Source organism: Physella acuta, unplaced genomic scaffold, assembly GCF_028476545.2.
Source record: "Physella acuta isolate Inbredline_101_S28 unplaced genomic scaffold, ASM2847654v3 ptg000168l, whole genome shotgun sequence".
In the NCBI taxonomy this organism is placed as follows: Eukaryota; Metazoa; Mollusca; class Gastropoda; family Physidae; genus Physella; species Physella acuta.
Window position 1 is genome coordinate 1055360 of NW_026731687.1, and position 144179 is coordinate 1199538.

The 144179-nt window shown below is 40.5% G+C and overlaps 1 protein-coding gene across 1 annotated transcript; it reads right to left on the reverse strand.

Annotated features, from left to right (window-relative positions):
• Positions 1-6374: 6374 nt before the first annotated feature.
• Positions 6375-113921, reverse strand: LOC131936112 (adipokinetic hormone/corazonin-related peptide receptor variant I-like). Its single transcript, XM_059292988.1, has 6 exons — positions 113334-113921; positions 25992-26196; positions 24881-25000; positions 24616-24679; positions 23936-24024; positions 6375-6847 (listed from the first exon to the last, which is right to left on the reverse strand). The coding sequence occupies exons 1-6, from the start codon at positions 113919-113921 to the stop codon at positions 6375-6377; spliced, it is 1539 nt and encodes a 512-aa protein (XP_059148971.1).
• Between the last annotated feature and the right edge of the window lie 30258 nt (positions 113922-144179).

A 144179-nucleotide genomic window follows, 5' to 3' on the forward strand; every position in this document is an offset into this window, starting at 1 on the left:
GAAAGATAACTTAGCTGGTAACACCATGTTGTCAAATAAACAAATTTAATGAGAAAAAAAGTGATTTACTCATTTCAGCTACTAAAAGCTGATATAAGGTAAACTGTTTCAGCCAACCCACATTGACAACACCCTATGGAGAAGATTGATTGCAAGACTGGATGACACTATACCCATTATATTAAAATTAGCTATTTCAAGCTTCAGTATATGTTTGTGTGGTATGGGGGATGACTCCAAATTTAAATATTGTATAGGGGTATACTTACACACATAGATACAAACCAACTGGTAATGGCACTTTAGACCATACCGCCTCAGTCCAGCCTAAAATTAATGTCAGGAAAGCCTTCATTATTTATGTTCAATACTTTGAAAGAGAACATTTACGTTTACACGTACTGCACATGTTACTCTGAATTGTAGAGAGAAATTTCAAAATAATTTCTTACAATAGTATTGTTTTCAAGATGTAGTAATAATATCAAAGGGAAGCAATTACGCATTAACTCACAAGCTCTAGATTTAATGAGTTATAGCCCTTACAACATGCGGCGAATTTTACAAAGAAGTAAAATGAAGTTAGTTCCATTTAAATTCAATCCTTTATTGTATATTAATACTAGGCATACTGCCTAGCTTCGCTTAGGTTTTCAAAAACATTAGATAATTTGAATACTAATTATTTATTGATGGATGAGGTGTGGAGTGCTTACATTTTAAACAGTAATGCTAATTTTAGAGAAGATGTTGTTGTATGTTGTTTACGATTTGTTTTCAGAGAAAGTAACTGAAAGTACGCAATGTATGACTAAAATGGAATTAGAACTACAGAGGTTCCATGAACAGTATATCTCATAATTTATATTACGTTGACTTTTAAAATTAATTTTTTTATTTAATTATGATACTTAGCTGAATTAACAACTTAAATTTTTACTAAAACAAATGCTATACTTTGTCATTTTCTGTTTCTGTTTAAAATAGTATACAATTATTTGAAAAAAAATTATTTAAAAAGGTTACCTCCCTTGAAAATGTCCTTGTTTACTTTTATTTAAAACAAACAGTTGCTATGCTTATATTAGAAAATACAATATATGAACATATTTAACGACTACAATGGCTTTTCCCGACGGGAATAACGTTTTTTTTGTTACCCTCCAGGGTCGGTCTACGACCTCAAATAATCTTAAGGGGATCGTTCGTCAATTTATTTATATATATCTCAAATAAGGAGAATGTCACTCGCGGTCATCTTTTAGCCCTGGTCGAGGGCTTTGAGTCTGACCAACAGTTTTTCCATACGGCCTAGTCATCAATAAAAGTGTATGCAAAACATTAGCATGATATACAGAGGTTAAGTGACCTAAAAATTGTGTTGAAATTACCCTGTTTTTCCCGTAAAATACAAAGATTATATAGGGAAATACGACTGGTCAGTTTTGACCGCTTTACGAAGTTTTCCCAGATATGCCGAGTTTTTTGTGACACCCCTAGGTGTTCTTCTACCACCTCACAAAATATCAAGGGGGGTCGTCGGAGGAAATTTTTTTTCGTAATAGAGCTCATATAAAGAGAATTTCACTCGCGGTCACTTTTTAGCCCTCGTCGAGGGCTTTGAGTGTAACCGACAGTTTTCCCTAAAGGTCAAGCCATTGACCTAGGAGCATGCAAAACAATTAGCCAGATATACTGAGCTTAAGTACCCTAATGTCTGCGTTGAAATGACCCTCTGTTTTTCCCATAAAATACAAAGATTATATAGGGAAATACAACTGGTCAGTTTTGACCGCTTTACGAAGTTTTCCCAGATATGCCGAGTTTTTTGTGACACCCCTAGGTGTTCTTCTACCACCTCACAAAATATCAAGGGGGGTCGTCGGAGGAAATTTTTTTTCGTAATAGAGCTCATATAAAGAGAATTTCACTCGCGGTCACTTTTTAGCCCTCGTCGAGGGCTTTGAGTGTAACCGACAGTTTTCCATAAAGGTCAAGCCATTGACCTAGGAGCATGCAAAAAATTAGCCAGATATAATGAGCTTAAGTACCCTAAAGTCTGCGTTGAAATGACCCTCTGTTTTTCCCATAAAATACAAAGATTATATAGGGAAATAAAACTGGTCAGTTTTGACCGCTTTTCGAAGTTTTCCCAGATATGCCGAGTTTTTTGTGACACCCCTAGGTGTTCTTCTACCACCTCACAAAATATCAAGGGGGGTCGTCGGAGGAAATTTTTTTTCGTAATAGAGCTCATATAAAGAGAATTTCACTCGCGGTCACTTTTTAGCCCTCGTCGAGGGCTTTGAGTGTAACCGACAGTTTTCCCTAAAGGTCAAGCCATTGACCTAGGAGCATGCAAAACAATTAGCCAGATATACTGAGCTTAAGTACCCTAACGTCTGCGTTGAAATGACCCTCTGTTTTTCCCATAAAATACAAAGATCATATAGGGAAATACAACTGGTCAGTTTTGACCGCTTTACGAAGTTTTCCCAGATATGCCGAGTTTTTTGTGACACCCCTAGGTGTTCTTCTACCACCTCACAAAATATCAAGGGGGGTCGTCGGAGGAAATTTTTTTTCGTAATAGAGCTCATATAAAGAGAATTTCACTCGCGGTCACTTTTTAGCCCTCGTCGAGGGCTTTGAGTGTAACCGACAATTTTCCCTAAAGGTCAAGCCATTGACCTAGGAGCATGCAAAAAATTAGCCAGATATACTGAGATTAAGTACCCTAAAGTCTGCGTTGAAATGACCCTCTGTTTTTCCCATAAAATACAAAGATTATATAGGGAAATACAACTGGTCAGTTTTGACCCCTTTACGAAGTTTTCCCAGATATGCCGAGTTTTTTGTGACACCCTAAGGCGTTCTCCTACCACCTCACAAAATATCAAGGGGGGTCGTCGGAGGAAATTTTTTTTCGTAATAGAGCTCATATAAAGAGAATTTCACTCGCGGTCACTTTTTAGCCCTCGTCGAGGGCTTTGAGTGAGACCGACAGGTCTGCCCTACGGTCAAGCCATTTACCTATAAACATGCCAAAAATTAGCCAGATGTAAACAGGGTAAGTGCCCTAAAATCCGTTTTGAAATGACCCTCTGTTTTTCCCATAAAATACAAAGATTATATAGGGAAATACGACTGGTCAGTTTTGACCCATTTCCCGATTTTTCCCGGACATGGCGAGTTTTTTGTGACACCCCAAGGTGTTCTCCTACCACCTCACAAAATTTCAAGGGGGGTCGTCGGAGGAAATTTTTTTTCGTAATAGAGCTCATATAAAGAGAATTTCACTCGCGGTCACTTTTTAGCCCTCGTCGAGGGCTTTGAGTAAGACCGACAGGTCAGCCCTACGGTCAAGCCATTTACCTATAAACATGTCAAAAATTAGCCAGATGTAAACAGGGTAAGTGCCCTAAAATCCGTTTTGAAATGACCCTCTGTTTTTCCCATAAAATACAAAGATTATATAGGGAAATACGACTGGTCAGTTTTGACCCATTTCCCGATTTTTCCCGGACATGGCGAGTTTTTTGTGACACCCCAAGGTGTTCTCCTACCACCTCACAAAATTTCAAGGGGGGTCGTCGGAGGAAATTTTTTTTCGTAATATAGCCCATATAAGGCGCCGGTCAGTCGAGGTCAGTTTTGACCCCTTCTCCGTAGACTTTTCGGCCAACCGTCACCGGCCTTCGTGTTCTATTGCCCGAAGGCACCATCGTGCCAAATTTGACGCGCCTGCGGCGCCGGGAAGTGCCCTATCGGGCACTTGACCACTTTGCTTTATATATATAGATTTAGGATATATTTTGTAAAAAAAAAACCATCCAGAATCCATCGTATAGCAAATATTTATCCCGTGCCTCTACTTAAGACGTTTAATCAAGTTTTAACGTAATTAAAAATGTATTAGTCTATTAGCTACTTAATAGAAACGCGAGGTGTGTAGTTATTGTTCCATCTCAACGTACATACTCATGGTGAACTCATGTCATAACATTGGATTGTATGTTTTTAATGCGTAATTAAAAACATAGTCTACCATCGGAACGAAACAAATAATAGAAATTTCTATTTCAGACAGTTAACTAAACTATCGTTACACAATTTTAGTAAAACTCTTTTGAGATGTTTTTCCGGCTTTATTCCATTTTTATACAACTCAGAGAAATTTTATTTTATACAGTATGTCCAACTTCTTCACATATAACATCTCATATATACCGTATCATAACACTTTCAATTATCACACACTGCCTTCATATTATATATTACTATATAACATGGAATATGTGCACAGCATATCACATCTAGCTTGCCACCACATCACCATACCTAGCTTCAGACAACAACATCACACATCAAACCAATCATCATACAACACATCACCATACCTGGCTTCACGCTACAACATCACACATCAAACCAATCATCATACAACACATCACCATACCTGGCTTCACGCTACATCACTCAAACCAATCATCATACACCACATCACAACATCACATCCACCATCAGACAACCGGCAACAATTCGTGATAGTTTCACCCGATTCACTATAAACACAATAGCACACACAGCCACACTCACACACCCACACACACACAACATCTACACAACCACATACACTAGACCACCATTCTCATACCGTGTGTATCACCATTTAAAATCCTACCCATCCTAACATTATTTCATCAACAACATGATTTTCTAGCAAAATGGTCATTCTTACATCATGAGCTATACCATCAATATCATCTTCATTATTTAATCATCATTATCCTAACCTAACTCAAACAATACCATCATCAAAATATTTTAATTAACCCGCCTACTCTCTCATTAACCACATTAAGCTTAATAATTTAATCCACCCCGTCTTTACAAATTTTATAGCAATAACAAATTATAAATTTTTAAAAAGTTAATTAAAAGATTTTTAATTAAAGAAAACTGAAACATGATTATACTGTAGCAGATTTTAAAATAGCAAACGCGTCGCTTCATGTATGTACACAATGATGTCTTGCTGTACCATAGAATCATTTACAAAAATAACTTATGCCCATAATTTATTTAGTGCCAACATAAATGCTCATAAATCACTTTGTGTCAAGATATGCTTATAAATCATTTAGTGACAGCATATACACATAAATCATTTAACGAAAACATGACCATAAATCATTTAGTAAAAATATGGACCCATAATTGATTTACAAGACAATATATACCAATATTTAATTAGTAATAATATATGCCATACATCATGTAGTGACAATATATGCCCATACATTATTTAAATTGACGTTGACAAAATATGTGCATGAATCATTTACATAACAATACAGGCCAATATGGAAAGCGAGAATTGAAAACTGCACTAGCAGCATCACCAAAAAAAAAAACAATACGTCACGAACAAAGATTGAGTTCAACGAAGACACGCAGCCCAACCCACCAAAAACATACAATCAATCATTTTTTTCTTAGACAATACAAGACGTCCGCTATTTCCTCTTAAAATAATAATTGATTCAAACTTTTACTGGGTATAGCCCTTTGGATATGTTCCTCTCCATATAATTATTAGCAGCATAATGACTATAAAAATAGTCTGGTAATCAACCGTATTTAAGCTTTCAGTAAAAACGTAGTCTGTAGGAGCAAGGGAGATCATTCGCGGCGTAATTTGACAGCTATTTTAAGCAGTTTTATTTTTTCCTACCTAATTGTTTTTCTGCTTGAATCAAAACCATCCTTTCATTATTTTAATTTCAATTGTTTGTTAGTTAATGAGACATAGTTTTTATCAGGGGGTAGTGAGCCTCACTTTGAGGGGTCAACGTTCCCAGTAAAACACACTCAGTTTGGGCCAAGATCTCAGTGTAGGTCCAGTGTATCTGTCGTTACGTCTATTTATTCCATGACTCTAAATTCAGTATTTAAATGTGACTCACTGATTTACTGAAGGTCCAGTGACTCACCCTGAAAGTCCAGTGACTCATTTGACAGGTCCAGTGACTCACTTAATCCAGTGACTCACTTGATCCCGAGATTCAACCTGAAGGTCGAGTGACTCTCAGCAGATCTTGTGACTCTCTATGCGGGTTCAGTGACTCCCCGTGTAGGTCCAGAGACTCACTCATCAGGTCTAGTGACTCCCCGTGGATGTCCAATTACTCACCCGGAAGGTCCAGTGACTCACCAAGTGACTCATTCAGCAGGTCCAGTGACTCGCCCAGCGACTCGCCCTACACGTTCAGTTACTCATCCAGTGACTCACCCTACATGTTCAGTGATTCACTCAGCAGTCCCGCCTACCCTGATAAAGTTATTGAGGTTAGCCCTGTCCTCCCCCCCCCTCACTCAGCCGTCCCGCCGACCCTGATAAAGTTGTTGAGGTTCGCCCTGTCCTCCCTCAGCACCCAGTTGCCCGTGTTGGACCGCTCAAGCTGCACGGCCGAGCCGAGCGGCGAGTAGTTGACTTTATCCGGGCTGAACACGTCCAGCCGGTCCTGCCGGTCTAGCCGGTCCTGCCGGCCCACGGAGCTTAGCGAACACCGGCTGGTGCTGACCTTGACATCTGCCGAGGGTGAGACGAAGGAGTACCGGCACCCCTGGGCCACGGGGGTGGAGGCGGTGTCCACGTGACCAGCTGACCTCATCAGCCGGTCGTTCCTAGAGGAGGTCGACGACTCGGAGTTCCGCTTGAGTGGGAAGAGCAGAGACCGCCGCAGTCCGTAGCTGTCCTGTTCTAGGCGCCGCTTCTTCCAGACCCCTCGTAGACAGTAGCAGCAGCGGATCAGCTCCCTCTTGAACTTGATGGTAAACATGCCTGAAACAGAGAACTTGATGGTAAACATGCCTGAAACAGAGAACTTGATGGTAAACATGCCTGAAACAGAGAACTTGATGGTAAACATGCCTGAAACAGAGAACTTGATGGTAAACATGCCTGAAACAGAGAACTTGATGGTAAACATGCCTGAAACAGAGAACTTGATGGTAAACATGCGTGAAATAAGATGCAATAATTATATATATATATATGTATATATATATATATATATATATATATATATATATATATATATATATATATATATATATATATATATATATATATATATATAATATCTGTCGGCCATCTTGACAACAACGTATAACTACAAGTCGCAGCTGTGTCACTGAACTTGTCTGCACTAGTTCAGTGGCGTAGCGAGGTCGGGTGTCCCCCGGTGCGGCACTTAATGGTGTCACCCCCCAGAGGCGTTGCGACCCTTCCCTGGGACAAACTTTCAAGTTTTCGATTTGCACCCCCCCCCCCCTCAAACTTTCGATTTGCATCCCCCCCTCAAGTTTTTGATTTGCACACCCCCCCCCCCCCTCTCAAACTTTCCATTTGCACCCCCCCCCCTCAACTCAAAGTTTTCTCCATGTATTTTGCTATTTTTTGCCTTGGTGTCACCCCCCCTAAATGGTGTCACCCGGTGCGGTCCGCACCCCCTGCCCTAGTTATGTGCATGACAAAAATCTCCTATACGATAGTGCCCTAGTTATGTGCATGACAAAAATCTTCTGCACGATAGCCTGCCCTATTGACACTGCTAAGGATTCCCGTCTTCCTGTCTAGTGCAGGTCATGTACACCAATGTATCGCTGAGTTCACGTCAGTCATGTAACGATGAAACCTTTGAGATGTCAAAAACTTTTTTTTTTCTCCACACATTTTTATTTTCTCTTATTCGATGTATAGCGTATTGTAATCGTGCAAAAAAAAAAATCGAAATGGAGATCTTCAGAAAACTCTACGTTTTATACCTTCATGAGTCGGAAAAAACAACTCTGTGTGCATGTCTGTCTGTCTGTGAACACGACAACTTGAGGAGCTTTTCAGTTACGTTAAAGAAATTTCGGATATAAGTATAATATCAAATGTATCAACTTCTGAGCAATTTACGCTAACCGGAAGTGGTACATTTTCCACTACCGGTTATTCGAAACCCAATAACTTGAGTGCCGTTTAAGTTAAGTGGACGAAATTTTACACATTGTATGCATAAAATTATGTTTGAAATGATTTTTTGGTAACAGTAAGTGGAACTTTACTATATTTCCGCGAAAAACGATAACTTGAGTGCTGTTTTACTTAGATAGACGAAATTTCATAATCAAGTATAAGATCTTATTCTTGGATTAATTTCATTGTTTGAGTGACATCTGATATCCGGAAATGGTACTTAAATCTATTTCAGGTTTCTAAAATAGTGATAACATGACCGTCATGTAGGTGGACAAAACTTCAATAATAGATTTAAGATATTATTCATTGGCCTTTTCAAATTTGAGGAATTTCCGGAGTCTGAAGTAGAACATTACGCTATTTTTGGGGTCTCAAAAAACTATAAGAATTTATTTTGACAATTAGATGTGACTTACTAAGATGTTTAGTTTAAAAAAAAATTAAATAAATGTTTCCTTTAAAAAAGTAGGAATAAATGACAGGTGGGGCACAATTATGGACCAAATGACAGGTGGGGCACAATTATGGACCAAATGACAGGTTGAACACAATTATGGACCAAATGACCGGTGGGGCACAATTATGGACCAAATGACAGGTGGGGCACAATTATGGACCAAATGACCGGTGGGGCACAATTATGGACCAAATGACAGGTGGGGCACAATTATGGACCAAATGACCGGTGGGGCACAATTATGGACCAAATGACAGGTGGGGCACAATTATGGACCAAATGACAGGTGGAACACAATTATGGACCAAATGACCGGTGGGGCACAATTATGGACCAAATGACAGGTGGGGCACAATTATGGACCAAATGACCGGTGGGGCACAATTATGGACCAAATGACAGGTGGGGCACAATTATGGACCAAATGACCGGTGGGGCACAATTATGGACCAAATGACCGGTGGGGCACAATTATGGACCAAATGACAGGTGGGGCACAATTATGGACCAAATGACAGGTGGAACACAATTATGGACCAAATGACCGGTGGGGCACAATTATGGACCAAATGACCGGTGGGGCACAATTATGGACCAAATGACAATTGGGGCACAATTATGGACCAAATGACAGGTGGAACACAATTATGGACCAAATGACCGGTGGGGCACAATTATGGACCAAATGAGCGGTGGGGTACAATTATGGACCAAATGACAGGTGAGACACACTCGACATTGTTTGTGTCACGGCGTCACAATACCACGGCGTCACGCTGTCACAATATCACGGTGCTTTAAATCACTAGCACTTGTCACATTTAAATCATGGTCAAGTGTGGTAACATAATCAGTAACATAAGGTCAGTTGGTATTGGTTAACATTTGAGGTCAGCTGGTATTGGTTAACATTTGAGGTCAACCAGTGTGACGCAACATCAAACCGAGGTCAACCGGTGCTGTTTAATCTTTCAGACGATACGCTCGACGATTGTGCAGTCAAATGGAAGAAGTTTTTTATCCCGTCCCCCATGAGACCTTATGTGGGTGTACCGCTGGGGGAGGGGGGGGTCTTTCAATACTTAGCTACATTTGTCTCCACAGAAACCTTTTTCTGTACTCGCGATTTCTTTTATACTCCAGTGGAGTGCGTTTTCTTCTGAAGTATAAATAGACACTTTTAACACGATACATCACATTTGTATTCTGAGGTCGTCTATTGCTGTAGGGTATACATGAGTTTAAGCTGAAAGTTCAATAACGACTATCAGTTGTTGTTTACGAGAAATTTTAATTTTGTACATAAAACCCGTGCCGCGTCATGTATTAATATATTGACGAGATATAATTTAGAACTGAGTTAATGGACAGGTTTAACAGCGGGCCGAATATGACCCGCAGGCCGACGGTTGTTTAGACCCGCAGTACAAAATCCTTGAAATCAGATGCTTATGGCGTAAGTGAAGCAGAAAATAATTGAACCATCAAGCTTCCATTAACGGATCATAGCTAAGGGGAAACGACTCTCGGCGCCAATAAATCAAACAATAGTTTTTTAATGTCACATTGACATTTTGTGTTGTGAGGGAGGGGAGGGCAGTGACCACGTAACCAGTCAGGACACGCGTTTATCTCTATTACATTGTTGTTGTACGCCGTACAAATACGTTTTTCCTAGATCAGAGTTTCTTTCAGGGATCTCTCGGTTGGGGGGGGGGGGGGGATTTGCCGCCCAACACCCCCCGGAATATATGTCTAACGTATTTAAAATAAATGTATACAATTTATAAGGAAGATATACTCTAATTATAGTCCCCACCCTAGAGAAAAATGTCGGAAAGAAGCGCTGATAGTGAAAAGGGTGGGAATGGCAGATGTACGCTGTTGACTTTCAATGTGTCCGCCACTCGCGAATGTGGGTTAAAAATACCTCGGCCTTGACCTAGATGTTATATAACATTAACTTTAACCAGTGTCCGTACCCCCGGAAATTATACGTGCGTTCCCGGATGTTCAATCCCCCCGCTTCTTCTCCTCCTCATACCCCCCCCCCCCCTCCAACTCGGGAGAAAAATGTCTGAAAGAAAATCTGGTAATCTTGTCTAAGAGTCTTAGACTGCAGTGTCGGACTAGTATTTGGACGCTGTCAGAGGGGTGATACATTCTTGCGCTACAGTGGGGATTGAATTCATTTTTAAAAACTTGAACGAAATATCTGGGTTAGAAGTGGGTCAGAGATATGTACCCTTACAAAATCTGACCACAAACCCAGACAGACAATGGACATTGTGACTAAGTAAAAGCTGGTTAAAAAGTCTGACCACAAACCCAGACAGACAATGGACATTGTGACTAAGTAAAAGCTGGTTAAAAAATCTGACCACAAACCCAGACAGACAATGGACATTGTGACTAAGTAAAAGCTTGTTAAAAAATCTGACCACAAACCCAGACAGACAATGGACATTGTGACTAAGTAAAAGCTTGTTAAAAAATCTGACCACAAACCCAGACAGACAATGGACATTGTGACTAAGTAAAAGCTTGTTAAAAAATCTGACCACAAACCCAGACAGAAAATGGACATTGTGACTAAGTAAAAGCTGGTTAAAAAATCTGGACAACACAGCGAGACATCCATCTACCAACAACATCGTCAACAAGGGCGGTAACCTAATAGGTGGCGGGAGACGGAGTTGTCGCTCTGTGGCTGATCGAGTGCTCTACTCGGCGGGAAAATGGGCATTGGGATGTCAAGGTCGCTCTTCTGACAGGGAGAACGGCTTTAGTCTGGGTAAACAATTCCATTAGGATTCATATCTTCACGATGTACAAGCTGCTTTATGGTGTTTGCTGATGGAAAAACATACATTTTTTTTACAAGCTGTTAACGCGAATCTGTCTGTTTTTTGCTTGCTCCGACGTGGATCGAAACTGGCGAGCGAAATTTCAACCACTCTTACCAAACCTATTTGTTTCATATTTGATAAGTGGATATGGCAAGTTCCGATGACAATAAAACGCGACATTAAAAGTTGGTATAATTAGATGTTAATTAATTTAAAAAAAAACTAATTAAAGAAAAGCTCATCAACCCAGACAACCGTAGGTATCCACACAACCACACAACCCCACAACCAACTCAACCTACACAACCCACATAACCACACAACCAGTGGTCAATGTGGCACTGACGTCCTGCTGTCTATAGGTAAAGTATCCACCGATAAGGGTAGATGAAGTAGTGTTCAGCTGTTTTTGTGATTTCACAGCCATCTTAAAAAGCGGACATTACATCAGTAATTACTTGGCTTGTATGTCATCAGTAATTATATGACGCCAGTAATTAAGTGACATCAGTTATTACATTATGTCAGTAATTACATGAATTTAGTTATACATGAAATTAATATATCCACGACATTACTAATTATATGACATCTGTACTAAGGTGACATCAGTAATTACATAACGTCAGTAAATAAGGGTTTCCCCACTTATCTAAATCACTGTGACCTAAATCTTAATAAAATTCAATTGTCAGGTTTCAGTCCCCCCAATTTGTCCTGTTTTATGTCCTACCAAGTTCAGTTCGGCTGCCCTAACACCAAATTACTACCCTAAGTTAACTCTCCACATTCTCTCACCAGATTTTAACACTGTACCTCCCCCACCCCCCACCACTACTTTAATCACTTTGGTTTGTCCGTCATCAGCAAGTCCCCACCGGTCAGCCGGTCTGTTCTCACCCCCACATTATCTCCCCACAAGACCAGCACATGTACTTGAGGTGGCCGGCAGTTCGATCCGGCTCCGTGCCGGGTAAAACTGCCGGCTGAATTTGTGCTCTAGAGGGAACCCTAATTCGATGACAAACACAGCAATTAACACCGCCAGCTGATGCTAAACATAGACGTTAGGGGCCCGTTGGTCCACATTAGGTCGTTATTGAGAAAAGATAAGGAGACTATGTTGAAGTTCTCGTCCCAACAAATTATGTTGAAGTCACCTCCCCAATACACAACCCACATTTTAAAGAAATTGCAGTCACCCCATACAAGATAAAACATTTGGGCGCCATCTTTAAAGATGTATACAAAATTAAGCCAACAAATTATTTTAATTAGGGTTTGTTTGCTGTCGTGGTGTAATATGTTTACGAGAAAACATTATTTCAAATGTATGTATTTTATGAGTGATTGAAGGTACGCATATCTGTGACGAATGATTGAGGACAATCACAGATCGATGTAAGCGGGTACTTGTCTGATTCCAGATTGTTGTGTCTGAGGCAGACTGGAATACTGCAGGAATGAAGTCTGTAGCAGACGACATACTGCAGGAATGAAGACTGTATCAGACGAGAATACTGCAAGGATGAAGCCTGACGAGCAAATCTTCTGATGAAAGGAATCAACGAATGAATAAATCTTCCGACAGGAACGACAACTCTGATCTTTTGACACTAATATGTGAGAAATTGTGCAAGGTGCGTCAATCACAAAACAAACAAAAAACGGATTATAGATCACAGAAGAAAAAAAAAACATCTCTTTTGTCGGATTTCTTTTGATTTAAATTTCAAGTAGATCACCCAACGCAAACACCCAATAGAAAATTTAATCTTTGATTCCTCGTGCAATCACTTTGGCCGTGTCTTGAAAGTGTGCCAGGATTTAATGTTGGGTATTGGCAGCTCCCCAGCGTGCCGCCGATTGATACGTTTTTAGAATGACGTCTGCTACAATCTAGAGGCGCATTGGTTCAGTTATTTACTTCAAAAATAGTGGTTTGGTTTTAATATGAGACTAAGTTATGATGCAGCTTTAATTTTTCGTTAATCTGGCCGATTATAATTTAATGAAAAAAAATCTTTTAAAATAATATCTTTCTTGACCTCGTAGCTTTCAAAAAAAAAAAAATGGTAGCATTGTTACCTCCCTTAAAACTCTATGAGTCATACGGTTTGTAGGACCTACTTGTGTTCCTAATTTGAATTTCGCTTTTTTTTTTTGCTTTTTTACTTTCTCGTATATACGAAGTATAGAGAAAGTATTGTAATCGTGCAAAAAAAAAAAAAAATCGAGATATTTACAAATCTCGACGTTTTACATCTCACTGATACGGAAAAACATAATTTTGCAATCTTGTCCGTATGTCTGTGTGTCTGTGAGTACCGTTACAGCTAGGTTGATGAAATTTCATATATAAGTATTTTATCAAAATCGTAGATCTGTATCAACTTTTGAGCGATTTCCGATAACCGGAAGTGGTACTTTTCCTACTTTGAAATTTTCAAAAGCCTATAACTTGAGTACTATTTCAGATAGATAAACGAAATTTCACATGTAAGTAAAAGATCTAATTCTCTACCTTCTGTTAAATTTTGAGTCATTTCCGTTGAACGGAAGTAGTAATTTACGCTACTTCCGATTTCTCAAAAAAAAACTAATGTAAATTTTTAAAGTACTAATAATATTGCGCACTATTATGCACGTTTTTATTTAGCGTTCATTTAGTGTGCAATTCTTTTGTCTACGAGATTTTATTCTATTTTAAAACTTTAAGTATTTAAAATGGATTAAAAATCATGTCTATAACCCGAGTTCCCATCCCCTGTTATTTTATATAAAAATATTCGAGAAAGTTTTGGGGAGATCACTCCCGGTTTATTTCAATTCCAGATCTGTGCTTTATAAAAGACAATTAATATTTATGTAAGCAAAATTAGTTTGCTTTTTACATGCATTAACTGGCAATTATCGTTTTTATTTATAACGTCGCTGTCATCATCTCGTCCAATTATTTTCTTAAACTTTCGCCCGAGGAGATCTTGTCAAATGCCGGATCATTTTCCCCCTAATTAAATTAAAACAATTAGGCTTTCAGACTGACCATTTTGAGTCAACAGTCAAGTCTTAAGGACGGGTACTGTCGTCCTGTTTTATAATGATCCATTTTTTTTTAAAATCTAGTTTTTCAAATCAATTTTAAAAATCTAGTTTTTCAAATCAATTTTTAAAATCTAGTTTTTCAAATCAATTTTAAAAATCTAGTTTTTCAAATAAATTTTAAAAATCCAGTTTTTCAAATCAATTTTAAAAATCTAGTTTTTCAAATAAATTTTAAAAATCTAGTTTTTCAAATCAATTTTAAAAATCCAGTTTTTCAAATCAATTTTTAAAATCTAGTTTTTCAAATCAATTTTAAAAATCTAGTTTTTCAAATCAATTTTAAAATCTAGTTTTTCAAATAAATTTTAAAAATCTAGTTTTTCAAATAAATTTTAAAAATCCAGTTTTTCAAATCAATTTTAAAAATCTAGTTTTTCAAATAAATTTTAAAAAATCTAGTTTTTCATATAAATTTCTGGAACCCAAGTGCTTCTGATCTCAGTGTAAAAAGACCAGCACAGAATCAAATACAGAACGCCGTAATTATAACTGTATTATGTTTTTCGTTTCATCAGATTATAAAAAAATGATAATAGATTTCCAGACAAAAATAACCGTTATTTTAAGGATTTTTTTTTAAAGCTGAACTGGGTATTTGTGTAAATTAATCGACTGCACCAGTGTATAAAGGTTTAGGCTCAATAAATAGATATTTTGGCGTGCGTAGTAATGATAGAATATCACTCTTGCAATAAAAACCAAATGTCGACATCAAAATCAAGTCCAAATGTCGACATCAAAATCAAGTCCAAATGTCGACATCACAATAATGACCAAAGGCCGACAGAGTTATAATCCTTGATCAATTTAAAACTCTAACGGCAATAATCTCTCTCTAAAATATATAGGCAGTTATGTTTTTCCAAAAAATAAAATTAACCACCTTTCAAATAAATTTTAATGTGTAAAAAACACACTGGTATGACATTAGTTTAGCTAATCAGCTTGATGAGAAGGGGAGGGAATCAATTTAATTAAGGTTTGATAAGCCTGAAATGATGCGAGTTCAGATAAAAATATCCAATCTTACAAAAATTACGGCGGTGATTAAATTTCCGGGCCGTTGACTCAGAGAGTCAGATTTAGGAACCCAATAAAAAATCACCTTTAAAATTTTAACATTTTCTACGCGAGACTTTGAGCAGCGTGTTAGTGGTGGATGGTCCACGAGAGTTGTCTCCCCGAAGTCTCATCTGTGTAGCGATTGGGGTTAACTCTATCTTATAAGGTATCATTTACACACGTTTGTGTGGTATTGATGTGGCGTTGATGATGTGTGACATTGATGTGACATCGATGATGTGTGGCACTGATGAAGTGTATTGATGATGTATGGTATTGATGATGTGAGGTACTGATGTGGCATTGATGGTGTGTGGTATTGATGATGTGTGACATTGATGGTGTGTGGCATTGATGGTGTGTGACGTTGATGGTGTGTGACATTGATGATGGGTGGTTTTGATGTGTGGTATTGATGATGTGTGGCATTGACGAGGTACTGATGTGGCATTAATGATGTGCTGTATATCGTACTATTTAAACACAGTGTTGGTGATGCTCTGATAGGTCGTGGATGTGCCGCTGACCTGCTGGTGATGTTGTGTTGACGTGTTTGACAGTTTACGCCAGGAATTACGTCTAGAAGATAACGCTGTATTTTAGCAACATGGCCGGCGTGGTCGGGTCGGTAGAGCTCATGGTTCGAACCCGTGAGCGGATAATTTTATTAGTTGGGGACGGCAGCCCATCTAGGAAAGAAAACTCTTAAACAAACAACGGCTGTATTGTAGTTTGTTCCTGGGTGGACAAAGGCAATGGAAGCAAAGCCAAAAGAAAAGCAGGCTGAAATCGGAGTCAATGGCCTGTGTATGGCGCATAACTGGTTCACATTTAATACTTAATTGTATTAATAGAAATATCTTCCAACAAATTAAAAGAAACGAAGAAGAAGAAGAAGCAAGATGCTTTCAAAAACGTAAACGTCCTGTATCAAATTGTAAGTGCTATGAACATAACTACCTTTTTGTTTTATTATTTTTTAAAGTTCTACTTTTGAAAAAAAAAATTCATCATCATGATGTAACAATTCTTGTAAATTCCTAACAGGATTAAAAAAAAACTGCGTAGGCAAGTTAAATTTGGCCTTTGACTTTAGACCCAAGAAACAGAAGAGACGGCAGGGCGACTTAGAACGAAACCATAGATGTGTTACAGCCCATTGTATCATCTGGGTTTTTAAAGCCAGATAATACAAAAATAAATGCTTGTTTTCGTTGGAATAGCGAAGGTTAAATTACTTGAAAAAAAATGGAAAAGATTGATATCCAGCGTTTCTTGTTATCTAAAGACGTCCTTGGATTTAAAATCAAATAGCAATAAAAATGCCTTTAAATTAATAAAGGTAAGGTGGCCAGATAAAAGATGTTTGCTTTAAAGGTTGTGAAATGTAGGCCGATATTTTTTTTTACAATTTGGCCTCCCCACACTTGCCAACATTTCTAATAGTAAGTCACTTTTGTGATACATACTAAGTTCAAATGTCACTATTGGAGTCTTGAACCCAACAAAGGTCACTATTTGACGGCGTCGTGGTCCATACTAAGTTCAAATGTCACTATTGGAGTCTTGAACCCAACAAAGGTCACTATTTGACGGCGTCGTGGTCCATACTAAGTTCAAATGTCACTATTGGAGTCTTGAACCCAACAAAGGTCACTATTTGACGGCGTCGTGGTCGATACTAAGTTCAAATGTCACTATTGGAGTCTTGAACCCAACAAAGGTCACTATTTGACGGCGTCGTGGTCGATACTAAGTTCAAATGTCACTATTGGAGTCTTGAACCCAACAAAGGTCACTATTTGACGGCGTCGTGGTCGATACTAAGTTCAAATGTCACTATTGGAGTCTTGAACCCAACAAAGGTCACTATTTGACGGCGTCGTGGTCGATACTAAGTTCAAATGTCACTATTGGAGTCTTGAACCCAACAAAGGTCACTATTTGACTGTGTAACTCAATACCCGAGTTCAAACATTGAAACAAACAAATCAGACACTTTAAAACCACCATCAACACGTTGTCTAACAAATCAAACTACCGCCGCTGTTATAACCCGCTAATTTGTCAGAAGAATGCACTTCATCCTTTCCTGCCTGTTTCAAGAAGTTATATGACGTGTGGTGGTGGTGGTGTTGGTATTGGTGGTGGTGGTGATGGTGTTGGTGGTGACGTGTGGTGACGTGTGGTGTTGGTGGTGGTGTTGGAGGTGGTGGTGGTGTTGGTGTTGTTGTTGTTGTTGGTGGTGGTGGTGGCGGTGACGTGTGGTAAGGTGGTGGTGGTAGTGGTGTTGGTGGTGTTGTTGTAGTTGTTGTTGTTGGTGGTGGTGGGGGTGTTGGTGGTGGTGGTGGTGGCGGTGACGTGTGGTATGGTGGTGGGGGTAGTGGTGTTGGTGGTGTTGTTATAGTTGTTGTTGTTGGTGGTGGTGGGGGTGTTGGTGGTGGTGGTGGTGGCGGTGACGTGTGGTATGGTGGTGGTGGTAGTGGTGTTGGTGGTGTTGTTGTAGTTGTTTTTGTTGGTGGTGGTGGGGGTGTTGGTGGTGGCGGTGGTGGTGATGACGTGGTGTGTTGGTGTTGTTGTTGTTGTCGTTGGTGGTGGTGGTGGTGGTGACGTGTGGTGTCGGGTGATGTCGGTGTTGGTGATGACGTGTAGTAATAAAACAGGTAGTGTTTATATCCTCACACAAGTAGAGTGAACGTTATCCTCACCTCACCTCACCCCACAACACCTCACCTCACCCCACCCCACCAACCGTAAGCGTTTATGTTGGTGTTGACATGTGTGTTTGTACTTGGTGATAAGTTCCATAACGGTATAAAAACCACTAATTTGTCAGACAAATAGTTTGTCAGACCACTAATTTGTCAGACAAATAGTTTGTCAGACCACTAATTTGTCAGACCACTAATTTGTCAGACAAATAGTTTGTCAGACCACTAATTTGTCAGACAAATAGTTTGTCAGACCACTAATTTGTCAGACAAATAGTTTGTCAGACCACTAATTTGTCAGACCACTAATTTGTCAGACAAATAGTTTGTCAGACCACTAATTTGTCAGACAAATAGTTTGTCAGACCACTAATTTGTCAGACCACTAATCAGATTTATCCGATCAACCTCTTTGTACTAATACAACCGGTGGTATTAAATGATAGAACCGAGTGAACAGATTAGATTAGCCGATAATTCATCACGGAGTGTCTTAAACACGTCTTTAATCTCCCTGGCTTCATGTCTGAACCCTGACCTTTAGCACCAAGTACCAAGACTTATAAGTAAAAATATTAAGCTCTTCCAGAATGTTCGCCCAGAGTTTTAAATTAAACAGATCATGTCAGATGTTTTGAAATGAGGCTTTTTATTCGACTGTACGGTTGAAATTTTGTGAGGTTTGATACACTGTTTGAAGAGATGTTTTACTATTTATTGTGGAGGTTTAACATCGTTTTAAAAACGTGTCTAATTTAAAATAAAATTCAAATTTCTGATCAAATCCGTTAATAACACAATTATGTGTAAATTAGAGCCTGCAGACAAAATTCCATTTACCCACACGTCTTAAATACAATTAACATTTTAAAAAAAAATCTTTATATCAACAGACAGCTTTTTTTCTATCTTCATTGGATAGCACTCGTTATCATAATTTAGTTTTTAATTAGGTCATTTTCCATTACATAAAGACGGATATATTTAGACCATCCATCGAAATTTAGAATTTAACAACAGGATAGATGATGAGGGTGAGGAAATGCTGGTTAGATTTAATCACTGAAGGGCGTAGGAAAATTAAACAAGTCTCCATCTCTTTAAGATTAGATGAAAGTAGATTGGCTAGCTGATGACGTGGGAGTGTCGTCAGTAGATCCAGATTTTTCTGATTTGTGGAGCCATCCAACCTACACACATCATGGGATGGGTGAATGGAGGTGAGACCTTGTGGGGTGACTTTAGCCACAGTTTGACCTGATGACTTTGGCCAGTTTTACTATGGTTACTGGTGACTTAGCTAGTTTAACTATGGCTTCTAGTGACTTTAGCTAGTTTAACTATGGCTTCTAGTGACTTTAGCTAGTTTAACTATGGCTTCTAGTGACTTTAGCTAGTTTAACTATGGCTTCTAGTGACTTTAGCTAGTTTAACTATGGCTTCTAGTGACTTTAGCTAGTTTAACTATGGCTTCTAGTGACTTTAGCTAGTTTAACTATGGCTTCTAGTGACTTTAGCTAGTTTAACTATGGCTACTGGTGACTTTAGCTAGTTTAACTATGGCTTCTAGTGACTTTAGCTAGTTTAACTATGGCTACTGGTGACTTAGCTAGTTTAACTATGGCTACTGGTGACTTTAGCCAGTTTTACTATGGCTACTGGTGACTTTAGCCAGTTTGAGTATGGCTACTGGTGACTTTAGCCAGTTTTACTATGGCTACTGGTGACTTTAGCCAGTTTTACTATGGCTACTGGTGACTTTAGCCAGTTTGACTATGGCTACTGCTGACTTGGCGAGTGGTGATTAGTAGTAATTAAGTCGTATACAAGTTATAATATTACAAATCTGATTTTGTGCAAAAACAAAGGAACACAAAAAACGGTGTAAAAGTTTTTATATTAAATTGAATATAAATACAAAAATCGTGTAAAGCATTGAAATATTTTGAAAGAAAAGACAGATCGTGTGGGCGAGTTTAGGCCACACAGTTCAACATTTTTACATTTTTCTTCTCAACAATTCGGTTATTTGTTCCGATCATTTTTATAACATTTCACACACACAAAACACGTGCGTAGTTTTTAGTTTGTCTTGAGGTATATCTGGCCAAATATTCCCAGACTTGTCATATTGGGAGATATTTTTTTTAAAAGGGTACATTTCCGATAAATTCTGGTAAATTTTTTTGCTGCAAATACAAATTCACCTCAAGATAAAAAAAATGTTCGTTGGATTTGAATTATTTGCGACACAACCGAGTTTAACAAATGAAAGAATTAATTTTAACATTAAAACGACTGTCTTCTTTTTTTCCATTAGTGAGCATTAAAACCAGCTGTAGAATACAGCGCAGATGAGCTTTATTTACAACACATTTTTGTGTGAATGTCAGATAGATTTAATTTTAAAAAAAAAGGCCGACAACTCGAATGTCAGTGTTAATGTCAGTCACGATCTAGATCATGTTTCTAGCCATTAATTTCTTAGCTCAGCTGACATGGTGGGGTCTTGCTGTCATCATCAGACTGACGTCAAAAGGCTGTTGTTTCGTTCATCTGACATCATGTTAGGCATTGACTGACAGCGACTGAATGACAGCACTGATCATGGAGTGTAAGTAACGCCGAAAGAAACAGAGTAGACGCGCCTTTTGAAGACGGAAGCGCCGAAATAATTTTGGAAACATCGATTACATTTCCTTACATCGTGAGGTGTATCGATACTGTAAAATTTATCGATCGTGTAGGAATGTAACGATACTGTAGAAATGTATCGATACTATAGGAATGTATGAATTTACATACTAGATAAGGTTTCTTGATAACTAATTCAATAAATAGCGACGTTTGTAAGTAAAGTCACGTAGGAAGAGACTGCGTCCATCACGTTTGTGGTGTGAGGTGTGACTGTAGGTCGCCACAGAAAATGGGAATCAGCACAAGTCTATGAGAAGTTCAGATCTCTTAGTGACAGTCGGAAAGTACAATTTCCGAGTCTTTATAAAACGCTGGATCCCTGACTTAGAACATTCTATTTTTACAAGCTTTTATTTAACTCACTTCCTCTGTCTGTCTTGACGGAAACGCAGGAGTGAAAATTCGGACAGTTCTACTTGACCGATACGATTCACAGTTGGCACGTGGGTCAAGACATGAAGACAATGCAATCTGAATCTAAATTTGACTTAATTGGATGCCTAATTAATTTTTTATGAATTAATAAAAATTTGGACCGAATTAGTAGGCATGTCTAGCCAACCACACCACACGCGTCATCACCTTCAATAGCTGCGCCATCACGTAATGGCTGCGTTCAAAAACCATTGCGCGCCTACTGAACGTGATGTTCAGTAGGTGCGCAATGGTTTTTAGTCATGTAACTCTGTTGTAAATAAAACATGTAAAGTACTGAAAAAAAAATTCATAAAAAACGTTTTAATAACAAGCTTTTATGTAATGATGCACTAAAAAGTAGAAAATAAATTATAGACTACTATTTAAATAACTATAAAGAAAAGCGTGGGTGTCTTCCTTAACATTAGTAAAGGTATCCAATAGATACTAAAGTGACCCACGCTTTTCTTTATAGTTATTTAAATAGTAGTCTATAATTTATTTTCTACTTTTTAGTGCATCATTACATAAAAGCTTGTTATTAAAACGTTTTTTATGAATTTTTTTTTTATAAGTTTACACTTCCCACTGACTGAATTAAAACTGAACTAGAACTCGGAAGCATCAATAAACTTAAGTCTGATGGAAACGTTCAATGCTGAATTCATTATGAAACGAAGGCAGAGCCAAAACATCTGTAGTTATGTGGATGGAACGCTGAGACTAAGCACATCCTGAGATAGACTAGGCGACAAACTTGAAGCCACAAACTTGACATATCCTGAGATAGACTAGGCGACAAACTTGAAGCCACAAACTTGACATATCCTGAGATAGACTAGGCGACAAACTTGAAGCCACAAACTTGACATATCCTGAGATAGACTAGGCGACAAACTTGAAGCCACAAACTTGACACATTCTGAAGACTTAGTAGACGCCAGCTTGAAGCCTCAGACTTTGCTACCCGTATAATGACAGAGCGGCAAGTTCCAAGCCCCAGATTTGGCGAGTTCCAAGCCCCAGATTTGGCGAGTTCCAAGCCCCAGATTTGGCGAGTTCCAAGCCCCAGATTTGGCGAGTTCCAAGCCCCAGATTTGGCGAGTTCCAAGCCTCAGATTTGGCAAGTTCCAAGCCCCAGATTTGGCAAGCTTCAAGCCCCAGATTTGGCTTGCACGAAGCCCCAGATTTGGCAATCTCCAAGCCCCAGATTTGGCTTGCACGAAGCCCCAGATTTGGCTACATCCTGAAGACTGACGGAGCGGCAATCCCCCAAGCCCCAGATTTGGCAAGCTTCAAGCCCCAGATTTGGCAAGCTCCAAGCCCCAGATTTGGCAAGTTCCAAGCCCCAGATTTGGCAAGCTCCAAGCCCCAGATTTGGCAAGTTCCAAGCCCCAGATTTGGCAAGTTCCAAGCCCCAGATTTGGCAAGTTCCAAGCCCCAGATTTGGCAAGCTCCAAGCCCCAGATTTGGCAAGCTCCAAGCCCCAGATTTGGCAAGTTCCAAGCCCCAGATTTGGCAAGTTCCAAGCCCCAGATTTGGCAAGCTCCAAGCCCCAGATTTGTCAAGTTCCAAGCCCCAGATTTGGCTTGCACGAAGCCCCAGATTTGACTACATCCTGAAGACGGACTGAGCGGCGAAGAGCCGGGCCCTCTTGTACATGAACCGGTTCTTGATCCACGAGCGCCAGCGTTTAGTTTCCCGCCGGAAGGCCGCAGTGAACATGCCTGTGAAGTAGAGAATGATGGGAAACGCTAGAGGTCACGTGGACAAACATGAAATACAACTAACAGGCCAATGGAATGAGCAGGCCAAAGGAATTCATGTTTTTAGTATTTTTAAAATGTTCGTTTTTTTAACGAACATTGACTGTCTGAACGGCAAAAAGCGTTGACAGTTTAGCAGGTAAGAAAGGGGAGGGGTGGATCAGGCATGTTCACTTTGGCTTGTTCACGACACAACTCTAAAAATAAAACAAAAAATCGACGGCTTGAAGTTGTTAACTTCGTTTACATTTCACCAACAGAATACTTTGGGGGAAGCTTTCACAATACAATAGTTTGCTGGAAATTGTCAATATCACAGAGTTGTAAGTTTACGCAAGCTTAATGTATGTATGTGTGTGTGTTTGTGTGTGTGTGTGTATGTGTGCCGTGTGCGTGTGACTGATACATTTACAACGCCACAAATCCTATCAATTTGGCGCACATTTTTTCTGCTTTAAAAATAACCTCCAACGTGTCTGCGAGCTAACGCGGCTAGAACCTCGTCCACTTACGTTAAATCCTTGATTACAGCTTCCTACGTCTAACATGAGTCCCGGATTTTGTGCCTTTTTCTGTTAGAACCGGTTGGTCAATGTCAGCTTTGGTGGTTTTACTTATTTCAATTCGTCTAAAAACCACATTTAGATCAAATGTTTGCCCGTTCTACTTACCTCAATTCTTCTTTAAAAAAACAACCTTTGTAGCTTTAATTAAGCTGTTTCACAATTACGTCAATTATTATTCTGGGAATTCCATGTGGGAAAATTCCCATCATCCCTCAGGCAAAAGTTCACGAGACAAGGTAGACAACTGTGACAATAAGGGAGGCGACTTACCGTATACAATAGGGTTAATGCAGGAATTGGAGACGGCAAATATAAACAAGCCACGCTGAACTTTGGCGTCTATCTTCATAGCTGATCTCCTGAGGACAAAAATAAACTCGGTCATCCTACAGGAAATAAATCCCAGTCTGTTAAAAGTCGTTTTGTTTATTTAAGGAGAAAACAAACAATTACTGATGAAGATTTCTCTCTTAAGACGTTGTATACCAGACGTCTTTCATCAAAGGTCGCTTGATCCCAATGGTCACTTCAAACTATAGGGGGACCTTCCTAGCTAAGGTCTTGTTGTACCCAATATCAATTCATACTAAAGATAGTTTATTCCTAAGGTCCTTTATACCAAAACTCACAATAGCAAGTGTACATCAGTATATTAGCTTATGCCCCTGTTTTATAGGCAGAAAGATAACTTTCACCACGAAATTAAAAGAACTAAACCCTGATACCCGTGTTATCATCAGTCAGGCTGAGAGGAATATCATGCATTAATAGAAAGATGACCTATAACAAAACCAGTTGTAAGGGACACCACCAAACAAGTTGTAAGGGACACCACCAAACCAGTTTTAAAAGACACCACCAAACCAGTTGTAAGTGACACCACCAAACCAGTTGTAAGGGACACCACCGAAGCAGACGACACCACCGAAGCAGACGACATCAACTTTTACCTGTCGAAATAGTACCAGGCTGAGATGACAAAGTATGGCGTCCAACACATGACGTAAGCCCCAACTGTGGAATAAAATTTTTAAGATTCTAAACGAAACAGACTCTTTACACAATAAAGATATTCAATCTGTAGGTTTTAAATTAGTTTTAATTTAAAATAAAAATTATCTTCAATTTCTATTAAATTGTCAGCCATGACCGAGATGTTATTTTTAGAAGTCTCGTGCTGACGTTCAAGGTCAGAACCAATCACGTGACACTCACCAATGACCAGCGTCATCTTGAGCGTCCTGGACTTGGCCCGCTCGATGTTGCCCACACCGGACCGCCGTAGTCCGGCCCGCTGGTGGTCCCCGCAGTGGTACGTCTGGACAGTCATCTCATCTGTGGACGGTATCGAGTTCTGTAGGATCGGTTTATATTTTGGGGAGTATCGCTTTCTATTGATGTATCGTAGGGCAATGAGGAGGGAGATTGGTATAAAGTTCCATCACACTTTGTTGTTCATTACAATACTTGTAGTGGGCAATTTGATAAGGGCATAAAAAGGTCAACCTTTCAAAGGTCAGTTAGATTTGCGTCATAGATATCTGTTGCTAGAGACAGTAGTGCTTGCTAATGCTAGGGTTAGATAGTGTTAGGATGTGCTTGTCGTTATGACTACATTTAGACTAGATAAAACTGGACAAGTTAATAGTAGCTGATAGTGAATGCTTACAAAAAGGCTGCGATGTTTGAGGTGAAATCTTTAATTAATTAATGCATACTTAATTAGAGATTAATGATGTGTGTTAGAGGTTTGTCTCTATGCAGTACACACGGCGCCTAAAGGTGGTTTTTTTAACTCATTTAGTTGAAAAATCTGGAAACATTTCATCAAATGTGACCGAATTATCTACCCTTATCTGCCTACCCTTTCAGTTATCCCCCCTCCCCCTTGTGTCTCCTATCTAGAAAGCTTTAACGAGAAGCTTAACGAAGCGTGGTTAAAGTAATGAAATCCTTGATAACCTTTTTATGACCAATAACAATTTTTAATAGTTTCCAAAACTGACGCTTGTTTTAAAATCGGCCTGGAAAATATTCTCCATCTTTCCCCACCTCAAAGTTTGTAAAAGTGCTTTTGGCCAAGTTTCGATGTTCCATATTCACGGGGCCAAATTTTGCGTTTTTTTATTTGCTTCTTGAGATATCTAAAAAAAACTTTTGTTTATTTTTTGGATTCCAAAAAAATTTCGTCTGAAATTTTTTTGTTTACTGGCAAAAGACACGACAAAGTGTCGTTTGGATTATCTGGTGTAATGCGCTTAACACAATGTTAAGAAACATTACCCAGACAATTTGAGCTTAAGCCGGAGCTAAACCCGGAGCTTACCTTTGCTTTGTTTAGATTTCTTGGAAATCCTGAACAAGATGACGCAATAAGCGGAAGTGATGACAGCCAATGGTAGCCCGTAGAGAGCGATGATGCTGAACAGGTTGTAGGCCATTTCGTGCTCAGCAGACGGGAAGAAGTTGAAGGTCACACACTGCTGGAACCAGCGGAACGTGGGGTGGGTCTCCACGTGGAAGATGACGCTCTGGGGAGGGGTCAGATTTGGGTTACGTCAGTCACGTGGTGAATGTTAGGTCATGGGGTAGGTCTCATTCAAATAATGAATGTTAGGTCTTTAGTGTAGGTCATATTAAAAAGTACATGTTAGGTCATGGGGTAGGTCTCATTCAAATAATGAATGTTAGGTCTTTAGTGTAGGTCACATTAAAAAATTCATATTAGGTCAGGGGATGGGTCTCATTCAAATAGTGCATGTTACGTCATTGTTTAGATTTTATGTACATAATTAATCTTAGGTCATTAATGTAGGTCTAATTCAACAAGTGTATGTTAGGTCATTGTTTTTAGTTTTCATTCAACTAGTGAACTTTAGGTCGTTAATGTACGTATCATTCAGAAAGCACTTCTTAGGTCATGGTGTAGGTCATATTCAAATAATACATCTTAGGTCATGGTGTAGGTCATATTCAAATAATACATCTTAGGTCATGATATAGGTCATATTCAAATAATACATCTTAGGTCATGGTATAGGTCATATTCAAATAATACATCTTAGGTCATGGTGTAGGTCATATTCAAATAATACATCTTAGGTCATGGTATAGGTCATATTCAAATAAAACATCTTAGGTCATGGTATAGGTCATATTTAAATAAAACATCTTAGGTCATGTTGTAGGTCATATTCAAATAAAACATCTTAGGTCATGGTATAGGTCATATTCAAATAATACATCTTAGGTCATGGTATAGGTCATATTCAAATAATACATCTTAGGTCATGGTGTAGGTCATATTCAAATAATACATCTTAGTTCATGGTATAGGTCATATTCAAATAATACATCTTAGGTCATGGTGTAGGTCATATTCAAATAATACATCTTAGGTCATGGTATAGGTCATATTCAAATAATACATCTTAGGTCATGATGTAGGTCATATTCAAATAAAACATCTTTGGGAGGGATTTAGGATAGAATGTCATGAGATTTAGAATATAGAATGACATGAGATTTAGGATAGAATGATGTGTGATTTAGGATATAATGACATGAGATTTAGTATAGAATAACATGAGATTTAGGATAGAATGACATGGAATTTAGAATAGAATGACATTTAAAATGTTAGAAGATATTAGTTTAAGGTCGATCACGTCGTCTATTTCTTTAATATCATCGACCATGGTGACCAGGGAGGGGCGAGGGGTGACGCTAGGGGCGGTGGGTGTGTGTGTGTGTGGGGGGGGGGGGGGTGATTCCAGATTCTGAAGATCTAGTTAGATAGACCTACGAGAGTTTGGTGTCTTGTGACTGGCTGAACAACCTGGTGAGTACATGGTCAGGACCTAACAGGACCTAACAGGACCGAACAGGACCTACTCTCGCCTGGACCTACACCTGTCTGATCGCCTGCTACACGTCACCCCTGACGGTAGTCACAACTGACTGCTAATGTCGAGTCATGACTTTTGATTGGTCAAACCAGATCACGTGTTGGTCACGTGATTTCTCGACCCGCGTTGTTGACCCAGATATAAAATGTCCCTAACGTTAAATATGATCCGCAGAATTGAACAACAGAATTCAAATCTGACACCGCGTAAAAACTAGAACTTCATTTTTTTTAAAACGGAAACAAATACTAAGTGTTTTTAGCGCAATTTCCATTCTGGAGAATTGCGTTTATTAACTCGTCATTTCTGGGAATGGATGGATGGATGGATGAATGTGTGTCCGGGCTTTAAGTCGTATCTCCTCCTCAACGAAGCAATATCGATGACTAGTTCCAAAAGCAATTATGTTAAGCAAGTTACGAGAATGAGCATAGGCTATAAAAATTCCGGGTTTCTTTCATGTATTTCCCGTAAAAGCCAAAAAACCTCGAAAAAATGCAGTTTTTGGCCCATATCTCGGCAACCAGACCACTTAGCGACTTGAAACATGTACCAATCGATTCCTGCCATAATTTAGAACAATATTGCCGAAGAAAGTTTTCAAAAATATCCTCTCGTTCGGTCACAAATTTTAAAATTACATAAACACCTACAAACCGATCGCTCTTCTAGCTTGAACGCACCCCATCATTATACGTCAGAGCTATTTTTAGATAACATAAGGAAATTGCGCATAAATGTCACTAGACTTTTTAATTAACTTGCGCGCCTACTGAACGTGAAGGCGCAGCCATGGAACGCGATGACGCATCTATTGAACGTGATGACGCGTGTGGTGTGGTTGTATATACATGCCGGAAGTAGAGATCTATCATCTTAATGATTATCATGTTGATAATCAAGTTCAACTAACCAATGGTTTTACTAACCCTGCTCTTGATTTACGCTACGACAGAGCTATTTTTAGATAACATAAGGAAATTGCGCTAAAATTGTCACTAGACTTTTTAATTAACTTGTTTTAAACAGGAGCTTGTGGTGATGACAACTATTGTACTTCAGTGTGGTGTGTGAATGGTGTAACTGAGTTGTGTAATGGTGTGTGATGTGAATGGTGTAACAATAGTTGTGTGATCGTGTGTGATGTGAATGATCGCGTATGATTAGTTTCACAATTTAAAAAAAAAACTTTTTTTCAGTATTTTTTTAAGCTTCGTACCTGTTTTACATATTTTTAAAACTTTATTAAGAAGAACATAATGAATCATTTGACACGCCAATTACGTTTGTAATTATCGAAAACGATCTTAAGATAATTAAATTGCTTTACTTAAATTAAAATAAACAGTTGATTAGAAAAGTTGTGTAATGTAAGAAGCGGAAGGTTGTGAAACTGGAGAGTTTGTTGATGTGTTTTGTTGTTTGTTTGACGAAGACTGTCATTGGTTTACATATGCGGGGTACACTGTTGCTATGGCAACCAGGTGAGAAGTCAGATCACGTGACGTCTACTTAATCCCCGCTGCACAATGCAGCAAATGGTGAACTATTGTCCAGATAAATTTGTAAGAATGCCAGAAAAATGTAATGGCCCATTAAAGCTAATACAAAATCCATTAGCACGACATTAGCAAGAGGAATTTTAAGACCCCGAATCCTTTTCCCATCAAACCTTTCCCGTTTGTCTATTTTGATGGCCACTGGATCAACTTTCTTGTTGAGGTGTTTCATCGAGTCATTGGAGAAACTGGGTCAGGACATGACATTTGGAAGAAATGGGTCGTGACATGACATTTAAGCTGTCAATTATCCAGGTGATAAAAGAACGCCCTCGTGAGCTTTGAATGACAAAGTATTTCGCCATGACATATGTCATCGACTTGTTGCTACGCCGCAACCCTCACACAATAACACACGCGGACACACACTGTCCACTCTACAGGACCCACACACCCCACACGACCCACACTCTACACTCACACGACCCACACACCCCACACACCCCACACGACCCACACTCTACACTCACACGACCCACACACCCCACACACCCCACACACTACACCACAAACGACCCACACACCCCACACGACCCACACACCCCACACACCCCACACGACCCACTTACCCCACACAACCCACACACTACACCCCACACACCCCACACGACCCACACACTACACCCCACACACCCCACACGACCCACACTCTACACTCACACGACCCACACACCCCACACACCCCACACACTACACCACAAACGACCCACACACCCCACACGACCCACACACTACACCCCACACACCCCACACGACCCACACACTACACCCCACACACCCCACACGACCCACACTCTACACTCACACGACCCACACACCCCACACACCCCACACACTACACCACAAACGACCCACACACCCCACACGACCCACACACCCCACACGACCCACTTACCCCACACAACCCACACACTACACCACAAACGACCCACACACCCCACACGACCCACACACACGACCCACACACCCGACCCACACACCCTCACCCACCCAGCCGCCGGTCTCATCAAAGATTAAATGACCCCCGTCAGACCACAGTTGACAAGCTTCACCTCAAACTTGTCTGCACTTAATTGTACCCGATGCAATCAATGAATATTAATGAGCCAGACGTTAATTAAGTTCTTGCTCACGCCAATTTTTTTCATTCCATCTGCAAGTCACGTGGTTAATTAGCTAAACTCGCCAGACAGGCGACACTGTAGACAGACGACAGACAGACAGACAGACGACACACCAGACAGACGACGCATGTGCAATGTCACCATTGCTAAGATTCCTTATCAAACTGTTAAACGTTTCCATTGCAATTAGATCTAATCGGAATTAGTTTTAGTCATATGTGTATTGTGTTCTCTGTCACAAGTAATTAGCTTCAGTAGATTATTTTCTCAATCAGTATTTCGTCCACAGGCGCACATAAATCTGACTGCTTATGCTTCATGAATTTTTTAACTGATTTTAATTGACGAGAATAACACCTGGCTTTACCCCCCCCCCCCTTCCCCCCCCCCCCCTCCCAAACACCTAAGCTAAAATTATTTCATCCACAAAAGCAAAGTTTGTCGTCATACTTGTTTTCTTCGGTCATTCACTGAACACAATTTTATTTATGAACCAGTTGGAACTGACCCCGAGTCATTGTCCGATTAATAATCAAGGTCATTATCTGAAGCATCGCCAAGAATAAGACAAAAGTTTTGACTGGGTAATCAGAGGAATTAAAACAAGAGTTTAATGTTCGCTACAAAACAAAGTTCTATTTTTTGTTTGTTCCCGTTGAAAGCTCTAGAGAATAAGATAAAAGAATCGACTTACAAAAATTAATGTAAAACTTAGTTGAAAGCAAATCGTTCTGCGACTGAACAGGCTTCACAGATAGGCGGACTGCTACTCCACAGGGAGCTTAAGTCTGACGGAATATAACCAAGCCGATTATAAACTGATTCGGGTAAACTTCGTACACTTTAGGTTGTGCATCTATTATTAACTGTATCATCTGAGTCATCCTTTATATCCTGTTTTCATAGTTTCAGTGGTCTCTCTCCCTCTCTAAATGAGTCAATTTATATAATATAATTATATTGATATATATATATATATATATATATATATTGGTAGAAGCGCCGTACGTTGAACAAGGATAAGCCTTGAATCAGAAAATATACCTGTATACTTATCAATGAAATCCGTGTATCAATGCAGATCTCAGGTAAAACGAGTTCCTCGCCCGCCGACCCACCCCCACCCCCACATACAACACAGATCCCAAATTAGGCGTGACACGCGCTGTTAATTTATGCACAATAGAAGAAAAATTGTACTCGTTTGATGCAGTAAAATTGCATTCAGTTGGGCGCCGCTAATTTGGTGAGCACAAAAAGTTGGATTTGGGCAGGAAATGAAAGCAGAGGAACAAAGCTGGAGAAATAAATTGCCTGGTTAATGGAAAGTAGATGGGATAGATCTAAGGGGAGGGGGGGGGGCGGAATCTTCCCGTTGAAAAAACTGGTCCCTTTGATGTTTCAAATAGAGTTGTCTCATCATGACGCTACAATTATTTCAAACATACGTTTATTTGCCTGTAAAGTTGGATTGTTTTAATTGGTAGGGTATTCGTTCTGAGTCAAGCCAATCAAATAAAGCCCATTTAATAAAGCCCATTTAATAAAGCCCACCCAAATAAAGCCCACACAATAAAGCTCATACAATAATGCCCACCCAATAAAGCCCATCAAATTAAGACCGTCTGTTGACGTCAACGATCTAGGCACATCTACCATTACAACTCCACCAGTTTTCATCACTTGATATTTGTCATTATTATTATCTATACAACTGCCACACAGAGGCGTAGCGACCAATTCCGGTGCCTGGGGCGGACTATCAACTTTGCGCCCCTCTCTCTATTTCTATATATAGTTATTCCTGTCTGTGAAAAAGCGCCCCTCACCTCAGTTGGAAAGGTTTTTGGCACTTCTTACCAGCTACTAAGCCGTAGCATTTTAATTTCGGTGCCACAAAATTAATATAAAAAAAAGCTAAATCAGTGTGTAAAGCCTTGTATTCGTTTATTTTCGTAACGTTGACAGTGTATAATTCTATACTTTAGCTTAAAATGAGCTTTTAAATTAATTTCTCTACCCCTTTTGGCGCCCCCTTGAGGTCGGCGCCCGGGGCGGCCGCCCCACCCGCCCTCCCCTAGTTACGCCTCTGCTGCCACATTACAGTTACCGCTACACTAATGCCACACTACCTATACATTCATACCAGTACTAATACACAAATGCTACAATATCACTACAGTCATTTCTCTATCAATCACCTACACCGAGATAATTACGTTTTGCAAGGGAAATCACTATGATATTCACATCCAAAAAACTTGAATAATGAGTTAAGACATTTTTTAAACTAATGACCAATTAAAATTTAATTATCTGCGATCTCACACGATATTATTCAGTATCGCGACCAGGAAGAATGGTACTAATTACAGTTTTTAAAACACTACTCGTAAAATACTAACTAATCTTAAAATACTAATCTTAAAATACTATTCTTAAAATACTAATCTTAAAACACTAATGAGCAGTTAATTAATATATGTAGGATGAGGTGAGCACGAGCTGGTCATGTGACCCTGTGTGAATCAATTTTACGGTGACGTCATCTGATCGTCTCTCGGTATTCGAAAAATATGTCACAGATGACACATGACATCAATATTTCAGGTTGGGAGGGTGGCATCTACATGTCAGGCTGGGAGGGTGACATCTACATGTCAGGCTGGGAGGGTGACATCTACATGTCAGGCTGGGAGGGTGACATCTACATGTCAGGCTGGGAGGGTGACATCTACATGTCAGACTGGGAGGGTGACATCTACATGTCAGACTGGGAGGGTGGCATCTACATGTCAGGCTGGGAGGGTGACATCGACCTAAAGACGCCTCACCTTTCTGTACCAGGAACCAGACGAGTGCTTTCAAATCTATCGTCTGCTCAGTTTCCATTCGTCCAGTACAGGAAGTCATGCTGTTCACCAGCAGACGTCCGAATTCTTTCTCGTCTTTTTAATTAAAATCATATTTTTGTGTTGTTTAAAAAAAATAGTTCTAGACTTCGACATTATATATTTTTATATTTGTTATATTTTTCTTAAAGTGAAATAAATAAAAAATGTATCATCTATAAATAATTAATTAGATGACAAGTTGTCAAAACTGTCTCTTCATTTTTAATTACTAATTAATGAATCATAGTTTTAAAATTTCTGAAACGCTATCCCCACCCCCACATAACCCACCCCACCCCCACATAACCCACCCCACCCCCACATAACCCACCCCACCCCCACATAAACAACCCCACCCCAGCCTAAATATAAACAGCGTTTTGAACTGATGTGAGAGGTCAGGCCTAAAATGTAACACGGAGTTCTCAAACTTGAGATATGTAATTAATTAATGAGATGATTGGCGTGTCGTGTCTAATTGTGTGAAGATCCCCCCCCCCCCCAAGACGTGTCGACAGCGACTACTCTTTAATGTCTTTATTCTGTCTACATGTTGTTTTTTTACGTCAGTTATTCTGGATGTTGTAGTTCGATACGGTTTTCCCAACGTCACAGTAGGCTTTAGTTGGTGACACAGTAGGGTTTAGTTAGTGACACAGTAGAGTTTAGTTAGTGACACACTAGGGTTTAGTTAGTGTCACAGTAGGCTTTAGTTGGTGACACAGTAGGCTTTAGTTGGTGACACAGTAGGGTTTAGTTAGTGACACAGTAGAGTTTAGTTAGTGACACACTAGGGTTTAGTTAGTGACACAGTAGAGTTTAGTTAGTGACACAGTAGAGTTTAGTTAGTGACACACTAGGGTTTAGTTAGTGACACAGTAGGGTTTAGTTAGTGACACAGTAGAGTTTAGTTGGTGACACAGTAGGCTTTAGTTGGTGACACAGTAGGCTTTAGTTAGGCTAGCTGACACAGTAGGCTTTAGTTGGTGACACAGTAGGCTTTAGTTATAGGCTAGCTGACACAGTAGGCTTTAGTTATAGGCTAGCTGACACAGTAGGCTTTAGTTGGTGACACAGTAGGCTTTAGTTAGGCTAGCTGACACAGTAGGCTTTAGTTGGTGACACAGTAGGCTTTAGTTATAGGCTAGCTGACACAGTAGGCTTTAGTTATAGGCTAGCTGACACAGTAGGCTTTAGTTGGTGACACAGTAGGCTTTAGTTATAGGCTAGCTGACACAGTAGGCTTTCGTTATAGGCTAGCTGACACAGTAGGCTTTAGTTAGGCTAGCTGACACAGTAGGCTTTAGTTAGGCCAGCTGACACAGTAGGCTTTAGTTAGGCTAGCTGACACAGTAGGCTTTAGTTAGGCTAGCTGACACAGTAGGCTTTAGTTAGGTCGGCTGTTACAACCTAACTTTAAGGTCGACTGTTATAATCGAGAGCTTAGGCCACCTATAAGAGCTAAATTTTGGGCCACCTGTTGGAATGGAGAGCTTAGGCCACCTATAAGATCTTAATTTTGGGCCACCTGTTGGAATGGAGAGCTTAGGCCGCCCGTGAGAGCTAAATTTTGGGCCACCTGTTGGAATGGAGAGCTTAGGCCGCCCGTGAGAACTAAATTTTGGGCCACCTGTTGGAATGGAGAGCTTAGGCCGCCTGTAAAACAGAGTTTCTGTCAAGCTTCTCTATGAGGTGCACCGACCCCAACACCCAAGGTACGTCTACCCCTCCCCCCTCGAAAGTTTCAAGTAACTCACCCGGAGAAGAAAGTCTGAAAGAACCACTGCTTTGTTTTGATGTGTTTTGGCCAGCCCACAGTTGTACCTCCACTAGTTTTGTCCAACCCACACACAGCCGGCAGCTGAATAGTGCCAAGATCTTATGGTCCAAAGAATTAAGGTGAAAGTTAAATGACCAGCCGGCAGCTGAATAGTGCCAAGATCTTATGGTCCAAAGAATTAAGGTGAAAGTTAAATGACCAGCCGGCAGCTGAATAGTGCCAAGATCTTCTGGTCCAAAGAATTAAGGTGAAAGTTAAATGACCAGCCGGCAGCTGAATAGTGCCAAGATCTTATGGTCCAAAGAATTAAGGTGAAAGTTAAATGACCAGCCGGCAGCTGAATAGTGCCAAGATCTTATGGTCCAAAGAATTAAGGTGAAAGTTAAATGACCAGCCGGCAGCTGAATAGTGCCAAGATCTTCTGGTCCAAAGAATTAAGGTGAAAGTTAAATGACCAGCCGGCAGCTGAATAGTGCCAAGATCTTATGGTCCAAAGAATTAAGGTGAAAGTTAAATGACCAGCCGGCAGCTGAATAGTGCCAAGATCTTATGGTCCAAAGAATTAAGGTGAAAGTTAAATGACCAGCCGGCAGCTGAATAGTGCCAAGATCTTATGGTCCAAAGAATTAAGGTGAAAGTTAAATGACCAGCCGGCAGCTGAATAGTGCCAAGATCTTCTGGTCCAAAGAATTAAGGTGAAAGTTAAATGACCAGCCGGCAGCTGAATAGTGCCAAGATCTTATGGTCCAAAGAATTAAGGTGAAAGTTAAATGACCAGCCGGCAGCTGAATAGTGCCAAGATCTTATGGTCCAAAGAATTAAGGTGAAAGTTAAATGACCAGCCGGCAGCTGAATAGTGCCAAGATCTTCTGGTCCAAAGAATTAAGGTGAAAGTTAAATGACCAGCCGGCAGCTGAATAGTGCCAAGATCTTATGGTCCAAAGAATTAAGGTGAAAGTTAAATGACCAGCCGGCAGCTGAATAGTGCCAAGATCTTATGGTCCAAAGAATTAAGGTGAAAGTTAAATGACCAGCATAACCGCCGTGGTTTACAAATACAGGATTTACATAAATAATCATAACCACATTGTCTCAGAATAATTAGCATTATTTTTAATAAACCTTCTTTTATTTAGACTTTAAAATGTATCTAGCGATAAGAATGAAATAAATGTAGTGTATGTTTATCTTATATTTTAACTAAAATATAAACTATTTTACTTCAAGACTAATTTGTATCATATTTTAATTGGGAGCCAATTATTAATAATTTGTAATTTTGAAATGGCGGATAATAACAACGATTACAAGATGGAGGACTTTTGAGTTTGATAAACCTACACCAACAAATCTGTATAGCAAGGGGGTACGTTAATTACTGGCTTGTGACCGCCAAAAGTTAATTGCTCGCAAATGACCGTCTATAGTTAAATATTGGCACGTGACAAGCGAAAGTTAATGATTGTCAATGGCAGTAATTAATTGGGGAAAGTACACAGGCGGCTTTTGATCTAGTCAGACCTTGTCATTTTGTCGCCTGTTTCCATAGTTACCTGACTGGAAGATTTTCCGCTGGTCAGCATTTGTCTTCTCCTCCTACCCCCCCCTCCACTAGTCCACCTACTTCCTACTCCCACCCCATCCCCCCTCAAGCCCAGCCCCTCCCCTTTTAACTCTGCCCTACTGACCAATCATCTACAAGCATTCAAGAACAAGAATAAAACCCGCCTAAAACACAGCCGTCTGCGCTAAAATTAGATCAGTTGTGCGCGTGAGCCTCAAGTACAACAGAATTACTAATCAGATGACTTGTACTAATACTTCAAGTGTCAGGAAATCAACTTTTATTGTTTTAAAATTGATTTTCCCCGCGAAAGAAGTTGTCTAACAAATACCAATTCGGCCTCTTGCGACACAGAAACTTCCCAACAAAATGTTAGCGTCCATTGATTTTCTCGGCTTGCCAGGAAAATGACTGCCCTGTCAGTGTTTAAAGAGATTTTTGCTAAAACAGCGGAGGAGAAAAAATATTAATTGGGTACAATTTTTGGCTGATTTACACACAGAGAATTTTTTTTTTTGTCTTATCAAAATCCAAAATCTAAAACAAAATTCGAAAATAAAAAATTAATCGATTAATATGAAAGGAATAAATTGTCATAAAGTGGCCAAGTAAAAATGTTTGATTTTGGCTTGTTTTTCAATGTAAACTTTCGTGCAGATTTGCCAGATAGGACTGAATAAATGGCAATGCACTTGGTTTGGCTGTAGTAAAAAATTCAATGAAGATTTTCAGTGAATATTTGTTTCTGTAAGTAGGGCAATTACAGGGTAGCGTGTAGCAATATTTGATGGGTAGCGGGTAGCGAAATTTGGCTGTAGCGATATTTGGCTGGGTAGCGTGTAGAGATATTTGGCTGGGTAGCATGTAGCGATATTTGGCTGGGTAGCGTGTAGAGATATTTGGCTGGGTAGCATGTAGCAATATTTGGCTGGGTAGCGTGTAGCGATATTTGGCTGGGTAGCGTGTAGCGATATTTGGCTGGGTAGCGTGTAGCGATATTTGGCTGGGTAGCATGTAGCTATATTTGGCTGGGTAGCATGTAGCGATGTTTGGCTGGGTAGCATGTAGCAATATTTGGCTGGGTAGCGTGTAGCAATATTTGGCTGGGTAGCATGTAGCGATGTTTGGCTGGGTAGCATGTAGCAATATTTGGCTGGGTAGCATGTAGCGATGTTTGGCTGGGTAGCATGTATAGATATTTGGCTGGGTAGCATGTAGCGATGTTTGGCTGGGTAGCATGTATAGATATTTGGCTGGGTAGCATGTAGCGATATTTGTATTGACAGCATGATCAGGCCGGATAGAAGATAGCGTGAGGTACAAGGCACTAGGTATATTTTTAAATAAGAATGTTATATTTCTTTTTCGTCTTGGCGGGGGGGGGGGGGGGGGGGGGAGACAGACGAGGACTTATTCCAAGAGGGCATTTTCTCTTCTCCCCCCCCCCCCTCCGAGGCCCGAAAGAAACTTTTTAGTTATTATTATTCGTAGGTGCGTGAAGGGGGCAAGCACTTGAAACTTTGGGGGTGGGGCTGACATAGCCGTCCCCCCCCCCCACACCCCTGAGAGCCTGAAAGAAACACAGCTAATGGTGTCAAAATGTCATGGCGTGTAAAGTTTGTTAGGTGCCACATAAAGTGACGACCTTGACTTTTGTGAACTCGTGACGACCTTGACTTTTGTGACCTTGCTTTCAACCGTACCTCGCTCATAACAAAGGTGGAGTAGACGGAAGGTAAAAAAAAAAAACAAGATTACTTCAAGCTTATCAGAGAACTCACTTCGCCATTATCTCTACCACAAGTTGATCAACTTGAGCCACAAATTGAATTTGTTTCATCTTCAGATTCTTAAAAAACTCTATTTGATTAGCACCGCCACGCGAACTCAAATTTGTGACTTTATAGACCGACAGAAATTTGTGACTTTATAGCCCGACAGAAATGTGTGACTGTATAGCCCGACAGAAATGTGTGACTGTATAGCCCAACACTACTTCCATGGGACGTTTTTTCACGAGAATTTTTATCGCTAAAACTGGACGGTCGACAGAGGGAAAATATGAAGGGGATTAATATACTAGATAGAAAATGTGTAGATACAAGAATGTAGGTAACATGAAATGTGTAGGTGCACGGATGTAGCAGCTAGAAAATGTGTAGGTGCACAAATGTACTAGCTATAAAATGTGTAGGTGCACGAATGTAGCAGCTAGAAAATGTGTAGGTGCACCAATGTAGCAGCTAGAAAATGTGTAAGTACACGAATGTAGCAGCTAGAAAATGTGTAGGTGCACGAATGTAGCAGCTAGAAAATGTGTAGGTACACGAATGTAGCAGCTAGAAAATGTGTAGGTGCACGAATGTAGCAGCTAGAAAATGTGTAGGTGCTAGAAAATGTGTAGGTGCACCAATGTAGCAGCTAGAAAATGTGTAGGTGCACGAATGTAGCAGTTAGAAAATGTGTAGGTACACGAATGTAGCAGTTAGAAAATGTGTAGGTACACGAATGTAGCAGCTAGAAAATGTGTAGGTACACGAATGTAGCAGCTAGAAAATGTGTAGGTACACGAATGTAGCAGCTAGAAAATGTGTAGGTACACGAATGTAGCAGCTAGAAAATGTGTAGGCACACGGATGTAGCAGCTAGAAAATGTGTAGGTGCACGGATGTAGCAGCTAGAAAATGTGTAGGTGCACGAATGTAGCACACGAATGTAGCAGCTAGAAAATGTGTAGGCACACGAATGTAGCAGCTAGAAAATGTGTAGGTACACGAATGTAGCAGCTAGAAAATGTGTAGGCACACGGATGTAGCAGCTAGAAAATGTGTAGGTACACGAATGTAGCAGCTAGAAAATGTGTAGGTGCACGAATGTAGCAGCTAGAAAATGTGTAGGCACACGGATGTAGCAGCTACAAAATGTGTAGCAGCTAGAAAATGTGTAGGTGCACGAATGTAGCAGCTAGAAAATGTGTAGGTGCACCAATGTAGCAGCTATAAAATGTGTAAGTACACAAATGTAGCAGCTATAAAATGTTTAAGTACACAAATGTAGCAGCTAGAAAATGTGTAAGTACACAAATGTAGCAGCTAGAAAATGTGTAGGCGCATGTATGTAGCAGCTAGAAAATGTGTAGGTGCACGAATGTAGCAGCTAGAAAATGTGTAGGTGCACGAATGTAGCAGTTAGAAAATGTGTAGGTACACGAATGTAGCAGCTAGAAAATGTGAAGGTGCACGAATGTAGCAGCTAGAAAATGTGTAGGTGCACGAATGTAGCAGCTAGAAAATGTGTAGGTGCACGAATGTAGCAGCTAGAAAATGTGTAGCAGCTAGAAAATGTGTAGGTGCACGAATGTAGCAGCTAGAAAATGTGTAGGTGCACGAATGTAGCAGCTAGAAAATGTTTAGGCACACGAATGTAGCAGCTAGAAAATGTGTAGGCGCATGTATGTAGCAGCTAGAAAATGTGTAGGTACACGAATGTAGCAGCTAGAAAATGTGTAGGTGCACGAATGTAGCAGCTAGAAAATGTGTAGGTACACGAATGTAGCAGCTAGAAAATGTGTAGGTACACGAATGTAGCAGCTAGAAAATGTGTAGGCACACGAATGTAGCAGCTAGAAAATGTGTAGGTACACCAATGTAGCAGCTAGAAAATGTGTAGGTACACGAATGTAGCAGCTAGAAAATGTGTAGGCACACGGATGTAGCAGCTAGAAAATGTGTAGGCACACCAATGTAGCAGCTAGAAAATGTGTAGGTACACGAATGTAGCAGCTAGAAAATGTGTAGGCACACGGATGTAGCAGCTAGAAAATGTGTAGGCACACCAATGTAGCAGCTAGAAAATGTGTAGGTGCACGAATGTAGCAGCTAGAAAATGTGTGTAGGTGCACGAATGTAGCAGCTAGAAAATGTGTAGCAGCTAGAAAATGTGTAGGTGCACGAATGTAGCAGCTAGAAAATGTGTAGGTGCACGAATGTAGCAGCTAGAAAATGTGTAGGTGCACGAATGTAGCAGCTAGAAAATGTGTAGGTGCACGAATGTAGCAGCTAGAAAATGTGTAGCAGCTAGAAAATGTGTAGGTGCACGAATGTAGCAGCTAGAAAATGTTTAGGCACACGAATGTAGCAGCTAGAAAATGTGTAGGCGCATGTATGTAGCAGCTAGAAAATGTGTAGGTACACGAATGTAGCAGCTAGAAAATGTGTAGGTGCACGAATGTAGCAGCTAGAAAATGTGTAGGTACACGAATGTAGCAGCTAGAAAATGTGTAGGTACACGAATGTAGCAGCTAGAAAATGTGTAGGCACACGAATGTAGCAGCTAGAAAATGTGTAGGTACACCAATGTAGCAGCTAGAAAATGTGTAGGTACACGAATGTAGCAGCTAGAAAATGTGTAGGTGCACGAATGTAGCAGCTAGAAAATGTGTAGGTGCACGAATGTAGCAGCTAGAAAATGTGTAGGCACACGGATGTAGCAGCTAGAAAATGTGTAGGCACACCAATGTAGCAGCTAGAAAATGTGTAGGTGCATGAATGTAGCAGCTAGAAAATGTGTAGGTGCACGAATGTAGCAGCTAGAAAATGTGTAGGTGCACGAATGTAGCAGCTAGAAAATGTTTAGGCACACGAATGTAGCAGCTAGAAAATGTGTAGGCGCATGTATGTAGCAGCTAGAAAATGTGTAGGTACACGAATGTAGCAGCTAGAAAATGTGTAGGTGCACGAATGTAGCAGCTAGAAAATGTGTAGGTACACGAATGTAGCAGCTAGAAAATGTGTAGGTACACGAATGTAGCAGCTAGAAAATGTGTAGGCACACGAATGTAGCAGCTAGAAAATGTGTAGGTACACCAATGTAGCAGCTAGAAAATGTGTAGGTACACGAATGTAGCAGCTAGAAAATGTGTAGGCACACGGATGTAGCAGCTAGAAAATGTGTAGGCACACCAATGTAGCAGCTAGAAAATGTGTAGGTACACGAATGTAGCAGCTAGAAAATGTGTAGGCACACGGATGTAGCAGCTAGAAAATGTGTAGGCACACCAATGTAGCAGCTAGAAAATGTGTAGGTGCACGAATGTAGCAGCTAGAAAATGTGTAGGCACACGGATGTAGCAGCTAGAAAATGTGTAGGCACACGGATGTAGCAGCTAGAAAATGTGTAGGCACACGGATGTAGCAGCTAGAAAATGTGTAGGTACACGAATGTAGCAGCTAGAAAATGTGTAGGTGCACCAATGTAGCAGCTAGAAAATGTGTAGGTGCACGAATGTAGCAGCTAGAAAATGTGTAGGCACACCAATGTAGCAGCTAGAAAATGTGTAGGTGCACGAATGTAGCAGCTAGAAAATGTGTAGGTGCACGAATGTAGCAGCTAGAAAATGTGTAGGTGCACGAATGTAGCAGCTAGAAAATGTGTAGGCACACGGATGTAGCAGCTAGAAAATGTGTAGGCACACGGATGTAGCAGCTAGAAAATGTGTAGGCACACGGATGTAGCAGCTAGAAAATGTGTAGGCACACCAATGTAGCAGCTAGAAAATGTGTAGGTACACGAATGTAGCAGCTAGAAAATGTGTAGGCACACGGATGTAGCAGCTAGAAAATGTGTAGGCACACGGATGTAGCAGCTAGAAAATGTGTAGGCACACCAATGTAGCAGCTAGAAAATGTGTAGGTGCACGAATGTAGCAGCTAGAAAATGTGTAGGTGCACGAATGTAGCAGCTAGAAAATGCTAGAAAATGTGTAGGTGCACGAATGTAGCAGCTAGAAAATGTGTAGGCGCACGGATGTAGCAGCTAGAAAATGTGTAGGTACACGAATGTAGCAGCTAGAAAATGTGTAGGCACACGGATGTAGCAGCTAGAAAATGTGTAGGCACACCAATGTAGCAGCTAGAAAATGTGTAGGTGCACGAATCTAGCAGCTAGAAAATGTGTAGGCACACGGATGTACTAACTGCTGAAATGTCACTCATACAAGGAAGTTATTGAAACAAATGAACCGTTACAAAAATTTCCACCGGAAATGTACTAAACGACTTTCTAAAAATAGTAACATCACCGATTGGGTTAGAAAAAGACCACGTGACCGGACTAATGGACATTACTACCGGCGTACCTTTCACTTCAGTGCACTTGGGGGAGGGGTAAAGATGTGATTTGAAATACAAACATTTGGTAAAATCAAATACATCGAAGTATGATACTGTTTAACTTAACCTGAGTGAGCGTTTGAAAACAAAACCCTGAATAACCGCCTTATTCCCGACATTTTCTGACGTCATTCTAAAAAGGAAATAATCTAACTTGTCAATCTAACAATGTGTTTGTGTTGTTTTAGACTTGAAATTCACTTTTCCTTGTTAAGTCATGACAGTGGTTGACTGCGTACACAAAGTATACCTGCTGGTATTTTATTTGGCTCGGTCTACGGTCTCAGTCGTGACGTTAGTTGACTAGACCAAATTCTTCGTTAATTTGTAATTTTGTGTATCTACTAATCACCTACATTTTATAAATTTAAGTCTTATAGATACTAGGTTTTATTAATCTATTTAGACTCGTTTAATCATAGTCTTAAAAAAACCCAACCTAATCCAGCACCGTCAGCCCCATACCAACCTCTCCGCATGACGTAATGATAAAACAAATTTGACATTGACATAAACAGAGCTACGTATATAACGTAAGCTGTTAAGCCGGTCAGATCATGAATTAGCAGAGGGAGCCGGTTATTACTTGTGGAGCTGTAGACAGTTGTAGAAAAAATACAAAAAATTCAGATATTTTTTTTGCTGGGTGGGGAAACGATATGTTGTAATATATTTCACATGTTTGAATTGGGTTTTTTTTTTTTAATCACGAAAAAAAAAATGTGTCAGCTTATATTCTTCGGTGTTAGAAGTGCGGAATGTGTTTAGCACACAATGCGACTAGATCAATATAACATGTAGGACCAAAGCCATTGTTTAGCTTATCAAATAAACACAATGCGCCACGTTAACTACAACACGCAAGACCAGAGCCATGAAATTTAAGTTCACTCAATCAAACCTAGCATACTTGGGTGAAACCCCGGATGTAAACGCTAAAGAACTTGAACCCTTTTATCCCCGGCCCTTAAAACTCGGGTCATCTTACGGCGAGCTGTCATTAGCGTCTATTTATAGCCACATCCATTTCACTTCTCCATAGCCTCCTCAGGTTCAGACCGCGTCAATACCGTCTTTATCTCCAGTCACATGATACCCGTAACACCGCCCATGGTGCACTGACACTCACGGACATACACTGACCGCTAGAGTATTGACCACTACATCACGGACATACACTGACCGCTAGAGTATTGACCACTACATCACGGACATACACTGACCGCTAGACTATTGACCACTACATGACATCATGGACATACACTGACCGCTAGAGTATTGACCATTACATCACGGACATACACTGACCGCTAGAGTATTGACCACTACATCACGGACATACACTGACCGCTAGAGTATTGACCACTACATCACGGACATACACTGACCGCTAGAGTATTGACCATGACATCACGGACATACACTGACCGCTAGAGTATTGACCATGACATCACGGACATATACTGACCGCTAAAGTATTGACCATGACATGACGGACATACACTGACCGCTAGAGTATTGACCATGACATCATGGACATATACTGACCGCTAGAGTATTGACCATTACATGACATCACGGACATACACTGACCGCTAGAGTATTGACCATGACATCATGGACATATACTGACCGCTAGAGTATTGACCATTACATTACATCACGGACATACACTGACCGCTAGAGTATTGACCACTACATGACATCACGGACATACACTGACCGCTAGAGTATTGACCATGACATCACGGACATACACTGGTCGCTAGAGTATTGACCATGACATGACGGACATACACTGACCGCTAGAGTATTGACCATGACATGACATCACGGACATACACTGACCGCTAGAGTATTGACCATGACATCACGGACATACACTGACCGCTAGAGTATTGACCACTACATGACATCACGGACATACACTGACCGCTAGAGTATTGACCACGACATCACGGACATACACTGACCGCTAGAGTATTGACCATGACATCACGGACATACACTGACCGCTAGAGTATTGACCATTACATGACATCACGGACATACACTGACCGCTAGAGTATTGACCACGACATCACGGACATACACTGACCGCTAGAGTATTGACCATTACATGACATCACGGACATACACTGACCGCTAGAGTATTGACCATGACATCACGGACATACACTGACCGCTAGAGTATTGACGATTACATCACGGACATACACTGACCGCTATAGTATTGACCATTACATCACGGACATACACTGGTCGCTACAGTATTGACCATTACATTACATTACGGACATACACTGACCGCTAGAGTATAGACCATTACACCACGGACATACACTGACCGCTAGAGTATTGACGATTACATCACGGACATACACTGACCGCTAGAGAATTGACCATTACATGACATCACGGACATACACTGACCGCTAGAGTATTGACCATTACACCACGGACATACACTGACCGCTAGAGTATTGACCATTACACCACGGACATACACTGACCGCTAGAGTATTGACCACTACATGACATCATGGACATACACTGACCGCTAGAGTATTGACCATTACATGACATCATGGACATACACTGACCGCTAGAGTATTGACCATTACATCACGGACATACACTGACCGCTAGAGTATTGACCATTACATCACGGACATACACTGACCGCTAGAGTATTGACCATGACATCACGGACATACACTGACCGCTAGAGTATTGACCATAACATCACGGACATACACTGACCGCTAGAGTATTGACCACTACATCACGGACATACACTGACCGCTAGAGTATTGACCATGTGACCTACTTAGGTCGAGTCATTTTTATTTTGACATTGTATAATTCCTTATATGGAATGATGGTGTAACACCTGGGGTTTTTCCACTGACTTATTAAGGTGTTTGAGACATAGAAATTTTCCATTAAAATCTGATTGAATGATTCTGATCAGATGATTATCCCAACCAATGGCGACATGAGTTGAGGATAACCTCCCCTGTCACAGAAGTCTTTAATTACACTGCACACTCGCAACACGAGGCAGTTTATCTTGACCTGGCAGTCTACGAGGCAGTTTTACCTTGATCAGACAGCCGTCCATATTGTCCGGCTATAGACTCTGACCATTTGAACGTGAGAGTACTTAAGACCTGTGTGTGCCTTGCTTTCTTCAGTTGATTTAGTCTTCTAGTTTAATATTACTTGTCGCTAAGTAATTCCTGAAGCTACAGCATTGTTGTGTGGCCTGTAGCTATTTTTTAGACAGTGTAGAAATCTGTGATAGTGTTTTTTCCTACATTGTGTAAGTTGGGTTTTTGATATTTTATACATTAAATATTGTATCTAGTTCAACCTTGTGTTCTACCACTACTGTGTTCGCTGATTAAAAGGTCGTATGTAGATTGGATGAGTGTTAATTACATTAGTATCACTAGCTTCCCTAGACATTAAATTCGAGCCCTAGTGGTCGTTGTGTTAAGTGTTCATCCACCTAGGCCGTAAGGTATTTACATATGACCCCGAAAAAAGAAGCCGGGGGCGTTCTCCTTCTATTTGGCTGATAGATAGGTAAACGTTACAACCATTACATGACATCACGGACATACACTGACCGTTAGAGTATTGACCACGACATCACGGACATACACTGACCGCTAGAGTATTGACCATGACATCACGGACATACACTGACCGCTAGAGTATTGACCACGACATCACGGACATACACTGACCGCTAGAGTATTGACCATTACATCACGGACATACACTGACCGCTAGAGTATTGACCATGACATGACATCACGGACATACACTGACCGCTAGAGTATTGACCATGACATCACGGACATACACTGACCGCTAGAGTATTGACCATTACATGACATCACGGACATACACTGACCGCTAGAGTATTGACCACGACATCACGGACATACACTGACCGCTAGAGTATTGACCATTACATGACATCACGGACATACACTGACCGCTAGAGTATTGACCATGACATCACGGACATACACTGACCGCTAGAGTATTGACGATTACATCACGGACATACACTGACCGCTATAGTATTGACCATTACATCACGGACATACACTGACCGCTAGAGTATTGACCACTACATCACGGACATACACTGACCGCTAGAGTATTGACCACTACATCACGGACATACACTGGTCGCTACAGTATTGACCATTACATTACATCACGGACATACACTGACCGCTAGAGTATTGACCATTACACCACGGACATACACTGACCGCTAGAGTATTGACGATTACATCACGGACATAAGTAGTATATTAGGTCACTTTTGGGTAGTATGGGTGAGCAGGATGCGGATGCGGATGCGGATGCGGAACAAAGGCTATATAGGAAAATACTCCCCGCCTGGGTGAGCCGGAGGTACAATGACATATAGCAAAATACTCACCCACCTGGGTGAGGCGGGTGAACCGGAGGTACAACGAGATATAGTAAAATACTCCCTGGGTGAGCAGGAGGTACACCGACATATAGCAAAATACTCACCCAACTGGGTGAGGGTGGGTGAGCCGGAGGTACAATGACATATAGGAAAATACTCACCCACCTGGGTGAAGGTGGGTGAGGGTGGGTGAGCAGCCTGGGACAATGAGATATAGTAAAATACTCACCCACCCTAGAGTGGGGGATGCGGATGCGGAGTAGGTCAGTAGGTCACCTTTTGGTGACCTTGTGACGTAATTAGTAACATTATGACGTAATCATTGACCTAGTTACGTAATTTTAATGCGTTTTTTAATTAGTTTTAATGAGTTTTTTAAATTTTAATTAATTTTTGACCTAGTTACGTAATTTTATTGTTTTTTTAAATTAATTTGATTTTAATTACTTTGTTTGTGTTTTGTTTGTTTATTTTTAATAAGTTTAATTAATTCGATTTTTTTATTTATTTTGTATTTGTTTGATTTTAACTTTTTAATTATTTTTATTTTGTTTATTTTTAATTTAATTATTTTATTTTTAATAAGTTTAATTAATTTGATTTTTATTTATTTTGTATCTAGTTACGTAATTTTAATTTTATTTTATAATTAGTTTGAATTTTTATTGACTAGTTATGTAATTTAATTACTTTGATTGTTTAATTAGTTTGTTTACTTGTTGTTTAATTTAATTACTTTGTTTATATTGTGTAATTTTTATTAACGAGTTACGTAATTTGCTTATTTGTTTGAAATTCATTTTAATTAATTTGATTTTAATTACTTTGTTTAATTTATTTATTTGATATATTTCTTTTCTTTGTTGTTTAATTTGTTGGTTTGTTTATTTGGTTGTATGTATGTTTTAAATTCTCCCCTACAACGACCGTGTACAAAAAACAGGTTAAATTCTCCACCACAACGAACGTTACAAACATAGAACATCCATTAAAGATAACGATCAGCCACAGCTGTTACGTATCGACCCGCCCGCGAAGTTTTCTCACCGCTGCCCGTTTTAATGGGAATGTATTGATCGCAGCCGCTGGCCCATCACAGCATGATGTCCCACCTAATTAAATTTTTTTGTTATGCTTCACCGAGTTACCCCCGCTCGGTTGACGGGTTATGGTAATTAACGACATACATTAAGTAGCTTTCCGCGAAGCACTTAGGTCATTATGCAACAGCTGTTGTGCGACAGCTGGTGCTGTAATTAGGCCGTTCAACCGGATAAATGACCGCGAAAATTGTGTTCTAATTCTAATCCGGGATTTAATCTGTCGTTCCAGTTGTTGTTTATATCAGTTGAATACTAAGGTTAGTTGGATTTAGTTGTTTTTATATCCAGTGTAGCGCCGTGGTCTTACAACGCGCGCTCAGGCTAGAGTATCGAGGTCAAATAAGCAGACGTGTCACGTCCTACATTTAGAGGTCAAGTACACGGCCCAACGCTGTGTATTAATTTAAAGGATCTAGGCTTGTTGTGATTTGAAAGTTAGTGTTATGGAGTCTTTTTTGGCTAATCCTACTGTTGAAGATGTAGAAAAGTTGAGTAGAAAAGTTTTGGTTAGTGTTGTTAAGGAATTGAAATTGGATTATTCTGTTACGCAGAAGTCAGAGGTGTTGAGAGATAAAATTGTTGTTCATTTCATTAATGAAGGGGTATTTGATGAAAGTTTGTTGGCTGGTGTGTTACTCCGCGAGGAGAAAGTTGCTTTAGAGAAGGCATTAAAAGAACAGGAGTTGGAAGTTAAAATTGCTTTAGATAGGAGGAGGTTGGAATCAGAATTGGGTAAAGTTAGTGATGTCACTTCTCTGGTAGATCCAAAAAAGTTGTCGGTAGGGCAAGTGATTGCCAAATTTGGGAAATTAGTTCCTAAATTTGATGAAACAGATTTGGTCGTTTTCTTTAACTCGTTTGAGAGTTTAGCGAAGACATGTGAATGGCCCGAATCTTCCATTACTGCTTTATTGAGCTCTGTCCTTACTGGGAAAGCTGCAAAAACATACCAGGCACTCTCTCACGACGTTCAAAATAACTATAGTTTGGTCAAGACTGCCATTTTAAAGGCCTACGCACTGACGCCCGAGGCCTATCGGACAAAATTCCGTACACTCCGCAAGTTACCCACACAATCATATGTGGAATTTCTCTTTGAAAAGGAGAAAATATTTTCAAGGTGGCTACACTCGGAGGAAGTTTCTGAGTTTGAGAAACTCAGGTCACTTATCTTAAGGGAAGAATTCCTATCGTCCCTGCCTGAAGAGATACGACTACACATACTGGATAACAAGATAACTGACATCCAGAAGGCTGCTGAGTCGGCTGACACATATATGTTGGTGCATAAGAAACCACCGGTGTCAGGAAACCGCCTCAACCCCGTGCTTCCCCTTTTTGGCAGCAATCCTCCTGTTGGCCAACTTTTGAAGGCATCACAGTCCAGAGAGAAACCAAGATCAACTCTCAATCGTCGAGCAGTATGCCAGTTCTGCAAAAGGCCTGGTCATCTTGTTAAGGACTGTTACAAACGTCTTCAATATAACAGAGAGGTGGTGCGTACTTCCGCGCACTATGCTCTATCCCCTCAAGCAGCCAGTTCAACTATGAACTCTAGAATTCAAAAGGACTCTAACCCTAAGTGTCCGCAAGAAGGTAGTCAAGTCTCCACACATTATGTGCAGTCACATTTTGACTGTTCTCGCCACCATCCAGTTTCTTCCGAGTCTACCGATCTCGAGAGATCGAGAAAAGTTGACTTTTCATCTTTTATTGCCGAAGCCATCATTAGCAAACCAAGTGATCCGTTGTCTCAGCGGAATATCACCGTCCTAAGAGACACAGGAGCGTCACAATCACTCCTTTTGAAAAGTTCCATGGACATTTCACCAGAGACGAACACCGGAAGGATTTCCATTATCCAGGGAGTAGGGACGAAATCTACTGTCGTCCCTCTACACAAGTTTGCCCTGAAACATCATCTCGTCGAAGGTGAGGTCATTTTAGGTGTGATAGATAGTATTCCTGTCCCAGGAGTACACCTACTTCTAGGGAATGACCTTGCGGGAAGCAAAGTATACCCCTGTACGGTTTCAGACCCTTTGTCAACAGTTCCAGATAATGATTATGAACTGTATCCTGCATGTGCGGTGACAAGAAGCCAGACCAAACAATTGGCTGACACAACGTCTGAACCACACCTACCATCATCGTCAAGAAATTCGACTCCCAAACTGGAGTCTATGCTTCCAGAAAACACAAGTCTGGGCTTACCCCTGAGGATATCTCAGGAAGACATCATTAAAGCTCAACAAGTCGACGCGGAACTCAAAGCAACGGTCGAAAAATCTCTATCATCTGACGATGGAGAATATTTCTCCGAGAACGGCCTCTTCTTTCGTCGCGCTATACCAGTGAATGCCTCACCAGCCGAACCATGGTTGGGTAAAAACCAGCTGTGGGTCCCTCCACCTTATCGGCATGAAATACTTAAGCTGGCACATGACCATCCAATGTCAGCGCACCCAGGAGTCACTAAAACGACGGCGAAGATCAAAGAACTGTTCTTTTGGCCCAAAATGAGAAAAGATGTGTCGCGTTACTGTAGAAGTTGCACGAACTGTCAGTTGGCCGGAAAGCCAAACCAGACAATTCCTAAGGCCCCTTTGAGTCCGATTCCTGTATTAGAAGAACCCTTTTCTAAAATCGTCATGGACTGTGTAGGTCCCTTGCCTAAAACCAAGGCGGGCAACGAGTACCTACTTACCTTTATGTGTTCAAGTACCCGTTTTCCCGAGGCGATTCCCTTACGGAACATTAAGGCAAAGACTGTAGTCAGAGCCATGACCCGGTTCTTCACTACCTTTGGATTACCTAGAATCGTGCAAACAGATCAAGGCAGCAACTTCACCAGTCACCATTTTCAGGAAGCGCTAGCCAAGTTAGGCGTTACCCACATCACCAGCTCAGCCTACCACCCTCAGTCTCAAGGCGTACTTGAGAGGTTCCACCAAACCCTCAAAACCATGCTAAGGACATTCGCTAATAGTAACACCCAATGGGATGAGACTGTTCCTTGGATTATTTTCGCCGCGAGGGACTGTGTCCAGGACTCTTTAGGCTACTCGCCTTTTCAACTTGTGTTTGGACATTCTGTCCGTGGCCCCCTGAAGCTGATACACGAACGTTGGACAGGTACCAGTGATCATCCAGTGGAAAACTTCGACGATTTTCACGTTCGACTGAAAGCCGTGTGCGAAATGGCTCACAAGAACTTAAGAAAGGCCCAAGTTAGAATGAAAGAACTGTATGATAAGAGTTCTTGTAAACGAACATTCAATCCAGGCGACAAAGTTCTTGTGTTAGTGCCTAATCTGAACAATGCGTTATCCTTAAGATATTGTGGACCCTTTACTGTGCATTCAAAATTAAGTGATTTGAACTATGTTGTCAATACGCCCAACAGAAGAAAGAAACAGACCGTGTATCATGTCAACTCACTGAAAAAGTATTATGATAATTGTAACAATTTTCAATCCACAGCTAAAATTAATTTACCTGTATGTTCAAATGTTTCTGATGATGTGATACATGATAAATTGAAACCCCCAAAATTGGTAAATTCTTCCTTTTTAGATAATTTGAATGTCCACCTTATGCATTTGTCCACAGAGGAAAGCCATAGATTGTCTCAGTTATTTGAGACATTTCCCTCTATTTTTGGGGATGTCCCCAAAGAAGCGAAAGTACCACCTCATGATGTAGACGTTGGTGACGCAAAACCCATTAAACAACACCCCTATAGACTTAACCCGGAAAAAGCTGCTTTGATAAAAGATGAAATTGATTATATGCTCAAGAATGATATCATTGAGCCCAGTTTCAGCAGCTGGAGTTCCCCATGTCTCCTAGTCCCGAAAGACGGTGGATCTTTCAGGTTTGTGACCGACTTTAGGAAGGTGAATGCGCTCACCAAAGCTGATTCCTATCCTTTACCTCGGATAGAAGACGTTATTGATAAAGTTGGTCAGGCTAAGATAATTTCCAAAATTGATTTACTTTCAGGATACTGGCAAATCCCCTTATCTGACCGTGCAAAAGAAATATCTGCTTTTGTAACCCCTAATGGTTTTTATAGATACAAACGTATGCCCTTTGGTATGCGAAATGCTGGTCAAACTTTCCAGAGAGTCATTAACTCTGTCATTGCTGACATAGACCAATGTGAGGCCTACATAGATGATATAGTTGTATTTTCTAATACTTTTGAAGAACATATTGTTCAATTGACCAACCTTTTTAGAAAATTGTCTGAAGTTAATTTTACTGTAAACTTACATAAAAGTGATTTCTGTAAAACTTCAATTACCTATTTGGGTTACCAAGTGGGAACGAACCAAGTTCGGCCCATTGAAGCTAAAGTAGATGCTATTGTAAGGTTACCACCTCCCAAAAATTGTAAAGAGATCAAAAAGTTCCTTGGGATGGCTGGTTACTATAGGCGGTTCTGTCAAAACTTTTCAGCTATTGCTGAACCTCTTACTGCATTATTGAAAAAGGGTGTTGAGTTTGAATGGTCAAATAAATGTCAAGAAGCTTTTTTAACCATTAAGTCATTTTTATCAAATGCTCCTGTTATGGCTGCACCAAATTTTAGCAAGCCCTTTAAACTTGCCATTGATGCTAGCAACTTAGCCATTGGCTCAGTCCTATTTCAAGAAGACAACATGGGAATTGACCATCCCATTGCTTTTTTTCCAGGAAGTTAAATGAGAACCAAAAGAATTATTCTACTATTGAAAAAGAAGCTTTAGCTTTGGTTTTATCATTACAACATTTTGAAGTCTATGTCTCTTCTTCAACCAATCCAGTCAGAGTGTTTTCTGACCATGATCCCCTGAAATTTACCTCTAAGTTAGGGCAGACAAATCAAAGAATATTGAGATGGTGCTTATATTTCCAAAATTTTAATCTGGAAATTTCACACATTAAGGGTAGTGATAATGTTGTGGCTGATTGTTTGTCAAGGATGTAAAATCTTGTTACACACATTGATCATGTGACATGCTTTGTGGTTCATTAGGACCATAAACAGGTTTTGTTTGAGTGTCACTCATATGAAAATGAGTGGTGTGAGTTTTGAATTTTTTTCAAATTTCCAATCCTGTTGAATATTTTGTTTATTTTCAGGTGTACCTTAATTAAAGGTGGTTTTTGATTATATGTAATCTTTTATAATAAAATGTCTCATATGACTCAATTGATATTGTAGCTAGTCATTGAAATAAAGGTCTTACCCTGGCGGGTTTACCACTTTTAATATCCTCATGGAAATATTGTAATACCCTTTTTTGAGGGATTTTGATGTATAATTACTTTTTGAAGGGTTACTCCCCTTTCACCAATTGTAAAAGTTGGAGTTACTTCCCTTTTATGTTCAGGGATATTTTCATCTGGTATTATGATTTTGATTGCCTACATTTGTAAAACATTTTTGTTATTTCATTGCCAGATTGGTCCCTTATGTATGTTTTTGTGGAACCTATCTGTCACTTCCAAAAAGGGAGGGGATGTGACCTACTTAGGTCGAGTCATTTTTATTTTGACATTGTATAATTCCTTATATGGAATGATGGTGTAACACCTGGGGTTTTTCCACTGACTTATTAAGGTGTTTGAGACATAGAAATTTTCCATTAAAATCTGATTGAATGATTCTGATCAGATGATTATCCCAACCAATGGCGACATGAGTTGAGGATAACCTCCCCTGTCACAGAAGTCTTTAATTACACTGCACACTCGCAACACGAGGCAGTTTATCTTGACCTGGCAGTCTACGAGGCAGTTTTACCTTGATCAGACAGCCGTCCATATTGTCCGGCTATAGACTCTGACCATTTGAACGTGAGAGTACTTAAGACCTGTGTGTGCCTTGCTTTCTTCAGTTGATTTAGTCTTCTAGTTTAATATTACTTGTCGCTAAGTAATTCCTGAAGCTACAGCATTGTTGTGTGGCCTGTAGCTATTTTTTAGACAGTGTAGAAATCTGTGATAGTGTTTTTTCCTACATTGTGTAAGTTGGGTTTTTGATATTTTATACATTAAATATTGTATCTAGTTCAACCTTGTGTTCTACCACTACTGTGTTCGCTGATTAAAAGGTCGTATGTAGATTGGATGAGTGTTAATTACATTAGTATCACTAGCTTCCCTAGACATTAAATTCGAGCCCTAGTGGTCGTTGTGTTAAGTGTTCATCCACCTAGGCCGTAAGGTATTTACATATGACCCCGAAAAAAGAAGCCGGGGACGTTCTCCTTCTATTTGGCTGATAGATAGGTAAACGTTACAACCATTACATGACATCACGGACATACACTGACCGTTAGAGTATTGACCACGACATCACGGACATACACTGACCGCTAGAGTATTGACCATGACATCACGGACATACACTGACCGCTAGAGTATTGACCACGACATCACGGACATACACTGACCGCTAGAGTATTGACCATTACATCACGGACATACACTGACCGCTAGAGTATTGACCATGACATGACATCACGGACATACACTGACCGCTAGAGTATTGACCATGACATCACGGACATACACTGACCGCTAGAGTATTGACCATTACATGACATCACGGACATACACTGACCGCTAGAGTATTGACCACGACATCACGGACATACACTGACCGCTAGAGTATTGACCATTACATGACATCACGGACATACACTGACCGCTAGAGTATTGACCATGACATCACGGACATACACTGACCGCTAGAGTATTGACGATTACATCACGGACATACACTGACCGCTATAGTATTGACCATTACATCACGGACATACACTGACCGCTAGAGTATTGACCACTACATCACGGACATACACTGACCGCTAGAGTATTGACCACTACATCACGGACATACACTGGTCGCTACAGTATTGACCATTACATTACATCACGGACATACACTGACCGCTAGAGTATTGACCATTACACCACGGACATACACTGACCGCTAGAGTATTGACGATTACATCACGGACATAAGTAGTATATTAGGTCACTTTTGGGTAGTATGGGTGAGCAGGATGCGGATGCGGATGCGGATGCGGAACAAAGGCTATATAGGAAAATACTCCCCGCCTGGGTGAGCCGGAGGTACAATGACATATAGCAAAATACTCACCCACCTGGGTGAGGCGGGTGAACCGGAGGTACAACGAGATATAGTAAAATACTCCCTGGGTGAGCAGGAGGTACACCGACATATAGCAAAATACTCACCCAACTGGGTGAGGGTGGGTGAGCCGGAGGTACAATGACATATAGGAAAATACTCACCCACCTGGGTGAAGGTGGGTGAGGGTGGGTGAGCAGCCTGGGACAATGAGATATAGTAAAATACTCACCCACCCTAGAGTGGGGGATGCGGATGCGGAGTAGGTCAGTAGGTCACCTTTTGGTGACCTTGTGACGTAATTAGTAACATTATGACGTAATCATTGACCTAGTTACGTAATTTTAATGCGTTTTTTAATTAGTTTTAATGAGTTTTTTAAATTTTAATTAATTTTTGACCTAGTTACGTAATTTTATTGTTTTTTTTAATTAATTTGATTTTAATTACTTTGTTTGTGTTTTGTTTGTTTATTTTTAATAAGTTTAATTAATTCGATTTTTTTATTTATTTTGTATTTGTTTGATTTTAACTTTTTAATTATTTTTATTTTGTTTATTTTTAATTTAATTATTTTATTTTTAATAAGTTTAATTAATTTGATTTTTATTTATTTTGTATCTAGTTACGTAATTTTAATTTTATTTTATAATTAGTTTGAATTTTTATTGACTAGTTATGTAATTTAATTACTTTGATTGTTTAATTAGTTTGTTTACTTGTTGTTTAATTTAATTACTTTGTTTATATTGTGTAATTTTTATTAACGAGTTACGTAATTTGCTTATTTGTTTGAAATTCATTTTAATTAATTTGATTTTAATTACTTTGTTTAATTTATTTATTTGATATATTTCTTTTCTTTGTTGTTTAATTTGTTGGTTTGTTTATTTGGTTGTATGTATGTTTTAAATTCTCCCCTACAACGACCGTGTACAAAAAACAGGTTAAATTCTCCACCACAACGAACGTTACAAACATAGAACATCCATTAAAGATAACGATCAGCCACAGCTGTTACGTATCGACCCGCCCGCGAAGTTTTCTCACCGCTGCCCGTTTTAATGGGAATGTATTGATCGCAGCCGCTGGCCCATCACAGCATGATGTCCCACCTAATTAAATTTTTTTGTTATGCTTCACCGAGTTACCCCCGCTCGGTTGACGGGTTATGGTAATTAACGACATACATTAAGTAGCTTTCCGCGAAGCACTTAGGTCATTATGCAACAGCTGTTGTGCGACAGCTGGTGCTGTAATTAGGCCGTTCAACCGGATAAATGACCGCGAAAATTGTGTTCTAATCACTTCAACTTCGGACTTCAAATCAAGCGTCACCGCGACTTATCCAGCCTGCGACCTCTGTTGACTCCTGAGACTAAACCCACGCCAGCTTTACCAACCATCACATCCACCTAACCCTATACGGACCACATCTTTTGTGCGTGTTTATTCTATTAAAGGTAAGGTTAATATTACTTTTTGTTTTAAGGGAGCTAACCCCATTAAAATACCCTTTAAATAAATAAGTATCTAAATAAGTATTCATATGTATTCCTTTTAGTGTACAACCGACCCTACGAGACAGACTAACCATCGACCGAACCTATTGAGCTACCTACCCATCCCCGAGGCACCCACTGAACCAAACGTTCCAGCTACATCCAACTACACCATTTCGGATCTCCACACACAGCTAACTTCACGTTCAGCTTACGCGTTCAAACCCATAGGTACGTTCATTTTTAATTTTGTTTTAAGTATGATTTTTGTTTCATGCATTTTATTTTATGTATTTATTTTTATTCTACAGCCAGTGACCTACCCAGTCATCCAACTACTAGACACTTCGTCAATAATGCAAACCGCCCAGTCTACCACCCATCCAGCCATGAGCCGTAACAAGTGTGACATATGCAACCGTGTGTTCACCCGCAAAGACGGTTTGACAAGACATCACGACTCTGTTCACCGCCGACAAGGACATCTCTGTACAACATGCGGGAATCTATTTACACGACTTGACAATTTAACAAGACATTGTAAAACAACACACACCAACCAAACATCACCGACCGACACCCCATCAGCAACCGATAGACAAACTCCACAACCACTATACGTGACCGACAGACAAACCATGCAACCCCTAGCAGCGATCCAAACAACTCGTACCATGACCAACACTATTCCATTAAAGCGACATACGATGTATGACGACATAGCAAACAACAAACGCGTAAAGACTAACAACGACAGTAACGTTAATTCACACACCACTATTTTTCCTGTAGACGACCTACCCATGATACGTTATACATGTGACATATGTGAGCATGCATTCACCTGCAAACATGGTTTGAAACGACATCACGATACGGCACACAGACGACGAAGACATACATGTAGAGAATGTTTGCAAGAATTTACAAGAAAATATAATTTAACGAACCACTATAAAATACCACACACCAGCAAAACATCACCAGACGACACATCAGCGACCGACACGAATATCCCATAGGATGACTTCTCACAGACATCTCCTTACACCCAACACAGAAACTCACTTTCTTACTTTTATATTAAAAGACAAGTAGACACAATGTGACATCTCCCCTAGACTGTAGACCGATGGGGTTGTTTTTATTCAATAAAAATTTATTATATATGGTCTTTTGTGATTTTTTAATGTGTTATTGTTTTGTTACTTGTCCCTGAAAGTTATGTAACTCGGTATCCTGTATAAGAGGTATGACTGGAATCAAAATCACGGGAGAGAACGTGACGTACATCGCGATATTTGAAAACAGGGCGATGTTTAACCTCAACCAAAAAAGACAATGAACCTAGAAGGAAGACGAATATATATCTTAGTCTTGCAGCAGATTACCTTCCCATGTTCACTTTAGTATTACAGTTTTCATCAAACTTCTTTTTGACTTGAACTTCGTTAATTTTTAAGAAAGTTTACTTATACATAATACATTACGTCTAATGACAATTTTTTATTTTTACCACTCAATGTATTTTCTTTTTCTATATCTTACATTGTCATCTTAATTTTTGATCACCTTAGTAAAAATTTGCTTAAGATTATAAACTTCAAGTTTTAAAAAACAACAACGTTATAGTACGTCGTGTCAAATGACACACCGTTTAAAATGTCTACATTTAAAGTTCACCAAAATAATGACGTAAAATCTAAATATGATATGACGTTAGCATACATATCATTCAACCTAATCACTCTAAAGTACAAATCAATAATTTTTATTGATTAAGGGGCTGGGTGAGTTATTTTTATTCGGGTGCCCAGGGAAGGTTTGGAGTTGGTTGGGACAGATTTTATACACGAGTCGGTGACGTTTTCACCGAGGCAGGGTTCGAATCTAGACCATGCATGTTTTGGAATTGTTAGGGAGAGTTAAACTAAGGTTGGTGAAGTTTTCACCGAGGTTGGTTTTGAACTCGGAACATTCATGTTTTGGAATCGGTAGGTGTAGAGTCCATACTAGGGTCGGGGAGTTTTGCTAACACTGAGGCAGGTTGCAAAGTTGGCACATGCATGTTTAGGAATTGATGGTAGCCGAGTTCATACTAGTGTCGGTGAAGGTTGGTTTTGATCTCGGAACATGTATGTTTTGAAATTGTTGGTAACCGAGTTCATACTAGGGTCAGAGGAGTTTTTGTTAACACCGAGGCAGGTTGCAAAGTTGGTACATGCATGTTTAGGAATTGTTGGTAGCCGAGTTCATACTAGTGTCGGTGAAGGTTGGTTTTGAACTCGGAGCATGCATGTTTTGAAATTGTTGGTAACCGAGTTCAGACTAGGGACGGGGGTGTTTTCACCGAGGCAGGTTACAAAGTTCGTATATGCATCATTGGAATTGTTAGGTAGAGTTAAACTAAGGTCGGTGAAGTTTTCACCGATGTAGGTTACAAAGTTGGTACATGGATGTTTAGGAATTGATGGCAGTCGAGTTCATACTAGGGTCGGGGAATTTTGTTAGCACTGAGGCAGGTTGGAAAGTTGTTACATGCATGTTTGGGAATTGTTGGTAGCCGAGTTCATACTAGTGTCGGTGAAGGTTGGTTTTGAACTCGGAACATGCATGTTTGGGAATTGTTGGTAGCCGAGTTCATACTAGTGTCGGTGAAGGTTGGTTTTGAACTCGGAACATGCATGTTTTGGAATTGTTGGTAGCCGAGTTCATACTAGTGTCGGTGAAGGTTGGTTTTGAACTCGGAACATGCATGTTTTGGAATCGGTAGGTGTAGAGTCCATACTAAGGTCGGTGAAGTTTTCACCGATGGTGGTTTCAAAGTTAGTACAGGCATGTTTTGGAAGTGTTAGGGGCCGAGTTCATAGTAGTGTCGGTGAAGGTTGGTTTTGAACTCGGAACATGCATGTTTTGAAATTGTTGGTAACCGAGTTCATACTAGGGACGGGGGCGAGGGCGGCGGACAAAGTTGTCGATGTAGGTAGGGTGCAAGAGATATTCAACGAGGAGTGGTGTCTACAAGTTATGTATCCCAGTCTGTTGGAGTGGTTTCTAGGGGGTTGTGATATTAGTTGAATAAATATTTGTCTGTAGGATTGTCATACAGCCTTTGTCTCTTAAATGGAATAGGTATAGTGCGGGTAGTAGTAGTAGTACGGTCTGTTTATCTAACGGTTGGTATTGAGGTTAGTGTGAAGACGCAAGGTTGGATGGGAGAAGGGGAACGGGGTTGCGGACAAAGGGAAGGGGAAGGGCGAATAGTGATAAAAATAACTCACCCAGCCCCTTAATCAATAAAAATTATTGATTTGTACTTTAGAGTGATTAGGTTGAATGATATGTATGCTAACGTCATATCATATTTAGATTTTACGTCATTATTTTGGTGAACTTTAAATGTAGACATTTTAAACGGTGTGTCATTTGACACGACGTACTATAACGTTGTTGTTTTTTAAAACTTGAAGTTTATAATCTTAAGCAAATTTTTACTAAGGTGATCAAAAATTAAGATGACAATGTAAGATATAGAAAAAGAAAATACATTGAGTGGTAAAAATAAAAAATTGTCATTAGACGTAATGTATTATGTATAAGTAAACTTTCTTAAAAATTAACGAAGTTCAAGTCAAAAAGAAGTTTGATGAAAACTGTAATACTAAAGTGAACATGGGAAGGTAATCTGCTGCAAGACTAAGATATATATTCGTCTTCCTTCTAGGTTCATTGTCTTTTTTGGTTGAGGTTAAACATCGCCCTGTTTTCAAATATCGCGATGTACGTCACGTTCTCTCCCGTGATTTTGATTCCAGTCATACCTCTTATACAGGATACCGAGTTACATAACTTTCAGGGACAAGTAACAAAACAATAACACATTAAAAAATCACAAAAGACCATATATAATAAATTTTTATTGAATAAAAACAACCCCATCGGTCTACAGTCTAGGGGAGATGTCACATTGTGTCTACTTGTCTTTTAATATAAAAGTAAGAAAGTGAGTTTCTGTGTTGGGTGTAAGGAGATGTCTGTGAGAAGTCATCCTATGGGATATTCGTGTCGGTCGCTGATGTGTCGTCTGGTGATGTTTTGCTGGTGTGTGGTATTTTATAGTGGTTCGTTAAATTATATTTTCTTGTAAATTCTTGCAAACATTCTCTACATGTATGTCTTCGTCGTCTGTGTGCCGTATCGTGATGTCGTTTCAAACCATGTTTGCAGGTGAATGCATGCTCACATATGTCACATGTATAACGTATCATGGGTAGGTCGTCTACAGGAAAAATAGTGGTGTGTGAATTAACGTTACTGTCGTTGTTAGTCTTTACGCGTTTGTTGTTTGCTATGTCGTCATACATCGTATGTCGCTTTAATGGAATAGTGTTGGTCATGGTACGAGTTGTTTGGATCGCTGCTAGGGGTTGCATGGTTTGTCTGTCGGTCACGTATAGTGGTTGTGGAGTTTGTCTATCGGTTGCTGATGGGGTGTCGGTCGGTGATGTTTGGTTGGTGTGTGTTGTTTTACAATGTCTTGTTAAATTGTCAAGTCGTGTAAATAGATTCCCGCATGTTGTACAGAGATGTCCTTGTCGGCGGTGAACAGAGTCGTGATGTCTTGTCAAACCGTCTTTGCGGGTGAACACACGGTTGCATATGTCACACTTGTTACGGCTCATGGCTGGATGGGTGGTAGACTGGGCGGTTTGCATTATTGACGAAGTGTCTAGTAGTTGGATGACTGGGTAGGTCACTGGCTGTAGAATAAAAATAAATACATAAAATAAAATGCATGAAACAAAAATCATACTTAAAACAAAATTAAAAATGAACGTACCTATGGGTTTGAACGCGTAAGCTGAACGTGAAGTTAGCTGTGTGTGGAGATCCGAAATGGTGTAGTTGGATGTAGCTGGAACGTTTGGTTCAGTGGGTGCCTCGGGGATGGGTAGGTAGCTCAATAGGTTCGGTCGATGGTTAGTCTGTCTCGTAGGGTCGGTTGTACACTAAAAGGAATACATATGAATACTTATTTAGATACTTATTTATTTAAAGGGTATTTTAATGGGGTTAGCTCCCTTAAAACAAAAAGTAATATTAACCTTACCTTTAATAGAATAAACACGCACAAAAGATGTGGTCCGTATAGGGTTAGGTGGATGTGATGGTTGGTAAAGCTGGCGTGGGTTTAGTCTCAGGAGTCAACAGAGGTCGCAGGCTGGATAAGTCGCGGTGACGCTTGATTTGAAGTCCGAAGTTGAAGTGATTAGAACACAATTTTCGCGGTCATTTATCCGGTTGAACGGCCTAATTACAGCACCAGCTGTCGCACAACAGCTGTTGCATAATGACCTAAGTGCTTCGCGGAAAGCTACTTAATGTATGTCGTTAATTACCATAACCCGTCAACCGAGCGGGGGTAACTCGGTGAAGCATAACAAAAAAATTTAATTAGGTGGGACATCATGCTGTGATGGGCCAGCGGCTGCGATCAATACATTCCCATTAAAACGGGCAGCGGTGAGAAAACTTCGCGGGCGGGTCGATACGTAACAGCTGTGGCTGATCGTTATCTTTAATGGATGTTCTATGTTTGTAACGTTCGTTGTGGTGGAGAATTTAACCTGTTTTTTGTACACGGTCGTTGTAGGGGAGAATTTAAAACATACATACAACCAAATAAACAAACCAACAAATTAAACAACAAAGAAAAGAAATATATCAAATAAATAAATTAAACAAAGTAATTAAAATCAAATTAATTAAAATGAATTTCAAACAAATAAGCAAATTACGTAACTCGTTAATAAAAATTACACAATATAAACAAAGTAATTAAATTAAACAACAAGTAAACAAACTAATTAAACAATCAAAGTAATTAAATTACATAACTAGTCAATAAAAATTCAAACTAATTATAAAATAAAATTAAAATTACGTAACTAGATACAAAATAAATAAAAATCAAATTAATTAAACTTATTAAAAATAAAATAATTAAATTAAAAATAAACAAAATAAAAATAATTAAAAAGTTAAAATCAAACAAATACAAAATAAATAAAAAAATCGAATTAATTAAACTTATTAAAAATAAACAAACAAAACACAAACAAAGTAATTAAAATCAAATTAATTAAAAAAAAACAATAAAATTACGTAACTAGGTCAAAAATTAATTAAAATTTAAAAAACTCATTAAAACTAATTAAAAAACGCATTAAAATTACGTAACTAGGTCAATGATTACGTCATAATGTTACTAATTACGTCACAAGGTCACCAAAAGGTGACCTACTGACCTACTCCGCATCCGCATCCCCCACCCTAGGGTGGGTGAGTATTTTACTATATCTCATTGTCCCAGGCTGCTCACCCACCCTCACCCACCTTCACCCAGGTGGGTGAGTATTTTCCTATATGTCATTGTACCTCCGGCTCACCCACCCTCACCCAGTTGGGTGAGTATTTTGCTATATGTCGGTGTACCTCCTGCTCACCCAGGGAGTATTTTACTATATCTCGTTGTACCTCCGGTTCACCCGCCTCACCCAGGTGGGTGAGTATTTTGCTATATGTCATTGTACCTCCGGCTCACCCAGGCGGGGAGTATTTTCCTATATAGCCTTTGTTCCGCATCCGCATCCGCATCCGCATCCTGCTCACCCATACTACCCAAAAGTGACCTAATATACTACTGACATACACTGACCGCTAGAGAATTGACCATTACATGATATCACGGACATACACTGACCGCTAGAGTATTGACCATTACACCACGGACATACACTGACCGCTAGAGTATTGACCATTACACCACGGACATACACTGACCGCTAGAGTATTGACCACTACATGACATCATGGACATACACTGACCGCTAGAGTATTGACCATTACATGACATCATGGACATACACTGACCGCTAGAGTATTGACCATTACATCACGGACATACACTGACCGCTAGAGTATTGACCATTACATCACGGACATACACTGACCGCTAGAGTATTGACCATGACATCACGGACATACACTGACCGCTAGAGTATTGACCATAACATCACGGACATACACTGACCGCTAGAGTATTGACCACTACATCACGGACATACACTGACCGCTAGAGTATTGACCATTACATGACATCACGGACATACACTGACCGCTAGAGTATTGACCACGACATCACGGACATACACTGACCGCTAGAGTATTGACCATTACATGACATCACGGACATACACTGACCGCTAGAGTATTGACAACGACATCACGGACATACACTGACCGCTAGAGTATTGACCACGACATCACGGACATACACTGACCGCTAGAGTATTGACCATTACATCACGGACATACACTGACCGCTAGAGTATTGACCATTACATCACGGACATACACTGACCGCTAGAGTATTGACCACGACATCACGGACATACACTGACCGCTAGAGTATTGACCATTACATCACGGACATACACTGACCGCTAGAGTATTGACCATGACATGACATCACGGACATACACTGACCGCTAGAGTATTGACCATGACATCATGGACATACACTGACCGCTAGAGTATTGACCACGACATCACGGACATACACTGACCGCTAGAGTATTGACCATGACATCACGGACATACACTGACCGCTAGAGTATTGACCATTATATGACATCACGGACATACACTGACCGCTAGAGTATTGACCATGACATCACGGACATACACTGACCGCTAGAGTATTGACCATTACATGACATCACGGACATACACTGACCGCTAGAGTATTGACCATTACATCACGGACATACACTGACCGCTAGAGTATTGACCATTACATCACGGACATACACTGACCGCTAGAGTATTGACCATGACATCACGGACATACACTGACCGCTAGAGTATTGACCACTACATCACGGACATACACTGACCGCTAGAGTATTGACCATTACATGACATCACGGACATACACTGACCGCTAGAGTATTGACCATAACATCACGGACATACACTGACCGCTAGAGTATTGACCACTACATCACGGACATACACTGACCGCTAGAGTATTGACCATTACATGACATCACGGACATACACTGACCGCTAGAGTATTGACCATTACATGACATCACGGACATACACTGACCGCTAGAGTATTGACCACGACATCACGGACATACACTGACCGCTAGAGTATTGACCATTACATGACATCATGGACATACACTGACCGCTAGAGTATTGACCATGACATCACGGACATACACTGACCGCTAGAGTATTGACCACGACATCACGGACATACACTGACCGCTAGAGTATTGACCATGACATCACGGACATACACTGACCGCTAGAGTATTGACCATGACATGACATCACGGACATACACTGACCGCTAGAGTATTGACCATTACACCACGGACATACACTGACCGCTAGAGTATTGACCATTACATGACATCACGGACATACACTGACCGCTAGAGTATTGACCATGACATCACGGACATACACTGACCGCTAGAGTATTGACCACGACATCACGGACATACACTGACCGCTAGAGTATTGACCATTACACCACGGACATACACTGACCGCTAGAGTATTGACCACTACATGACATCATGGACATACACTGACCGCTAGAGTATTGACCATTACATGACATCATGGACATACACTGACCGCTAGAGTATTGACCATTACATCACGGACATACACTGACCGCTAGAGTATTGACCATGACATCACGGACATACACTGACCGCTAGAGTATTGACCATTACATGACATCACGGACATACACTGACCGCTAGAGTATTGACCATTACATGACATCACGGACATACACTGACCGCTAGAGTATTGACCATGACATCACGGACATACACTGACCGCTAGAGTATTGACCATGACATCACGGACATACACTGACCGCTAGAGTATTGACCACTACATGACACCACGTACATACACTGACCGCTAGAGTATTGACCATGACATCACGGACATACACTGACCGCTAGAGTATTGACCACTACATGACAAATCTTCTGACTCTATTGACACAAGCCACTAATGCTATGGACCACTGACCATTTTTCACTGACTGCTTAATTAAATGACGATGATTAACATAGGACGTGATTTACATGAACCACAATCATCACTGACCTCTAATGAATATTCGTGACCTTGACCACTAATGAGAGTGACCCAGACTGAGCTTAGCCACGCATCACATTAACCGTGCTAACACTGACAACTGCTGACACTGACAACTACAAATAATCACAAGGCTGATACCCACAACTGCTAATACTGACAGTTGCTGACACTGACTTACTGCTAACATTATGGCAACTTATGACAACTGCTGATGTTGTCAACGCCTGACACTGACTACTGCTAATACTGACAACTGCTGACTTGACAACTGCTGAACTAGATAACCTCTTGAATGTCTTGTTTAGCCAACAGTCCAAAATTTTTGCTAACGACAAATTCATGAACCTTGTATACATTTTTAAGTGCGTAATACACGTGGCCTAGAGGTAAACCCAACAGTCTCGAGTTGAATCGAGGTTCAAGCACGTATGACGTCAATGTTTCCACCCAGCTCGGTCTGGCTGTTTATCAAAGCTGTTGGGCTGTTTCCTCTATTTGCTGGATTTTGAGGGTGAGCTATGCGCAGAACAAACTATCGCTTCATATTTCGTGGTCACGAAAACAAGTGAACACAACCAAGAACGATAATTCTTGTATTAGATGGCCGAATTATGCATCAACCACGACCTCTCAGCAGATTAGAATACACCGTACGATCATTATATCACGCGAGATTTAGTTGAGATTTCGTTTAATTTGAACGAAATGTCATTTTTATTTTATTAGTTTTTATTTTTCAAAGAACGGTTACATTTTTTGTTGTTGCATTATTTATATTTATATCATGACATTCAGCGCAGTGATTGTTATGCGGATGCTATGCCCGCCTGTTAATTTACATGAAAACTTAAAGCCTCAACTGCACTAAACATTACCCAATGCCGCATTGCGCATGTACTACGCTTCTTCATAATTAATTCTATTGGGAGGGGGAGGGGGGCAGTTTAAAGTTTCGGGGAAGAAAGAAGGACTAACTTTTCAGTTGTGGGGGAGGGGGCGTACGGACACTGATAAAAGTATGTACTTTCTATATGAATTCTAGTTTGTTCGGGAGTTAGGGGAGTCGACGAGCTTCGGAGGAGAGACCCCAAAGAGATGCCTGAAAGAAACACTGCGTTTGTAAAGAAACAGTGTGCATGTTCCCCGTACTTATATTTTCTTAGACTGCACTATATAACCCTGTAGAGGAATGGAGGGGGGTTTTAGCTCATTGCGACCCCTAATCAAAAAGAGATGTATAAATCCTATCACACTTCTTCAAGCGGAAGAGTTCATCAACCACGACAGATGGCGAGTTATCGTTCCTGAAACTACTGATGAGGAAAGAAGGTCGTGATATACTTAGATGTCAGTCAGACGTTTAGGGGCAGGACTCATTAGGGATAAAGATTATCTGACCATGTTAATCTGTCTGGACATCAAGGCCAACAGAAGCCATCTTGGGAATACCGGGTCAAGGATAGAGCCGAGATACAGGAAGCTGATTCGTTCGTGTATATATGTATATATGTCTGTGTACATATATATATATATATATATATATATATATATATATATATATATATATATGCATAATATAATATGCAAGTTCTATACAAAATAGGTCTACATTAAACGAAACAACATAAAGTAAAAAACTTAGATGCAGATAAAAATAAATTTAATTTACACATCATTCATTTTTTTTTACAATTGAACATGTTTTATTTATTTGTTTAACAAAGACTTGCTTTTATGTTTGTTTTTATAAAACCAAAACGTAGTATAAACTCGAGTATTTTACAAATTCTGTGATCCAGTACATACAACATATTATTTTACATATTCTGTGACCCACTACATATAACATATAATTGTGAATGGAAGTGTTTGACTTCGGTCTAAAATTACGTAGACCGCAGCTGAAATATGAGCGTACGGTCGAGATAAAACATTGTAATAGCACTCAGCCGACTGGGATATACCCGTTAAGGTCTGGTGTACGTGTTTTAAAGTGACACTGATATTAAGATCACGATGGATGGGGAGGATATTCTCCCCTGGATCGATGGAGTCGTTAGGTGGGCCAACTCGTGGTTACCTCCCCTGTTCAGATGTTTGTCTCCCTTTGAAAAAAAGTTGTAGGAATGAAGGGAATACGGTTTGGTTAAGGAAACGGCGAATTAATTTACACTTCAATAGCGGAAAACTGACACGATCACACATACACACACACACACACACACAAAGTGGCAGTCTCCATATGCACTGACTATCACACCACACACACACAACCCACGCACACGCACACGCACACACACACACACAAACTGTCAGTGCGATATACGCACTATCACACACTCACAGACTAAAAGACGTAGCCAACGCAATAAAACTACCACACACTGAGACTTTCACAAATACACACACGAACAAACAAAAACACCATTACATACTATCACATGTAAACAACCAGAGACATTTAGACTTGTTCGTGTCCACAAAGAGAGTGTGTATGTCTCTTAAAGGGGCAATAACTTTTGTCCAAAAAAAAAAAAACTTCCTCCGAAAGCGGACAATTGTGTTTGCTAGAGTTTGCCATAAAACTGTTACTGGTTAAAACGGCACTTAGATTCCAGAATAGATCTGTTATATTAGCTACTTAAAACCCCTAAAAATAAATTCTAATTCAATATATGCGTCAAAAAATGAGTTTGGCCGAGTTTTTATCCGAGTAATTTCCCTTCTGTTGCCCACATCCAAGAGCCAACTTCCCAAATATAAATCGCCATCTCGGCACGGAAATGAAATTTCGATTCATTTCTAGAAGTTTCTGGGGTTACGTGGTCAAACTGAACTAGTCGGACCCCAGCGTGAACATGTGGGTCAATGATTGTTGGATTGTGTGTGGATTGTGTGTTGAATTGTGTGTTGGATTGTTTGTTGGATCGCGTATTGGATTGTTGGTTTGCTCGGTCGTTTGTTGGATTTTTTGTTGGATCGTTTGTTGGATTATGTGTTGGATTGTTTAGAAATGTTTTTTTAGTTGTCTCTTTCATAATAAACTTTATAAAACAAAATGTAGCTCATTCCTGGTTCAAGGTAAAATATATTTTTATACAAATATTTTAGAAAGAACACAAATATGTCTTATAAAATCAAGTCACATCGGGTGGTAGGGAGGGGAGGTGGAGGAGGGAGGGGTATATGACGTGAAATCCGGCTTCGAGAACGCCGTCATAGATTTGTTGAAATGTTCATTGACAAGATTAACATACGTGAGAACCTTGCTAATGGCGCCATTTTGGTGAACATTGGCGGGGATAAAGGAGAACGCTATCGGGGAATACTTACGTACGCTATCGGGAATATAGGCGTACGGTATCGGGAATACTGGCGTACGCTGTCGGGAATACGGGCATACGCTATCGGAGAACACTTGCGTACGCTATCGGGAATACTTGCGTAGACTATCGGAGAATACTGGTGTATGCTATCGGGAATATATGCGTACGCTATCGGGAATACTGGCGTATACAGACGGTAATACCGTGTAAACAAATCCCCACAAACGACTAGTTCCTACAAATCTAGAAGTTTCCACGTGAATTAGTTGGGCCACGGGGCTGCTGGGTGAGACTGAGCCAGGGTGGGGGTGACCTAGCCGCTGTCCACAGCTGCTCGTTATTTGATCAGCTCGAGTGGTCAGCTATAATCAATTTAGCTGGACGTGAGCTGCTCACTCGATGGCTAGAATTAGATTGAAGGGTATATAAGTTGGGGGGGGGGGAGTGAGGGGGGGACGAGACGACAGGCAGGTTAGTGGCTAGGTCAGAGCCTAGTTCAATGGCCGAGGTCAAGGTCAGGTAAATGCCAAGACCTGTATCAAGGACAGTGCCAGGGTCAATATGCAGGTCAGTACAGAAGTTCGTGACAAGGTCAATACCAAGTTCAGTGTCAAGGTCAGTACAAGGGTCAATGCACAGGTCATTGCTAACTCAATGCCAAGGCTAGTGATTAGTGGTTAGTGTATCCTGAGGGGAAAGTTCAGGGTGAGTTCATGCCGTGCAACATACGTAAGAAAAAAAAGATTAGCGAGTGAGTTCAGAACAACACTTCCTTTTAACACAACAGTGTTGATGTCATCCTAACCACAAGACAAGTAAATTCAACATCCCGACGCTAGAACTATTTACACTGCTTTTTATTCTAAACAACAGAAGATTCTAAAACTTACTACAACGATTTTTACTTTCTTGTATATACGAAGTAGGCCTATAGAGAAAGTCTTGTAATCGTGCAAAAAAAAAAATCGAGATTTTTGCAAATCTCGACGTTTTACAGCTCCCTGAGTCGGAAAAACATAGTTTTGTAATCTTGTCCGTATGCCTATGTGTGTGTATGTGTGTGTGTGGATGTGTGTATGTGTGTGTTTGTAAACACGATAACTTGAGTACCGTTACAGCTAGGTTGATGAAGTTTCACATATAAGTATTATATCAAAATCGTAGATCCATATCGACTTTTGAGCGATTTCCGATAATCGGAAGTGGAACTTTTTCTACTTTGAATTTTTCAAAAGCCTATAACTTGAGTACTATTTCAGATAGATAAATGAAATTTCACATGTAAGTAAAAGATATAATTCTCTGCCTTCTATCAATTTTTGAGTAATTTCTGTTGACCGGAAGTAGTAATTTTCGCTATTTCCGATTTCTCAAAAAAAAAAAAAAAAAACGCATGTAAATTTATAAAGTACTAATAATATTCCGCACTATTATACACAGATTGCTTGGCGTTCATTTGGTGCGCTATTTTGTTTTCTACGAGATTATATCCTATTTTAAAAAGTTTCAGAAAATAAAAATAGATTAAAAATTTATATCCCGAGATGCCATTCCCCGTAGTGTTATATTACAATATTGGAGAAAGTTTAGGGGAGATCACTCCCTGTTTATTTAATTAATTATATAACTTCATTTTAAAAATGCGTTTTTAAAATAACTTTTTATGTCATAGGTTGCATAAAAATCGCTTCGTTTGCCATATTCCACTAGACAACCACCGGGTTGTCGTTCACTAGACAACCACCACAGGGTTGTCGTTCTTTAACACTGGGATCTATAGCGTGGCTGAGTTCTGTCTAGACAGACATGTATAGATCTATAGCAGTGTTTGGCAGACATGATACTGTCCTCATTTATTGTCCCGATAGCTATTTGAAATGTCACTTCAAAAAACAAATAATTGTGTTTAAATAAATCGTTACTCGTTGAAGATGTACTAATTGAGTTTTATTAGAAATGAAGCCTAACAAGATTGTGTAACCTAAACACCCCTCTATTATAGTGGTACAACCCGTCTAGATCCGTAGGCGTGTCTTTGTTTTGGTGAGATAAAAACATGAGATATCTCTGTGCTAATACCGCTGTCACTTAGATGTCGGTCGGAAACATACTTGTACATTCTGTTAATCATATGGGCAGTACTAGGGGTGGGTTTTTACCACTGCTACAGCAAGAGTGGTTTTACAATAACTCGGGCTAGTGGTGTGGGCAGCAGGGTGTTATTAGAGGGGCGCAATAAAGTTGTCTCCGGTTGGGTTACGATTATTTGCAGCGGTGCGTTCGTGTTGATCTATGTTTACAATTTTAAAATATTGTAAGTCATAAACCTACGATATAAACCAACGATAATGTATATATATATATATATATATATATATATATATATATATATATATATATATATATATATATATATATATATGTATAAATATATATCTATATATATAAAGCAAAGTGGTCAGGTGCCCGACAGGGCACTTCCAGGCGCCGCAGGCGCGTCAAATTTGGCACGATGGTGCCTTGGGGCGATAGAACACGAGGGCCGGTGACGGTTGGCCGAAAAGTCTACGAGGAGGGGGTCAAAACTGACCTCGACTGACCGGCGCCTTATATGGGCTATATAACGAAAAAAAATTTCCTCCGACGACCCCCCACGAAATTTTGTGAGGTGGTAGGAGAACGCCTTGGGGTGTCACAAAAAACTCGCCATGTCCGGGAAAATTCGTTAAATGGGTCAAAACTGACCAGTCGTATTTCCCTATATTATCTTTGTATTTTATGGAAAAACAGAGGGTGATTTCAAAACGGATTTTAGGGCACTTACCCTCTTTACATCTGGCTAATTTTTTGTATACACCTCTAAAGATGACTACGCCGTATGGAAAAACTGTTGGTCAGACTTAAAGCCCTCTAAGAGGGCTCAAAATGACCGCGAGTGAAATTCTCATTATACGAGATTTGGTCATTTGGTCTATGAACAGGGGAGGCAACCTTTTAATGTAATAATTTTTAAATATTTTGTATACTCTTTTTAAGAAAAATACAAAAATCATAAAGTATAGCATTGTTTTAAATAAATATTTTGTTACTTATTAAGTTTTGCATTGTAATGATATTGTAAAAATTAATTGCGAAAGTAATTTATTATAATATTTGATTGATACTATTAAGAAACCCCTTGCAGTTCTAATAACCATGCGAGTAATAAGTTTGCGAATATTCCATCAATATGTGGGTGTTAAGAGATTACTCCACATTATAATTTTAGGCCCTAAGCATTTAACATAGCAGCCAATCACCTATTAATTAATCATTCAATTCCTCAATTTTTTTGCAAACCTAAGCGAAGCTAGGCAGTATGCCTAGTATATATATATATATATATATATATATATATATATATATATATATATATATAAATTCAGCGTTGATTAAAGTAATGTTCTTATCTCAGGTTTTTTTTTAAAGACAGGTGACAATATACAGATTAATGTTATATATTTTACATACCATTATATATACGCATTTGACAGAGCCAATAAATCCACGACACACTGAGCCCTTGAAACTATTTTCATCAGATCTCGGGACGTTAGGATCCTTAGGACGTATAAAAATAGTATCCATAGACCCCTTGACCCACAGATCCATGATGACCCTTGTACCAACAGACCCAATTAGACCTGGACCTGCAGACCCCTGTACCTCCAGACCCAATGACCCTTCACCCACAGACCCAATGACCCTTCACCCACAGACCCAATGACCCTTCACCCACAGACCCAATGACCCTTCACCCACAGACCCAATGACCCTTCACCCACAGAGCCAATGACTCCTGCACTCACAGACCCAATGACCCCTCTAGAGACCCTAGTTGGCCCATGACGTAACGTGCATCCATTAACATTGAGGGTCGCAGGTGTGGTCCAAACCCCCGTGACCTGACTGTGACCTACCTGTCCAGGTGTGGTCTAAACCCACGTGACCTGACAGTGACCTACCTGTCCAGGTGTGGTCCAAACCCACGTGACCTGACAGTGACCTACCTGTCCAGGTGTGGTCTAAACCCACGTGACCTGACAGTGACCTACCTGTTCAGGTGTGGTCCAAACCCCCGTGACCTGACTGTGACCTACCTGTCCAGGTGTGGTCTAAACCCACGTGACCTGACAGTGACCTACCTGTCCAGGTGTGGTCTAAACCCGCGTGACCTGACAGTGACCTACCTGTCCAGGTGAGGCACTAGACCCAGGCTCTACGAATGGCTGACGATCTAGATTAATCGGTCACCCATCTGGTAGGCTTGTAAAGTAATTTCTTTTTTAATCCAGGATTAATTTCAACAAAAATGTAGTTTACTCGAACATGATAAGGTCTATTTAATGTGAGAATAGTAAGTTGAGATGTACAAAGAGGGATTGGGACAAGCGTACTGAGCTATTAACTTTACTGGCAGTGTAAATGGGAGCGACGTTGTTTTAATTGAAAACAAAATATCTTGAATATTATTTCTTTACTGACAGACATGATACCAACAACGTCATAAAGATCACTTCCACTATGTAGAATCTAAAGATATTGACGTCATTATTCTGGAGGTCGTTGTGGGTCCGGGATCGAATACCACACGGGATAAAATAAACATTCAACATAATATTAAGTGAGACAAACATATCAAGGATTTCGTGTTCTTGTCAGGTCCTGTTATAGGGTAGTGAGACACGTACCCCACTAACCCAGCCCAGCCCACCCCCTCCAGCCCACCCCCCAACTGATTAACATTAAACTTAACCCTCGTAGACACGTCGCATTACCGTCTTATTTTTTGTTACAAAAATAGATTGTCAACTTCATGACATTTTTTATTCGTTTATAGAAGAAAAATAAATAGGTGAAGAAAATCAATTTTTTAAGCCGTTATTTTTCGAGTTTTTTTTTTATTTCATCTATTTTCAGCTTCCTCCTTATCTTTATTTTTCGTTAAGAGAAGGAAGGGATATTTTCGTTTTGGCCAGTAATATCGTCGTTTTTATGGAATTTTAATATTATACTTTTAGCCCAGCATTTGGGGGACAGCGGCCAATACAACAACCAGAAGGGGGGGGGGGGAGGGGCAAGTCAGCTAAAGGGAACAGCCATTGGCGGGAGGGGCGAGGTTGTTAAAAGGAACAGCAAAGCTACTTAGGGACGATGTAGTGTGGAAGGTTGCTATCTAACTCTAAAGTTTGCCCCCCCCCCCCCCCCCCACCCTCCCCCTCCGGGAAAGACGAGAATGATAGCTATGGGCAGCTGTGATGTACCAGAGAAAACTCCAAAATCAAATAACTGCAGCCTTCAGATTGTTCTTTGGTGAGTAAAGGCTATGGAAGTTACTGTCCAGTAACCAGACACTGTCCCATCTTACCACACAATAACTGTCCAGTAACCAGGATTAGTCCCATCTCAGCTGAAGGTAATCAGTTCAGAAACAAACTGTATAATCTTTTATTTTAACAGTGTTCCTGAACTTTGACCCGAACGAATTGTGTCCCCTGAAAGTGCTAGTTATAAGTACAGATATAAGTACAGATAAGGGGAGTTAAATGTGAGTAGACCCCAGGTGACCCAGCTGACCCAGGAGGGTGACAATCCAGGAGGGCGACAACCCATAAGTTTGTCTGTGATGACAGGATAACTCCCCCTAACGTCTTGACCCCCGTCTGTTTGATCTTGTATCGTGGGCCATCGCTTGCAGCTAACGACGTGAGAAAATTGGACGGGGATTGAGTGCAAGACTACACATGAAGGAATAACTAGGTAACAGATAGATTGGACGTTGCACTCTAATAACACGCAGATGACACTCTGATGTCACTCTGATGACAGTCTAATGACACTAATGACACTAATGACACTCTGATGACAGTCTAATGACACTTATGACACTCTGATGACAGTCTAATGACACTAATGTCACTCTGATGACACTATGATGACAGTCTAATGACACTTATGACACTCTGATGACACTCTGATGACACTCTAATAACACTAATGACACTCTGATGACAGTCTAATGACACTAATGTCACTCTGATGACAGTCTTATGACACTTATGTCACTCTGATGACACTATGATGACTGTCTAATGACACTTATGACACTCTGATGACACTCTAATGACAGTCTAATAACACTGATGACAATCTGATGACACTCTGATGACAGTCTAATGATACTAATGACACTCTGATGACAGTCTAATAACACTGATGACACACTGATGACACTCTGATGACAGTCTAATGATACTAATGACACTCTGATGACAGTCTAATGACACTAATGACACTTTGATGACAGTCTAATGACACTAATGACACTCTGATGACAGTCTAATGACACTAATGACACTTTGATGACAATCTGATGACAGTCTAACGACACTAATGGAACTCTGATGACACTCTGATGACAGTCTAATGACACTTATGACACTCTGATGACAGTCTAATGACACTAATGACACTCTGATGACATTCTAATGACACTAATGTCACTCTGATGACACTATAATGACAGTCTAATGACACTAATGATATTCTGATGACACTCTAATAATAACACCAATGACACTCTGATGACAGTCTGATGACAGTCTAATTAAACTAATGACACTTTGATGACAGTCTAATGACACTAATGACACTCTGATGACACTCTAATGACAGTCTAATAACTTTAATGACACTTTGATGACACTCTGATGACAGTTTAGTGACACTAATGACACTCTGATGACACTCTAATGACACTCTAATGACAGTCTAATAGCACTAATGACACTCTGATGACACTGATGACACTAATGACACTTTGATTACACTCTGATGACAGTCTAATAACACTAATGACACTCTGAATACACTATAATGCCAATATGACGACACATGCGCAGGGGCGGAACTACAATGTCGCCAGACCCCGCAATGTGTGTGGGGGGGGGGGGGGGGGGGCAGGCCATTTAGGGGCCCAAAGCCGACGATTATCATTTTCTTATAAAAAAAATTCTTGAAAAAAAAAACAGATCTACTACATTAATGATGCTCTACAGTAGTTAACACACGCTGTTTCGTAGAGTAAAAAAAAATATATACATAAGTTGTAGTGTGAAAGATAGGCAAACGTTCAAACCACTTCCATGACTTATTTCCATTTTTTAAATAGTCAAATATGTGTGCTCTTAAGAACCTTTTAATAGATTTGCACTAAACAAATAAAAAAGCAATTACTTCTCTTAATTATTCTTTTAAAAAAATACATAATAAAGAATGGCATAGTATAAAAAGGAAATGTATTAAAAAATAATAATATAAATACAAAAAAATATATAAATAAACCTAAGGCGAGAAACCATTACACATACAAAGCTTTCATGCTTCATATTCTTTTGACCGACTTGTAATCTAGGAAGCATTATGTCAGACATTGAAACAAAGAATTTCTAAACAGACTATTAGCAATAACACAAATGACGTGTTGTTGTAACATGCTTTAGTTAAAAGTAAAAATTAAGAATTTTTAATTTTTTTTAAACTCGAGTAAGCCCGTATTGAGTACTCTATGTTCGTAATTTCGTATTTTGTTAATATATATATATATATATATATATATATATATGGGGCCCAAAATTTTTTTTTTGCGGTGTGGCCCTTATTTTTTAGTTCCGCCGCTGCACATGCGACATGATGAAGACGCCGATGACAGACTGTTTTAACCACAATCAGGAAGTTTTTCACCAGACGCCCGAGATTTGATCAAATTACAGACATCTGGAGACAAGGTACATCTGATGGGGTAGTGGGGATCATCTAAATCTAATGTACTTCACGTCAAGACCTGTTTAGTTTGTCTTTCCAGCCCTTGGTATAGCTGTGGCAAGATTTTAGCCACGTTACGTCACAGACTGCCTGTACCCTAGTCAAATTACATCGTCCCCCCCCCCCCACCCCACCCCCCACTACCATAACTTTTTGATGTTTTAGTCAAATTGTACGTCGTATCGTGTCAGTACTCACATTAAATTAAATAACACAGTCAGATTAGGTACAGTTATAAATGGTACAGTCAGATTAGGTACAGTTATAAAGTAGATAACATACAGATGGTGTTCATTAAATTATCATCAACTGAAATCGCTGGTCAGTGTTGGTCATTATTGGAGCTTGAGATTATCTGGAATTATGATGTGCCAGCTAACATTATCTCATCTAGAAGGTAGAATCCAATAAAGAGTTGCAGAATGTAGAATCCTATAAAGAGTTGCAGAATGTAGAATCCAATAAAGAGTTGCAGAATGTAGAATCCAATAAAGAGTTGCAGAATGTAGAATCCAATAAAGAGTTGCAGAATGTAGAATCCAATAAAGAGTTGCAGAATGTAGAATCCAATAAAGAGTTGCAGAATGTAGAATCCAATAAAGAGTTGCAGAATGTAGAATCAAATAAAATACCGGACACTTCAAGGCTAGGATATAATACCGGACACTACAAGGCCGGGTATAATACCGGACACTGCAAGGCCAGGATATAATACCGGACACTTCAAGGCCAGGTATAATACCGGACACTTCAAGACCGGGTATCATGCCGGACACTTCAAGGCCGGGTATAATACCGGACACTTCAAGACCGGGTATAATACCGGACACTTCAAGGCCGGGTATAATACCGGACACTTCAAGACCGGGTATAATACCGGACACTGCAAGGCCAGGATATAATACCGGACACTTCAAGGCCGGGATATAATACCGGACACTGCAAGGCCAGGATATAATACCGGACACTTCAAGGCCAGGATATAATACCGGAAACTTCAAGGCCGGGTATAATACCGGACACTTCAAGGCCAGGATATAATACCGGACACTTCAAGGCCGGGATATACCCGTACACTTCAAGGTACACATGTTCCCTGTCAAGGTACACATGTTCCCTGTCAAGGTACACATGTTCCCTGTCAAGGTACACAGGTTCCCTGTCAAGGTACACATGTTCCCTGTCAAGGTGCACATGTTCCCTGTCAAGGTACACATGTTCCCTGTCAAGGTGCACATGTTCCCTGTCAAGGTACACATGTTCCCTGTCAAGGTACACATGTTCCCTGTCAAGGTGCACATGTTCCCTGTCAAGATGCACATGTTCCCTGTCAAGGTACACATGTTCCCTGTCAAGGTACACATGTTCCTTGTCAAGGTACACATGTTCCCTGTCAAGGTGCACATGTTCCCTGTCAAGGTACATATGTTCCCTGTCAAGGTACACATGTTCCCCGTCAAGGTACACATGTTCCCTGTCAAGGTGCACATGTTCCCTGTCAAGGTGCACATGTTCCCTGTCAAGGTACACATGTTCCCTGTCAAGGTGCACATGTTCCCTGTCAAGGTGCAAGTGTTCCCTGTCATCAAACCCTGACATATATTACCTCCCTTTGTTATATTTAATCCACTGAATGTCTAACAATGAGGATTAGAACATTTTTCCTCAGGTTTTTAAAAATTATTATAAAGGTGTTAAAACCTGCACGTTGATACGATAAGAGATATCTCCTTCAAGATCAACTGTCGAATTACGTTACGTATCGGATGCAGCTTTTAATCCAATGCAACAAAGGTTTTAAAAAAACCTGACATCACAGAATTTGCCTTTATCATGACCACTCGATTGTGATTTCACTGTAAATTAATTTTAAAAGCTTGTAAACTGTGCAGGGTGTTGATTTCAGAATGTTGATGTTTTTTAAAAAAAAATGTGTTTAACAATTCTTACTGAAATTCGAGTTCGCTGTTTTTATGCGTTTGTTTATTCAAATCAGCATTTAACAACATTATTGAGTGACATATCACAACACAGCAGTAAAGGGTAAAAAAAGGAGGAGGGGGTGAGTTAATGAACTAATTGTTTATCTAGGGACAGGCAGGAGTTAATGAACTAATTGTTTTTAACAACCAATTGTCTTATAATTCTCGTCAGAAGATATTGAGAATTTTTTTGCAAGGTTATATGTCACTTGTCCAATATCGCTCAATATATTTCACATGTTATATTTCACACGTCATATCTCACATGACATTTATCTCATGTAATTTTCCCAAAAGCTAAACTTCACATATCACACCTCAACTTATTAATTTCACAAGTCTTAAAAAAAACTTTTTTTTAAATGTCGACACCATCTAAAAAATGCTGTCTTTATTATGCCACAATGTTTCAATACTCTCACACCATACCCCCCCCCCCCTCTCCTCCCCAGCCCTCAAACAGAATCCCAGAGAGACAGACTACCCGCCCACCCTCACGCCAACGTAAGCGATAAAATTTCCGTTCCTTCCCTCCCATCCTTTGAAATGAAACTTACTTTACTTGCAAATAAATTATTTAGAAAGCGATGAAAATCCAAGTGCACGATCAAGAATGTTCCAGTGCAAAAGGGTTCCAGAACAAATCTGATAGTCTCAGGAGACTGATAAACCCAATACTGGAAGCTGTTTAAAATTTTACATTGTTTATAGGAGGAAACTCTACGTCACTCGCGTGTTTAGTTTACGACAAAGATTCGTGCTGCTAAAGATGGTCAGCTTTGGTGGTGTGTTGCTAGTGCTTGGTGGAGAAATGTGCGTCGTTTGTCACGTGGTGTCATCTAGAGATAATATGATGGGTTGTCATGTACAGATAATATGATGGGTTGTCATGTACAGATACTATGATGGGTTGTCATCTACAGATACTATGATGGGTTGTCATCTACAGATACTATGATGGGTTGTCATCTACAGATACTATGATGGGTTGTCATGTACAGATACTATGATGGGTTGTCATGTACAGATAATATGATGGGTTGTCATGTACAGATAATATGATGGGTTGTCATCTACAGATACTATGATGGGTTGTCATCTACAGATACTATGATGGGTTGTCATCTACAGATACTATGATGGGTTGTCATGTACAGATACTATGATGGGTTGTCATGTACAGATAATATGATGGGTTGTCATCTACAGATACTATGATGGGTTGTCATCTACAGATACTATGATGGGTTGTCATGTACAGATACTATGATGGGTTGTCATGTACAGATAATATGATGGGTTGTCATGTACAGATAATATGATGGGTTGTCATCTACAGATACTATGATGGGTTGTCATCTACAGATACTATGATGGGTTGTCATCTACAGATACTATGATGGGTTGTCATGTACAGATACTATGATGGGTTGTCATGTACAGATAATATGATGGGTTGTCATCTACAGATACTATGATGGGTTGTCATCTACAGATACTATGATGGGTTGTCATCTACAGATAATATGATGGGTTGTCATGTACAGATACTATGATGGGTTGTCATGTACAGATAATATGATGGGTTGTCATGTACAGATACTATGATGGGTTGTCATGTACAGATACTATGATGGGTTGTCATCTACAGATACTATGATGGGTTGTCATCTACAGATACTATGATGGGTTGTCATCTACAGATACTATGATGGGTTGTCATGTACAGATACTATGATGGGTTGTCATGTACAGATAATATGATGGGTTGTCATGTACAGATAATATGATGGGTTGTCATGTACAGATAATATGATGGGTTGTCATGTACAGATAATATGATGGGTTGTCATCTACAGATACTATGATGGGTTGTCATGTACAGATACTATGATGGGTTGTCATCTACAGATACTATGATGGGTTGTCATCTACAGATACTATGATGGGTTGTCATCTACAGATAATATGATGGGTTGTTATTAACAGATACTATGATGGGTTGTCATGTACAGATAATATGATGGGTTGTCATGTACAGATAATATGATGGGTTGTCATGTACAGATACTATGATGGGTTGTCATCTACAGATAATATGATGGGTTGTCATGTACAGATAATATGATGGGTTGTCATGTACAGATACTATGATGGGTTGTCATCTACAGATACTATGATGGGTTGTCATCTACAGATAATATGATGGGTTGTCATGTACAGATACTATGATGGGTTGTCATCTACAGATAATATGATGGGTTGTCCGCTATATATACTAAGATGGGTTGGCCATCGCTGTGGTTGTTGTCAGTACAAAATCTACGGAAATACATTTGTCCAGTATATATGTTTAACATCAGAATGGTATAAACGAGATTTGAGATTGGAAGCTGGTATACAATATTTACATCGTTGCATAACACGAGCTGTATCCACGGCGATAACAACAAAGACGAGATTGTGAAAGAAAGGAGACGAAAGAAGATCGCCTTAACTTTTGTTTTGCTGACATTGAAGATTTCATGCACACGTACGGTATCAAAACACCACCAAATGTCCATGTAAGATTTGTCAGAAAACAACCAGACGAAGGAATCCAGATAAAGACGAGATTGCCCTTTTGTTTCAATGATTACTGAACCAGAGAATGGATCTAGGAATGAAAAGCTTCGGAATTTATTTATTTTTCATTTTAGAAAGTCGGGCATTTTTTTGTATTATAATCGCAGTGCTTATTTCTCTGTATTTTTACAAGCTTTTATTCTACTTTCTAATGCATTATTTATCATTATTACATAAAAGCTTGTTATTAAAACGTTTTTTTTTACGATTTTTTTTTCATACCCTGATTTTATTTTTCAAGCTCAGCTTATGGAATTATTTTTTGACAACTTCCCAAAGACTTAGTCACGTGGGTACAGAGATATATGTATAAGTGTAATGGAAATTTTCCTTCTAATTATAACAAATGCCAGATCTTAAGGGCTGAGGGGCGATAAATCTCCATTCCGTGCAGAGTATTCTTCCCCCCCCCCCCCCCCCCAACAACCAAAGGAGTCCACCCAGTTTTTCTCGTGTACTGATGGGACAAGACAAACAAAATGATAGCCAAAGTATCACGGCGTAATGTAAACAATGGATGAAGTTAAAGAGAAAAGGTCGAAAACGGAGTGGCACAATGACGTCATTCATATCCGTGATGATTTAAGTTAAAGTCCGCAGCAAATAAACAAGTTTCTAATGATATTTTAAACGTTGTATTGCTAGTGGAAAATTGAAATAATATCTTGTCAAGGATTTTAAAATGCTCTGAAAATAAAATAACAAATCGTTTTCTCAGAAATATTAAAACCCAAATTTATGACAAGTAGAAAGCTTATATGACGAAGACGACTTTAGCTTTATATGTCAGGCCATTTAATGTTTGATTAAAAAGTCTTTAGTCTGAAAGATTAAGTTTAAAGACGTTATAAGGACAATGTGTTTGGTGTCCTTGATCAGGTAAACATTGTCGCTGATCACGTGACGTTATTAAAGTATGTCATTTGAGCAAGAGTGACATTATCGCAGTGTGACATTTGAGTAAGAGTGACATTAAGTAAAGAAGTCTGGTGGGACAGTGTTATTTCTAAATTACTTTGATCGTGCTGTCAAACTGTTTTTAGATTCAAATACAGGCTTCGGAATTTAAATTTTTTTCGGTTCAGACAATAGACAGACATTTTAGTGTGAAGAGTTAATTGGTCTTCAGTCAGAGATTCTTGGACTGGAATATTTCGTCTGAGATATTTTGTCTGAGATAAATATTTTGTCTGAGATAAATATTTTGTCTGAGATAAATATTTTGTCTGAGATAAATATTTTGTCTGAGATAAATATTTTGTCTGAGATAAATATTTTGTCTGAGATATTTTGTCTGAGATAAATATTTTGTCTGAGATATTTTGTCTGAGATAAATATTTTGTCTAAGATATTTTGTCTAAGATATTTTGTCTGAGATATTTAGTCTGAGGTATTTTGTCTGAGATATTTTGTCTGAGGTATTTTGTCTGAGATATTTGTCCAGTCGCGAAGGTACATGTAGAGTATTTTGTCAATTAAATATAAGAAGATATTTACTTTTAGATAAGCATTGTATTGAGTTTTTTTGTCATCAATTGCCCTCAGTAAAACGGTCTTAAGTATTATTCCCTCAAACGTTGAAGTTTCCATAGGGCGGGTGGAGTAGAGTCAACGTTTTAATTGATCTTGACATGTAAAGGGACTCAATGATCAGCTGACATTGATTAGAAAAGCTAAACAACCTACACATACTTCAGTTAGGTAAAGCTAAACAACTTACACATACTTCAGTTAGGTAAAGCTAAACAACCTACACATACTTCAGTTAGGTAAAGCTAAACAACCTACACATACTTCAATTAGGTAAAGCTAAACAACCTACACATACTTCAATTAGGTAAAGCTAAACAACCTACACATACTTCAGTTAGGTAAAGCTAAACAACCTACACATACTTCAGTTAGGTAAAGCTAAACAACCTACACATACTTCAGTTAGGTAAAGCTAAACAACCTACACATACTTCAGTTAGGTAAAGCTAAACAACTTACACATACTTCAGTTAGGTAAAGCTAAACAACTTACACATACTTCAGTTAGGTAAAGCTAAACAACCTACACATACTTCAGTTAGGTAACAAAGTAAAGCAAGTGTAAATACGAGAATGGGAAAGAAAATTGCGAATTGTTAAAAAGTAGGTTGGATATTTTTATTTGATGTATATATATATATATATATATATATATATATATATATATATATATATATATATATATATATATATATATATATATATATATATATATATATATATATATATATATATATATATATATATATAAGGATATATAAAAATATCCTACATGGTGTTTATCTGATTAGCTGGAGGTCTCAGTATTACTTAGGTATCAAATCTTTATCTTACTTCAGTCATACAGCTTACATTATACCCACATCTTTTGTGTGTATAAGGGTCCTCTTTACATTACACCCGCATCTGTTGTGTATATAACGGTACTGCTTACACGTGTGTGCTGCAGTAGAGTGACACAATAACCTTCTATTACAGTAATTATTCTTTGCGCACCATTTTAGATTTTCTCCATCCAAAATAACTGTAATTACTCCGTCTGCTCCCTTTGGATAACATTACAGCAAGCGTGCTGCGATTATGTAAAAAACGTGAACCTTTTTTTGTTTCATTTATGTTGAGAAACATATACCGGACAACTTCTTTCTACTTTTTATCCGGTTCTGTTGGAAAATTTCCTGTAAAGTCCGCTCTATTTTTAGCCTGTACTGTAGTTAGCCGGTGTGTAATTTAGATATTCCCTTCCCGGTGGCGGGAGATAAAAGCGCCATGTTTTAAAGTTAGATGGAGGGCCAATTTGATATGAGGTGAACCATGACCTGCTGGCTGTTGACACCAGGGTAAAAACCTCGCCACTCGCCGCCCTCGCTTTCATCTTGGGATGAAAAATTCAGATCATTGCTCTAGTTGCAGATGTCGCTAGAGGGTTTCTCAAAACATTTTTCTGGACCATTGCTTGTCTGTATTTAAAACAATTCTCAACATGACATCAGGCCAATTTGAACCTGAACTCAAGATAATGTGAACATGTATTAAGCTTACGGTGACGACAAGTCCAACCAGAGTTTCTTCGAGGGCCGAAGAAAGCCTACCGCCCCCCCCCCCCCCCCAAAAAAAAAAAACGAAATGGAATTTATATAGAAAACATACTTTAACCATTGTCCCCCCCCCCCCCCCCCACACCCCGCCACCGAAAAATACCAAGTGCACCCCGGAAAAAAAAATTCAGGAACAAACACTGAGTCCAACATTCTCCCAACTATCGGCCCACAAGCCTCAAGCTGCAAACATTCTGCCATACATCTCCGACATACAACATCCCATGATCTCGCTCGTTTTAAACACATATTTCAACTTCCGGTACAACTCACACTACTTGGGGGCAAAGACAATACCACTGACCAACAAACACAATACCACTGACCAACAAACACAATACCACTGACCAACAAACACAATACCACTGACCAACAAACACAATACCACTGAACAACAAACACAATACCATTGACCAACAAACACAATACCACTGACCAACAAACACAATACCACTGACCAACAAACACAATACCACTGACCAACAAACACAATACCACTGACCAACAAACACAATACCACTGACCAACAAACACAATACCACTGACCAAAACGTAAACACACAACTGACATTCTATTTTTCTAAAATTTATTGATACCGGCTACTGTGATAATAAAACAGTTTTTACTGGAGCCTTTTGTTGTTGAATAATTGATTAGAAAATGTTGCAATAAATATGTCTAGAACTGTTGCAATAACAGTGCCAATAACTATAACATAACTGTGGTAATAATTGTGATATAAAAGTGGTAATAATTGTGATATAACAGTAATAATAACTGTGACAATAACTGTAACAATAAATGTGACAATAACTGTGACAATAAATACGACAATAACTGTGACAATAACTGTGACAATAAGTGTGACAATAAGTGTGACAATAAGTGTGACAATAAATGTGACAATAACTGTGACAATAACTGTGACAATAAGTGTGACAATAAATGTGACAGGCAAAGTGTCCACTGATTTGACCATATCATTCCATCCTATTTAACCAAGGTCGAGGTCACAAATTTGGCGGGCTTTCAACAGAAAGGGCGATTATCCGGCTAATTTAAATATTTTTTGATCGCCTAAGGAAATGTAAATGCAAATAAGAAGAAGCTTTATACAATTCAACGCAGACACAACTTCCGATGTTCATTCATAAAGATCAGTTTTAATGGTGGGGTGCATTTCCCCGGCCGCACTCCACTTGGAGCCGCCATTGATTGTAACATTATGATACGGGAATAACGTGAATGTAACATTGCGTAACGAAGGGTAAGGCGTCAATTAAATGTTCACGACAGGAACTAGCTGTCTCTGACGCCGCGTTGAACTTCATCGCGCTCGTATTCAACAAAAAATAATTTTATTTTCAAAAACTTTTCTCGTCCAACAGGCTCGTTTATTTCATAAACTTTTATTTTCATCCTGGGAAAAACGCCAGGAAGAATTGTGAGATAAAAATTAGATTATAAAACTTGATTCGCACTTTAAAATTTTATGCTAACAAAATATTTCATCACTTATAGGATGCTGTGTGTGGGTACGGATAAGGTACTTTCATAACTTCCCCTTTTAATACATAAAGTACGCTTTGGAAATTTGACTACAGTACGAACTTTTTTTACATCATTTAATAATTTTATAGATGTGTCTCGTAAATCTGCCAGAGATAGATCTAGTCAATGAATATAAAGCACAATAAATTCTAGTGTTTGGAAACTAAGTGCTGAACACTGGTTTGTTAAAGTTATCATGATTTTTAGTCATTTGACCTATTCAGAGTTGTCGTTCATGTTTGAGAGTTATAAACTCCTTGTCTGAGCAAAGTCAGCGAAATGCAGTTATCTCGCTTTAATTCTAAAATGGCGAATACAGCATTTTGTAAGGTCTTTACATATACATATTCATATATATATATATATATATATATATATATATATATATATATATATATATATATATATATATATATATATATTTATTTATTTATTTATTTATTCATTATTTATTTATTTATTTATTTAAATTTACATTTTTTATTTATTTGTTTTTTGTTTCCTTATAATTACTTACAAAAATCTGAAATTTATTGTGTACAGATGGGTCAAGAACATTCAAATGATAGCTAACAATGGTTTAGTTTCTGTGATTTATGATGGAACTTAAGACATATCGTTTTTTTCCCAACGTTTGATGTATGACGACACAATCGTCTGTCTCAGGCGGCAATAGATACGTCACCAGCTTGGAGCGGGGATGAGCATCGTCTGCTGGTAAGTCTCAAGGGAGCTTCACACAACCCGCATTAAGGGAGCTTCACACGATGCGCACTAAGCTTTGCTTAAGGGGAAAATATTTTTATATCAATATGTTGAGCACGTTTTCATAATCATGGTTCACAAATGTCACAAAAAAGGCTTTTAAATGCCATTACTATAAATATAAATGTCAAAAGCTAGTGTTACAAATTTGTATAAAATTAATATCGTGAATCATTATTATAGGTATCAGATACAGATTTTAGCTTTAAGGCTTTCACATTTTTGGCGTCAAAGATTGTTTCCTAAAATGTTCAACATTTTTTAATATAAAGTCCTTGATAGACTCAGTTAAAAAGTGATCAGTGTATTTGACATTCAAGAAATTACTTGCCCAGCTTTCACACGAGTGACATTTGAGTGTAAGAGACAACTCTGTCTAAAAACAGACAACTCTGTCTGAGGCTGTAACGGGAGTTATCTTGTAGACGAGTCAGCACATTTGACCGCCCTATTTGTATGCAAGATCATCTTTATGTAAAACAGATCAAGTGTGAGCAGAGGCGGAAACTTGTGAAACTTTCTGTCAGCTGTTGGCTGGGGGGGGGGGGGGGGGGAGAAAATTGCTGGGGGAATATGGAGAGGGGGGGGGGTTAAGGATATCTGATGTTGTGGGTGTGGAGTGTGGTGTTTGCTGAGAATGTGGGTGTGGAGTATGGGGATATCTAAAGTTTTGTGTGTAGTGTGTGAATATCTGAGAGTATATGGTGTGGGTAAACCTAGGTATGTGGTGTGGGTAAACCTAGGTATGTGGTGTGGGTAAACCTAGGTATGTGGTGTGGGTAAACCTAGGTATGTGGTGTGGGTAAACCTAGGTATGTGGTGTGGGTAAACCTAGGTATGTGGTGTGGGTAAACCTAGGTATGTGGTGTGGGTAAACCTAGGTATGTGGTGTGGGTAAACCTAGGTATGTGGTGTGGGTAAACCTAGGTATGTGGTGTGGGTAAACCTAGGTATGTGGTGTGGGTAAACCTAGGTATGTGGTGTGGGTAAACCTAGGTATGTGGTGTGGGTAAACCTAGGTATGTGGTGTGGGTAAACCTAGGTATGTGGTGTGGGTAAACCTAGGTATGTGGTGTGGGTAAACCTAGGTATGTGGTGTGGCTAAACCTAGGTATGTGGTGTGGGTAAACCTAGGTATGTGGTGTGGCTAAACCTAGGTATGTGGTGTGGGTAAACCTAGGTATGTGGTGTGGCTAAACCTAGGTATGTGGTGTGGGTAAACCTAGGTATGTGGTGTGGGTAAACCTAGTTATGTGGTGTGGGTAAACCTAGGTATGTGGTGTGGGTAAACCTAGGTATGTGGTGTGGGTAAACCTAGGTATGTGGTGTGGGTAAACCTAGGTATGTGGTGTGGGTAAACCTAGGTATGTGGTGTGGGTAAACCTAGGTATGTGGTGTGGGTAAACCTAGGTATGTGGTGTGGGTAAACCTAGGTATGTGGTGTCGGTAAACCTAGGTATGTGGTGTGGGTAAACCTAGGTATGTGGTGGGGGTAAACCTAGGTATGTGGTGTGGGTAAACCTAGGTATGTGGTGTGGGTAAACCTAGGTATGTGGTGTGGGTAAACCTAGGTATGTGGTGTGGGTAAACCTAGGTATGTGGTGTGAGTAAACCTAGGTATGTGGTGTGGGTAAACCTAGGTATGTGGTGTGGGTAAACCTAGGTATGTGGTGTGGGTAAGCCTATGTGCGTGTAGGACAAGGAGGGGCGGGGTGTAGTCTTGCGAGTCTGTAGATCAATGTTCAAACAGATTGGTCTGACAAGTTGATGCAAATTTATGACTTTTTAAAGTCAAATCTGTGACTTTTGTCACTTGCAAATATATTTTTTTAAAGAATGTCTTTCTTATGTCTTAATTAAAGCACTCTTCACTGCCGTCGATGGTGATTTTTTTCCCCCGTTTTTTAATGTTTGGAATATCTGTTAATTCTGAAAAAATTTCGATACTTTCTATTTTTATGAATGTTTATTTTAATTTTAGCCAGACTTCTACAAGATCAACTCCCTGTCATAGTGTTATTACGTCACTTCCTGTCTAAAAAAAAATCCCATTACATTTAAAGTCCACATCCTGTTTCTTCCACGTGACCTAATTTGTTGACATTTCAAGTCAAAACCACTATAACCATCCTCACATCATCACATCATTACACCATCACATCATCACACCATCATCACATCATCACACCATCACATCATCACATCATCACATCATCACATCATCACATCATCACATCATCACATCATCACATCATCACATCATCACATCATCACATCATCACATCATCACATCATCACATCATCACACCATCACACCATCACACCATCACACCATCACACCATCACACCATCACACCATCACACCATCACACCATCACACCATCACACCATCACACCATCATCACATCATCACACCATCACACCATCACATCATCACATCATCACACCATCACACCATCACATCATCACATCATCACATCATCACATCATCACATCATCACATCATCACATCATCACATCATCACATCATCACATCATCACACCATCACACCATCACATCATCACATCATCACATCATCACATCATCACATCATCACATCATTACATCATCACATCATCACATCATCACATCACTGAACTAGCTCAGCAGACGACTAAGTGAATCTGATGACAGCATGGGTTTGAGGGGCGAGTTTGATGAAAGACCTATCGACATTATCCAGATTTTGTCGAGAACATAATTCAGTTCCATTAGAAAAGAAATGTTTAAATATTTAGAGTTCTTCAGACTTCATTCATACAACTATTAACTAGTGCATAACCAATGGCACTGACTGTTTGGGATACCATTCATATAACCAGTGTATCATCAATGACATTCGTAATACAATTCATACAGCTAATGTATAATGAATGACATTCATAATACAGTATATTTAAAATAGTTATATTTTCTTACTGACCATAGCGTATGTGCATTTTTATTCAAATCTGCATCTTTATCCGTTCAGTCAGGACCAAGTAATCAACAAACCAAAATATCCGTCTCTTAGCACTTTGCATGCATCAAATATAACAGTTGCCCAAAAACATGTGTTAGTCACCAAATACAGGTTGTTTAGCGACGCTAATTGTGTTTGCATAGCTAAAGAATTGATTAGACAAATGTTGTATAGCTAAAGAATTGATTAGACAAATGTTGTATAGCTAAAGAATCGATTAGACAAATGTTGTATAGCTAAAGAATTGATTAGACAAATGTTGTATAGCTAAAGAATTGATTAGACAAATGTTGTATAGCTAAAGAATCGATTAGACAAATGTTGTATAGCTAAAGAATCGATTAGACAAATGTTGTATAGCTAAATAATTGATTAGACAAATATTGTATTGCTAATGAATCGATTAGACAAATGTTGTATAGCTAAAGAATCGATTAGACAAATGTTGTATTGCTAAAAATTTGATTAGATTAAAATGTATATTTAAAGAATTGATTAAAGACAAATGTTATTTCTTGAGAAAGCTTGAGTAGAACAGTTAAACCGTGCTCACCTCGGTCAGCTGATGCACGTGTAATGCACGCGAAAATGGATAAATCCAGCTCTAAAGTGTTTACCACTGTTTTTATTTAAATAACATCATATATTTGGTGTAATCAAGAGGATGGAGGAGGGGGGAAAGTTCTCAAACTTTTCAAGTAGTCCCTTTTAGACGTTGTCCTAGGCATAGAGTGTACACATATATATGTATGTGTAGAAAGCCTAATACCAAAGGACAATAACTTATCTGTGAGTAAGTCCTGTCAACCAATTGACTCAAGTAACATGACAAACGCCGCGCTTACACTACTTATCTACATTACTGCAAGTAGTTTCGTATGGACGTCTAGCTTTACTTTAGTAGCCATATCTGATGACATGCGGAGCTGACCTCGAGAGAGAGAATCAAGTTTCGTAATTGTTTAATTTTTTCTAGTCTAGATCTGTTTTTTAATCTAATTCACGATCTGTCTTTGGTTTAATCAAACTTTAGAACTTGTCTAGATCTAGATGTGTCTAATTAAAATAATCATCTACTTAAGTTTCAGCAAACTTTAAAACATGTTGTTGTCTAGATCTAGATGTGTATGATTAAAATAATCATCTACTTAAGTTTCAGCAAACTTTAAAACATGTTGTTGTCTAGATCTAGATGTGTATGATTAAAATAATCATCTACTTAAGTTTCAGCAAACTTTAAAACATGTTGTTGTCTAGATCTAGCTGTGTCCTAATTTAACCAATCGTCTGCTTTAATATCAGCACTCCCCACCTGATGTACGCCCCCCCCCCCCTCATGCAACAAGCCAGAACTAAAGGACAGGCGCAGATTGGTGTGCCTCCCCCCCCCCCCCCCCCCACAGATTGATCTGCCAGAGCCTCTCTAATCTCTCCCCTGACGGCCGGGAAACTGCACAGCTTATGTCAGCAGATTATACAGGATCCACAGCCCATCATTCTCTGGCTTTATATGCCTGTATGGCAGGTCTACAGGTTTATATGCCTGTATGGCAGGTTGATAGGTTTATATGCCTGAATGGCAGGTCTATAGGTTTATATGCCTGTATGGCAGGTTGATAGGTTTATATGCCTGTATGGCAATTCTATGGGTTTATATGCATGTATGGCAGGTCTATAGGTTTATATGCCTGTATGGCAGGTCTATAGGTTTATATGCCTGTATGGCAGGAATATGGGTTTATATGTCTGTATGGCAGGTCTACAGGTTTATATGCCTATATGGCAGGTCTACATGTTTATATGCCTGTATGGTAGGTCTATGGGTTTATATGCCTGTATGGCAGGTCTACAGGTTTATATGCCTGCATGGCAGGTTTATATAGGTTTATACGCCTGTATGGCAGGTCTACAGGTTTATATGTCTGTATGGCAGGTCTAGGTTTATATGCCTGTATGTCAGGTCTATAGGTTTATATGCCTGTATGGCATGTTTATATAGGTTTATATGCCTGTATGGCAGGTCTTTAGTTTTGTATGCCTGTATGGAAGGTTTATAGGTTTATATGCCTGTATGGCAGGTCTATGGGTTTATATGCCTGCATGGCAGGTTGAAAGGTTTATATGCCTGCATGGCAGGTGTAAAGGTTTATATGCCTGTATGGCAGGTCTATAGGCTTATATGCCTGTATGGCAGGTTTATAGGTTTATATGCCTGTATGGCAGGTTTATAGGTTTATATGCCTGTATGGCAGGTCTATAGGCTTATATGCCTGTATGGCAGGTTTATAGGTTTATATGCTTGTATGGCAGGTCTATGGGTTTATATGCCTGTATGGCAGGTTGAAAGGTTTATATGCTTCCATGGCAGGTCTACAGGTTATATGCCTGTATGGCAGGTCTATGTTTATATGCCTGTATGGCAGGTTTATAGGTTTATATGCCTGTATGGCAGGTTTATAGGTTTATATGCCTGTATGGCAGGAGGTCTATAGGTTTATATGCCTGTACGGCAGGTCTTTAGGTTTATATGCCTGTATGGCAGGTCTATAGGTTTATGTGCCTGTATGGCAGGTTTATAGGTTTATATGCCTGTATGGCAGGTTTAAAGGTTTATATGCCTGTATGGCAGATTTATAGGTTTATATGCCTGTATGGCAGGTCTATAGGTTTATATGCCTGTATGACAGGTCTAGGTTTATATGCCTGTATGGCAGGTTTATATAGGTTTATACGCCTGTATGACAGGTCTTTAGTTTTATATGCCTGTATGGCTGGTTTATAGGTTTATATGCCTGTATGTCAGGTCTATAGGCTTATATGCCTGAATGACAGATTTAGGTTTATATGCCTGTATGACAGGTCTAGGTTTATATGCCTGTATGGAAGGTCAACAGGTTTATATGCCTGTATGGCAGGTTTATAGGTTTATATGCCTGTATGTCAGGTCTATAGGCTTATATGCCTGTATGACAGGTCTAGGTTTATATGCCTGTATGGCAGGTTTATACGCCTGTATGGCAGGTCTATAGGTTTATATGCGTGTATGGCAGGTTTATATAGGTTTATACGCCTGTATGGCAGGTCTTTAGTTTTATATGCCTGTATGGCAGGTTAATAGGTGTATATGCCTGTATGGCAGGTTTATACGCCTGTATGGAAGGTCTATAGGTTTATATGCGTGTATGGCAGGTTTATATAGGTTTATACGCCTGTATGGCAGGTCTTTAGTTTTATATGCCTGTATGGCAGGTTAATAGGTTTATATGCCTGTATGGCAAGTCTATAGGTTTATATGCCTGTACGGCAGGTCTACAGGTTTATATGCCTGTATAGCAGGTCCATAGGTTTATATGCCTGTATGGCAGGTCTATAGGTTTGTTTGCCTGTATGGCAGGTCTCTAACTTTATACGCGTGTATTGTAGGTCTATTCAGTTCCAAACTATTTAGTAGTTCTTAGGTTGAAAGCCTAGAGGATCCTAGTTGATTCGTTTCTTTTGTAGAGCTATAGAGGCCATATGGCCTGCATCAACACGGTATGGCATATAGCCAGCATCAAGACACTATATTGCATATAGCCAGCATCAAGACACTATATTGCATATAGCCAGCATCAAGACACTATATTGCATATAGCCAGCATCAAGACACTATATTGCATATAGCCAGCATCAAGACACTATATGTCATAAAGCCAGCATCAAGACACTATATGTCATAAAGCCAGCATCAAGACACTATATTGCATATAGCCAGCATCAAGACACTATATTGCATATAGCCAGCATCAAAAGACTATATTGCATATAGCCAGCATCAAGACACTATATTGCATATAGCCAGCATCAAATATAGCCAGCATCAACCCTGTATAGTAGTAACACAATAAATGGTATAAAGCCAGCATCAAGACACTATTTGCACATAGCCAGCATCAAAAGACTATATTGCATATAGCCAGCATCAAGACACTATATTGCATATAGCCAGCATCAAGACACTATATTGCATATAGCCAGCATCAAGACACTATATTGCATATAGCCAGCATCAAGACACTATATTGCATATAGCCAGCATCAAGACACTATATTGCACATAGCCAGCATCAAATATAGCCAGCATCAACCCTGTATAGTAGTAACACAATAAATGGTATAAAGCCAGCATTAAAACATTAACAAACGTATGACATTTTTGTCAGCATTCACATATTTTATGTCATTTCGGCCACCATTAACAGAATACAGGTAATTTCGCAAGCATTTTTCAAGATTTCTTTTTAAAAAATTATTATGGAAAATTTCTTTAAAATCAAGTCTAGCCTCCCCCTCCCCCCCCCCCCCCCCACGTTCTCGTCTGTGCGACTTCCTGTACAAAGAAACCAAAATGACAGCTTTCAACTGTCTTAAAACATCCAGACACCGTAGGCTGGCACCTCACTGTCCCTCATCTGTAGACTTATTTAGATGGTACTTCCATACCTTTCTACAGACTTATTTAGATGGTACTTCCATGCCTTTCTACAGACTTATTAGATGGTACTTCACTGTCCATCTACAGATTTATTTAGATAGTACTTCACTGTCCATCTAGAGACTTATTTAGATGGTACTTCACTGTCCATCTACAGACTTATTTAGATGGTACTTCACTGTCCATCTACAGACTTATTTAGATGGTACTTCACTGTCCATCTACAGACTTATTTAGATGGTACTTCACCTTCCATCTGTAGACTTATTTAGATGGTACTTCACTGTCCATCTACAGACTTATTTAGATGGTACTTCCCTGTCCATCTACAGACTTATTTAGATGGTACTTCACTGCCCCTCATCAACAGACTTATTTCGATGGTACTTCACTGTCTGTCCATCTAGAGACTTATTTAGATGGTACTTCACTGTCCATCTACAGACTTATTTAGATGGTACTTCCCTGTCCATCTACAGACTTATTTAGATGGTACTTCACTGCCCCTCATCAACAGACTTATTTCGATGGTACTTCACTGTCTGTCCATCTAGAGACTTATTTAGATGGTACTTCACTGTCCATCTACAGACTTATTTAGATGGTACTTCACTGTCCATCTACAGACTTATTTAGATGGTACTTCACTGTCCATCTGTAGACTTATTTAGATGGTACTTCACTGTCCATCTACAGACTTATTTAGATGGTACTTCACTGTCTGTCCATCTACACTTATTTAGACGGTACTTCACTGTCCATCTACAGACTTATTTAGACGGTGCTTCACTGTCCATCTACAGACTTATTTAGATGGTACTTCATTGCCCATCTACAGACTTATTTAGATGGTACTTCACTGTCCATCTACAGACTTATTTAGATGGTACTTCACTGTCCATCTACAGACTTATTTAGATGGTACTTCATTGCCCATCTACAGACTTATTTAGATGGTACTTCACTGTCTGTCCATCTACAGACTTATTTAGATGGTACTTCACTGCCCATCTACAGACTTATTTAGATGGTACTTCATTGCTCATCTACAGACTTATTTAGATGGTACTTCACTGCCCATCTACAGACTTATTTAGATGGTACTTCATTGCCCATCTACATTGTTTATGTTAGGCTTTGTGGTAACAGACTAGCGATAATACTAAACTTAATTAAACACAAGTTTTAGTACACAAATCACTGCCCAACTACAGACATATTAAGATGGTACTTCACTGTCCATCTACAGACTTATTTAAATGGTACAGGGTTTATGTTAGGCTTTGTGGTAACAGACTAGCGATGATACTAAACTTAATTAAACACAAGTTTTAGTACATAATCGGCTTGAAAAGTCTTTGTAATCATACTAAATTGTTTATAAAAATACGGCAAGCGATAAAATTATAGTTATTTTTTTTTAAATAAAAGTTGTTTGAGAACCATCTATTTCACTCATTTTCCTTTTTTTTTTATTGATTATAAGCCGTTGAAAAGCCGTTTAAAATTATTGTATAAATTCTAATATTTAAAAAAAAAACCGCCTCAACCCCTCCTTAACGTCCACCGGAGTGGCCAGGGAAAGTAAAACAATGAAAGTCATAACTATTGTTTTCCATGACAAAATACACAACAGAGGTAAATGGGGTGTAGCCTTGAAGTTTATTTATATTTCATTTTATAACATCCCCTATTACCACAACACCCTGATTCTACTAATCAAAATAAAAAAATAAAATTGTTAGCTAAATTACTGAACAAAATTATTTGACTAGTAATTATTTGTTTGAGTATTTCTAGCCTTAATAAAAACCGGACGTCATTTTAAAACTATTTCCAAATTTTGTAAAATATTCACGTTTGGTTGAAAATATACTTTCTGGCATCAACATGCGTGGGATTTCATGACCACTTCTTTTATTAAAGATAGCTAGTTTTTATTTTTTAAATTTTTAACAGTGTATCTAATAAAAGTTCATTAAAATAATTGTTTTACATCACATATTTATACCAGCCAGCAGATTATAAATTAAATTCATATAAACGATTCACTTCTGAATACCAGAATAGAAACTTCAAGTCTTGCACAATAGAGAAATATGAAACCTTTAAGATCTCTATACAGTCAAATATGGGAGAGAACTTCGGAAATTGACAATCTTTTTAGAATATGATGTGAAATACTATATGCGGGTTATATTTGCAAGATGTCGAAAAGTAATTTTCTTAATTTAAGTTAAATAAGGTTGATGAAAGAATCGATTTAAAACTAGAGGTTGGCCGCCTGATAATGCAAGATCCTGGCCAGCTGTTAAAGAGACATGTTGGCCATCTGTTCAAATAAGATGGTCAGCAAGATGTTGACCAGCTGCTACAGAAAGATGTTAGCCATTTGTTTAACGTTATGTGGGTGTGATACAATGTTTACTTTTGATGAATGTTAAACTACAATTACTAGCAGATTGGTTCGTGCCATCAGACACGATATAGAAATCCTGATCTTAACCCTCACTTGGTCTGGTTTCTTAAGGTAAACTTTCGATCTACTGACACAGCTTTCAGATCTCTGCTCAAAGAAAATTTTGGATCTACTGACACAGTTTCAGATCTCTGCTCAAAGAAAACTTTGGATCTACTGACACAGTTTCAGATCTCTGCTCAAAGAAAACTTTGGATCTACTGACACAGATTTCAGATCTCTGCTCAAGAAAACTTTGGATCTACTGACACAGATTTCAGATCTCTGCTCAAAGAAAACTTTGGATCTACTGACACAGTTTCAGATCTCTGCTCAAAGAAAACTTTGGATCTACTGACACAGTTTCAGATCTCTGCTCAAAGAAAACTTTGGATCTACTGACACAGATTTCAGATCTCTGCTCAAAGAAAACGTTGGATCTACTGACACAGATTTCAGATCTCTGCTCAAAGAAAACTTTGGATCTACTGACACAGATTTCAGATCTCTGCTCAAAGAAAACTTTGGATCTACTGACACAGATTTCAGATCTCTGCTCAAAGAAAACTTTGGATCTACTGACACAGTTTCAGATCTCTGCTCAAAGAAAACTTTGGATCTACTGACACAGATTTCAGATCTCTGCTCAAAGAAAACTTTGGATCTACTGACACAGATTTCAGATCTCTGCTCAAAGAAAACTTTGGATCTACTGACACAGATTTCAGATCTCTGCTCAAAGAAAACTTTGGATCTACTGACACAGATTTCAGATCTCTGCTCAAAGAAAATTTTGGATCTACTGACACAGTTTTCAGATCTCTGCTCAAAGAAAACTTTGGATCTACTGACACAGTTTTCAGATCTCTGCTCAAAGAAAATATCACCTGTTATCGTCTGCTTCAACCGGGGCTGTATCTTTGAATGTAAATATTTAAGATACAAATATAAAACATCTGGACGGACGTAAGCAGATATAAGTGAGTTCTTTATGACCTAAATAAGTGGGATTTAGTGACAGAACTAGATGGCTTTTTGTGACAAACAAATCGGGTTTGGTGGCTGAAGTATTGATTAGTTTTAGCAGACAACTCATTTGGCTGAGGTTCTAGACCAGCTCAGAAGGTGGAAAAAAATTGTCTATGACATTGTAAAGTTAAGCAGGTAAGCTGAATAATCTTTCGAATGTATGGGCTGTTTGTGTGGGACGATATTGTGAGGTGGTTGTGTGGTTGGTTGCGTGGGGTAGTTGTGTGTGACGATTGTGTGGGCTGGTTGTGTGGGACGATATTGTGAGGTGGTTGTGTTGGGCAGATGTGTGGGGTAGTTGTGTGGTTGGTTGCGTGGGGTAGTTGTGTGTGACAGATTGTGTGGGCTGGTTGTGTGGGACGATATTGTGAGGTGGTTGTGTTGGGCAGATGTGTGGGGTAGTTGTGTGGTTGGTTGCGTGGGGTAGTTGTGTGTGACGATTGTGTGGGCTGGTTGTGTGGGACGATATTGTGAGGTGGTTGTGTTGGGCAGATGTGTGGGGTAGTTGTGTGGTTGGTTGCGTGGGGTAGTTGTGTGTGACGATTGTGTGGGCTGGTTGTGTGGGACGATATTGTGAGGTGGTTGTGTTGGGCAGATGTGTGGGGTAGTTGTGTGGTTGGTTGCGTGAGGTAGTGGTGTGTGGCGATTGTATGGGCTGGTTGTGTGGTTGGTTGCGTGGGGTAGTTGTGTGTGACGATTGTATGGACTGGTTGTGTGAGCTAATGCTGCGACTGCTCCTATTTTAAACACCATCGTTCTGCGTCAACAGACCCCTGGCCACCCATATCTCCCAGTCGAACCAAAGTCTACCAAACAACTTGTTTGCCAGCCACCCCCTATGGTTCACCAGGTTTTCAGTTAAATCTGGTGTTCTAATGAGCAGCTCTATTACCATCACTAGAATGTGAAGCTTGAAAAATTCGACTCTGTTCATTTCTTCATCTAATAATAGAAGTTGAGATGTGATTTCCAACACCAGATCAAATTAGCCTGCCCACAGCTATAAGTGAATCGAAAAATTAGGTGGAAAGGTTTGGAGTTTCCCAGGCTTAGGGCTAGTTCTGATACCTGAGCCTTTAATGAATTTCGTGTCACGTGATATGGTTAGGGTTAAGGAATATAGGTCAAGAGGTCGAGGGGGTGGAAGTACGCGATGACGGAACAGATTTTTTTCCTCATGTGTAGGTCTCGTGTTTCGTGTGTTTTGGTTGGCAGCGTGGAGCCATACAACCGCACCATACCACAGCAACATACAACGACACCATACCACAGCAACATACAACCTCATCATTCAACAGCTACATATAGCAACACCATACCACAGCAGCACACAACAGCATCATTCAACAGCTACATATCACAGCACCGTACCACGGCATCATACAACAGCAACAAATAACAGCAACATACAACAGCACCATACCACAGCAACATACAACGGCACCATCCCGCAGCAACATATAACAGGAGCACACAGCCGCCCATACAACAGCACCATATCACAGCAACATACAATAGCACCCCACGGTATTATATAACAGCAACATACAGTCGCATCATACAATCGCACCATACAGCACATACGTGTATATGACATTGCAAACGTGGAAACAACTTGCGTCACATTTACCCCAGATACATTTATCGACTAATCACAGACATCGTTACAAATTTCGCTGAATGCATGGCCTTTCAACGTTGCCGTCGGTCTAAGAGCAGCCCTTCAGGCTCTGACTGTGTTCCATTATCAAACTGCACCCGTTAACCCTGTTCCGTTCTTCCATGCTCGGTGCAAACAAACCCGACATTCGTTTGTCTTGGTGCATTTTAAAGCAGAACTTCTTATTTCAAACAAGTTGATCTCTGATTTGACTTAGTATACAGAGTTGCTTACAGGCATTTCTTAGGGGAGAGGACATTGCCCTTCTTCTGGATGTCATGTGTGTTTGTCTCACCTTCTTGATGTCATGTCTGTCTCACCTTCTTGATGTCATGTCTGTCTCACCTTCTGGATGCCATGTGTGTTTGTCTCACCTTCTTGATGTCATGTCTGTTTGTCTCACCTTCCTGACGTCACATGCGTGTGTTATTGACATAAGTTTCAGATCTGTGACGAATTATTGTCACATCAGGTGGCTAAAGCCTTGTCAAATGTCACTTTTTTTTTACTTTTGTTTTCCAAGACTTACAAAGAGATAAAGCAATTGATATTGCAAATTATTAAGCTAATCAAGTCATATAATTATCTAAACGAAGCAATTAGTCCTCATTTGACGAAGTTTAAAGTTTGTATCAGCTAGGTCGCTAGAAGGGTTGTGACGTCAGAAGACAACTTGACTACCCATGTCAGACAACTCTATTTGACTTATTACGTCACAAGGTTGTATTTCACTTCCTTTAATTTAAAATAATGAATAGCTTTTTGAATCAAAGTTGAAAACAAATGCCCTGTCACTGGAAATGTCGCCTCATTTCAATCACCTGCTAATTGTGGGTAATTTCCCCTACTGCTGCTAGTTACCTCCCCTGTCTGTGTGGGTTAATTCCCCTTTAGTCCTAAGTTACTGCCCCTGTCAATGTGTATGTGTAATCTACTCCACCTACTTGTTTACGTACTAGAACTGCAGCCATTACTGTGATATTTCACACCATTTGACTGAAACTTAATCACAGCAAAACATGAAACCATTTAATTTTTCAACTTCATTATTTTGTTTTATTAAACAACAACATCGATGATAGCTTTTAATGCGAGGAAAAAAACGAATTTATAATTACATTTTTTTAAACACAATTTAACATTTGTTTCTCCCAATAATGGAGCGTACTTTAACAAGTCGCATTCTAATAATTAGATTTAATGTCTTGTGATGGCATTCTCACAAGGAAACCTAAGGAATGTAGCAAGCCCCATTGAGAGACAAGGCCTATTTTTGTTAGTTCAGTAGCGAAGAGATGAGCATGAGCAAGATTAATTATCTTAGCATGAGCAAGATTAATTATCTTAGCGTTAGACGAGTTTTCACTTGTTAGAAAATGTGTGATGGATTTTATTTCCTCAAGTCATTGACATTAGTTTTTATCACACTGAAGTAAGGAATACTGTAAGGAAATCGAGGATGGTACTTAAAGAGATTATCGAGCATGCTACAGAATTTTGATTCAGTCAGTTTCAGAATGTTGATATTTTGAGAATGTTGATATTTTCAGATGGTGATATAACGATTGTAAGTTAGAGAGATTTCATAGCATGATCGTAAGTTCAGAATGTTGATTAAGATCGCCAGCTACATTACGTTGATAAGGCAATCAATAGCTGCAGCTATAGAATGCTAGTCTGATAAAATAGCTGCCAGCTATAGAATGCTAGTCTGATAAAATAGCTGCCAGCTACAGAATGTTTGGCTGATAAAATAACTGCCAGCTATAGAATGTTTGGCTGATAAAATAACTGCCAGCTATAGAATGTTTGGCTGATAAAATAGCTGCTAACTAAAAATATCTAGTCGATATAATGGCTGCCAGCTATAGAATGCTGGGATTTTAAAATGGCTGCCAGTTACAGTTTGCTGGGGATGTCGTGACTAAAAGGTTTAACGACTCCAATGACGCAGAAGAAAAAAAACTATTGTATGTGACCCCAATGATAATCTTGTGCAAGGCCGGCTACTCTGTTAAGGGTACACAACTCGATGGTAATTTAGTTCAGCACTGCAGGGAAAGTACATGACAGGCAGGGTAGGAACCACGTGACTACCGTGGTTGGACTGAGACAAACACTTGAGTCGCTGGTCATCTGCAGCCAGAGGGCAGTGTTAGGACACGGACTTTTAGACATCAGACAATTGCCAGTTTTAGGACACGCACTTTGATAAACAGACTTTTCTTTTGACAAAATCGCTCGTTTTTCGAGAAAAAAAATACATGCGAAAGTTCTTAGTGTATCCTATATTATAAACAATTAACGAATTCTTTTAGGTTTTTTCGGAATCAAAAATACAATAAATTACCCCTTCCGGTTATTGGAAATCGGTTAAATGTTCTTAGAAATTTACATACGGTAGCGTATACTTGTGCATGAAACTGAAACTGTACTCAAAAACTAGAAATAGTATACAAGCACTTACGGATATCGGAAATCACTCAAATAAAGAAGTAGTTTAAGTAAAGCATCTCATTAAGATTTGTCAAAATGAATATTTTGATTTTTCCGACAATTACAATACTTGCTCTATACTCCGTATAGGATAAAGTAAAATAATCACTTTAAAACGTGGAGGTTGCAATGCTACAGAGACACGACAATGTATGCGCCATACTCCACCCATGTAACCTACAAATACGACATCTCAACAAACATTTATGTTGATAAATTGTATCTGCCAACAAGAAAACAACATCAGACTATGTTTTGGGGAATAATATTCCGATTAATTTGACTTAAAGTACACAAGGGAGACAACAAGCACAAAACAAAGAAGAGATGTGATTGGCTTATGATTTTTCCCACGTTTTCTTTAACTTGCTTTCGCGTCTGTTTGTCTGTCCATCAAATCTTGCGATCGAAATTTCGGGCACTTCCCAGTTAGCTAGCGCGCTGAAATTTTCAGGGAAGCTTTGTTTCCGATGACAATACAATATTCAATTATTATTATCACGACGTCTTCAAGGATATATTCTATAAAATTATTGTTTATATAAATGGTAACCCAGAATTTGTTTGATTATAGATCATCTGATGTTTTCCACATAACCAAGGGCATTGAAAAGTTACAAACAAAACAAAGTCGTGAACTGGTAGACATTTTCAATAGTTCATTAAGGTTAATTAATTAGATTAACACCCCCAGTGTTTACTCACGCATGTTATCAGCCTAACTAATTTCTATCAATTAGCATTCACAGATTGATTAGATTTTTAATGAAAATTAATCATTTCGACAATTTACCAGGAACCCATACATCACTTGGTCACATGAAGGTTTAAAATAAATAAATACAAAAATGGATCGTTTTATTTTTGTACGTAATTTTTTTTAAAAATTTATGTACGTAATTGATTTTTTTTTTAACTTGTTGTTTTACAGTTTATTTTATGTAATGATTATCTGTGTGTTGTGTGTAATATATTTTGTGTGTGTAATGTATTTTGTGTGTGTAATGTATTTTGTGTGTGTATTTATTTTGTGTGTAATGTATTGTGTGTGTAATGTATTTTGTGTGTTGTGCATCATGTAATGTGTGTAATGTGTTGTGTCTGTGTGTGCTTTAGGTGTGTTTGCGTGTAAACTAACTCACTAACTACCTAAAGTCAACATAGAACACAGCATTAAGTTGACCATCTCAAACATTAATTACGCTCGTTAACTTGAATAACGTGGAAAATATTAGTATAGTACAGATATGAGTTTAACTAAAAATAAAAGGACAACGTTTTTCAGAATGTGGTTCTTAAACACGGCAAATTTATATAGATCGAAGATTTAAAAAACAAACCAAAAAAAACAGCATTTCCTGTAGAATTTTAAACCATTTTCCAGATATTTTTCAGACAAATCTAGGACGTAGTTTTTTTAGGTGGAAGGGGCGGGGGGATTGCAAATAGGATTTCTAAATTTGGCACCTTATTTTGTCTAGTGTTCTGTTTATGACCTTGTTAGTAATGAGAATATGGGATGTTAAATCAACCGTGACGTAAACATTTGGTCGTCCGGCGGTCGATCTTACAATCTTGGAACTGTAGCCAGTGTAGCGTTAGGAAAACTACTTGCTTGCAGCAAATGTGTGTCCGAAAATCTGGACCAAGTATGATGGTCATTTAGCCCAGATTTGGCGGCATCCCATCTGGGACTGATCTGGTTTAAGCAGAAGTGAGCCTCGAATACCAGACGACACTAGATTAATCTCCCTGCCCGGCACTCGGTACAGCTAATTGAGACGTGGATAGGGGAGACAAGTCACAAGTCCGTCGCGGATTGTACGAGAAAATAATGAAAAACTCAAGGAAGATTGAATGGGGAACCGTGGGAGGAATACCCAATGATTGAAGATTGGGTGAAGACTCTTGCAGCCATACACGGAGGGTTAGCTAACAACAGGTGGAGGAATTGTTTTCCTGATTGTATTGTTCTCACAATAAACAAATCTAACACAGAACTAATAATAGAATGTCAGGCAAACGTCAGCAGAGGAAAATTTGTTGGGATACTTTGTAACAGGGATTTAAGCGATGGGGGGGGGTCCTGTGTGATAGCTTCTACGTCTATGAGTAAGAGGAGGATCCCTCTAAACCCCCCCCCCCCCCCACCCTCCCCCCCCCCCCCCATTTCTCCCATATTTCCATACTGTTTGTTAAACATCATTCATCTGCCCCCACTTCCCCACCCCTTCACATCCGATTTCTCTGTGCAATGCGAGCTCTAACATGGACGCATGGAAAGATTTTCATTGTGTCCCTTCTTTAAACACAAATTCAGTAGCTGTAATTACGTCAGCCAAATCAAATATCCTGCTCCAATAGACTCGGCTATTATAGAAGTCTGGGTAACCGCTAGCCTAGTGGCGCCACTATCCAAGCGTGGACTGGTTGTATCCGAATGGGAAAAAAATAAAAGCGGCCCCTTCTGGATTCGTGTTTCATTCATTCTGGAAGAATAATAAACATTTCTTCATAGACAACAGGTGAAGTAGATTTGATGACTGCACCAGTCAACTCGCTAGAGAAACCGGAAACAAAAATGATGTAACCCTCTTACAGACATTATCACGTGACTTGAATGACGTCATAACCGACAACATATCTCCATCAGATCTAAACAAAAGTCCCAAACTTTCATCTCAATGTTCAACTGACCTAATCATACTTTATGGGTTTTTTTTCTCGTACCAAAACTAAATTTCTTCTCACGGAAAACCCAAAAACTGAGATCGATTTACTCAATAAAACTGCTCGCTTTTACATCGCCTCTAGCTCGACTTGTGACATTTAAACACTTGTCATTCTGCAAGTTTGATGTCACCACTAGATTCAGACTAAAAGGGTTTTTACTCTCTAATCCGTACCAGCGAGATCTTTCGGGAAAAGTTTTTTAGTTGAACGCCCCACTAGCGGGTCGGAGGCGAAAATCTGTCACTGTCAAATGAGGATTTCAATAACACATGAGCCCGGGGGGTTCGGAAACTGAGGTGGTACAAGCTGTTCTGTGGGCGGAGTTAGGGTGTCATGTTTGTTAGGGTGGGTGGGGCTAAGGGTGTTGGCAGTCAATCATGCTTTAGTGGGTGGAGTTATATGCGTGAGAAGCGATGATGCTGATTTAGAAGGTGGAGTTATGATGGAGCAAGGTCAGGCCAGATTTTGGAAAAGGTGTAAAATATGACGGACCCAGTAATGTTAGTCAACTAGTCGCAACATTTTGGACGCCTGTTTCAACTTTGTGAACAGCTTATTAGACCGTGTCAAGTTTGTGAACAGCTCACTACACCGTGTCAACTTTGTGAACAGCTCACTAGACCGTGTCAAGTTTGTGATCAGCTCACTACACCGTGTCAACTTTTTGATCAGTTCACTAAACCGTGTCAACTGCTTACTATACCGTGTCAACAGCTCACTAGACCGTGTCAACAGCTGACTAGACCGTGTCAACAGCTGACTAGACCGTGTCAACAGCTCACTAGACCGTGTCAACAGCTCACTAGACCGTGCCAACAGCTCACTAGACCGTGTCAACAGCTCACTAGACCGTGCCAACAGCTCACTAGACCGTGTCAACAGCTCACTAGACCGTGTCAACAGCTCACTAGACCGTGTCAACAGCTCACTAGACCGTGTCAACAGCTCACTAGACCGTGCCAACAGCTCACTAGACCGTGCCAACAGCTCACTAGACCGTGCCAACAGCTCACTAGACCGTGTCAACAGCTCACTAGACCGTGTCAACAGCTCACTAGACCGTGTCAACAGCTCACTAGACCGTGTCAACAGCTCACTAGACCGTGTCAACAGCTCACTAGACCGTGTCAACAGCTCACTAGACCGTGTCAACAGCTCACTAGACCGTGTCAACAGCTCACTAGACCGTGTCAACAGCTCACTAGACCGTGTCAACAGCTCACTAGACCGTGTCAACAGCTCACTAGACCGTGTCAACAGCTCACTAGACCGTGTCAACAGCTCACTAGACCGTGCCAACAGCTCACTAGACCGTGTCAACAGCTCACTAGACCGTGCCAACAGCTCACTAGACCGTGTCAACAGCTCACTAGACCGTGTCAACAGCTCACTAGACCGTGTCAACAGCTCACTAGACCGTGTCAACAGCTCACTAGACCGTGTCAACAGCTCACTAGACCGTGTCAACAGCTCACTAGACCGTGTCAACAGCTCACTAGACCGTGTCAACAGCTCACTAGACCGTGCCAACAGCTCACTAGACCGTGTCAACAGCTCACTAGACCGTGTCGACAGCTCACTAGACCGTGTCAACAGCTCACTAGACCGTGTCAACAGCTCACTAGACCGTGCCAACAGCTCACTAGACCGTGCCAACAGCTCACTAGACCGTGTCAACAGCTCACTAGACCGTGTCAACAGCTCACTAGACCGTGTCAACAGCTCACTAGACCGTGTCAACTTTGTGCCCCCATTGACCCGCTGGACAACGACAAAACAACCTAGACGTGTCCGGCTCAACAAAGTCCAGCAACTTATCTAATTCAATTTTTCACCGTTAGTTGTGGCCCTTGTATCGATAAATCTTCCCGTGTGTTAGCGTAAAACTTCTACAATCAGATTTGGGCCTACAAGGTCTGCTAGGAAAAACTCCCAATGGGATTTTACTCCCTATTGGTGAGTGTAGATGTTGAAGGGAGGTAAATCATGAGAGAAAAATCTTGGGGTTGCAGGACAACCACCTGTGTATTGGGCGGGTTGGTCCTCTGTTTACTATTTACAACCTTGCCTTTTGGACGACTTATAGAATCGATTGACTTGTATTTCTACTAGAGGCTAGGTGTCCTTACTGTCATCTTGCCAACTAATCTTGGGTACAGTTCAGGGCTGAATCTTCTCATAGACATACTGTTTATCTAAATCCAAATTCGGGCGTGATATTTTATGAACACCCTAACCCGTAATGTGGTATAAAATCCTGCTCCTTACAGAACAGAAACGTATTCAGACATGTCAAAACTCAGACAAATTTCCACAAACCTCAGACAAATGTCCACAAACCTCAGACAAATATCCACAAACCTCAGACAAATATCCACAAACCTCAGACAAATATCCACAAACCTCAGACAAATATCCACAAACCTCAGACAAATATCCACAAACCTCAGACAAATATCCACAAACCTCAGACAAATATCCACAAACCTCAGACAAATATCCATAAACCTCAGACAAATATCCACAAAGCTCAGACAAATATCCACAAACACACATATCCTCAGACCTCAAACAAATGTCACACAAATCAATATCTTCTATTAACTCCGACAAAAGCTTCCATTGCAATCAAAATTTCAACCATTTTAAATACGAGCATACACGGATCATCTCCCCTTCGTTAATTTCCACCACTAAGAAAGCAATCCTTGCAAAACTCAGGATCAGCCGGGGGGCAGTAGAGTACAAGAATAGCATCCAGTCTTGTGAAAGCATCATTTCAAGCTTTATCCGGTTTCCGCTCACGGTACCGACTAATCTCATTTCCGACTGTATCGGAGAAAATCAAGTCTCGTCAAAAATAGCCGCAAATATTTGTTGGGTGGATGTCGGCTTTCATAATAACCAAAAAGCAATCAGACGGGCTTGGGAGTAAGGGGGTTTGTAGAACTGATGTTGTCATTAGTGGGGGGTCGGGGGTTGTAGAACTGATGTTGTCATTAGTGGGGAGTCGGGGGGGGGGGGGGTTGTAGGACTGATGTTGTCATTAGTGGGGAGTCGGGGGTTGTAGAACTGATGTTGTCATTAGTGGGGAGTCGGGGGGGGGGGGTTGTAGGACTGATGTTGTCATTAGTGGGGAGTCGGGGGGGGGGGGGTTGTAAGACTGATGTTGTCATTAGTGGAGAGGCGGCCATGACAATGGATGGAGAGTACAGGCTTGTAGTGTCTTCGTGAAGGGCAGGGGGTACTTTTTCAGATATTTTGCTCCGGTGGGAGGGGGAGGGGAGGGTTGAAATTTCCGGGGAGGGTGATCAAACAATGGTTAAGGTATATTCTGTATTTAAATTTAATATATTTAAATTTAATCCGAGAGAGGGGGTGTCGTTGGGGGGGGGGGGGGGAGGGGGGTCTTCGCCCCGGAGTGAGGATTGCAAGAAAGACTGACTAAAACTTCGACGGTTCGTGATTCTAAACAAAGATAACCAAGACGTAGATCGCTGCTACTAGTGTGTTATTGTTCACCAGTGTTTCTTCCAGACTTTTTTCTCCGGGGGGGGGGGGGGGCACTTGAAATTTTCGGGGGGGGGGGGGGGGGCGGACACTGTTAAAAGTATATATTTTCAATATAAATTATATAAATTTCATTTCGTTCGGGGGGGGGCGGTAAAATTTTTTCGGGATGCCTGGATGAAACTCTGTGTTCACGACAAACGTATGTCAATCTGGAATAAACGTGTCGACCCAGGTGGCACTTTTGGCTAACACCAGGTCAACGTGACCTTACAAAATCAATCAGATTCTTCAGATATTCGGGTCAACACGTCACTAAAGATTGAATCAGATCCTTCAGATATTTGGGTCAACACGTCACTACAGGATGAATTAGATCCTTCAGATATTTGAGCATATAACAAACGGAACAAATTGGAAACTTCAAAAGCCATGAAATTAAAGATTTTCTAATGTCGCTGTCTTGATGTCGCCCACGCATTGATTAAACTTTATAATTAATTATTTTTAGATTTAATTAAAAGAATGAAGCAATGCTACCTCAGGGTTTTAAAGGACTGATTAGGTGCCACTGTACTTCCTGTACTCGAGTAAGCAGTTATTGAGAGACATGACTGAACTTTCGAGTTCTTTTATGCAAGAGGGCGGGGGTAGTCAGGGAAATAAGCTCAATTAGACATGGGTCAAGGCTGGTCAGTATAGGGTCAGGTCAAGGGTGGTCAGTACTGGGAGAGGTTAAGGCTGGGCAGTATAGGGAGAGGTTAAGGGTGGTCAGTATATGGAGAGGTTAAGGGTGGTCAGTACTGGGAGAGGTTAAGGCTGGGCAGTATAGGGAGAGGTTAAGGGTGGTCAGTATATGGAGAGGTTAAGGGTGGTCAGTACTGGGAGAGGTTAAGGGTGGTCAGTACTGGGAGAGGTTAAGGGTGGTCAGTATATGGAGAGGTTAAGGGTGGTCAGTATATGGAGAGGTCAAGGGTGGTCAGTACTGGGAGAGGTTAAGGCTGGGCAGTATAGGGAGAGGTTAAGGGTGGTCAGTATATGGAGAGGTTAAGGGTGGTCAGTACTGGGAGAGGTTAAGGCTGGGCAGTATAGGGAGAGGTTAAGGGTGGTCAGTATATGGAGAGGTTAAGGGTGGTCAGTACTGGGAGAGGTTAAGGCTGGGCAGTATATGGAGAGGTTAAGGGTGGTCAGTATATGGAGAGGTTAAGGCTGGGCAGTATAGGGAGAGGTTAAGGGTGGTCAGTATATGGAGAGGTTAAGGGTGGTCAGTACTGGGAGAGGTTAAGGGTGGTCAGTACTGGGAGAGGTTAAGGGTGGTCAGTATATGGAGAGGTTAAGGGTGGTCAGTATATGGAGAGGTCAAGGGTGGTCAGTACTGGGAGAGGTTAAGGCTGGGCAGTATAGGGAGAGGTCAAGGGTGGTCAGTATATGGAGAGGTTAAGGGTGGTCAGTACTGGGAGAGGTTAAGGCTGGGCAGTATATGGAGAGGTTAAGGGTGGTCAGTATATGGAGAGGTTAAGGGTGGTCAGTATATGGAGAGGTTAAGGGTGGTCAGTATATGGAGAGGTTAAGGGTGGTCAGTATATGGAGAGGTTAAGGGTGGTCAGTATAGGGAGAGGTCAAGGGTGGTCAGTATATGGACAGGTTAAGGGTGGTCAGTATATGGAGAGGTTAAGGGTGGTCAGTATATGGGGAGGTTAAGGGTGGTCAGTACTGGGAGAGGTTAAGGCTGGGCAGTACTGGGAGAGGTTAAGGCTGGGCAGTATAGGGAGAGGTTAAGGCTGGGCAGTATATGGAGAGGTTAAGGGTGGTCAGTACTGGGAGAGGTTAAGGGTGGTCAGTATATGGAGAGGTTAAGGGTGGTCAGTATAGGGAGAGGTCAAGGCTGGGCAGTATATGGAGAGGTTAAGGGTGGTCAGTATATGGAGAGGTTAAGGGTGGTCAGTACTGGGAGAGGTTAAGGCTGGGCAGTACTGGGAGAGGTTAAGGCTGGGCAGTATAGGGAGAGGTTAAGGGTGGTCAGTACTGGGAGAGGTTAAGGGTGGTCAGTATATGGAGAGGTTAAGGGTGGTCAGTATAGGGAGAGGTCAAGGCTGGGCAGTATATGGAGAGGTTAAGGGTGGTCAGTATATGGAGAGGTTAAGGGTGGTCAGTATAGGGAGAAGTCAAGGGTGGTCAGTATATGGACAGGTTAAGGGTGGTCAGTATATGGAGAGGTTAAGGGTGGTCAGTACTGGGAGAGGTTAAGGGTGGTCAGTACTGGGAGAGGTTAAGGCTGGGCAGTATAGGGAGAGGTTAAGGGTGGTCAGTACTGGGAGAGGTTAAGGGTGGTCAGTATATGGAGAGGTTAAGGCTGGGCAGTATATGGAGAGGTTAAGGGTGGTCAGTATATGGAGAGGTTAAGGGTGGTCAGTATATGGAGAGGTTAAGGGTGGTCAGTATATGGAGAGGTTAAGGGTGGTCAGTATATGGAGAGGTTAAGGGTGGTCAGTATATGGAGAGGTTAAGGGTGGTCAGTATATGGAGAGGTTAAGGGTGGTCAGTACTGGGAGAGGTTAAGGCTGGGCAGTATAGGGAGAGGTTAAGGGTGGTCAGTATATGGAGAGGTTAAGGGTGGTCAGTATATGGAGAGGTTAAGGCTGGGCAGTATATGGAGAGGTTAAGGGTGGTCAGTATATGGAGAGGTTAAGGGTGGTCAGTATATGGAGAGGTTAAGGGTGGTCAGTATATGGAGAGGTTAAGGGTGGTCAGTATATGGAGAGGTTAAGGGTGGTCAGTATATGGAGAGGTTAAGGGTGGTCAGTATATGGAGAGGTTAAGGGTGGTCAGTACTGGGAGAGGTTAAGGGTGGTCAGTATATGGAGAGGTTAAGGGTGGTCAGTATATGGAGAGGTTAAGGCTGGGCAGTATAGGGAGAGGTTAAGGGTGGTCAGTATATGGAGAGGTTAAGGGTGGTCAGTACTGGGAGAGGTTAAGGGTGGTCAGTACTGGGAGAGGTTAAGGGTGGTCAGTATATGGAGAGGTTAAGGGTGGTCAGTATATGGAGAGGTCAAGGGTGGTCAGTATATGGAGAGGTTAAGGGTGGTCAGTATATGGAGAGGTTAAGGGTGGTCAGTACTGGGAGAGGTTAAGGCTGGGCAGTATAGGGAGAGGTTAAGGGTGGTCAGTATATGGAGAGGTTAAGGGTGGTCAGTACTGGGAGAGGTTAAGGCTGAGCAGTATAGGGAGAGGTTAAGGGTGGTCAGTATATGGAGAGGTTAAGGGTGGTCAGTATATGGAGAGGTTAAGGGTGGTCAGTACTGGGAGAGGTTAAGGCTGGGCAGTATAGGGAGAGGTTAAGGGTGGTCAGTATATGGAGAGGTTAAGGGTGGTCAGTACTGGGAGAGGTTAAGGGTGGTCAGTACTGGGAGAGGTTAAGGGTGGTCAGTATATGGAGAGGTTAAGGGTGGTCAGTATATGGAGAGGTCAAGGGTGGTCAGTACTGGGAGAGGTTAAGGCTGGGCAGTATAGGGAGAGGTTAAGGGTGGTCAGTATATGGAGAGGTTAAGGGTGGTCAGTACTGGGAGAGGTTAAGGCTGGGCAGTATAGGGAGAGGTTAAGGGTGGTCAGTATATGGAGAGGTTAAGGGTGGTCAGTACTGGGAGAGGTTAAGGGTGGTCAGTACTGGGAGAGGTTAAGGCTGGGCAGTATAGGGAGAGGTTAAGGGTGGTCAGTATATGGAGAGGTTAAGGGTGGTCAGTATATGGAGAGGTTAAGGGTGGTCAGTATATGGAGAGGTTAAGGGTGGTCAGTATATGGAGAGGTTAAGGGTGGTCAGTACTGGGAGAGGTTAAGGCTGGGCAGTATAGGGTGAGGTCAAGGGTGGTCAGTATAGGGAGAGGTTAAGGGTGGTCAGTATATGGAGAGGTTAAGGGTGGTCAGTACTGGGAGAGGTTAAGGGTGGTCAGTACTGGGAGAGGTTAAGGCTGGGCAGTATAGGGAGAGGTCAAGGGTGGTCAGTATAGGGAGAGGTTAAGGGTGGTCAGTACTGGGAGAGGTTAAGGGTGGTCAGTATATGGAGAGGTTAAGGGTGGTCAGTATATGGAGAGGTTAAGGGTGGTCAGTACTGGGAGAGGTTAAGGGTGGTCAGTACTGGGAGAGGTTAAGGGTGGTCAGTATATGGAGAGGTTAAGGGTGGTTAGTATATGGAGAGGTCAAGGGTGGTCAGTATATGGAGAGGTTAAGGGTGGTCAGTATATGGAGAGGTTAAGGGTGGTCAGTACTGGGAGAGGTTAAGGCTGGGCAGTATAGTGAGAGGTTAAGGGTGGTCAGTATATGGAGAGGTTAAGGGTGGTCAGTACTGGGAGAGGTTAAGGCTGGGCAGTATAGGGAGAGGTTAAGGGTGGTCAGTATATGGAGAGGTTAAGGGTGGTCAGTACTGGGAGAGGTTAAGGGTGGTCAGTACTGGGAGAGGTTAAGGCTGGGCAGTATAGGGAGAGGTTAAGGGTGGTCAGTATATGGAGAGGTCAAAGCTGGTCAGTATATGGGGAGGTCAAGGCCTGTCAGTATAGGGAGAGGTCAAGGCCAGTCAGTATAGGTCAAGGCCTGTCTATGCAGGGAGAGGTCAAGGCCGGTGTGTGCAGGGAGAGGTCAAGGCTGACTTACCTGTGGAATGCTGGCGACTATGGACAGGAGCCAGGAGACGATGAGCATGAGTCTGGCCCTGGTGTCGGCCTCTGTGATAGACAAAGGCCTCATGATGGCGAAGTAACGGTCCAGGCTGATGGAGACCAGGATACAGGAGGACAGGTAGAAGCCGATGGCCCGCAGGAACATCAGCAGCCTGCAGGCCACGTCACCCGCCCGCCAGGCCACCGTCGAGTGCCAGGCGATCTCCAGGGGCAACACGATGAAGGTCACGATAAGGTCAGCGATGGCTAGGTGCATGATGAACATGTTGATCCTGGATTTGGTGCTCCGGTTCCTGAACAACGTGATGAAGACGGTCAGGTTCCCGCAGGCGGCGATGATGAACAGGCAGGCGTAGGCGGCTACAGACACGGCGTTGTCGTCCGTGAAGTACAACGCTTTAGGCAGCGGCGGAAGGCACTCGGTGAAGTTGGTCAGGATCTCCTCCTTGGTCAGCTGCTGGCAGAAGCTTCCGTTCCCCGGGGTGGGGGTGATGGTGGTCTTCTCATCCACAACCAGGACCTGCAGCTCGTAGGTCTCGTGACCTAGCGGCTGTGACGTCATTAGAGCGTGCGCGGTGGGAAGCGTTGAAACCGGATGTGACGTGGTTCTGATATCCGACGGTGAAGCGGTGGAGATGACGGTGGTTAGAACCGATGACAGGGTCGCCAACCACACGGCTAAACGTCGACGGCATCCGGCTGGAATCGTTGCCATGGTTACACAAATATTTATTTGACTGGTTTACGGGCTAATCGCTCACCGCAACAAGTCCGGTGCCTGACTCCCGTCACGTGCTAGGTCACGTGGAGACCCGTGGTTTGTCATGATGACGTAAAATTTCCTGGCCAAGAGAATAGAAAAAATATTTTGTTAAAGCCAGCCAATGCGCTATCAATATGTAATGAGTTAATGAATGGGAACAAAACAGAAAGAGAGATGTTATTTCTTTAGGCAAAGAAAAGATGACGTGGTAACATTATGTTGTCAATGTCTGCATATAAAGAGAAGATCGTGTAAAATATGATGTCGATTACGGGAGTCAAAGAAAAGTTGACATTTTACCGTCTGTCTGCGGGGGCAAGGTCAATGTTCCAAGGGTCACTGTCTGTGTTATACTGGCTACAGGGGCGTACCAAAATGGGGTAACCCCCCCCCCCCCTCTAACAGACAAATATCAGATCTTGTGCAAGCACTAACTAGCAGGAGTGAAGAGCCCCCCTCCCACCCCGACCCCCCGCCAGTGTATATGTTGCTATGGTTCATCCCCTCGATATCTTATGGCATAAATTTACATTGGATGAGGTGTAAGTTGAGTTGTTAAAACTTGACCTTGAGCTGGGCGGTTAGAAGCAGACGATCAACACCTGCAGACAAGTCTGAAAGTCTAGTGAGGCAGACGGCAATTCAAGCGCTGGTGCTCGTAGTGTTTTAATATAACAAAAGTTGTTTCCCTTTTTTTTATCTGAGGTGAAAACGTTCAGGGTTTTTTAAAGTCAATATCGTCGGGGGGGGGGGGGGGGGGGAGGGGGGGAGGGGGAATCTTTTGAGCCTCAGTACAGTCAGGGGGCTTGTATGTTAATGTATTCCGGAATTGGTGGTGTTGTGTACTTCATATCGGGAGGGGGGTGGGGGTCTTTTGTGCATGGAAATTGTGTCTAAGAATTGAGAGATGTTATTCGTGTACCTAATTAAGGTGGTGGGGGATCAGGTACACGTTAGTCCAGTAGGTTATTGCGTGCCGGTGGGGCGGGGGGAGGGATTGGGGGTCAGTCCAGTAGGGGTCCTGTCGTAGATCAATAGATAGGTTATCGCGTGCCGGTGGGGGGGTGGGGGCTGGGTGAAAATAATTATCCTCTTGTCACGCGAGAATCTTGTAATAAGAGAGTGCCACACGCCATAAATCAATGAAGCAAATGTTATAATGCAGCCATTTATACTATCCGTCCTTACCCGTTATAGGCCTATATATTTTAATGTTAAACTTGTTGGTGAAAAATATTTTATAAAAAAGCTATTAGTCAAAACGCTATGTGCTTTACTACACTACTAACTAAATAGCTAAAAATTCCGACACATTAAAAATAACATAGGTTACCAATACCTATTAGAAAAACCAAATTATTTACATTATTAGTCAATACAACACCATATTAAATGCTCACGCTGATTACGTGACTTAAATGACCGGCTGTTCAATGGTATTCATGTTATTTTTTAAATTTATGTTACTTTTGGCCGAGAAAATTGTAAACATTTCTTAGCGTACGTCTTGATAAGAAGATCTAGATCTAGATCTAATTCAAAATTGAATGAAATAGTTCATTACTTCATATTCTAAAATTAGAAAATGACGTCATTAGTTTTGTTTTCTTTCCGTAATTTAAACATGGGACGTCATTGTTTATTGAGTTCTTGTCACGACAATAAATACTTTTCTGGCTGCATAGTTTAAAATGTGTTTCTACATTCGAATATGACTTTATTTTTATTTTCCTGCTTTAAATAAATTTTAGTTTATACATTGAAAACATCCACCATATTATTTTCCATTTAAGTACATATGTTTAAGTTCTCCATATGTCGCTGAACATACTGATCACGTCGCCTAAAAAAACTGGCGGACAGAGAGAGAGAGAGAAGTGATCACATGGGCTTTTATATATTAAAATGTTATAATGCTGCAGTTTATACTCTAATCACCGTTTAGGACATGAGAATAACGCAGCTACGCAGCCTATCAATGCCTTATGCGACGCTGGTTTGGGTATTGGAGAATGTGGGTTGCAAAGACAGTTGCCTTGTTTGTGTACGCGATCACGTGGTTTTAAAGAATATGTATTCCTGTTAGAGTATGGGAAAGCTATTTTAACATGAACATCTTCTCACAACACATCCTCTTGTTCATGAACTTCTTAGCCAACCCAGTCACGTGATCATGAACAGCCAACCCAGTCACGTGATCATGAAGACAGCATTCTCTGGTTTCATCGGTTTAAATCTACACAACACTGTTTGTAATGTAGAACATTTTAGCCTCAAACCATCACACATACTGTGGTCTAATCAAACCACTTAAACCACACAGACTGTAATATAAACCAACCGCCTACATCATACAGACTTTAAACTTTAAACCAACCGCCCCCAGCTAGCCAGGAAATGCTCTCCACGCTGACTGCCTGTTTGCTTGACATTAATCTGTCTTTTCAAAAGTAACTCTTTTTTGAAAAAAATCGGAAACCTCTTTTGAAATTAATCTTATCTCTTTAAAAATATTTCTTGCCTTTATTATTATAACATGAAATAAATGTATATTATGAAGTTGTAACGACAAACTGCATGTATTTAATTTATTTAAAAAATTGCAATTGAGATACCAAGAGACCTAGAATAACATGCATGAAATTAGACCTAGCCTTAAGCCAATCTCTTGCGTATCTTGGCGCGGTTTTGAAATACCGTCTCCTAGCTTCACGGGAAGTGAATCAATTTTGAATTATTTTTTTTCCAGACGGGAATGAAAATAGAAATATCGCGAATAATTGTACAGACAAGTAGCAGACGACATTGTTTAGAAGGTCAAGAGTTACTTCTCATACATGATTGATGTAGGCTACTCCTACAGATTTAATTATCAGCCTTGCACAATCTTGAAGATTTGTTTAAACTTTTGTATAAAAATTTAATCGGTGTTTCCTTGACATTATTTGCGCTCAGTATAAACACAGCTATGCTGTGCGTGAATTGACTTAATTTCTCCCAGCAAAAGTTACCAAGCAGAAACCAGTTGACAGCTATAATGTGCGTGAATTTACATCAATTTCTCCCAGAAAAAAGTTACCAAGCAGAAACCAGTTGACAGCTATAATGTGCGTGAATTTACATCAATTTCTCCCAGCAAAAGTTACCAAGCAGAAGCCAGTAGACAGCTATAATGTGCGTGAATTTACAACAATTTCTCCCAGCAAACGTTACCAAGCAGAAGCCAGTAGACAGCTATAATGTGCGTGAATTTACAACAATTTCTCCCAGCAAAAGTTACCAAGCAGAAGCCAGTAGACAGCTATAATGTGCGTGAATTTACAACAATTTCTCCCAGCAAAAGTTACCAAGCAGAAACCAGTAGACAGCTATGCTGTGCGTGAATTGACTTAATTTCTCCCAGCAAAAGTTACCAAGCAGAAGCCAGTAGACAGCTATGCTGTGCGTGAATTGACTTAATTTCTCCCAGCAAAAGTTACCAAGCAGAAGCCAGTAGACAGCTATGCTGTGCGTGAATTGACTTAATTTCTCCCAGCAAAAGTTACCAAGCAGAAACAGTAGACAGCTATGCTGTGCGTGAATTGACTTAATTTCTCCCAGCAAAAGTTACCAAGCAGAAGCCAGTCAGGTCCACCCCAACACCTGACACCATACGTTACTGACAAACAAGGTATTTATATGCTAATAAAAAAATCGATTTTCTCCAGATCAAAAGACTCAATCAACAATTTAGCCTTGGTTTCAGATTTTTTTTTCCTTGGCGAATACAAAAATGGAGGAAAAACCCCAGAAAAAAAACCAAATGACTGCTTGTGGCTTTTCAAACAATATCTTCTGCTCGTACATTTCCTGGGGCAGCTTCGAAGGACAAAGTTATACGAGCGAGTTCTTTCCCCTTATTGTGAGTTCTTTCCCCTTATTATGAGTTCTCTCCCTTACGTAATACCTTTTGTTTTCAGTGAAGGTAAACAAAAACATTTCTGTAAGTGAGAAAACTGGGAAGGGGGGGGGGGGGGGCAGTGACGTCAGAGACTGGTTGGGTTTCGGATGTACCGAGTGATCCCTTGAAAGACGAACAAAACTGCTTCATAATAGAATAATGCTTTGTCGCGGTCAGTTACGTTATTCTATGCATGGTGACACTATATTGTATGTGTGTATATATATATATATATATATATATATATATATATATATATATATATACATATATATATATACATATATATATATATACATATATATATATATATATATATATATATATATATATATATATATATATATATATATATATATATATATATATATATATATATATATATATATCTAATATATAAAGCTCAATTCTGTAACGCATATGTTTGTCGTTGGCATTTCTACGGATTTAAGTGTTAGATCAATTATCGTGCGCGTTTGTCTAAATTTATGAGTTAAAAAATTACTATTAAAAGTGTTGGGAAATCATTTTCATTTTTCAAATTATAGTAATAATTGTCGGCATGTTCATTAAACACAAGTTTTAAAAAAATATCATCTTTTACAAAAATTCTAATTATGTTTTTATTTAGTCCTATAGCGCTTACTTCCCTTTGATAAATTAGGCAAAACACAATTACTTCCCTTTATGAAATCATTGCATTAGTTGAAAAGCATAATTTACTTTTTAATTACTTTGTTTTGGTGTTGGGAAAAAAATAATTACATAATTAGCGGGGATTGATCAAGTGCAAATGTTTTAGGTATTTTACGGATAAGCTTGGAGTATTATAATTGTTCATTAAATTGAAACAGGCGCGTTCGTTTAAGTGAGTGCAAAAACTATGAATAAGTTGGGGTACTATAGTCGTTTATTAAGCTAAAACAGGCGATTCTGCCCCGGGCGTTTATGTTCGCGTTAGTGTTTTCTTTGTGTTTAGGTGGGTTTGCGTTAGTGGTTGCGTTTTGATTTGGTTCGTTTTTGTTCTTTCTTTTTTCGTTTTTGTTTGTGTTTTTTTTTGTTTGGGTTTGTATTTGTGTTTTTGGTTGGTTTTGCGTTTGGATTTGGTTTGTTTTCGTTTGCTTTTTCGTTGTTTTTTTTTTGGTATTGGTGTTTGTGGTTGGGTTTGTTGTTAGGTTTTTGTTTTCGTTTGTTTTTTCTTTGTGTTTGTATTGGTGTTTGTGGTTGGGTTTGTTGTTAGGTTTTTGTTTTCGTTTGTATTTGTAATTGTGTTAGCGTTATGTTTGCGTTTTGTTGTTTTGGTTTGTTGTGGTTTGGGTGGGCAATGCCGGGTTTATGATGATTACTAAACACACGGGTAATGGTCTTTAACAGAAAGGTTTTTCACAGAAGCCAGAGCAGGGCCTGGCCGGGACGGCTAGTATATATATATATCTAAAGCTATTTTAACTGTCTTGGAGAATTCTTCAAGTGATTGGATTTAGCAATCAAAACACAGCACTTTCTTTGTGACTATTTCAGACTCCGCTGACCATTATTTGGCGCTGCCAGCGAAGAAGACAACGAAAAAAAAAAACGTTTTATACAGAAAATGAGTACAATGAAAACCATTTTTCTGTTTTAAAAAAAAACTCATTATCTTTCCTTCTAAAACAGATGCATGGCTACTTGATTATTTCAACCGGATAGGAAACTTTAAGCAGAGGACATCTAAAACACAACTCTATTTAATCACACCAACATAGAAACATGTTCTAAAAATATTCATGGATTAATAAAACCTGTTGTGTGATACATCTGAGATTTGTATCTGTCTGTAGTGTGTGAACATCTGTTGATTGTAAGCCTACACGACCATCCGCGGTGGCCCAGCTCGTGTATTTGGTCTTCGCTTTCAGCAGTTAATGGTCAGGTCTGCTCAGATCACATGACAACCGTTGAGTTTTAATTAATCCACACACACACACACACACACACACACAGAGACACACGCGCATACACACACTAGTGACACCATCCTAGCGTAGATAGATGGTGTTAATAGGTCCACGTATAACCTGTCTATAGGTCCATGTATAAAGTCTCTGTATGTCCATGTATAAGCCGTCTATGACGGTCTATGGGGCAAGTGAAGTAGAGTTCACTTATTTCTGTGACCTAGGCATATGAAGAGATAGTGTGGTCAGCACTATGCCCAGCGGCCTTTACTTTCCCTAACGTGAGTTAGGTACCCATCAGAGTTTGGTGGATGCAGGGACGGTCTACTGACTTAAATCCGGATTCGAACTCGAGACTTACGGGTTAGCTGTCCAGCTCTCTACCGTTAGACCACTCCGTCCCTGTCTATAAGTCCATGTATAAGGTCTTGGTATGTCCATGTATAACTTGTCAATAGGTCCATGTATAACCTGTCTAAAAGTCCATGTATAAGGTCTTTGTATGTCCATGTATAACCTGTCTAAAAGTCCATGTATAAGGTCTCTGTATGTCTATGTATAACATGTCTATAGGTCTATGTATAAGGTCTTTGTATTCAATGTATAACCTGTCTATAGGTCCATGTACATGGATATATACAGAAGTTATACATGGACCTATAAAGATATAGAATGAATGTGTCTGATTAACCTCTCAACATATCGTGTACCTCACACCGTACCTTATCACGACTGGTTTTTCCAAAATCGCCTAACTAAATTACTTAGAATCAATTTTAATTAATTAATCAGAGAGAAGCTCAATCACGTCCACTAAACATTGAAATGGTCCTTGTTAATTGGCCAGTCAGATTGATAACACTATGGATGGGGAGTGGTGGTGGGGAGGGGGGAGGGGGCAACTAGACACGGACTGCATTAAAGTACGTCTAAGTTTGGACATCGGCTTAATTAATGGAGAACAACACAAGCCGTTAATTGATTTATTTTTATCTAATAAAGTCGACAACAAAATCTGTTGACATTGTTCTCAATGCGGGTCTTTAGATCAGGAAAGTTGAAATAAATCTCGGTGGAGTTCTGCCGGATATTCTCTCATTTAATTAGCTACAGGGAGGTAATTGCTGGGTCAACCACTTAATAAAGAAAACTTCATGCTTTTAAAACCCTTCAATAGACACAAAAGGAAAAACAACTTTAATTACAAGCTTGTAAATGCACAAAAACAGACAGAGCAAATATTCGAGTTAGTTGCTAAAAATTTATTGAAGAGATTTCTTGAAGGACGAGCTTTGCCTGAGCTCTAGATTTTTAAAAGTGTGTTTGAACCATGTGACAGTTGTGACTAGGTCACATAAGTCTGACAACCCAACCACCCCCACCCCCACCTGCAAACTTGGAAAATTATAAATCTAATTTAATCGGGTGTTTTCCTCGTTCGGGTAAACGGCAAGGGAAGTTTTTAAAATTCTAATTCCCGATGAACCGATAGGGTTTTACGTTATGCGTCTGTCTGTACATCACGATGTCACATAGATGTTGACATCACGATGTCACATAGCTGTTGACATCACGCTGTCATATAGATGTTGACATTACGATGTCAATATTTTATTAACTCGCATGAAAAAATTATTTCAAAATTAAAAAACCGTTAAAATATTTGTTACGTGTGAAAGGAAGTGATACTTCGTATCTATGTAAATGTAGGGGTGGTTATATCTGTGGGAATATTAGGGGTGAGGGGAGGGGGCTACAACTTAGGTTCGAATTTCTGGACACTGCAAACATTGAACACGTCAATGTCACCACGCGGTCCTAAGTGTGACATGGACAGAATTGACAAGAGTGGACTTTTATGTCTAAATATAAAAGAACAAACTTTAAACTTTGGTAGCTCTGATTTTTCCCAACGATTGTTTTTTTTGCGTAATTGTAGCTGAGAATGTTAAACCAGAGCGAGGCTGACCGATTTGACGGGAGATGTTGGTGTAGAGATGTTTGAATGGTGCGATGGTGTCGCTCGTCATTTTCCCCTCGACCGTCGGCTCGTTACGTGTTGGTATCAGCTTTCATCATTGATTGGTACCGTAAGTGGGACGAGAAGTTTATTGATTAAGAATGGGTGGCGCGTCTGTTTTCAGCCAGTCTGGATATAAGTGACGGTGCCAGACTTTTGCTCACTAGTTGGGCAGGCGTTGTTTTTTACGGCTATTTTTAGATCTTGTTAGCGATACTCTTTTCCGGTAACTGGGTTAGGTCCAATTAGTTTTGTAATTAGTGATGTCCGTGTTTTGATTAAATGGTTCCAGCAGTTCACCAATATGTAGGACAGCAAAACACTATGTAAAAATGAGTAAGCAATTATGTAAAACATAAAAAGCTCATATTTTATAACAAGGGTCTGTTTTCGGTTGAGTTTCTGTTCGACTTTTAAAACGTTTTAACAAGAGTAATGTCCCATCTGACTGTGTATATCGTGTTTAACTCGAGTTGTGTCCCATGTCACTAATTGTTCAGCTAGAGTTACATTGCTCCAAAGCGTTTAACAAAACATTATACCACATCTAATAAAGGACTCCCTAGTCATAAATGTCCAAGAACAGTTTCATAAAGTTACCTGTATTAAACAAATTATTGACCACAAGCCAACAACTGACCACAAGCCAACAACTGACCACAAGCCAACAACTGACCACAAGCCAACAACTGACCACAAGCCAACAACTGACCACAAGCCAACAACTGACCACAAGCCAACAACTAACCACAAGCCAACAACTGACCACACACAAGCCAACAACTGACCACAAGCCAACAACTGACCACAAGCCAACAACTGACCACAAGCCAACAACTGACCACAAGCCAACAACTGACCACAAGCCAACAACTGACAACAAGCCAACAACTGACCACAAGCCAATAACTGATCACAAGCCAACAACTGACCACAAGCCAACAACTGACCACAAGTCTATCTGGGACTGGCGCTATTGTTCTGTCAATGTTTTACTAGACTGACCATTGTGACGTCACCGCATGAATTTGTTGTCATTTACTTGGTGTCATGTGCAACCCAGACGTTTTTGTTTAAACCACACTCGACCCTACGACCCCAGTTGACCTTAAGACCAAAACTGACCGTACAACCACAACTGACCGTTAGACCACAGTTGGCCAGAGTTGACCCTACAACCACAGTCTAGCTTTACCCTCCCTCTTTTATCCCCGTTGTGTATTTGAGGAAAATAAAATAGTCAGAACCAGGAAAATAACTGAATAAAAATGTAATTAAGATAATCCCCACACTTGACACAGATTAGGCTAATTAAGATAATCCCCACACTTGACACAGATTAGGCTAATTAAGATAATCCCCACACTTGACACAGATTAGGCTAATTAAGATAATCCCCACACTTGACACAGATTAGGCTACATCCGAGTTGTATCTAGCCTCAAACGCCTAGGGTGGCCGCACCTGAGTAGAACTCTCTGGCAGCAGAGATGATGATTGGCACCCCGTGACGTGTCCCCGTCAATTGCTCATTCAATTAGCAGCACAGCTGACCAGGGTCAAGGCTAAGCGTGACGTAGCGTGTAAATATCAGTTTTGTCAGTTTTATCAGACCAGTTACAACCTGACAATAACACTTTAATTTAACTCTCAATTAGGCCAATTTAATCAGCACGAATGATTCAGTTTAATAACAAAGTAATGAACTGAAATCGTGACGGGAGTTGTTTTTAATTATTTCGTTGTTGTTTTTTTTTCATGACATTGAAGGAAAAACATTCGATTAAAAAAATGTTTACTTTTAGAAATGAAATTATAAACCAACAAAAAATAAAAAAAAAAGAATGTTTTATTCATTAATCAAAACACGTTAATGATAAACACAATAGTTCATCGATGCGCAGTGTACATACGTTAAGAAAAAACGTGTGTATGCTTTTTCTCATGTTATCTCCCCTAGTTATCGTTATGTTGCGTTTGGTATGTAGTCATTACTTCCCCTTGTTCGTATATAGTCTATAATATGTTCATTACCTCCCCTTATTTTCATAATTCTGTTTGAACAGCAGTGATTATCTTTCCTAGTTAGCATAAAGCGATGACGTTTTCACGCTCTCGTTAATGTACGCTGTCATGGGGGATCAATCGAGTCTATAAATTTTGTCACAGGTATCCTCATTAGGTCATTCTCGATGGTTCTAGATACTAGTTATAGTAATTCTAGCCGGTGGTTATAGATTATCTAACCAGTGGTTAAAGCTGATCTAACCAGTAGTTATAGCTGATCGAACCAGTAGTTATAGCTGATCTAGTGGTTATAGCTGATTTAACCAGTGGTTATAGCTGATCTAACCATTGGTTATATCTGATATCGTGGTTATAGCTGATATCGTGGTTATAGCTGATCTAGTGGTTATAGCTGATCTAGTGGTTATAGCTGATCTAGTGGTTATAGCTGATCTAGTGGTTATAGCTGATCTAACCAGTGGTTATAGTTGATCTAGTGGTTATAGCTGATCTAGTGGTTATAGCTGATCTAGTGGTTATAGCTGATCTAACCAGTGGTTCTAGCTGATCTAGTGGTTATAGCTGATCTAACCAGTTGATATAGCTGATCTAGTGTTTATAGCTGATCTAGTGGTTATAGCTGATCTAGTGGTTATAGCTGATCTAGTGGTTATGATCTAGTGGTTATAGCTGATCTAGTGGTGCTGATCTAGTGGTTATAGCTGATCTAGTGGTTATAGCTGATCTAGTGGTTATGATCTAGTGGTTATAGCTGATCTAGTGGTGCTGATCTAGTGGTTATAGCTGATCTAGTGGTTATAGCTGATCTAGTGGTTATATCTGATCTAGTGGTTATAGCTGATTTAGTGGTTATAGCTGATCTAGTGGTTATAGCTGATCTAGTGGTTATAGCTGATCTAGTGGTTATAGCTGATCTAACCAGTGGTTATAGCTGATCTAACCAGTGTTTATAGCTGATCTAGTGGTTATAGCTGATCTAACCAGTGTTTATAGCTGATCTAGTAGTTATAGTTGATCTAGTGGTTATAGCTGATCTAGTGGTTATAGCTGATCTAGTGGTTATAGCTGATCTAGTGGTTATAGCTGATCTAACCAGTGGTTATAGCTGATCTAACCAGTGTTTATAGCTGATCTAGTGGTTATAGCTGATCTAACCAGTGTTTATAGCTGATCTAGTAGTTATAGCTGATCTAGTGGTTATAGCTGATCTAGTGGTTATAGCTGATCTAGTGGTTATGATCTAGTGGTTATAGCTGATCTAGTGGTTATAGCTGATCTAGTGGTTATGATCTAGTGGTTATAGCTGATCTAGTGGTTATAGCTGATTTAGCCAGTTGTTATAGCTGAACTAAGATCTAAACAGAATATGTAATCGCCCGTCTATAAATGTTGATCTTCTACAACCCCCCCCCCCCCCAACTTCTATAATAATATCTTGCTGTAATGTCCGGGCCTTTGAACAACTGTATAACGTGAGTACTCACGCTGATGGGAAACAGAAAGTGTCCACACAATTCACGTGAGTGTAGCACTCACCGCCAGCCATGTAATGTAATCTAATCCTGAACCACCTGACTTGCTCCTAGATTGGGTTATGAAACTCGTGTGATGACCAGATCTAATGAAGGGATCATCCGAGAGAAATCCGTGTTTTCAGCAGAGCTAGAGCCTCGTTATAAGATCCCATTAGTATCAGCTCAAGGTCGGTTCTGTTGGAGATTTGATTGACATTTCCAGGATCTTTTGATTGACATTTCCTGGATGCCTTGATTGGAATGTGAAGGAGACCTAACCAAGTAATTACAGGAACTTTTAATTTTGACATTAAATTTCAAGAACCTTTGGTTGATATTTGCAGGAGCTTTTGTTGATATTTGCAGGAGCTTTTGATTTTTTAAGGGACTATTGCTAGATTTTTGCAGGAGCTTTTGTTGATATTTTGTTGATATTTGCAGGAGCTTTTGATTTTTTAAGGGACTATTGCTAGATATTTGCAGGAGCTTTTGTTGATATTTTGTTGATATTTGCAGGAGCTTTTGATTTTTTAAGGGACTATTGCTAGATATTTGCAGGAGCCCTTTACTGGCATTTTCAGGAGCTTAAGTTTGGCATTAGCAATAGCCAAAAATGAGTATTTGCGGATGTTTTGGATTGGTATTTGCAGGGGTCCACGAAGACTTTATGGTGCCGGGGAGGGGACCTGGTTGTCTCTGGCAGACGAGAGCATCAGACATAGACGGCACGGCGTTGTGAGAAGTCAACAGAGTGCCCCAACGACCGTCTCAGTGAGAAGTCAACAGAGTGCCACAACGACCGTCTCAGTGAGAAGTCGACAGAGTGCCCCAACGACCGTCTCAGTGAGAAGTCGACAGAGTGCCCCAACGACCGTCTCAGTGAGAAGTCGACAGAGTGCCCCAACGACCGTCTCAGTGAGAAGTCGACAGAGTGCCCCAGAGGCGAAAATGATTGATATTTGTAGAGAACATGATTGGTATTTGTAGGTGCATATAATTAATATTTTTAGGTGAATACGATTGGTACTTTGAAGACAGCAACTGATAATGCTTCCTAAGGAGAAAAGAGGATTTAGCGCGTAAGTAAGATTGGTATTTGTTGGAGAACAAAATTAATATTTATAGGTTCAAAAGATTGATATTTACAATTGTAACCGTTGTTTGAATAAATTTGAATGAATAAATTTGAATAAATTTGAATATAGCAGGAGCACAAAAGAAGTTTACAGGTACCGTTGTATCACAATTTGTGACAGACCTGGGTCCTTAATCAAACGAGCGCTTGATCCAAATTTTAGATCTATTGGCCAGTGGCTTTAGATCCAAATTTTAGAGTTATTGAACAGTGGCTTTAGATTCAAATTTTAGAGTTATTGAACAGTGGCTTTAGATCCAAATTTTAGAGCTCTTGAACAGTGGCTTTAGATCTAAATTTTAGAGTTATTGAACAGTGGCTTTAGATCTAAATTTTAGAGCTCTTGAACAGTGGCTTTAGATCTAAATTTTAGAGTTATTGAACAGTGGCTTTAGATCTAAATTTTAGAGCTATTGAACAGTGGCTTTAGATCCAAATTTTAGAGTTATTGAACAGTGGCCGTAGATACAAATTTTAGATCTACTGACCAGTGACCGTAGATCCAAATTTTAGAGCTATTGACCAGTGGCATTAGTAGCCTGAGGTGGCTTACCATTCCCTGATTTTTGTAATCTAATTAATATTTTAAATTCCTCTCAAACAAACACTAGAGGCGTTTATCACCAAAAATTGTTCCGTCGAAATATTTCATTTCATAATTATTTTTTAAATTTAAAAAATCTAATTTATTTTTACTTTTTCTTCTCCTTCAAGCGTGTGAAAGAAACATGGTCTGGACGAGAGGCATGAAATTTCGAGAAATCTGATTACAACGCTAGATACACCACATTGCCCCCACCACCACCCACCCCAGCAGGTTCCGACTCAATGACTGCCGCAGATGTTGGTATATGAAGATTAACATAACAAAACCGCGGGATTGATATGTGGGCACCCAGCGACTAACCTAGCACTAATCTGCTTACAAGATGTGAATTGTGAAGCTTTGGTGTGTGATTGACGTGGAATGTGTGATTGACAGGCTAATTCACGGGGTGACAAATTCAAGTGGAAAATTCGATCTCACCGTCATCACAGGTGTTAATTTGATCATGTGTGGCATTTGGGTAGCTTTTGTTATTTTAATTTGGTATTTTTGTGTATGATTATGTACTGGAACTTAAATGTATCACCATGGCTGTATTTAGAATAAAACTTTAAATAGTATTTAATGTGTTGTTTGCGGATTTTATATTTTGATATGTTTGATATTTAATGAAAAATTTGAGTTACTGTTAATGCTAAATATTTTAATGACATTTATCAACAATATTTTATTACTTGGTATTGCGAAATAGGCTGTATATATTTTATTTATTTTATTTTTTTATTTTTTAGTAGGGTGGGGTGGTATTTAAAATGCCGTGTTTGGATGTTATTTCATACGTATTCATTTGCATTGTAAAGTTTGAATATATTTGATGTCTGAAGCTGTCTTTAGTTCTATTTTTATTTATCCTTGATGTTTTTTTTTCCAAATGCTCTCAGCAGTAAGGCTGATTGCAAATGGCCCTGTACCAGTTACATAACTTGTAATGTGGTACACTGTCCTCTTATATCAACTCTTTGCTTACATCTTATCTTATTCTCGCTTGACTCGGGCTATTTACAGTGGTTGGGTGAGTTTCTTGGTACGTCATCGCAATTTTAATTTCTTCTAATGCTGTAGAAGTCTTTAAATGATTTCACGCTTCTCTTTGCCGAGCTCCCCCTCCCTTCTTTTTCTTTCATTATTTTGATCGTCGCCCCACCCCCACTCCACTTAAATGACTTTAAATTTCCGCAAGTTTTCATTATTTAAATATTTAAACTGCAATTTCTTTTTACAATATTAATTAAGCTATCATGATATATAATAAGAAAGAAAAAACAACCGATATAATGATAATTATATATATATATGTGTATATATATATATATATATATATATATATATATATATATATATATATATATATATATATAGATAGATAGATAGATAGATAGAGAGAGAGAGAGAGAGAGAGAGAGAGAGAGAGAGAGAGAGAGAGAGATCCTCTATATACTTTTACATCAAAGAAATAATAAAAACTAAGAACATAAACGCTTTTAGTCGTAGAAAATAGCATTGGCCATCTGTTGACAAACTTGGTACATAATTAACTCTTAAATATCCCCCCCCCCACACACACACCCTACCAACATACAAAAACCCGAGTAAACCTTGAAAAGAAAGTTTTAATAATAAGCGGTTTTCAAAACTTTCTATGGGAGAAAAGCCTAATTTTTACTGAAAGGAGATTTATTGATTAAATATTGATTAGAGATTTAAAAATGTTACCGTAACGATTGAAGGATTCGATATTCAAAATTGAAATATTCGTTACTCAGACTTGAGAGAGGTACTTACACGTCAGAGGTCATACGATCCACAAAGGTCACAGGGTCAAGTTATTAACCCATACAGAGAAACTACTCACACTGTATCAAACCGTCAGGATCAGGAATATAACCCACAGATTTAAACTTAACTCACTTTTGAGTATTCACTTTCAAAAATTCTATTCATAAAATATCACTTTTCAAATTTTACTAATCATCAAAACACAATTTTTAAATATCATATTTTTAAAAATCTCACTTTCAAAAGTTGTTTTTTTGTTGTTGTTGTTAAATTCAGAGGATGAAAAGAAATATTTCCCACGCACAAATCGTTGGAATCCTGCAAGATGTAATCAGTTTCCCGTAAGTAACAAGTACTCGCGCAGTTTTGTAATAATCACCGTGAAGCATTGAATTAAAAATCGCATCGTGAATAAGGCACTCACCTGGAACTGCGGGCCACTGCGCAGGCGCGAGAGCGTGGCATCCCGCGCGCTAGCGGTGAAAACAGGAAGCGGTGAGCAACAGACGTGTCATTCAACAGCTGAACTCACGCCTGCCCGTGCAGACGTCGGTGTGTGGGCGTGTGAGATTAACGACGTTTGTCTCATAGAATTACAGGGGAGGAAGTGTACCCACACACGAGCTGACGCACACACACACACACAGAGCTCCACACACCCTCTAAGTGCCGCCATATTGACGAAATTGGGTCCCAAGTACAGGGCCGGGAATTTAGGTTGGAATGTAGGTCATGCATTTAGGTCAAGGTTAACTTGTAATGGTCAAGGTAAGGTAAATTGAAAGAACCAAGATATTAATTAAGACGACGTAAAAGTTTAATTAAGAAAAAAATATTCATTAAATTGTATATCCCGATGTAGCGCTACAAATCACGTGACAACTTGACGTCCTCTCTGTAGAACATGAGCTCAGGACTGAAAGTCCTCTCTGTGGGACATGAGCTCAGGACTGAACTTCCTTGGACTAACGTCATGATGATTGTCCTCCATGTAATCAGTATGACGTAACGATTTGATTGGACTAAGAACTGAACGTACACCTCAGGGAAAACTCGCGGGGAACGAATGCAAAATCTTGATCGATTCGGTCATTGTCACGTGACGCTTTTAGCTCTTGAGACGGGAGAGGTTGTAAGGAGATTATGAGTAGATGTGGGTGGGTGGTCGGTGTGGGTGGGTGGTCGGTGTGGGTGGGTGGTCGGTGTGGGTGGGTGGTCGGTGTGGGTGGGTGGTCGGTGTGGGTGGTCGGTGTGGGTGGTCGGTGTGAGTGGTCGGTGTGGGTGGGTGGGTGGTCGGTGTGGGTGGGTGGTCGGTGTGGGTGGGTGGTGTGGAAGGGTGGTCGGTGTGGGTGGTCGGTGTGGGTGGTCGGTGTGAGTGGCCGGTGTGGGTGGGTGGGTGGTCGGTGTGGGTGGTCGGTTTGGGTGGTCGGTGTGGGTGGGTGGTCGATGTTGGTGGGTGGTCGGTGTGGGTGGTCGGTGTGGGTGGTCGGTGTGAGTGGCCGGTGTGGGTGGGTGGGTGGTCGGTGTGGGTGGTCGGTTTGGGTGGTCGGTGTGGGTGGGTGGTCGATGTTGGTGGGTGGTCGGTGTGGGTGGTCGGTGTGGGTGGTCGGTGTGGGTGGTCGGTGTGGGTGGTCGGTGTGAGTGGCCGGTGTGGGTGTGTGGGTGGTCGGTGTGGGTGGGTGGTGTGGGTGGTCGGTGTGGGTGGTCGGTGTGGGTGTGTGGGTGGTCGGTGTGGGTGGGTGGTGTGGGTGGTCGGTGTGGGTGGTCGGTGTGAGTGGCCGGTGTGGGTGGGTGGGTGGTCGGTGTGGGTGGTCGGTGTGGGTGGTCGGTGTGGGTGGGTGGTCGGTGTGGGTGGTCGGTGTGGGTGGGTGGTCGGTGTGGGTGGTCGGTGTGGGTGGTCGCTGTGGGTGGGTGGTCGGTGTGGGTGGTCGGTGTGGGTGGGTGGTCGGTGTGGGTGGGTGGTCGGTGTGGGTGGGTGGTGTGGGAGGGTGGTCGGTGTGGGTGGTCGGTGTGGGTGGTCGGTGTGAGTGGCCGGTGTGGGTGGGTGGGTGGTCGGTGTGAGTGGTCGGTGTGGGTGGTCGGTGTGGGTGGGTGGTCGATGTTGGTGGGTGGTCGGTGTGGGTGGGTGGTGTGGGTGGTCGGTGTGGGTGGGTGGTCGGTGTGGGTGGGTGGTCGGTGTGGGTGGTCGGTGTGGGTGGGTGGTCGGTGTGGGTGGGTGGTCGGTGTGGGTGGTCGGTGTGGGTGGGTGGTGTGGGAGGGTGGTCGGTGTGGGTGGTCGGTGTGGGTGGTCGGTGTGAGTGGCCGGTGTGGGTGGGTGGGTGGTCGGTGTGGGTGGTCGGTGTGGGTGGTCGGTGTGGGTGGGTGGTCGGTGTGGGTGGGTGGTGTGGGTGGTCGGTGTGGGTGGGTGGTCGGTGTGGGTGGTCGGTGTGAGTGGTCGGTGTGGGTGGGTGGGTGGTGTGGGTGGGTGGTCGGTGTGGGTGGGTGGTGTGGGAGGGTGGTCGGTGTGGGTGGTCGGTGTGGGTGGTCGGTGTGGGTGGGTGGTCGATGTTGGTGGGTGGTCGGTGTGGGTGGGTGGTGTGGGTGGTCGGTGTGGGTGGGTGGTCGGTGTGGGTGGGTGGTCGGTGTGGGTGGGTGGTCGGTGTGGGTGGGTGGTCGGTGTGGGTGGGTGGTCGGTGTGGGTGGGTGGTCGGTGTGGGTGGGTGGTCGGTGTGGGTGGGTGGTCGGTGTGGGTGGGTGGTCGGTGTGAGTGGCCGGTGTGGGTGGGTGGGTGGTCGGTGTGGGTGGTCGGTGTGGGTGGGTGGTCGGTGTGGGTGGGTGGTCGGTGTGGGTGGGTGGTCGATGTTGGTGGGTGGTCGGTGTGGGTGGGTGGTCGGTGTGGGTGGTCGGTGTGGGTGGTCGGTGTGGGTGGGTGGTCGATGTTGGTGGGTGGTCGGTGTGGGTGGGTGGTCGGTGTGAGTGGTCGGTGTGGGTGGGTGGTCGGTGTGGGTGGGTGGTCGGTGTGGGTGGGTGGTCGGTGTGGGTGGTCGGTGTGGGTGGGTGGTCGGTGTGGGTGGGTGGTCGGTGTGGGTGGGTGGTCGGTGTGGGTGGGTGGTCGGTGTGGGTGGGTGGTCGGTGTGGGTGGTCGGTGTGGGTGGGTGGTCGGTGTGGGTGGGTGGTCGGTGTGGGTGGGTGGTCGGTGTGGGTGGTCGGTGTGGGTGGGTGGTCGGTGTGGGTGGGTGGTCGGTGTGGGTGGGTGGTCGGTGTGGGTGGTCGGTGTGGGTGGTCGGTGTGAGTGGTCGGTGTGGGTGGGTGGGTGGTCGGTGTGGGTGGGTGGTCGGTGTGGGTGGGTGGTGTGGAAGGGTGGTCGGTGTGGGTGGTCGGTGTGGGTGGTCGGTGTGAGTGGCCGGTGTGGGTGGGTGGGTGGTCGGTGTGGGTGGTCGGTTTGGGTGGTCGGTGTGGGTGGGTGGTCGATGTTGGTGGGTGGTCGGTGTGGGTGGTCGGTGTGGGTGGTCGGTGTGAGTGGCCGGTGTGGGTGTGTGGGTGGTCGGTGTGGGTGGGTGGTGTGGGTGGTCGGTGTGGGTGGTCGGTGTGAGTGGCCGGTGTGGGTGGGTGGGTGGTCGGTGTGGGTGGGTGGTCGGTGTGGGTGGGTGGTCGGTGTGGGTGGTCGGTGTTGGTGGGTGGTCGGTGTAGGGTGGTTGGTGGATGGTGTGGGGTGGATGGTGTGGGGTGGATGGTGTGGGGGGATGGTGTTGGGTGGATGGTGTGGGGTGGATGGTGTGGGATGGATGGTGTGGGGGGATGGTGTTTGGTGGATGTTGTGGGGTGGGGTGGATGGTGTGGGGTGGGGTGGTCTGAAAGGTCAATGTGGGTTGATCGGTTGGCGAAGTGCGGTGGGAAGTGGTGACTTGCACAGATGTCAAGATGTTTTTTTTTTATTCCCAACCAGGGTTGTTTGCTTTATGCAAGTACAGTTTGCTTTCCGGCAAGTACAGTTTGCTTTCCGCATGCACAGTTTGATTTCCGGCAAGCACAGTTTGATTTCCGGTAAGCACAGTTTGATTTCCGGCAAGCACAGTTTGATTTCCGAATAGCACAATTTTATTTCCGAATAGCACAATTTGATTTCTGACCTGTACAGATTGTTTTCGGCAAATACAGTTTAATTTCCGTCAAGAGTTAGCGTCGACACAGTTTATTATTTTTTTAAACAACTCCTTCAATTTGATGTTGTGACAAGGATTTGAGATTCTTAAACGAAATCATTATAAGAACGGCAATCAACTTTGTTATGATCTAACGCCAGTCAAACAATATTTTTTGTTAGCTTACCTGTAGTTTGGTCAACAACACCTGTGTGGAAAACCAAGTTCACTCTAACAGCTGAGTGATGACAAGTTGTCAGATTTCTTAAGACCAAACGGATGCCAAAATAAATACAACACACCATCATTTTGTCCAACCGTTTCCCGAATATTCGCCCGTCCCTTCAAACATTGAACTGTTGGTACTATTAAAAACTGTCTCCACAAAACCCTCATATTATTGAGTCTTCACGGCAGATGAAACTTGATACGTTGATAGTTTTGTCGATTCCGCTTAACGCGTTGTATGTGAAGACGGAGTTACGCAATGTAAACATTGGAAAACTCACATTTTTTGGGTAAATTATATCAAGGCCGAGAACTCAGTTATGTAAAGCATCGTTTTAATACATCAAGGTACAGAAAGGCATCATACAAAAACAATTTACAAAACAATAAACTTTTGAACTACATCTGCAATAACAATTCTACAGTAATTTATTGAATTTCATCTGAAATAACAATTCTGCAGTAATCTATTTGAATTTCATCTGAAATAACAATTAAACTGTAAGCTATTTAAAATTCATCACCTAGAGCAGGGGTCTCCAAACTACGGCCCGCGGGCCGGATGCGGCCCGCGATGTCCTCTCATCCGGCCCGCGGTGATATTTTTGTCCATGGAAAAAAACGTTTCTTGGTGATGGCTGAGGAACTTTGTGCAGAAAAAACAAAGACATGCCTCGAAAAAACTGGCCCCCGAACTGAAATTTGATAGTTAATGCGGCCCTCGGACTGAAAAGTTTGGAGATCCCTGACCTAGAGTGATACAACAGTTTTGCAGTAACTGTTGGAATGTGTGTGTGTGTTTTTTCGTCCACCAAGGAACGACAACAAACAGCCACAAATTGGACCAACTTTTTTTGTACCTAAACAAACACAGCTCACGACGTTTTTGGTTTTTTCTCTACCCAGACCGACTTGAGGTGTGGGGTTACACCTGTCTCATCTTCTCACCTGTGGCCTGGTTCTGCACCCCCCCCTTCCCCCCCCCCCCCCCCCCCACCTGGAATAACTTCCCTTGGTTTCACATTAACTGGGTCAATTGAATGTTGTTTAATGTTTCTGGGTCAAATCATGACGTCATATGGTGGGGTGGGGGTGTCAGATTATAGTGACAATATGTTGGTGAGGTAGGGAGGGGGGTTCAAAAACTGCGAATTGGGGCAGTTTAAAGATTAAATATCGTAGAAAGTATGTTCATTTACGTTAGCAATATGAATATAGATGAAGAGCGACCTATACGTCATTAGTGGATACCCTACGATAGCCTACGGCCTCACAATACCCACCCAACTTTCCAGAGAACAGCGTGGTCGGGTGTTAGGTAGTACGACAACAAGCCCGAATGTCTCGAGTTCGGATCCCGGGCTCCAGTTCGTACGACGTCCCTGAGTCCACTCAGTTGTGATGGGTACCTGACTCACGTTAGGGAAATTAAAAACGGCTGGCCACACTATCCATTCAAATGCTGAGCTGAGCTAATAAAAGTAGATAAACTCTACTTCATCTACTCTATGGACTGCAATGTTCGACAGGGTGAATTTACTTTTATTTTTTCAAATTGATATCTTTATAGAATAAAGGGTAGACATACAGAAGATTGATCGACAAACACATAGACAGACGGGAAAAGCAGACAAACGGTCAGAAAGACAAATGGGGAGACATAAAGTAGACAGACAGACAGACAGATAGACAGACGCGGAGATTGATTAAAGTTTCTTGAACTGAATGAACCGACTTTTCCTTCAGACTAAAAAAAAAGTGTTGATTATTTGATTTGTTAGCTGGTGGCCACGGGCGGATTAAGAATTAGTGAGACCAAGTGACTCGGTGCTGGCATTAGCCTAGAGTCAAAGTGTCATGGGGTGGGGGGGGGGGTCATGTCTGGGTGTAGGTCATGACATCAGACTTTGTATACAATGACACGTGAAAGGATTGTATCTAATGACAGCTCACAGAACAAAACATAATGACATCGGGCACCACAGCACAAGTAGCTAATGGCATATGACATCATAACGTCAGTACATAAAGACACGTGAAACAACAGTACCTATCAACACAGGACAGAATGCTATCAGTCAGTGGCGTAGCGAGGTCGGGTGTCACCCGGTGCGGCACTTAATGGTGTCACCCCCCAGAGGCGTAGCAACCCTTCCCGGGGACAAACTTTCAAATGTTCGATTTGCACCCCCCCCCCCCTCAAACTTTCGATTTGCACCCCCCCCCCCCATCAAGTTTTCGATTTGCACCCCCCTCCCTCAAATTTTCGATTTGCACCCCCTCCTCAAGTTTTTCTCTATATATTTTGCTATTTTTTGCCTTTGTGTCACCCCCCTAAATGGTGTCACCCGGTGCGGTCCGCACCCCCGCCCCCCCCCCCCCCCTCGCTACGCCCCATAATGACAGGAGATAATCCTGATATATCTCTACCTAGAATAGTGGCATCATCAGGTGAATTTTTGCACTTGGTGTAAGTATATACACATACAACCAGTTGCATGTTGTAATACAACAATGTCGTCCCTAAAGGACTGGTTATGTTGTAACATATAACAATGACGTCCAACTATATAACAGTTTAAACAGAACAATGACGTACAAAATATTGACGTCCAACTAAAGGACACTAGTTCTCATAGTTGAAGAGAACAATAGAACTGTAGTCGACAAAAAAGGAAGTTCTGATCAGAAGAATGGAACTGTAGTCGACAAAAAAGGAAAGTTCTGATCAGAACAATGGAACTGTAGTCGACAAAAAAAGGAAAGTTCTTATCAGAAAAATGGAACTGTAGTCGACAAAAAAAGGAAAGTTCTGATCAGAACAATAGAACTGTAATCGACAAAAAGGGGAAAGATATCAAACTAAAATAGCCAGATGGAAATTATTAGTTACATTTTTGGCGTGAAACACTAGACATAATCGATCAGATGATTTAGCAATCGGAAACCTACAATCAGTCGAAATGTTGACTCGTGTCCTAGTCCAGTGCAGAACTTTCAACGGTCTAGGGTTAGGGTTAGGTTTACGTAAGATTTGGGTCACCGGTCTAGGATAATGGTTAGGTTTACGTAAGATTTGGGTCACCGGTCTAGGGTTAGGGTTAGGTTTACGTAAGATTTGAGTCACCGGTCTAGGATAATGGTTAGGTTTTCGTAAGATTTGGGTCACCGGTCTAGGGTTAGAGTAAGGTTTACGTAAGATTTGGGTCACCGGTCTAGGGTTAGAGTAAGGTTTACGTAAGATTTGGGTCACCGGTCTAGGGTTAGAGTAAGGTTTACGTAAGATTTGGGTCACCGGTCTAGGGTTAGAGTAAGGTTTACGTAAGATTTGGGTCACCGGTCTAGGATAATGGTTAGGTTTACGAAAGGGTTGGGTAACATTGACTTAGTCATGAATAAAGCACGTAAAACATTACAGAATTTTTTTTTTTTGTTTTTTTAAATAAAGTTGCTTAAAAATTTGTAGTTATCGCACTTGTGGTCGTCTTTGATCAAGTTGGTGCTGTCGCTCCTTTTTTTATTTACATTGTTGACTAATTAAATGTCTAATTAGCTAGAAAATTAGAGGTAATTTCATTGTCAGGGAGATGCAAATGTACGGAGGTGGACTAATCAAAGAAATGTACCAATAACAATGGTTGTCAATTAGACGTTTTGACCATGGGCAGAAAATCAGACAAACGGACAGACATCGTGACATAAGTAAAATCAGACAAATGGAGAGATGTAGTTAAAATTATGGAAAATGAAAACAGTGTCGCAGTTTTGAGGGAAAGAAGTCATCTGGTGTAAGGGAGTTAATTTGTGCAATGAAGGGAGATAATTCATGCAATGAAGGGAGATAATTCATGAAGCGCATAAAAAGTGGTGTCTGCCCAGAAAGAGAAAAAAATGAAGCCCAGCAAGATGTAAAAATTAAACAAAGAATTCCAAAAATAACTGGCGAACATATTTTTTATAAGAGACACGTGCCCTCCCCCTCCCCTAATATTCTCTAGGAGCCCGAAAATACGCCAGCATCGCGTGCTAATAGCTGGAAGTCATCGTTTGTCTTGGATCATCTGTTGATGACAGTTGATTGTTGACAAAAACACGTCAGGTTTAGCCGCTCATCCACGCTGTGTTTACGGGATTAAAACAAAAGAGAGAAAATTTGGATTTGTTTATTCGGGAATTTATTACCCTCGTTGTGCGATTTTTTTTTTTGACCTCTAAGTGAGAGGGCGAGATAAGATCTAAATATATCTCAGCTGATTGGCTTGATTAAGTTTTACTTGGCGTGTTGAGGTAAAAAAAAATCACGTGCTGGACATAGACGTGAAGACAGGCTGTAAGTAAGCCAAGGTTGAGTAATGGTTGGTTTTTGTTGCTTGCTGAGGGTGGGAGGTCTAACGTGTCTTTTATTCTGCCGTGTGTGTATCATTACGTGTCTTTTATTCTGCCGTGTGTGTATCATTACGTGTCTTTTATTCTGCCGTGTGTGTATCTTTACGTGTCTATGATTCTGCCGTGTGTGTATCATTACGTGTCTTTTGTTCTGCCGTGTGTGTATCATTACGTGTCTTATATTCTGCCGTGTGTATCTTTACGTGTCTTTTATTCTGCCGTGTGTGTATCTTTACGTGTCTTTTATTCTGCCGTGTGTATCTTTACGTGTCTTTTATTCTGCCGTGTGTGTATCATTACGTGTCTTTTATTCTGCCGTGTGTGTATCATTACGTGTCTTTTATACTGCCGTGTATGTGTATCATTACGTGTCTTTTGTTCTGCCGTGTGTGTATCATTACGTGTCTTTTATTCTGCCGTGTGTGTATCATTACGTGTCTTTGATTCTGCCGTGTGTATCATTACGTGCCTTTTATTCTGCCGTGTGTGTATCATTACGTGTCTATGATTCTGCCGTGTGTGTATCATTACGTGTCTTTTGTTCTGCCGTGTGTGTATCATTACGTGTCTTTTATTCTGCCGTGTGTATCTTTACGTGTCTTTTATTCTGCCGTGTGTGTATCATTACGTGTCTTTTATTCTGCCGTGTGTGTATCTTTACGTGTCTATGATTCTGCCGTGTGTGTATCATTACGTGTCTTTTGTTCTGCCGTGTGTGTATCATTACGTGTCTTTTATTCTGCCGTGTGTATCTTTACGTGTCTTTTATTCTGCCGTGTGTGTATCTTTACGTGTCTTTTATTCTGCCGTGTGTATCTTTACGTGTCTTTTATTCTGCCGTGTGTGTATCATTACGTGTCTTTTATTCTGCCGTGTGTGTATCATTACGTGTCTTTTATACTGCCGTGTATGTGTATCATTACGTGTCTTTTGTTCTGCCGTGTGTGTATCATTACGTGTCTTTTATTCTGCCGTGTGTGTATCATTACGTGTCTTTGATTCTGCCGTGTGTATCATTACGTGCCTTTTATTCTGCCGTGTGTGTATCATTACGTGTCTATGATTCTGCCGTGTGTGTATCATTACGTGTCTTTTGTTCTGCCGTGTGTGTATCATTACGTGTCTTTTATTCTGCCGTGTGTATCTTTACGTGTCTTTTATTCTGCCGTGTGTGTATCTTTACGTGTCTTTTATTCTGCCGTGTGTATCTTTACGTGTCTTTTATTCTGCCGTGTGTGTATCATTACGTATCTTTTATTCTGCCGTGTGTGTATCATTACGTGTCTTTTATACTGCCGTGTATGTGTATCATTACGTGTCTTTTGTTCTGCCGTGTGTGTATCATTACGCGTCTTTTATTCTGCCGTGTGTGTATCATTACGTGCCTTTTATTCTGCCGTGTGTGTATCATTACGTGTCTTTTATTCTGCCGTGTGTGTATCATTACGTGTCTTTTGTTCTGCCGTGTGTGTATCGTTACGTGTCTTTTATTCTGCCGTGTGTGTATCATTACGTGTCTTTTGTTCTGCCGTGTGTGTATCATTACGTGTCTTTATTCTGCCGTGTGTGTATCATTACGTGTCTTTATTCTGCCGTGTGTGTATCATTACGTGTCTTTTATTCTGCCGTGTGTGTATCATTACGTGTCTTTTGTTCTGCCGTGTGTGTATCATTACGTGTCTTTTGTTCTGCCGTGTGTGTATCATTACGTGTCTTTTATTCTGCCGTGTGTGTATCATTACGTGTCTTTTGTTCTGCCGTGTGTGTATCATTACGTGTCTTTTGTTCTGCCGTGTGTGTATCATTACGTGTCTTTTGTTCTGCCGTGTGTGTATCATTACGTGTCTTTTGTTCTGCCGTGTGTGTATCATTACGTGTCTTTTGTTCTGCCGTGTGTGTATCATTACGTGTCTTTTGTTCTGCCGTGTGTGTATCATTACGTGTCCTTTGTTCTGCCGTGTGTGTATCATTACGTGTCTTTTGTTCTGCCGTGTGTGTATCATTACGTGTCTTTTGTTCTGCCGTGTGTGTATCATTACGTGTCTTTTGTTCTGCCGTGTGTGTATCATTACGTGTCTTTTGTTCTGCCGTGTGTGTATCATTACGTGTCTTTTGTTCTGCCGTGTGTGTATCATTACGTGTCTTTTGTTCTGCCGTGTGTGTATCATTACGTGTCTTTTGTTCTGCCGTGTGTGTACAGAAGGTGTTCCACTACTGACACGAAAGTTTCGAGTTCGGATCTCGAACTCAAGTCTAGAGAACATCCATGAGTCCACTCAGCTCTAATGTGTACTTGACTCACGTTAGGGAAAGTAAAAACGGCTTGTCATAATGCTGAACACACCATGCCATTTCGTGGTCAAGAAACAGATGCACTCTACTTCATCTGTCATCCACGAACGGAGAACTTTATAATAGAGAAGAGATTGGGAAAAGCTGTCATTAATAGACCACTTTAGAGTTTTTACGCATAGAACATTTTCAGTTTCATTTAAAAACAAACATGAAACATGGTGTCTTCCCAAATAATCGAAGCTGTTATTTTTAGAAAAGCAAATGTTTGTTTTTCTTGGCATGTTTACAAAATAACATTTTGGATGTAATCGAAGTTAACAAAAACTGTTTGGTTTGTTCACAAACAGAAAAATTAGTTTCGTTACAGTTTTTACTTTAACGTTTCTACAAATATAGATCGATGAGATTGTTTTTTCCGTCCCCCCTCCCCCCCCCCCCCCATTTCCTATTGAAGAATCTCTGTTCCATCACAGTCCTCGTCCCCTCAAGGCAGAGAAAACGCTAGAAAATTTATCTCCAAACTTTGACGAGACTGCTGTAGACTAAACAGCAACAAATTACTTCCCTCTACATTTGGCCAAGACAAAGATTTGCAATGTCTGCTGGCGTCTTGTCAATTCAATGACCTCATATTGTCTGTACAAAATGGTTTTCTCTCATCACGTAGCCATCCAGTCGGAAAATAGAGCGAGTCGTCTTATGATTTTAATCGTTCAATGTTCGCTGTTGTAAGCTTTAGATGCCTTGTTGAGCGAAAACTACAATTTAGGAGGATAAGGTGGCTCAGTGTTACTAAGAATGCTACACATCAGACTAGTAGTAGGGGTCGGTACAGGTTGTAAAGATTCTAATAGAAGTGATAAGAAGTGGATAAAGAATTTCCGGGGTCATGGTATATGTAGAAGGGGTCACCGGATGTGGGGTCTAGGCAAAGATTGTAGGGATCCTGGCGGTATAGGTCCTTTAAGGAAACTTTACTTAAAGTACATCAACGATTAGCGAAATCTTTCTGCCCGTGTTTGTTGAAACCTTTCTGTCCGTGTTTAGTGAAACCTTTCTGTCCGTGTTTGGTGAAACCTTTCTGTCCGTGTTTGGTGAAATCTTTCTGTCCGTGTTTAGTGAAACCTTTCTGTCCGTGTTTAGTGAAACCTTTCTGTCCGTGTTTGGTGAAACCTTTCTGTCCGTGTTTAGCGAAACCTTTCTGCCCGTGTTTAGTGAAACCTTTCTGTCCGTGTTTAGCGAAACCTTTCTGTCCGTGTTTGGTGAAATCTTTCTGTCCGTGTTTAGCGAAACCTTTCTGTCCGTATTTAGTGAAACCTTTCTGTCCGTGTTTGGTGAAACCTTTCTGTCCGTGTTTAGTGAAATCTTTCTGTCCGTGTTTAGCGAAAAATTTCTGTCCGTGTTTAGCGAAACCTTTCTGTCCGTGTTTAGTGAAACCTTTCTGTCCGTGTTTAGTAAAAATTTTCTGTTCGTGTTTAGTCAAACCTTTCTGCCCGTGTTTAGTGAAACCTTTCTGTCCGTGTTTAGTGAAACCTTTCTGTCCGTGTTTGGTGAAACCTTTCTGTCCGTGTTTAGTAAAAATTTTCTGTTCGTGTTTAGTCAAACCTTTCTGCCCGTGTTTAGTGAAACCTTTCTGTCCGTGTTTAGAGAAACCTTTCTGTCCGTGTTTAGCGAAACCTTTCTGTCCGTGTTTAGAGAAACCTTTCTGTCCGTGTTTAGAGAAACCTTTCTGTCCGTGTTTAGTGAAACCTTTCTGCCTGCGTCCCGAGGAATGCAACTTTAAAAGCCATTTACCCTTCGGCTCATTTTTTCTCCGTTAATGATCTCCCTCTTGTATAGCCTCCCCTCCCACCCCAGCATTACCTAAAGATCCCAACCTTTGTAGTTTTTTCTTACTAAGTCTTACAGGTTACATAGCATGGTAAGTCTGTAGCCTGCCTACTCGATTTATTATAAGTGAAATAATTGTTTTCAAAATTAGCAAATTAAGTTTAAGACGTTGTTTACACAAGTAATCATTAAGGTACCCGAAAGTGTTTGATGTAGGTCCCAGAAAGTGATGTAGGTCCCAGAAAGTGTTTAGGTCCCAGAAAGTGTTTAGGTCCCAGAAAGTATTTGATGTAGGTCCCAGAAAGTGTTTGATGTAGGTCCCAAAAAGTGTTTGATGTAGGTCCCAGAAAGTATTTGATGTGGGTCCCAGAAAGTGTTTGATGTAGGTCCCAGAAAGTTTAATGTAGGTCCCAGAAAGTTTGATGTAGGTCCCAGAAAGTCTGATGTAGGTCGGAGAAAGTTTGATGTAGGTCCCAGAAAGTGTTTGATGTGGGTCCCAAAAAGTCTGATGTAGGTCGGAGAAAGTTTAATGTAGGTCCCAGAAAGTTTGATGTAGGTCCCAGAAAGTCTGATGTAGGTCCCAGAAAGTTTGATGTAGGTTTCAGAAAGTCTGATGTAGGTCCCAGTAAGTTTGATGTAGGTCCCAGAAAGTATTCGATGTAGGTCCCAGAAAGTGTTTGATGTATGTCCCAGAAAGTGTTTGATGTAGGTCCCAGAAAGTTTAATGTTGGTCCCAGAAAGTTTGATGTAGGTCCCAGAAAGTCTGATGTAGGTCCCAGAAAGTGTTTAGGTCCCAGAAAGTGTTTGATGTAGGTCACAGAAAGTGTTTGATGTAGGTCCCAGAAAGTGTTTGATGTAGGTCCCAGAAAGTGTTTGATGTAGGTCCCAGAAAGTGTTTGATGTAGGTCCCAGAAAGTTTAATGTAGGTCCCAGAAAGTTTGATGTAGGTCCCAGAAAGTGTTTGATGTAGGTCCCAGAAAGTGTTTGATGTAGGTCCCAGAAAGTGTTTGATGTAGGTCCCAGAAAGTGTTTGATGTAGGTCCCAGAAAGTTTAATGTAGGTCCCAGAAAGTTTGATGTAGGTCCCAGAAAGTGTTTGATGTAGGTCCCAGAAAGTTTGATGTAGGTCCCAGAAAGTGTTTGATGTAGGTCCCGGAAAGTGTTTGATGTAGGTCCCAGAAAGTGTTTGATGTGGGTCCCAGAAAGTGTTTGATGTAGGTCCCAGAAAGTTTAATGTAGGTCCCAGAAAGTTTGATGTAGGTCCCAGAAAGTCTGATGTAGGTCCCAGAAAGTGTTTAGGTCCCAGAAAGTGTTTGATGTAGGTCACAGAAAGTGTTTGATGTAGGTCCCAGAAAGTGTTTGATGTAGGTCCCAGAAAGTGTTTGATGTAGGTCCCAGAAAGTGTTTGATGTAGGTCCCAGAAAGTTTGATGTAGGTCCCAGAAAGTGTTTGATGTAGGTCCCGGAAAGTGTTTGATGTAGGTCCCAGAAAGTGTTTGATGTAGGTCCCAGAAAGTGTTTGATGTAGGTCCCAGAAAGTTTAATGTAGGTCCCGGAAAGTTTGATGTAGGTCCCAGAAAGTGTTTGATGTAGGTCCCAGAAAGTGTTTGATGTAGGTCCCAGAAAGTGTTTGATGTAGGTCCCAAAAAGTGTTTAATGTAGGTCCCAAAAAGTATTTGATGTGGGTCCCAGAAAGTGTTTGATGTAGGTCCCAGAAAGTTTAATGTAGGTCCCAGAAAGTTTGATGTAGGTCCCAGAAAGTCTGATGTAGGTCGGAGAAAGTTTAATGTAGGTCCCAGAAAGTGTTTGATGTGGGTCCCAAAAAGTCTGATGTAGGTCGGAGAAAGTTTAATGTAGGTCCCAGAAAGTTTGATGTAGGTCCCAGAAAGTCTGATGTAGGTCCCAGAAAGTTTGATGTAGGTTTCAGAAAGTCTGATGTAGGTCCCAGTAAGTTTGATGTAGGTCCCAGAAAGTATTCGATGTAGGTCCCAGAAAGTGTTTGATGTAGGTCCCAGAAAGTTTAATGTAGGTCCCAGAAAGTTTGATGTAGGTCCCAGAAAGTCTGATGTAGGTCGGAGAAAGTTTAATGTAGGTCCCAGAAAGTGTTTGATGTGGGTCCCAAAAAGTCTGATGTAGGTCGGAGAAAGTTTAATGTAGGTCCCAGAAAGTTTGATGTAGGTCCCAGAAAGTCTGATGTAGGTCCCAGAAAGTTTGCTGTAGGTTTCAGAAAGTCTGATGTAGG

Bases quoted from the DNA above. Each gene is read 5' to 3' on its own strand.
- LOC131936112 (XM_059292988.1), bottom strand. From the start codon at position 113,921: ATGACGTCACAGCCGCTAGGTCACGAGACCTACGAGCTGCAGGTCCTG. The intron at 24,025-24,615 runs GTAAAAGTTGAT...TTTTGTCCTCAG, and splicing joins GCCTGGTACTATTTCGACAG to GAGATCAGCTATGAAGATAG. The intron at 6,848-23,935 runs GTAAGTCGCCTC...TCTCTGTTTCAG, and splicing joins CATTAACCCTATTGTATACG to GCATGTTTACCATCAAGTTC.